Source organism: Anabrus simplex, chromosome 3 (assembly GCF_040414725.1).
Source record: "Anabrus simplex isolate iqAnaSimp1 chromosome 3, ASM4041472v1, whole genome shotgun sequence".
Lineage (NCBI taxonomy): Eukaryota > Metazoa > Arthropoda > Insecta > Orthoptera > Tettigoniidae > Anabrus > Anabrus simplex.
This window is the reverse complement of record NC_090267.1, coordinates 439,474,676-439,618,854: the sequence shown is the minus strand read 5'-3', so window position 1 is coordinate 439,618,854 and position 144,179 is coordinate 439,474,676. Positions and strand designations below refer to the sequence as shown.

At 41.2% G+C, this 144,179-nt stretch overlaps 1 protein-coding gene across 1 annotated transcript; it reads left to right on the top strand.

Annotated features, from left to right (window-relative positions):
• The first annotated feature begins 47,912 nt into the window (after positions 1–47,912).
• Positions 47,913–134,991, top strand: LOC136867410 (innexin inx3). Its single transcript, XM_067144606.2, has 7 exons — positions 47,913–48,041; positions 94,749–94,920; positions 105,620–105,843; positions 108,287–108,505; positions 118,258–118,414; positions 127,166–127,395; positions 129,178–134,991. The coding sequence occupies exons 2-7, from the start codon at positions 94,761–94,763 to the stop codon at positions 129,346–129,348; spliced, it is 1,161 nt and encodes a 386-aa protein (XP_067000707.1). The 5' UTR covers positions 47,913–48,041; positions 94,749–94,760; the 3' UTR covers positions 129,349–134,991.
• Positions 134,992–144,179: the final 9,188 nt, after the last annotated feature.

The following is a 144,179-nucleotide window of genomic DNA, read 5'->3' as shown; positions in this document are numbered from 1 at the left end:
AATGTTGTAAGTAGTCGAAAGGGAAATGAAGGGTTCAACCACTACTGATTCATAAGTACAATATCTTCACGGGCGGTGTAGATAATAAAGATACAGTAAGTGCATTTACCATGCCACTTGTTCCAGACCGACAGAAAGTACTGGAAGCAAATTTTCTCAAATCTCCTGGATATGGCATTATTTGATGCATACATCCTGTACATAAAGAACACTTAAGCCTTTAGCAAGACGAGATTTCATGGTGAGTATAGTTGGGGTATTGCTAAATGAACAGTTCCCTATTCCTGTTGTGAGGCCAACAGGTCATGCAGGAGGCCCCTCTCATGCTCTCAAAAAATTGCCGCAGAATAGCAATCGCCTATGTGTTCTGTGCTTGCAAGAAAAGAAGAAGAAGAAGAAGTCTACATTCTGGTGTCCAAGATGTAATGGTGGTAGCTAATTATTATTATTATTATTATTATTATTTTACTTGTCATAAGTCTGTACAGTACAGAGTTCTCCAAATTCAACAGACACTATGCATATGGCTACATGAATGCATGAATGAGTTAATTAATGAATGATTCCATGACTGAATGGTCATGCATGCATGAATGAATAAACACTTCTCTCCCAGTCATGGATAACCACCACCTGATGAGAGAGCATTCGAGTCGGTGGATAAATGCTTGGGTGGATTTATGAATGGATGCATGAATAACTCTATAGTCTACCTTAATTTGTGACACCTTACACGGGCGGAGAACCATTCCACATGCAAGGGCCACGCCGATAACTACTGCCCAGTCGTGTTATCAACCCCTGGTGCGTAAATGAGCCGCATTCCCAGGAATAACACGCTCGGTCCTTTCTCCTGAGGCCCAAAAGGCAGACCCCCACCTACTCTAGCAGCTGTCAAACACTAATTTCCCACCATTCCATATTTTAGCAGGGTACATGTAAGCGGAAATCCTGCTCCCCATGTGCCCCCTCCCTTTCTTTTTCCCTGGTGCATTTGCTGACACTCTACCCCATTCGTTTGGGATAGGCCCGTCCTATCCCGTCCTCGTTCGGTTATGTCCTTACGATTTTAAATGGCTACACGAATGCATGAATTAGTTAATTAATGCATGATTCCATGACTGAATTGTGGATAAAAGTGTAGATGAATTTATGGATGAATGCAGGAATAGATGGATTAAATGCACTCAGCCTGTAGCTACAGACCGCCAGCAGCTACGGAGAGATTATTCCATTCAGAGTGGATGAATGACATTCATGCATGAATGAAAAGCAAAGGGAACTCTTCACTCCCAGTAACGGATAACGAGTAACTGCGGAGAGAGTCCTCAGTACTGAATAATGAATGACTGAATGAATAATGAATGGGTGAATGAATACTGAATGAGTAAATGAATGTTCTCATCCTACAGCTACGGAATACCAGCAGTTGAGGAAGAAACATTCCATCTATTAGACCCTGATCCATTACATGCAATTTAAAAGTTGACTATACTAATTACCACTATTGACAAATTCTTACCTAACCGGTTCATAAGTCAATCATCCATCCGTAATCTGCTCTACCCGCATTGTAGGATCTTGCAACTTTCTTCTATATAAATGTATAATTGCAATAAGTAATTTACTAAGATTACTAGGCTTATACCATTCATTGCTTATCGTCCTAATAATCCTATAGCCATTCTTATCCTCACTTATCATACATTGTTCTTTGTTATTCAAAAATTTCCTTCTAACCGCTAGGGTTTCTTTACAGGAATTCAACATGTGAAATTCTTCTCTGTTTTCACTACAGAGAAGGCACCTTACAGCATCCTTCCCCCTAATCGTCCCTTATTCTTATAAATTCCCATCATTCACCATATCAAACCTCGGATTTCCCTTCTATTTACATTCACAATATTTATGCCCAATCCTGCCTTATCCAATTGAACCCTGAGAGGGTCGCCTTGCTCGTACGTTCGGATAACAATCACTGTCTTTGAATATCCCCAAGTCGTATAATGATTAGTTTACTCGTCAATCCAACATCTCGAGGTCTTTCTCCCAATAATTTCCGAATCCCAACCTGGCTAGTACACTTTTAACTTTAGTTAGCCAGTACTCTCCCTGCATATTTTCTCTCTGATGTTGATATGCAGTCTGCAGAAGCTCGCCACCCTCTCTTCTTTTCAATCTTAACAAATATTTCAAAATTCTCTTAAGAATATATACTTGGATATTTTCTTCACACATTAATCTTACTCCACAGTTTGCTGTACAGTTTGGTAAACCCATTACAATTTTAGAAAACTTACTTATTACCTGGTTCAGCATCTCAGACTCTTTCTGTACACCCCATAGTTTAGATACATATAACATTCGATTTTTTACTACAGCTTGCAGGACATTTCTCTGAATCTTATGATCTATATTTGGGAATTTATTTTCAAGAATTCTAATTACTGACAATCCTGCAAGACCCTTCATTTTGCTTGTTTTATCTGGTGGACCCATTTCCCGTTATTTGCTATATATATTCCCAAGTACTTTTAATCAATTCGTGTCCTCCACTTGACATCCATCTATCATCCATTCTTCATTCTTCGCTCACTTACAGCCCTTCTTACAAATCAGAACTTTCGTCTTGGAGATGTTAATTTTTAATGACCACTTTTTAGAAAACTCTGCCACAGAACTGATACTATTTTGTGACGACGTAATGTTACACGATCAAGGATCTTTTGCATGCCTCCGGTCGTTAACGTTAAGGTCCACTCAGCCTACGTGATTACAATTGAGGAACTATCTAACGGTGAGATAGCGGGCAGGTCTAGAAAGCCAAGAATAACGGCCGAGAGGATTCAACATGCCAAATACACAACGCCTCGTAATCTGCAAGCCTTCAAGCAGCGGTTGCTTGGTAATCCAAGCTCCATCAGAGTTGCTGTGCCGTGGGGTCAATAATCATAGTTATATACAGCCTTTAGATAAAACTAATATTTCCAGAGTTAATTTAAAAGTTTGTGAAACCGAGCAGAGTGACCAGCCAAGCTCTCCATTCGGGAGACACGTGGGTTCGAAACCCACAATCTACGAACCTACTACGCTGGCGTAGCAGGGGGAGAGGTGATACTCCCACGTGGCGCGTCCCAGGTGGAGAATAGGGGGTCCTAACCGGCTTGCCGGCGGACTTGAGCGAAATAAAATAACACTTGCGGACCAAACACACAACCCCCTGTAGGTGGGGGACGCAGACGAATACACCCACAGTATCCCCTGCCTGTCCTAAGAGGCGACTAAAAGGCTCGGCCAAGGGATAATCGAATTAGAACCATGAGACTACTTGTAATTAGTACCATCACGCAGGGTCGCTTTTACTTGGGTGTAGTACCACTATGTTAGGTACACAATAGGTTTGGGATTAGTAGCGATAGTGTGTGAATCAGGGTGGGTTTTAGAGTACCTATGATTAGTACCACTATATGAGTGATACCATAGGTTTGCCTTGCCTATGCTTAGTACCCAGTATGTGAGAAACACCACGAGATAGTACGAGTTCCTGTGATTAGTACACCCATGTGAGGAACACCATAGGTTTGCGTTGCCTGTAAATGGCGTCGCAAAGTGAGAAACACCGTAAGCCTGCCTTACATGTGCGTATTACATCACCTGTGAGGAATACCATAATGTGTGGAATACAACGAGTCTACCCTACTTTTGATTAATACCGCAACATGACAAATGCCATGGTTCTACTTTACTAGTGATAAGTACCATTATGAGGGGCCGATGACCTGATTTTGGACCCCTTTAGACTGCAAGCATCATCGATTCAGTATTATGCTATAGATGCAGTCCCTTGGTCAGTAGATTCGAACAACTCTGCGCACACACTGCACGAATCTCAGGTAGTCGTCAAGATGTCTGGAGAAGATGATGTAGATGAATGCATATCAGTGATGTGATAGTGCTTGCTCTTAAATTGAAAACCACCACGAATATTTTGGATTCATGTTTTAAATGTTGAGAGAATTGAAAGTAATAGGCTAGTGTCCTTGATAAATTAACTGCGGTACTATGAATTTCTTAATTATACGAGATCACTCCTGTAACTTTCGACCTTTTATTTTGATTGGGAACAAGATTACAAATCAAGACGCACATTGACGGAAAAGCATAGCCCCAGAAGAAAAGAACTACTTGTGACGTTGAGGTGAGCGAAACAAAATAATAAGATCATGAAGTGGGGTAAATATATTTAGTTATTATTGCTTTTGATATACACTGACTGAGCAAATGTCATGGGATAGCGGAGCACTGATGCGCAGGTGTGTTGTCTGCGCACCACACGCCCCCTGTGCCAGAGGCAGTTGTATAGAAGACCTTGTGAGCAGTGGCTGTGCATGTGACAGGTGTAACATGGAACGTCGTCGTGAGCTGACACCGTTCGAACGGGGTATGGTGGTCGGTGCCCTACGGATGGAAAGTGCGCTTTCGGAAGTGGTGCGGGAATTTGGCTACACACGATCAACCGTGTCCAGGGTGTATCGTGAATGGTTGAATGTGGGTGTCACCGTCCACAACAGACGAACGACCGGCCGTACAGCCACCCTCGATGACCGTGACCGGCGACATCTGAGACGGATTGTCAATAGTGACAGACGGGCAACCGTGCAACAAATCACGGCTCAGTTCAACACGAGCCGTGATAGACACGTCTCCCAGTGGACAGTCCGTAGTAACATGGGTTCTATGGGGTATGGGAGCCGGTGCTGCACACGGGTGCCACTGTTAACCCAACTTCATCGGGCACAACGACGCGCATTTGTCGCCAGTCACCAGGGATAGCCACTGGAACAATGGCGTAACGTGATATGGTCGGACGATTCACGATTTCAACTGCACCATGCCGTGTATGGCGCAGATCACATGAAGCGAAGGATCCCGCCTGCCTCGAAGGTGTGGTCCAGGGCGCTGGTGTCTCTGTTATGGTCTGGGGTGCATTTTCCTGGTATGGAATGAGCCCCTTAGTTTTTCTGGAAGAAACTTTGAATGGAACGCGGTATGTTGAGCAGCTCGGAGCTCATCTCCGCCCATTTTTGGCCTTCCAGCGCCCAGACGGTTCTGCGGTGTTTCAAGATGATAACGCGCCGCCACATCGCTCCCACGTCGCCCGGGAATGGTTCCAGGAACATGCAGCGGAGGTCCAACGACTGCCATGGCCACCCAGGAGCCCTGATATGAACCCTATCAAGCATACCTGGGATGTCCTGGAACGCAGGCTCCGTGCCATGGATCCTGCACCCATGAACAGACCAGCATTGGCGGCCGCTCTGCAAACGATTTGGTGTCAGCTGAGTCCAGAGGACTACCAGGGACTTGTCGGCTCAATTCCACGGCGTCTCACTGCAGTTCGCAGGGCCAGAGGAAGCACCATACGCTATTAGATGACTATCCCATGACGTTTGCTAAGTTAGTGTAGGTACATCATGTTACACAATAGTGTACAGTTCAGTGTCATTTATAAATTGCCGAAGGGTGTACCAGGAGCAGGAGTGACGGGATGGGAAGGAGAAGGCTCTGATAGAGGAAGATTCGATGACTACTCTTGCTCCTCCTATAGCGGTTCAGAGTGTCATCACATCTATTTTAAATCGCCGCTTTCTTCCATTAAATAACTTATCTACATCTTCAGCTTAACTTGTAGAACAGTCAGTAAAAATTTGCCGTGCTAGAAGCCAATTTATTGATATGTATTCTTGGCCGATACACTAAAAAATCTTACATTAATATACAGAACCCGTGCGGTTAGGCGCGCGCAGCTGTGAGCTTGCAACCGACAGATAGTGGGTTCGAACCCCACTGACGGCAGCCCTGAAAGTGGGTTTCCCGAAGTTTACCATTTTCACACCAGGCAAATTGCGAGGCTGTACCGTAATTAGGGCCGCGACCGCCATCGTGTCGATGCGACGTAACTCAAATTGTAAAAAAAAAAAAAAAATGATCAATGTGGATAGTTTTACAACGAATGGTATGTTCAGATTACAATCTAAAATCCAACTTCCGAGGTTTCTTAGCAAATAGATTCTAGAGATCTGTTGATTTTGCAATTATGTCTCTGTGAATGTTCAAAAGAGCAATCCAATAAGTCGACTTCCACTTGGTTATTGTCAGTTTCTGTTCATTTCCTTTTGTAGAATTCCAGGGCGGGGGTGGGGCAGGGGTCTGAACCCCAGCAATCCCTCCCTTGGATGTGCCCCTGTTTCAGTCGGTTGATTATGTTGGAAGTTGAATACAGCCGTCTTCTTCCACCATGAGTTTTATGAACCAGGAAAATACTCCTGCTATAGCCTATGCTTGGCTGTGTGCCATGAAATTAGAATACTCGAGTATCGAAGGTCTTCAAGGTGAGGAGCGTCAAGACGTGGTGCAATAAGGAACGCGGAAAACCGTGCTCCTTACAAACCCTTTCTCTGTAAAGGGAGTTCAATTGTAAAGAGGTATAGCATTGCTCAAAAGAAACACAACACTGAATAGCAGGCTGATGAAGGTCGTCAACTCACTGCTTTGCTATTTCGATCACGTAGCTGTGAGCCTGCAATCGGTAGATTCTGGGTTCGAATTTCACTGTCGGCAAACCTGAAGAAGGTTTTCCATGGTTTCCCATTTTCATACCCGGCAAATGCTGGAGCTGTACCTTAAGTAAGGTCACGCCGCTTCCTTCCAACTCCTAGGCCTTTCCTATCCCATCGTCGCCATAAGACCTATTTGTGTCGGTGCGACGTAAAGCCACTAGCAAAAAAAGACCTCTGTGTGTGGTGCGACGTAAAGCAAGTTATAAAAAAAAAAGAACTCTAGCGGTATATTTAACCCCTCCGTTGGGTCATCTACGATGGTTGAGTCGATATTGCAGTTCTCCTTGAAAGCTCCCGGATATACAGTAAGCTATTTTGAAGTGTCTACTTTGTAAGTCAGATGGCTTTGTAAGGATGCATATTTTTGTTTCTAGGTCTTTTACCTCCAAATAACCCCGTAGGAAGTGGAATGTTTTAAAACTCTGTGTTACCTTACATCTAAAACATCGGCCGGGCTGATTGGCTGAGACGGTTGAGGCGCTGGCCTTCTGACCCTCTACTTGGCAGGTCTGATCCTGGCTCTATACCGGGCGAGTTGGCCGTGCGGTTAGGGGCGCGCAGCTGTGAACGTGCAAACGGGAGATAGTGGGTTCGAACCCCACTGTCGGCAGCCCTAAAGAGGGTTTTCCGTGGTTTCCCATTTTCATACCAAGAAAATGCTGGGGCTGTACCTTAAATAAGGCCACGACCGCTTCCTTCCCATTCCTAGGCCTTTCCTATCCCATCGTCGCCATAAGACCTATCTGTGTCGGTGCGACGTAAAGCAAATTGCATAGCGATGCTGGCTCAGTCCGGTGGTATTTGAAGGCACTGAAATACGTGAGCCTCGTTTTAGTAGATTTACTGGCACGTTAAAGTACTCCTGCGGGACTAAATTTCGGCACCTTGGCGTCTCCGAGAACCGTAAAAGTAGTTAGTGGGACGAAAAGCCAGGAACAATATTATTGGGCCGATGACCTTCGATCTTAAGCCCTTTAAAACAACAAGCAACATTATTATTACTTTGTATAGCAAAGGGTTTTGGAGGAATTCATATTTTAATTTTGAAGGGTTTAACCCCCATTTCAATCCCTTAAACCTGCAATGAAATGCCCCAGATAAATTTCTTTTCTCTATCATTTTATGTTGATGCTATCTGTGAACGCCATATGACGTGACTTTTCTTCGGAGGGTGTCGGCATTCGAATATAACGATTTGTTAGTGTGCAGAGCTTTGCTTCCGTGCTCTGTGGTATAGATTTGGGGTATGCAGTATCCCACGTTTCAGTTTACGATAGTTTCTTGTTCTTCCAAGTATTTTTTGTAGAACTATCATTGTTTCTCCGGCATGGAGCATAATGGATTTGTTTTCTATGTCTCCCTTCAACACTTAGAGGTCAATAATATGACTGGAAAATACTTGTATTGCTGGTAAAGATGACTGAATTCGAGACGAACTGATGAAGTTAGACCAAGGGAAGAGTGTAGATGGAAGATCACGCACATCCGTTGACGAAGAGGACTGCATACTATCCGCGAAACTTTTAGCGACACTTCGTTTTACGGGGGTGAGGAGCAAGGAGGGAACTCAACTCTTCCAGTAGAACAGCCAACTGAATGGAATTCTAATCTGATAGGTCACCACCAATCCTATGTAAATGCCATGCACAATTATTATTATTATTATTATTATTATTATTATTATTATTATTATTATTATTATTATTATTATTATTATTGAAAACCTACAACCTGTTTTCCAGTCATTGACCGGGTCAGGGGTGGAATGAATGAAGCTCCCATCTTGCGGCGAGGATAGGATTTTTTTTTTGCTAGTTGCTTTATGTCGCACCGACACAGATAAGTCTTATTGCGACGATGGGACAGGGAAGGACTAGGAGTGGGAAGGAAGCGGTCGTGGCCTTAATTAAGGTACAGCACCAACATTTGCCTGGTGTGAAAATGGGAAACCACGGAAAACCATCTTCAGGGCTGCCGACAGTGGGATTCGAACCTACTATCTCCCGAATACTGGATACTGGCCGCACTTAAGCGACTGCAGCTATCGAGCTCGGTGGATAGGAATTGTGCCGGCTGCCGAGGCCTGTCGCACTCCTCTGCGGCAATGATTAATGACTGACAGATTAAATGAAATGATAATGGAGAGTGTTGCTGGAATGAAATATGACAGGGAAAACCGGAGTACCCGGAGAAAAGCCTGTCCCGCCTCCGCTTTGTCCAGCACAAATCTCACTTGGAGTGACCGGGACTTGAACCACGGAATCCAGCGGTGAGAGGCCGACGCGCTGCCGTCTGAGCCACGGAGGCTTATTATTATTATTATTATTATTATTATTATTATTATTAAATACACCAGAGGTCGTACGCATCGTTAACTGGTTTATTAGCTACCTCGGGAGATCAGCGGTGGTGTCCGACCCATGATCACGGGTTCGATTCCAACAAACAAAAGAGAGCACTACACCGGAAAGATTGCATTTCATTTTAGCAGATGTACCTTTTAAAAGAAAACTATATTACTCCTATAACAACAGCCCTGCAGTGTCTTCCTACAAGGATGTACTGTAGAAATAAGGGGAGTAATTAATTTCGTGTGGCTATTACTAGCCGTGTGCAGCCCTTGTAAGGCAGACCCTGCAATGAGGGTGGGCGGCGTCTGCCATGTGTAGGTAACTGCGTGTAATTGTGGTGGAGGATAGTGGTTTGTGTGGCGTGTGAGTTGCAGGAATGTTGGGGACAGCACAAACACCCAGTCCCCGGGATATTGGAATTAACCAATGAAGGCTAAAATCCCCGAACCGGCCGAAGGCCAGTACGCTGACCATTCAGCCAACGAGTCGGACAGTAAGGGCGTGAAATATCAGCACTCTGTTATCTATGAGTATGAGGTGAGGAAGTATATACGACGAGGAACGCATGGTTGTTAGTAAGCAGTGGAATCTGATGCACCGAAGCCTAGCACACCTTTTCCCCCCGGTCCCCGCACCTATCTGGCATACATCATCAAGCTGTGCGAGGTGGGTCGAGGGGAGAGGGACGCAGAGTCTTGGCTGCAAGATCTGTCTCCGTTACCTTGCTCTCAGAAATACAAGCGATGTGTTTCTCATTGCTTTGAAGTTTTGTAAATGGAAGAAAGTGTCAGATGCTTACATTATAATGTGGTTTAGATTTCCATCTTTCTCTTCTGAGGTTTGGGCTTCACCGATAGCTTTCAGTAAACTCCAATGCAACACAGCTCTCCCACTCCTTTGCTGGGCGCTAGGGAGCTGTCAGAATACGCTCGTTGTTTTAATAGGACTATAGTCTACATTTTATGTCCTCCTTACTCCTGCCATTATTAGTTATTCTACAGACCAAATATAGTTCTTGCAATTTCCCCGTTAGGACCGGCGCGCTTCTGAACCCTATCTGAACGGCTGTGTTTACATTCCTTGTCCACAGAGTACCAGGATTTCCCCAGCTCGAGCTAGCGTTGTCAATAACTTTTGACTACTTCCCTTGAGAGCGGGCAGTGAGACTGGACAGAACTGCGTGCAGCTGTGCAAAACTGGAGACCTCACAAGTGAGTCGGCACGTTTTTGAAGTACTCCACGTGGACTGTCACCGACAAAACAAGCATCCTATTGGTCACAGCAGAGGCGACAGTAGACAGTCATAGATCTGGTTTCTGTGGTGGGGGGGGGGTACAGCTTAACGTTTGAGTCGCCGGTCATTAACGAGGAAATGATGATGATGCTTGTTTAAAGGGGCCTGACATCGAAGGTCATCGGCCCCTAACGAGGAAATTAAGAGAACTATAACAATATTCGTCTACTTCCTTTAAGTCACCTTTAAACTTCATGTACTAATCTAATATTTCCTGCATCACCTGACTTCATTCGACTATACACCATTACTTTTGTTTTGGACTTATTTATTTTCATCTTGTACTCCTTCACCAAGACTGTGTCCCTACCATTCGGCAATTTCTCCAGATCTTCTGCAGACAGAGATAAAAATAATAATATCATCGGCAAATCTCAGAGTTTTGATTTCCTCTCCTTGATTACTTTTCCAAATTCCTCTTTGATTTCCTCTATCGCCTGTTCTATGTAAACGTTGAAAAGGAGAGGGGACACACTTGCCTCGCTCCTTTCTGGATTACTGCTTCTTTTTGTTCTTCTTCTTTATCTGTTTACCCTCCAGCGTCGGTTTTTCCCTCGGACTCGGCGAGGGATCCCACCTCTTCCGCCTCAAGGGCAGTGTCCTGGAGGTTCAGAGTCGGGGGATACAACTGGGGAGGATGACCAGTACATCGCCCAGGCGACCTCACCTGCTATGCTGAACAGGGGCCTTGCGGGATGATGGGAAGATTGGAAGGGATACGGAAGGAAGCGGTCGTGGCCTTAAGTTAGGAAAAGTGGGAAAACACTGAAAACCACTTGCAGGATGGCTGAGGTGGGAATCGAACCCACCTCTACTCAGTTGACCTCCCGAGGCAGAGCCGGGAATCGAACCCGGGCCTCCGGGGGTGGCAGCTAATCACACTAACCACTACACCACAGAGGCGGACGCTTCTTTTTCATGGCCTTCGATTCTTATCACTCGAGACTGGTTTTTGTATAGAAAGCAGACAATTCTTCTTTTTCTGTATCTGATCTCGATCATCATCAGAATCTCAAATCGCTTGGTCTTGTCAACATTATCGAATGCCTTTTCTAGATCTATGAATGCCTTGCTTTGCCTTTCTTAATTTGATCCTCTAAGGTCAGACACAAAGTTGCTTGCTTCACGTGTTCTTCTCTCAACTCAGCTTAATTACAGATAAAAAGTACTGTACTTGGGTTTTTCCCAAGCAACGACTGCACGTTGCACTGATTGTATGTTTACTGCATGAGTCTGAAAGAAATGTGAAGCTTCCCATGTTCAACCCTTGTCCTTGCACCTATCCCGGCCAGGAGTTGAAATCCCTGCAGTGTGTACCGGGATATGAGTCACACTCTGTCAATGGATGAGTCAACTCAACACCTCCTAGATAAATAGGAGTTTATTATCTAGGAGGTGTTGGTCAACTGCGATGTTGCAGTGATAAAGTGAGGCTCGAAATACAATTGCAAATATAATAAAAGTGTGTGATGAAGAGGCTATATCAAACAATAGAATATTTAGGACTTGTACAATTGAGAACATCCGCCTCTGTGATGTAGTGGTTAGTGTGATTTGCTGCCACCCACGGAGGCCCGGCTCTGCCACGAAATTTTCAAATTTTGAAAAGTGGTACGAGGGCTGGAACAGAGTCCACTCAGCCTCGGGAGGTCAACTGACTATAGGGGGTTCGATTACCACCTCAGCCATCTTCAAAGTGGCTTTCCGTGGTTTCCCACATCTCATCCAGGAAAATGCCGGGATGGTACCTAACTTAAGGCCACGGCCGCTTCCTTCCCTCTTCCTTGTCTGTTCCTTCCAATCTTCCCATCCACCCCCACAAGGACCCTGTTCAGCATATCAGGTGAGGCCGCCTGGACGAGGTACTGGTCCTCATTTCCAGTTGTATTCCCGACCCAAAATCTCACGCTCCAGGACACTGCCCTTGAGGCGTAGAGGTGGGTCGAAGGGAAAAACAATCGTGGAAGGTAAGCGGATTAAGAAAGAAAGAAATACCATTGAGAACGCCGACCCGCGGTGTAGGGGCAGCGTGCCTGCCTCTTACCCGAAGACCCTGGTTCCATTCCCGGCCAGGTCAGGAATTTTTACCTGCATCTGAGCACTGGTTGGAGGTCCACTCAGCCTACGTGATAATAATGACTAATTGAGGACTTTTCTGATTGTAAGATAGCAGCCCCGGTCTAGAAAGCCAAAAATAACGGCCTAGAGGATTCGTCGTGCCGACAATACGACACCTCGTAATCTGCAGACCATCAGGCTGAGCAGCGGTCGTTTGGTAGGCCGTGAACCTTCGAAACTGTTGCGCTGTGGGGTTTGGTTTGGTTTTGTGCAACTGAGTACAGTTATGTATTTAGTCTGGAGAGAATAAACACGTTCGAATTTAAAAATTCCATGTTAGGTCATTTTTTTTTTAGTTAACCTACTTTTAGGTTCCCCTGGGTGCCCCCCTCTTCTCCCCAAGAAAGAAAGAAAGAAAGAAATGTCGTTGTGTTCACATGTGTAATCACTAATCAGCCTTGAAAGATTCATGTCGAATCACTACGCCATAATACAGGTACACAATTCACTAGTTAGAACAGGAATAGAATATGCCTCTATAGACTGGAATCCATCATGTATTAAACGACCGAGCTCGATAGCTGCAGTCGCTTAAGTGCGGCCAGTATCCAGTATTCGGGAGATAGTGGGTTCGAGCCCCACTGTCGGCAGCCCTGAAGATGGTTTTCCGTGGTTTCCCATTTTCACACCAGGCAAATGCCGGGGCTGTACCTTAATTAAGACCACGGCCGCGTCCTTCCACTTCTTAGGCCTTTCCTATCCCATCGTCGCCATAAGACATATCTGTGTCGGTGCGACGTAAAGCAAAAAAAAAGGTTTTCCGTGGTTTCCCATTTACACACCAGGAAAATGCTGGGGCTGTACCTTAATTAACGCTACAGTCGCTTCCTAACCACTCCTAGCCCTTTCCTGTCCCATCGTCGCCATAAGACCTATCTGAGTCGGTGCGACGTAAAGCATCTTGCAAAAAAAAAAAAAAAAAAAAAAAAATTCTCAAAGGTAAGCTGATAACTGAGAGTTACTCCACCAAATAAACCTGTATGCACTGTTTGGAAGTAATAGAAATAATTTAACTTTCTTTGTTGAAAGGTCAAACACAAATGAAATCACCATTAAACAGAATATGTCAGTCAATTAATAAAATGCCAAACGTGGACATATTTCACGAGGAGAGTATCTTGTTAAGGTCAGTCAGAGAGAAACTCACACAGAGAGAAGATATAGAGTTAAATAGAGTAGCATACTTGTGTATCATGAATAATTTAGTCCTTAGATTAATTTAGATTAACGATGTATATTTTAGGAGAAATTAAAATAATAATTTGAAACACACACTTACCACTCTCCATAATTCATAAATATGGTACCGGTATTAGGTTTCATATTTTAATTTTTATTGAAAATTATTTATAAAATTAGAAATAAGGAATGGAAATGTCTTGTAAGTGGGCAGAAACGCCTGTTGAACAATAAATAAAATAAATAAATAAAATTATGTATGGTTTATGTTGCATGCGCATGTTTGTAATACATGGGTATCATCTGACAACCTTTCCTAGCAGTGCTAACGAGCGTGTGACAGTTATTTAGGCGCGGTGCTATGTCAGCAGGCTTGCCATGATAAACGATGAGACTAGGCTGCAGAATAACGTGCATAGTAGACAAAACATGCCGTAATGTCTTCAGTCTGGCGCCCTTGTCCTTCAACTCATGCGCTAGTTCCCGTGAAGTTCGTGGGAATTGGCGTACTCTCAAACCCCATGAAAACTGGCCGTCGCAGATGATGACTTTCTTTCAAAATCCACTGTTTGAAATAGGCTGAACATATTGGACGTATCATCTCTTCGGCCACCGACTGTCCACAGTTTACGAGTATCCCCGCATTTTGAGCATGTAGGCGTACACAGGTAGTGGCAAAAGCGGGGCGATGACCTTAGATGTTAGGCCCCACTCAACAACAAGCACAGTCGAAAAAGTATCCGTCCATTCACTGGAAAGGCAGTACAAAGGTAGCAAGAAAATCCATGCTACCGGGCGAGTTGGCCGTGCGGTTAGGGGCGCGCGGCTGTGAGCTTGCATCCGGGAGATGGAGGGTTCCAATCCCACTGTCGGCAGCCCTGAAGATCGTTTTCCGTGGTTTCCCATTGTCACACAGCCAAATGCTGGGACTGTACCTTAAATAAGGCCACGGCCGCTTCCTTCGAACTCCTAGGCCTTTCCTATCCCATCGTCGCCATAAGACCTATCTGTGTCGGTGCGATGTAAAAGCCACTAGCAAAACAAAAAACAAAAAAAATGCTGTAAAACTTAGTTACCTTTTATTTCAGAATGAGAACGTGAGAATTAGGGCCCGAATGTTTATGACCTAAAAACGTTAGAAATATGACCTAAAATGTGTTAAAATATGACTTTTGTCACATTTTCGAATTCTTCAAAATCTTGCTGCTGTTTAAATTAACATTACATCGTAAATATATTTTTAAAATCTAGCATTCAGTAATAATAAATAAGTAATAATATTAATTTTATTATTGTATTTTGAATTTATTTAATTACTCAATCCAGGGGTAACTCTCGACTCTGCACAGAATGAAATAAATGCCACATTTTGATGTTCTATCAGAAAGAATTACAATAGCAAATTACATATACTGTATTTTATAGTTTTCAAATAGGAACGATCTACTATTTTCACGCAACACTGACTTGTAACGGGAAGAAGACCGCTCAAGTTCGCAGGATGTTATTGGAGCATATTTGAAATTCGTCAAATCATTAGAGTTCAATTGAGGCTCACTATTCCATCGCTTTATACTCATCTGCGTCTTTCTATACAGCTTACCCTCCTCATTCACATAAATCTATATTTTTAAGAAAGATAATTGTAAGAAATTACAGACAAAAATTAGGAGATATGAAATATCCGTCTTTGAGACTACTGAAAACAGGTATGCGAAAATGGAATAAAAAGATAAAAATATGACAAAAACACAAAAATTCACGGGGAAATATGACCATAATATGAAAAATTACCGGAAAATTACATAAACGTTAAAAGAGACAAAACATTACTTTATTTGACCCGTGAAAATTACATAATTTTAGTCATTGCAGATAAAATAATGCTTAACTTGTATTTTTCATGGAAATAATATAAATAAATAAAACATGTCATAAACATCCGGGCCCTAGTGATAATATACAGCAATCAATTAATAACACAACATGTTTAAAAATGATGGCTTCTGTAGCTGTTCCGACAAGTAGTGTAGCAAAAGTAATCGTCCACTTCACACGCATTTGACTCACAAAACAGATAACTTCCGTATTCAGTCGAATTTTCTTTGGCAGCAATGATAGCTTGAAACGTCTTCGGCATGCAGTGGACTAGTTTTGCCATTATTTCTGGGTCTAACTTCTGCCCCTCTTCAAAAAATGTTGGCTTCAATCTTCCCTGCAATCTCTGTTATAGTTCCGCCCCAAAATGCTCTATGGGTAGAGCCCTTCACGGATGCGGTATGCCCGCAAAGTTAGTATTTAGGCGGATACAAACTGTATGACTGTGTGGATAATTTTGCTGATCATTTCTAAAGAATGAAGTTTATTGGTTTTCACTCAAGCATCCTCTTATTTTTACTTGTGTTTAGGCCACCCTTGACATGGGTATGGGAGGATGGTGATATATATAAAGAGCCTTGAGACCATAAAGCCGTAAATAGGACATAACCCCAACTGGCTCCTGCCCACAATTAGTGGAAGGAAGGAGCACAGGTTCAAAAAGATGATGACGATGCTTTTTGTTTAAAATACAAGTACAAAGTACAAAATTCATCCACTGACCAGAATTCAAAATGTGATGATGAAGAATGAATGGATGAATATGAATTTAAAACAATCATTGGATCCGATCCGCAATGTCTCACCTTCCCAGAAACTATAGCCTATTACTGACCAAGGGACTGCTTCCAATGCACAATCGCGAATCGATGATGCTTGTTTGTCAAAAGGCGTTCAATATCCAGGTCAACGGTCCTTCATAATGGCACTTATCGCTAGTAAAGTAGAACCACAGTCCGCCTCTGTGGTGTAGTGGTTAGTGTGATTAGCTGCCACCCCGGAGGCCCAGGTTCGATTCCCGGCTCTGCCACGAAATTTGAAAAGTGGTACGAGGGCTGGAACGGGGTCCACTCAGCCTCGGGAGGTCAACTAAGTAGAGTAGAGGTGGGTTCGAGTCCCATTTCAGCCACCCTGCAATGCCGGGATGGTACCTAACTTAAGCCGCTTCCTTTCCTCTTCCTTGTCTATCCCTTCCTATCTTCCCATCCCCCCGTAAGGCCCCTGTTCAGCATTACAGATGAGGCCGCCTGGGCAAGGTACTGGTCATCCTGGTCAGTTGTATCCCCCGACCCAATGTCTCATGCTCCAGTACACTGCCCTTGCGGCGGTAGAGGTGGCATCCCTCGCTGAGTCTGAGGGAAACGCCAATCCTGGAGGGTAAGCAGATTAAGGAAGAAAGAAAGTAGTACCATGGTATTTCTCAAGTTGCGGTACTAATCAAAGGTAGCGTAAACTCACAGTGATCCAAATATTATGGTACCAAAATTAACTGATCTCATCTCACAAGTATTGTACGTTGTACAGGTAACACAGACCTATGATGTTTCTCACAAAATGGCGCCCCTTGTAGGCAACGCAAACCCATGGTTCACCTCACATAGGTGTACTAATCACAGGGACTCGTACTATCCCGTGATGTTACTCACATAGCGGGTACAAATCACAGGCAACACAGACCAACGGTAGTGGTACCAATCATAGGCAACGCCCAGACCCGTCGTGTTTCTCACATAATGGTACAAATCGCAGGCAACGTAAGCCCGTCATGTTCCGCATATAGTGGTACTAATCACAAACCTATTGTGTACCTTAACATCAACATGTTAAATGTTGAATACTGTTTCATTTAACATTGTGTCCACACTTAATAAACATGTTAAACATGACTTCCTTTTTCTACATACAGGTGGCTCATTATATCAGTTTGTGGTAATACATTTAGGTGGTGTCTAGTATTTTCAAACAAGGATAATTGACCCAGATGAAGAGGATTACCGCGCGAGTTGGCCGTGCGGTTAGGGGCACGTGGTTGTGAGCTTGTATCCGGGAGATAGTGGGTTCGAATCCCACTGTATCTTAATTAAGGCCACGGTCGCTTCCTTCCAAATCTTAGACCTTTCCTATCCCATCGCCGCCATAAGACCCATCTGTGTCGGTGCGACGTAAAGCCATTGGCAAAAAGAAAAAAAAAAAGATGAAGAGTATTTGACCTTTATTATTGCCACTGTTGCTTCTTGTTATGATTTAGAAATGCAGTTTTATTAGGCACATTCCCTCCCCTCATCCTGCTCATTGCTTCAAAAGCAAATCGCTTTGAAGTATAAACTTCGTCCGCACCCGCCTCCGACTTTCCTGAACTTTTTACAATTCTCGACTGTACTGAGAGCGGAGAGACACTAATTTCTTTTTCGATGCACTCGCGGGAACAATATTATAGATAATTTCGAGTTCCTGAAAACTGTCGGCTTTCTTCGCTTTATCTCTGTATTCCTTTGAAGAGACATCCCACAAATAAGGCCCATCTATTATATCATTAATTAAGTCCAGAGTAATCTCCTTACTCTACTCCATTTCTGACTATAAATTTTAGTACCGGTATAGTGCAGAGAGAGCGACATACGTGCGCGTACTGTATTTGTAGCTTATAACAAAGAGAATGAGTATTGCGGGGTGTTGTAGCTATAATCCTACTTCATGAGAAGTACGTCGTTTGCATCATTTAGGCTATCTGTTGGAATGGAAACATCACGGAAGTTGCCGAAGCTCTGCCGATATCTCACTACTACTACTACTAGTACTACTACTAAACGTTTTCATTCCTCCCCTGAAGGGGGAGGCGGGCCTCTTAAACGGGTAGGCTACGCCGTCTCTCAGGCCGGGAGATTTGTTACGGTGAAGGAGATGTGCGGTGAAGGTGAGGGGGTAGGCGGCCGTGGCCTACACTACGAACTGTCCTGGCATTCGCCCTAGTGCAGGAGAATGGAAAACCACGGAAAACCATTCTCAGAACAGCCTATGGGTGGGGCCAGGCGTGAAGTCCAGCCCTGTGCCCCTGTCCCGTCTCCCGAATGCAGAGGCGTAGAGCCACGGTAGAGCCGTGGCCACCTTTCCTCTGCTCGGATGGCCGGTCAGAGTAAAGAGCTGTTGGACAACGGACAAGCCGTGGCCTCTTAAGGGACGAAACGCACTCTGCATCTACCGACCCCGACATCTCACGAACAACGAATTGACTTGATATGTTACACGCCAACATGTTAAAAGTGTTAACCTCAACATTCTGAGTTAACATGTAAAGTCAATTGCAAAAGACAATCACAATATACATATCAATTGCAACATGTTAAATTTAACATGTTGGTGTTAAATGTTAATCAGTGGAGACCGGCGTTAACATAGTGGTACTACTCGCAACTAAAGGCGACCCATGGCTTTCCCCGCGTGATGGTACTGATCACAAGTAGTTTCATGATTCTAATCCAATCATCCCTTGGCCGCCCCTTTTAGTCGCGTCGTACGACAGGCAGGGGATGCCGTGGGTGTATTCTTCGTCTGCACCCCGCACCCACAGGGGGTAGAGAGAGAGAGAGAGAGAGAGAGAGAGAGAAAAAGAAGGGATCCGTCACTTCGAAAAATGAATTAACGGATGAAGAAAAGTAAGGACCACTAAAGGCGTGAAAAGGGCATCGAGTGCTCTAATACCGTCGGGGTTGGAAAAGAACAAGAGTTGACCAAGGGAGGTCGGACAGGATAGATGAAAGTAAGGAGCTTGGCATAAGTAATTGGAAGCAATGCCAGGACTCAGCTAAGGGCCCCGTGGTCGCCAACACACGCTCCCAAGTTGAGAGCCTCTGGAGTGCCATTTAGTCGCCTCTAACGACACGTAGGGGATACCATGGGTGTATATAATATTTGGGGTCCATGCTAAATTTACTCCCCTATTCTGGGAGAATTCTTTTTTCTGTGTTGTCAAATAACTGAGCTTATCTTGATTATTCAGTGTTTATGTTAATATTTTAACCTCACCTCAGGATTCCTCTATATCAGAAAACATCAGAGGGACCTAGACAATGTTATGAGATGGACAGCGGATATGGTATGAAAACTCAAGTTGCAAGTTTTACCAAGAGGAAATGTCTCAGTTTTAATTACTGTGTTGATGGGGTGATAGTACCGTACCTCATGTGGAACACTGTAAGTACGCAGGTGTTGATACAGGAACATTCTTTTATCTATTCTGGGGATTCTTACTCGCCCGGTTCCCTGCGTTGCAAGCCTGTCTCCCGCCAAGCACTTTGCCGTAATACGGCCAGCGCGTGTTTTCGCACAAGATTTCCTGTACTTTATGGAGGTATTATGTGTATACACACGCTCACGGAATGAAAATGGCATTGGAACAGCACATTGAGCACTAAACACGTGAACACTTGACTAAACTGAACCTTACGCTGATAAAGCTGTTAGCCATTATAGGAGGGGAGTTGTGGCGCCGAGAAGTGCATAACGGCAAGTAGCTTGGCGGGAGACAGGCTCGCAGCGCAGGCGACCGCGTGAGTGAGAATCCCCCAAACAGATAAAATAATGTCCCTGTATGAGGAATGATCTTCATTGGGGTAATCATACAACCTCAACATAGATGAACAATGCACGACGGTGACCTTACTGTCCTTCGAAATAGTCCCCTCCCATAAATATGCATTGCTGAGATCGGCGATACATCCCCTAAAATGTTTGCAAGAAGGCTTCCTTTGGGATGGTGTTCAAAAACCTCGTCACGTTTCGTTGGATGTCAGGAATATCGTCAAATCTCTTTCCTTTCAAAGCGAGTTTGATGCGTGGCTTTTCGGCTCTGACCTTTTTCCGACGAGGGGATCCCGTAGAGCGCCATTCAATGCTTTGCCGTTTCGTTTCAGGGTCGTACCTGAGGGACCAGGTTTCACCCTCAGTGACAATACAGTTCAAGAAATTTGGTGTCGCATCCGCCGTCTCAACAAAATCCTGTGAAGCCTCTAAACGTGCCTGCTTCTGATCGTCAGTCAAGTGATGTGGCACAAGACAAGAACACGTTTTCCTCTTTCCTAACTTCTGGGTAACGATTTGTCGCACGGATTCACGGTTAATCTGCAGTTCATCCGCTATCATGCACACAGTTAATCGCCGATTGTTCGTGATTAATGTTCACCTTCTCAATGTTTTCGTCACTGACGGCGGTCGCCGGTCTTCCGCTACGGGGGTTGTCAGAAACACTTTCCCGGCCTCCTCGAAAAGGGGCGAACCACTCGTACACACACTTCAAGGACAGTGCTTGATCTTCATAAACACGTACCAGCATCGCATGCGTTTTTTTCGGTGTCTTGTTAAGCTTAAAACAAAACTGTACATTGATCTTTTGGTCGTTTATGTTCCTGTTCGCAGTTTAGAACCAACGCACTAAACACGCACTGTGTCAAATAGGTCGTACACGGCACATACACAATGCTCAACTGAACAACGTTGAGAGCAGGTGGTCAAAACCTGCTGCTACGCTGGTGCAGTGTTGTGTGTCGCCAGTGTTGCCGGATCGACTGTTCTGACTTCATTTACGGAATTTTATTGTCACGGATTGTATTAACGAGCTTGTTAAGAAAGGTACAGATCTCTTCACATGGTTATGTGAGTATTTAGGGGTTGTAGTAAGGATGTAAAGAAGAGGGGGTATAAGTCTTTGGTAAGATCCCAATTAGAATGTGGCTCCAGTGTATGGGACTCACACCAGGACTATTTGATATGAGGACTAGAAAATATCCAAATGGTGATTTCTTGTACTTTACGAAGGTATGTGTATACACATGGTCACGTAATGAAAATGGCATTGGAACAACACACTGAGCATTGAACACGACAACGAAGTAGTTTTACGAAAATATTGAAACCTTTGGGCTGGGAAGATTTGGCAGTAAGGAGACGAGATGCTCGACTATGTGGTATGTTCCAAGCTGTCACTGGAGAGATGGCGTGGAATGACATTAGTAGATGCATAAGTTTGAGTGGAGCTTTTAATAGGAAATATCACAATATGAAGATAAAGTTGGAATTCAAAAGGGCAGATTGTGGCAAATATTCATTTATAGGACGAGGAGTACCGTAAGGGATTGGAATAAATTATCAAGGGAAATGTTCGATAAATTTCAGAGTTCTTTGAAAACATTTAAGAAAAAGCAAGGTAAGCAATTGACAAGGAATCTGTCACCTGGGTGATAGCCTTAAATGCAGAGTATTAACGATTGATTGATTGATTGACTGACTGACTGACTGATAGATTGATTGATTGATTGATTGATTGATTGATTGATTGATTGATTGATTGATTGATTGATTGATTGATTGATTGATTGATTGATTGATTGATTGATTGATTGATTGATTGATTGATTGATTGATTGATTGATTGATTGATTGATTGATATCTTCAACAGTTCTATTTCCAATCTTTGACTACTGTGACTATATTGATTGACCTAACCTGTGAACAAGCAGCAAAACTACGTGTTCAGAACTCTTACATTCGATATGCCTTCCAGCTCCGACACGATGCTCGGAGTAATCACGTGGAGACTATCTGTAATAAAATTATCCCTGTGACTGGTATCCTCAGTAGATTGCGATATAAGTTTTCTCGTGGGTTGTTGAAGGGTATTTACTATGCTCTTATTGAAAGCCACATCTCTTATATGATACATGTCTGGGCATGCTGTAATAAAGAATTATTTGGAAAGGTAGAGGTCCTTAGGAAGAGAGCACTAAAAATAATTTTCAAACTGCCCATTCTGACACCGACTAAAGATCTGTATAAATATTGTAATATATTATCACTTCCAAACCTCCGCATAAAGGCTTCTATAATTATGATCTATAAAATTCAAAACAAATTAGTCCGCTCAAACACATCAGTAATTACCAATTCACAGATTCATAATTATGAAACAAGAATTATTTATAATATTCACTACAATCAGATTCATTCCACTAGTTATGGTCAAAACTCTCTTTGGCATTTTTCTATAACTATGTATAACTCGCTTCCAAAAAATATAAAAATGTTACCAACTTTATCTATCTTCAAAAGTAATTTAACTAAATACCTGAAGTAGTATGGTAATTATGGTTAGGAAGCTTTGTCCTATCTTATCTCTTACACCATGTTAAATTATATACTTACTGTATTTTATTTTGTAATCAGATTGTGAATATAGCTGCCATTGTCATTTATTTGTATTGCACCAAGAAGAGCCTTGGCTCAGGTGCCTATATTGAAATGAAATAAATAAAATAAAATAAACACCGCACTACAAAAAGTTGGGATGGTTACGTTTAAATGACGTAGAAAAGCCCACCAAATGACCCTCGTCTATCAGTTGCTTTCTTCAAACAGCCCCACCTATCTATCGTCCAATTTTAGGCTTCTTTCTTCATTCCACGAAATTAACACTCGTTCCGTATCACTACTTGAAATAGCACCGCATCGAACAAATACCTACAGCCATTCATTCCTGGTCTCTTCTTCGATGGATTACGATCCTGGAAGATATTAGAAAGTCTTGCTCGTCTAGGACATTTAAAACAGCGTACCGTAAATTCCTCCAGAGTACATACAGCTAACTTGAATGTAAGAGTGAATGACGTATGAATGATATCAAAAATTACGTACTAGATTTAAGTATCTTAGGCTATCCCATTTACGTTCTCACTCCTCTCATTTAAGGCTATGTACTGTTCCTAGAAACAGATTACGTAGTAGCATCGATTTTAGTATACTCAGATTGTAACATAGTAATATTCAGTTAATTTATTTTAGCCTTATAGTTGAATGAGTTTTCCTTTAAGCTAGTTAGTAGATATATTCTTTGGGTATTAAGTTGATATCTTTTCCTTATTATCCACTCTCTATTTATCCTATAGATTTTCATCAATAGTAATATTTATTATTGTTATACCTTACCTGACTTACTTATCTCAATAACTGTAACTGATTACTAGGGCAAGGCATTTGATGATTTTGCATCTTTTTTTATGAAGGCCAAAATATAGCTTGAGTATATGTACATGTGTTTCATGAATTGACTGATTAAATAAGGGCAATTTGTTAGGGCATTTTTTTTTCATTTTTTGCCGTTTACAAGAGATAGGTCATTTTTGGAGCAATTTATGGTCATTTTTGGCATTTTTAATTGTTTTCTGGGAAGTTTTATATTTCGTTATATTTGGATATTTAATTAATATTATTTATGTTTACAATACTTGTCTATTATGTGTAACTTAGACAAATAACTTGGTCAAGAAATAACGTAGACTTGCAACATACCCTGCTGCCACTAGTTTTCAAGGAAAGAGTATTTTCAACTCGATTGCACTTCCAAGAAAACATACTATAAGCAGTACCTGCTTCCCCTATATGTAAGACGCATAATAGACTCGCCCAAGCTGGGCACTGCTCCTTATCTTCAGCTAGATAAGAAGGAAGTCAGTCGCCCGCGTGCTGAGAGTCGAGTGAATTCTTTGTTGACAAGTACTGTAAGATGCCCAAAGTTAAAGGAAGTACAATTGTTAAATTAAAACAATTTGTTACACAATATAGAGAAAATATATTTTCCACTGATGGGAAAATATTATTTTGCAAAGTGTGTGATGTCCGAGTTTCGGCAGAAAAGAAGTTTACAGTTGAACAACACGTGTCGCGAGAAAAACATAAACGTGGTGTGCAGCGACTTGAAGATAAAAGAAACCGTGGCTTACACCAGACACTACTGGGTGAATCTTCAACATTTTCTCCATTTTGTGAGAAACTGTGTACAGCATTTTTATGCGCCGATATTCCACTGAACAAACTGAACCATCCAAAGCTGCGTACATTCTTAGAAGAGGAGACTGGAAAACCTGTACCAGATCCCAGAACATTAAGAAGAACCTACGTTGGAAGATGCTATGACAAAACGTTACAAGAAATAAGGATAAGGGTAGGAGACGGAAACAAATGGGTATGCATAGATGAAACAACAGACAGTATGGGACGATATATAGCCAACGTTATTGTAGGCATCCTGGAAGCAGGGAATGCTGGAGAACCATCTCTACTACATTGTGAGCAATTGGACAAAGCTAACTGGTCAACAATTAGCAAACTGTTTGACCAGTCTTTAAGGCTATTATGGCCCGATGGCATTCGGAATGACAATGTGCTGCTTTTAATAACTGATGCAGCACCCTACATGGTAAAGGCTGCAAATTCGTTACAAGCGCTCTTCTCGAAAATGGTGCTTGTCACATGCCTAGCCCATGCGTTACATCGGACCGCGGAAGAGGTACGACATAATTTTCCTGAAGTTGACAAGTTAATTGGGTGCATAAAGAAAGTGTTTTTAAAAGCCCCATCTAGAATTCTAGCATTCAAAACAGAAGCTCTTGAAATTCCCTTGCCCTTTTCACCTGTTTTGACTAGATGGGGAACGTGGATTGAGGCTTGTTGTTATTACTGCGAGAACTTTGAAGTTGTAAAGAAAGTTGTCGATTCCTTCGACAAAACTGAGGCTGGATCAATAAAAACAGCCCAGGAACTCTTGGCTGACAAAGAAATTGCAGGTAAACTTTCCTACATAAAAACAAATTTCGGATCCCTTCCTAATGCAATAAGTGCTCTAGAAAAATCCCAAGTGCCACTAGTGGAGCAGCTGAAAATTGTGTATAAAGTTGTGAATGATCTGAATCGTGTGTGTGGTAAAGTGGGTGAAGTTGTATCCATGAAATTGAATACGGTGTTGCAAAAGAATAGTGGGTATAAAACTTTGTGTTCTATTGGCAAAGCATTGTCGGGTGAAAATTTTTCTCTTACCGACTGTGAATTGAATCCGGGAGATATTGCTTGTTTTCAGTATGCACCAATTGTTTCAGTTGAGGTAGAGAGAAGCTTTTCCATGTACAAATCGTTACTTGCAGACAATAGTCAATCGTTTTCATTTGAGAACCTACGCAAAGTTTTTATTGTGCATTTCAATTCGAATTTATTGTAAACAACCACTGAAGTTTGTTTTCTTAAATATTCTTTGTTAATTAAATGACACCTATTTGCTAGGAGAGTATTTGAAGAATATGCCAGTTCTAAAATATTTCATTTCTTTTCACCAGGGGTGCAAAGTGTTATTTACTTTGTTAGTAACAAAAATAATTTAAACTTAATGCATTGTCGTCCTTTAAAATTCTCTCTCAAATCAGCTAATTGTTTCTTAAAGGATTAATAAATAAGTGACTTACGATTAATTTATTGGTCATTTTTTCAAATTTTGTGTCATTTTTTAACAATTTTTAGGTCATAAATGCATTTTTTTAAATTTTGCATTTTCTTGCTATTTTTTTGGTCATTCAATGCCTTGCCCTACTGATTACAATGATATTTTAAATTAATACTGTAAATATCGAAAAATTGTATGTGGTTAAGTATAAGAAAGGGCCAAGAGCCCTAATTTCGTCACTTAATAAAGACGCAAATAAATAAATAAATAAATAAATAAATAAATAAATAAATATATTACACATGGACTAAAATGTGAAAGTCACCTATAAAGATAAAAGTATCTTTGTACAGTCCAGTCAATGATTTCAATTTTAAATGCCTTCCATCTTGATTTTACTCATACAAATTTACTTAACAGTCTTTTTTAATCGTAAGTAGATGCATGCTCATAGTTTATGAAAATTAGTGCTAAGTCATGAATCTATGCAGCCCAACGAAAATCCGCAGATAAGTTTTTAATATTCTCTTCAAAGTTCGAAGAGGATTTTTCTGCTGAAGCTACATTAACGGGTAGAGTTGTAAACTGAACGAAAACAGCAGACACCTCTGGGAAGTTAGGCAGAATTGTACTGTACACTGACTGAGCAAATGTCATGGGATAGCGGAGCACTGATGCGCAGGTGTGTTGTCTGCGCACCACACGCCCCCAGTGCCAGCGGCAGTTGTATAGGAGACCTTGTGAGCAGTGGCTGTGCACGTGACAGGTGCAACATGGAACGTCGTCGTGAGCTGACACCGTTCGAACGGGCTATGGTGGTCGGTGCCCGACGGATGGGAAATCCGATTTCGGAAGTAGTGCGGGAATTCGGCTTCACACCATCAACCGTGTCCAGGGTGTATCGTGAATGGTTGAATGCGGGTGTCACCGTCCACAACAGAAGAACGACCGGCCGTCCAGCCACCCTCGATGACCGTGACCGGCGACACCTGAGACGGATTGTCAATAGTGACAGACGGGCAATCGTGCAACAAATCACGGCTCAATTCAACACAGGCCGTGTTAGACACGTCTCCCAGTGGACAATCCGTAGGAACATGGGTTCTATGGGGTATGGGAGCCGGCGCCGCACACGGGTGCCACTGTTAACCCAACGTCATCGGGCACAAAGATGCACATTTGTCGCCAGTCACCAGGGATAGACACTTGAACAAAAGCGTAACGTGATACGGTCGGACGAATCAGGATTTCAATTGCACCATGCCGATGGGAGGCACCGTGTGTGGCGCAGACCACATGAAGCGATGGATCCCGCCTGCCTCGAAGGTGTGATCCACGGCTCTGGTGTCTGGTATGGTCTGGGGTGCATTTTACTGGTATTGAATGGGCCCCCTAGTTGTTCTGGAAGAGACTTTGAATGGTACGCGGTATGTTGAGCTGCTTGGAGACCATCTCCACTCATTTTTGGCCTTCCAACGCCCAGACGGTTCTGCGGTGTTTCAAGACGATAACGCGCTGCCACATCGCTCCCACGTCGCCCGGGAATGGTTCCAGGAACATGCAGCGGAGGTCCAACGACTGCCATGGCCACCCAGGAGCCCCGATATGAACCCTATCGAGCATATCTGGGATGTCCTGGAACGCAGGCTCCGTGCCATGGATCCTGCACCCACGAACAGACCAGCATTGGCGGCCGCTCTGCAAACGATTTGGTGTCAGCTGCGTCCAGAGGACTACCAGGGACTTGCCGGCTCACTTCCACGGCGTCTCACTGCAGTTCGCAGGGCCAGAGGAGGCCCCACACGCTATTAGGTGGATATTCCATGACATTTGCTAAGTCAGTGTACTTCTCAAGCAATAGTTCTGCGAAGTTTTACAGTGAAGGTATATATGAGATCTCACTTTTGAGAGTTGTTTGAAAAGAAGAGTAGTTCAAATGGAAATTGTATCTCAATTTTCATCAACTCATCAGAAAATTTTATTAACATCTTTGGAAGAATAAGCGATCAAGTGACAAGAATCGCTTCTGAACCTATCACCTGCCACCCAGAAAAAAAAAGGGTGGGGGCACCAAAATTAGCAAACAGGAAAGATATCAAAACTAACCAAAAACGTCCCCAGCGTGTCGGCCCCGTAAACGCAATCCCCCATCCAACTCATTTTGCGGTCCATAGATCCGGGCCTGCATACGTACAGCATACGTACATGGATCACGCATTCTCAATTGAATGAGACCAAAATAAGGTTAGAGGAAAGGCTACAAAGATGTTGTAAGATCTAACATTAAAAAATACCAAATTAATTCCGCTAACTGGGATGTTTTATTATGTCCATGGCGGTTCTCATCTCCAAACTGGCTTGGAAATAGCGAGTTAGTTTAATTCTTTTTAAAAAAATACTATTTGTTTGGGGCGTCGACCCAGAAAGATCTTTTGCCCCTACTTGTACCATATGTTATGAACCTGCGTGTATTTGGGTATTGCGGAAGTGTAACGTGTTGAGTGTGAGGAAAGGAACGTGAAGGACGACACAAACACCCAGTCCCCAGGCCAGGGATATTAATCATTTACAATTAACAACCCCTGACCCGCCGGTAATCGAACCCGGGGCCGCCGGATGATAGGCGAACGCGTTGCCCCCTACACCGCAGGGCAGGACTAGTTTAATTCCAGTACAGCATTATTATTAATTGCACAAAAATAATTATGACTCACAAAGTAATATTTTCCGTAAAAATTGTACCCAAATTTGTGACAGGTATTTTAATTTTTGAATGTGATTTGTTGCTATTCTTATCACTATTGAATAACTAAAGGACATAGATAGTTGATATTATGACTGCATTTTGCATAAAAGTACTCCTGCGGGGCTAAATTCCGGTACCTCGACGTCTGCGGAAAACGTAAAAGTAGTTAGTGGGACGTAAAGCCAGTACCAGTACAAGTTTCGTAGTTTTGGTTTAATTTCTCGTTCGAGATGACACATCAGAAGACGTGTGCGTATTATCTATATTACTTCCTTCCTTATTACGATCACGAATGTCTTACACAACGAGGAAAGAACTGCTGATTCACTTACTCCTGGGGAAATCATGATGACCACGAATAACCTCAACAACAGAGGTCACTTGAGACAGAGAGGTGACAGCTTTATTAAAAAGAGTTAAATTTACCGGGCCAGTTGGCCGTGCGTTTAGGGACGCGCAGCTGTGAGCTTGCATCCGGGGGATAGTGGGTTTGAACCCTGCAGATGTTTTTCCTTTGTTTCCCATTTTCACACCAGGCAAATGTTGAGGCTGTACCTTAATGAAGGCCACGGCCGCTTCCTTCCCACTCCTAGCTCTTTCCTATCCCATCGTCGCCATTAAGACCTATCTGTGTCGGTGCGACGTAAAGCAAATAGCACAGGAACAAAAAAGAGATACATTTAAAACACTTCATCCAGGACATAGCCATCTGAAGGATCCTTACAGCACAGCGGACTAAAGTATGATGGTAATCGCGGTGAAAATTAGGTTGGAAGTTTCACCAAGAGGAAATATTCTCTCAGCTTTAATTACCGTGCTGTCGGGGTGACAGTACGTCTTGGGGATCAGCTAGGTGTTAATTATAAGGAATGGTCTTATTTTGGGTAATCACATTAACAAGATTGCAAAGAAAGTTTACAGACCTCTTCGCATGATAAATTTAGTGTGGCTATTTCTAGCCGGGTGCAGCCCTTGTAAGGCAGACCCTCCGATGAGGGTGGGCGGCATCTGCAATGTGTAGGTAACTGCGTGTTATTGTTGTAGAGGATAGTGTTATGTGTGGTGTGTGAGTTACAGGGATGTTGGGCATATCACAAACACCCAGCCCCCGAGCCATTGGAAATAACCAATGAAGGTTAAAATCCCCGACCCGACCGAGAATTGTACCCGGGACCCTCTGAACCGAAGGCCAGTACGCTGACCATTCAGCCAACGGGGCGGACTCTTCACATGACTATGAGGGTATTTAGGGGTTTCAGCAAGGATGTAAAGGAGAGGACATATACATCTCTGGTAAGACACCAATTAGAGTACGGTTCCAGTGCATGGGACCAACACCACGAATAATTGATACGAGAACTGGAAACGATCCAAAGGACAGCGGCACGATTTGTTCTGGGTGATTTTCGTCAAAGGAGTAGGCCTAGTGTTACGAAAATGTTGCAAACTTCGGGATGGGAAGACAGGAGTAAGGAGACGTTATGCTAGTGGTATGCTTCGAGCTGTACATATGACGTAGAAGTCATTATTATTTATTTATTTATTTATTAATGCCTTTTTTCAGTGGCGAAGTTAGGGCTCGAGGCCCTCTCTTCCACTTAACCACATACTAATCAAAACCATACATAAAGTTATGAGATATTTAAAATAGTTAAAACCAAACAAAAATATTAATAGAATTGAGAGCAATTTTAAATACATTACTAAGTTAATAATAAAACTAATTAAAAGTAAGAACTCTTAATAATGACTTATCCTCAGGCGCGCACACATTCATACTTCAACCATTCAGTTAGCTGTCCTCAGCAGGTAGTCTCGGCAGGTGACCTTAAACCTTTGTAAAGAGCTAGTTTCTCTGACCTGAGCTGGCAGGGAATTCTAATCTGGATAAGCTCCAGCGGAGATTTTAAACGTAGAAAAGATCATAATATGATCTGTACGGGTCCTCCCTGGACGTATTCGGGATGGAGACCACTGCAGACACTGCAGTGAGCCTGAAACCCTAGCTCACGTTCTTATACTGCTAATAATAAGAGTTGGTGTCTGACGTTTCTTAGAGGGAGGTCCGTTTACTGCCTGCCAAGGCGGGATAAAGGGAGTGGCTGTGTGGTTGCCATGGAAACGAGGGTGGGGCGACTGCGGTTGCCATGGAGATAACACTTCAGGGCAGCTCGTCTTGCTGGGAGTTGCCAAACCTGTCACTGTCACTGATAAGAATCTGATTGTATAAGAGTGATCGCAAATGGGACGGCACCGCCTAGCCAGGTAGTCTACAACAGATTACAGCGGCCAGAATGAAGGAGGAAACAAGTGAGCCGGAAGCGAGGGGTAAGAGCATGTAGAAAGGAATGCTGGAATGTGGCAACATTGTGAAATGGCACGTGCAGTGCTCCTCCCTCCAACCTTACCTGTCAGATGCCAACTCTTATTATTAGCAGTATAGTTCATATCCTCGGGTGTGGGGGGACTTGCTTAGGAACGTTAGGCACAACAGAATATGATCTAGAATTGCAGCGCCGGGCTGAGTGGCTCAGGCGGTTGAGGCGCCGGCCTTCTGAACCTAACTTGGCAGGTTCGATCCTGGCTCAGTCCGGTGGTATTTGAAGGAGCTCAAATACGTCAGCCTCGTGTCGGTAGATTTACTGTCACATGAAAGAACTCCTGCGGGACTAAAGTCCGGCACCTCGACTTCTCCGAAAACCGTAAAAGTATTTAGTGGGACGTAAAGCCAATACTGTAACATTATTATGATTAGAATTGCAGCAGCATTCCCCCAGAAAGGTGTACCACTTTTCAAATTTCGTGGCAGAGCCGTGAATCGAACCCAGGCCTCCGGGGGTTGCAGCTAATAACACCAATCACTACATCACACAGGCGGACTGCAAAATTAGATACCGTAGGCTACCTGTATCATGTCGATGGAAATAATTTCTATACTTGTTCAAGTTTTATCTGTGCATTGCTCAGAATTTTAAAATATTGGTATTTCTAAATCGATGGTGTCCACAGTAACAAGGAAATGTGTACATATGTATGCATATGGCTGATGATGACGCGCAATGAGCATCGAAACTAGTACCAATCTTATTTAAACGTTATGTGATATATACTCACATCAATAAACATTCATGGTATTGAAAAGGTGGACCTTTAACATTTTCATTTTACTGTATATAGGCGCATCACGAGAAAATGGCTCAAGAGAATTAAATGAAAGTGGGTATGTAAAGTCGGTGCATGAGGCGCTACAATATAGGCTATAAATAATTTTATTCACGCTGAGTGAAACGGTAGTTTAGAGGAAGGTCTAAAGTTTAATTCTAAGTTATCTATCCTATCGATACATTCTACAGAACTAAAGTTATATAGAAACACATTTCTGATTATTTTTGCGCTATACATTTTTACCATGCCGGTTATAACAGAGATATTAATGAATTTCGATTTTTGTTGCTAAGACCACATTAACGCCGAACCACGAGAAAATGGGTGAGCAAAATTTAATGGAAAGTTGTATATAAAGTCAGGGGATAAGGCCCTACAGTCTAGGCTCCTCCTCTCTAGTATAGCTATACATAATTTTATTCACGCTGGATGAAATGGTAGTTTAGGGGATGGCGCCTAAAATTTAATTTTTAAATAACTATGTTATTGGTCGTATCGAAAAGTACTACAGGTATATAACAAAAAATATAGAGAATACAATTTTCGAACATTTATGTCTTATACAGTTTTACTTGTTGCTTAGTCCATATCAACGCTGAGTATTGCTAACATGGAAATAACCTTCAATCGTGTTAACTGGCAATGTTTTTTTGTCATGATCATCGGTCCATATCAACAAAGAAAATTGTGAAGATGATTATTAAAAAGTGGGAAAAAACGATAAAGGAAAGATCGCTTGAAGAACAAGACAAGAGGGTGTCATGGAAGGGGAAATATGGCCCTAATATCCCAGAGTCGTAAGAAAACTAAATGTGAATGGCTACAATATCGAAAGGTCATCAAACTAATCATAATAACATTACACTGATAATTATTGTGATGTGATTTATCTCTTCTGCTGCCACTCATCTCCGATAGATGGGATTACTGCTGCGTCCCAAGTAAAACAGCATGTCTGAATATTGGCGGGTACTACAACTAGTGTCGCTAGTAAGTACCGAAAAAGTGCTGACGGGTGGGCGCGGAACGCTACAGACTGCGGCCCTACACGAGTCCTGATTAGGCAGCTACCGTACGCGTATTGGCCGAGCGGTGGAGACACTACAGTATCTGGTTACAGTGCACGGTTTGTCTTGTGCATCTCCTGTCAGTGTTGCCAGGTCTCCCGAAATTTCAGATCTCCCGATTTTTTTCAACACACCTCAAAACCCGGAAAACAAAAATTCTGCCGAAAATTTGTCCAATCCAAAATTAAGGATAAAGTATAATAATGATTAACGGTGCATATTATATTTGCCCCGAAAAAATATTTCCTCGTCTCACTGCGTGACGTTTTATCGATAACATCACTCGTTAGGTAGCCTACATCTCCGCATTCGTATTAGACTCGAATTACGTAATCTCTCCCCTCTTATTAAACTCAAAACTCACGCTTGACTGCATCATTCGAAGGGAAATCACCGACCCGCATATGGAATACAAAATCTGCATTCTGCTACAACTTCAAAATTGGCACTCAATGTCTACGCCTACATCTACAAGAAGAAGAAGAAGAAGAACAATAAGAAGAAGAACAGAGTGCGCAGAAAGTACGGGTGAGTGAAATTGTATATTTTTTCCATAATAACTTTAAATGGCTATTGATTATTTAATTTAGTTAAATTATAACATATCATTGCTCGAGAAACTGCCGATATTTTTATTCAAACTCCCGAAATTTTTACGTACACTCTACCGATTTTTATGTGTAGACCTGGCAACACTGTCTCCTCTAGTTGTATTTAATGGCTGTTCTATTGACAGATATATTGTGTTATGGCTGAAGGGCATCTGAAATTAATGAACGTGTAACGTGATGTTACCTAGCAACCGTTGATAAATGACCATGACCGAGCCTTTTAAGCTGCCTCTGTGGATCCGTGGTAAAGTGTCGGCTTTCGGATCCCAAGATAGCGGGTTCAAAGCCGGCAGAGGTAGTCGGATTTTTGAAGGGCGGAAAAAAGTCCATTTGATACTCCGTGTCGTACGATGGCGGCATGTAAAAGATCTCTGGTGACACATTTGGTGTTTACCCGACAAAATTCATTAAATCTCAGCCATGGACGCCCAAGAGAGATCCGGTTTACTCCGTCTGCCATCTAGTGGGCGTAGAGTAAAACGGAACGTCGAAATTGACGAGCAGACAGCCAGATGGCGTCAAATCGAAATGGTTTTCCGTGGTGTTCAATTTTCACACCGGAAAAATGCTGGGACTGTACCTTAATTAAGATCACGGTCGCTTGTTTTCTAGTCCTAGGCCTTTTCTATCCTATCGTCGCCATAAGACCTATCTGTGTCAGTGCGTCGTAAAGTAAATTTAAAAAAGAAACCCCTTGTAAGAAACCCCTTGTCTGATGATAATTTGGCAAACTACACGGCCTCTCTACAGCCGAGGGATGAGCCTTTGTATTCAACAAACGGGTTAACAATCCACATATTGTATTTCCTTGGGGCGTCATGCTCTGTATAACACTTATCAAAAGGTAAATACATTCCGCTCAAATGAGCTGCGATAGTGCTTGAAAGTGGCTTCTGTGACGAATTGTTTACTTCCCAATATAATCCGAATATGAATCAAACACGTCATACTTCCTTCTGAAATCAGATCTATCCAGAGCTGAGTTTATTCATAAATGCTACTACTGTCCGGCCACGCGGTGTAGGGGGCAACGCGTCCGCCTGTCACCCGGCGGCCCCGGGTTCGCTGGGTCAGGAGTTTTAATTGTAAACCATTAATATCCCTGGCCTGGAGACTGGGTGTTTGTGTCGTCCTTAACGTTCCTTTCCTCGCATTCAACACTCTACACTTCCTCCATTCCAATCACACGTAAGTCGTGCAAGCAGGGGTAAAAGATCTCTATAGGCCGACGCCACGAACAAATAGCTTTAAATGCTACTACTGAGTTTCATACATTGAACACTGCTATGTGTGGACGTTGAAGTTTTACACTGAGTGGCCAAAAGTCACGGGAAGTAAAAATGTGCCTTGTATGATCCCTGAGCGTAGCGGCTAGTTGCGGCGTAGATGAGCAGTCTGTCACAGGCACCAATGTCGTGAAGATGGCAATACGTCGCGACCATCGGCACACGGGGCATGGATCAAAGCATTGCGGAGATTACACGCAAATTCGGGTTTCCGAGGTCAACAGTGACGATAGTGGATTTTCAATATCGCAGAGAGAATGTTACCACCCGCGTAAACCGCCGCACGGGAAGACCACAGGTGTTTGACGAACGGACATCACGTCGACTCCGCAGAACCATACTGGGTGCTCGACGGGCACCGCCCAGTTGAATGTTGGGACTCAGGAACCCATTTCTACCAGGACTGTAAGGAGGCTACTGCACCACATAGGTTTCACCAGCCGACGACCAACTCGTGTCCTTTTGCTGACACCTCGACACGGAGCTCAACGACGTGCATAGGCCCGCAAACATCGGCAATGCACTGTGGATCAGTGGCGGGGTGTGGTATGGTCCGATGAATCCTGGTCCAGTTGTATCAAGCTGATGGGCGCGTGAGAGTGTGGCGTGTGCCCCGTGAAGCTATTGATCCTGCGTGTGAACAAGGTTGTGTCCAGGCGGGAGGTGGCTCAGTTCTGGTTTGGGCGGCGTTCTCATGGTCGCAATTAGGCCCCATTGTCCGGCTGCAGCGAGCGCTAATAGGTGCACGTTATGTGGACATTTTATCATGACCATCTGCATTCCTTTCTGGCCCTAGAGTACCCTGATGGAGATGCCATGTTTCAACCTGCGCCATGTCACCGCTCTGTGGTGGCACGCAGGTGGTTGGTGGAGCACTCCAGTGAAGTTATGACCATGGATTGGCCCTTCAGATCCCCCGAACTTAATCCAATCGAGCATTTATGGGATGCTGCCAATGTCGGTGTACGCTCCATGAACCCCGCACTAACTATACAAGACCGCTTGTGGATAGCAGTGCAAGATGCGTGGGTCCAGATATCTCCAGAACGATTCCAACACCTTGTAGAGTCGATGCCTCGCCGTATTGTTGCCGTTTTGAGGGCGCGCGGAGGACCAACTCGTTTTTAACATCACATTCAGGGTCTCTCCACGACTTTTGGCCACTCGGTGTAACTCATTTACGCTTGCGAATATTTCGCTGAGATGAGAGTTTGATTAGCCACTTCGTGTCCTGAATACAGTATGTTCTGACAGCTCACTATGCTTACTAATAAAAACAAATAGTTCAACTTCCTGTCGCAATTCATACAGCCCGTTGAGAATTTTCTCCCGAGGCAGCCAGCGAAATTCAGAATATTGAACTTAATGGTCAGAACCCATTTCATCACACAATGCTTTTTTAACAGTCGGGTGTTCAAAGCAGTAGCTTTCACGTAGTTGATAATTTTAATGGTGTGAATAAGGGTGCCATAACTCATTCTCCTAGAGAACAGATTTTGCCATCCACCCTCCCCCCCCCTCTTTTTAACTTTCCTGTTGCTTTAACGGCCGGCCCCGTGGTGTAGGGGTAGCGTGCCTGCCTCTTACCCGGAGTTCCCGTGTTCGATCCCGACCAGGTCAGGGATTTTTACCTGGATCTGATGATTACGTGATTACAATTGAGATGGCGGTCCCGGTCTAGAAAGCCAAGATTAACGGCCGAGAGGATTCGTCGAGCTGACCACACGACACCTCATAATCTGCAGGCCTTCAGGCTGAGCAGCGGTCGCTTGGAAGGCCATGGCCCTTCGGGGCTGTTGCGCCATGCTGTTTGCTTGTCTTAGTGGTTCAACGTCGTTCTAACGTATCAAAGGTTTTCGCTGACGCAGAGATGGGAAAGGGAAGGTAATGGCGGTGGCCTTAATTAAGATACAGCCCCAGCATTTGCCTGGTGTGAAAATAGAGAACCACAGGAAACCATCATCAGGTGCTGCCTAGAGTGGGATTCGAACCCACCATCTCCCGAATAATGTCAATGAATCGACGACTGGAATCCAGTGGAATCTTACTCGACGACTGTAAGATTTGGACTTTGCCGATGACCTATGCTTACTTGGTCATAGTTGTAGAGATATGGAAGCTTAAAGACCTGAGAACAGGACGTTGGACTTCGGATTAACATTAAGAAGACAAAGGAAGTGCGTTTGAGAAACCGAAATAATACACCGTTGTAACTGGTTGGGCAGGTTATAGATAGAGTAAATAGCTCCGCTATCTAGGAAGCATTGTAACGATGAACGGAGGGGCAGATGAAGATGTTAATCTCCTGACACTGAACGTATACCATGCGGCAGCTTCTGATTCCAAAACTTGGCCCGTCCTAGGGAGTGTTGTCAGTCGATGTCTCTCCTCAGGACACAAGGAACGGGTGTCGTTTAAAAGGCAAGTGAGCGCTGTCAAGAGCAAGGTTGTCATATTGTCCATTGTTTAAACATGTTAGCATTTAATTTATTCTTCAAACAATATAAATATAAAAACCCGATCATGAACAAACTAATATCGCAGAATATTTCGTTTCGTGCATAACCCGTGCAGTGGTCGCAGATGTTGGAAGGAAGGAAGGAAGAAAGAAAGAAAGAAAGAAAGAAAGAAAGAAAGAAAGAAAGAAAGAAAGAAAGTGGAAGGAAATGGCAAATAAACTCGACAAATAACTTTCAAATAGCCGTTAAATATCGCCATGAGCTATCTTAAATACAAATAGTAGGTCTCCCTAAATACTATGCGTGAATTCATATCAAAGTAAACTTATTAAAATATTAGGCCTACTTAAATACAGCTAATATCAGTGCCTCGCTTTCAGTAAAGAAAGGGAAAGTAAAATCACGAATTATGGACTGGAAAGATGATAATAATAATAATAATAATAATAATAATAATAATAATAATAATAATAATAATAATAATAATAATAATAATAATAATAATAATAATAATAATAATAACCCTTGCCTACGTTGTTCTTCGTAACGTATTCGTATGCATTACATATCAGCCGTTGACTTTGCTTACTTAAAGTTTTGGTCTCCTTTCTTTTCTTCGCAGAACTACTACTACTTGGTTGAGTATCACCCGTGGTCACCGAACCAGTAGTCTGCTATTTGATCGAGTATCAGTGTTACTGATGCTTGGTTGAGGATCGTTTGTGTGCACTGGCAGATTGAATTCAGGATCTTCTGGTGCGTTAAGTTCCAGGTTTGATTCCCACGGCTTCCACATTATTACATGACGCTAAGTGAAAAATGAAATATTAATTCATGCAGCAAATATTACAATACTTTCAACAGCGAACAAAGCACGTGCGAATTGTCTGAGCTGAAAAAAGAGACTTAAACGCGCGCTCTGTTGCAACACCACTACACGCGCGCGGACTGACAGTCCGCGACTGTTTGTAAGCTTCCATTCCTTTAATTTCAATTCTGTTTCCAAGAATTCCTTATTTCTCTTTTTTCAATCTGTCTTACACCGTAATTACTTTATTTTGATTTTATTTATATTGATAAATGTATATATAATCTACATTTACCAGAACATTTCAGTCCTTTAGTATAAATTAGAAGTTATCAACCGCAAATCACGGGACTTAAGAAAACTAATTGTAAATTAACAATAATTGGTTCTTAATTTGCTTCTTGGAATAAAATTGTATTCGTTGCATTCTATTAATTGATATATATCGCACGGAAGAAGTCACGACGTCGTGATGTTCTTGCCATGGAGTAAGTGCAATTCATTTCATCCACCTTATCAACGCCCGACTTCGTGTCATTGTAGAAGGTAATCATTGAGGGTTTTCATCCATTTGAATCGTCATCAACAGAATGGTATTCAAGGAAAGTAGATAGAACCAATATAACTTTGTCTTTTCTTGACATGTATGACACAAGGGTATATATATAGCGATTCGTGCATGTTACGATTTCTTGTAGCATTTTGTCGGTAAAGAACATGCAGTGCTTAGCATTCTTTGCAACTCCTACTACTCCAGGCAAGTGTTTTATAATATTATGTTCAGGTTTCCTGGCCTTTCTATTGGCAGGCCGATGATTCCACTTGGTCCCTTCCTTTCCAACATATATTTCATGCTGCTCACTTTCAGTCACGCCCTCTTCACACGTGGACTGTTCGCTCTAAGAATTATGATCACTATCGTTTACGACGTCTCGATCACTGTCATCACTCGCACCAACTTCATCGTCGTCCAACCACTGCTCGATTTGATCCATAACTCTCGGAATCAACTCCTTGGAAAAAGGACGCAAAATCGTTATTCATAGGTCATTTTGTATTATCATGTTTATCCCATTGTAAATGATTCCAAGTAGAAAATATATCAAAATGAGCCCACTACTACACTTGTAGGTAGTAAAAGTATATAATATTATAATAAATAGTAAGGGAAGAATGGATGACTTACCAAAAGAGTGAGTAAGATTAACAACTCACCAATACACGCCTGCGGACTCAGACTCTGCAAGTCTGCAGTTAACAATATAAACTTCTGTAATTGACAGCTCGGCGATTACTCAGACATTCTCGGGCCGTCACGGCCTTTGTATTGTTGCAGAAGGAAGCTACAAGAAGGCAGCCCGTTCTGCCTTGTATTTTCGGCCTATGACACCAAAGAATAATAAAGTGCGGACTCTCACTCCGCGGCGCGTGTAACGGAGGGTTAATAAGCGGTGCCTTGGCAACAAAGCGGTAAGGGTTTCTGTTGAGGAATGAGAAGTTCCTTTTAAAGCCCACTACCTTCATAAATCACCCCTGTTGAGCAAGCAAGTGGCCGAAAGATCAAACCAAATACAGTAGAGACGTTTGCCGAACTGTTTGAATGCCGATGGGTCTGCTTTGCCCGTGTCAGCTATACCAGCCGTTTGAACAAAGCTAAGGGTGCGTTCGTAACACTCCGTTCCATATGTAGTACGTTTACATGGGGATTGAGATCGATTTTAGTACACTTACCGTATTGAATACGATCCCCGTTTACATGTGGTAGGCTATTTGAGTATCGTATTGAATCCGTCAGGCTACATCGACGTATACGAACGATGCAGAATTGTAGTAAAATCGATATCACCTCTTAGAATTTAAAAACGCCAAATGCAGTAGAAGCCCAAGAGATAAATTTCAGTTTTGAAAGTGTGTGTGGTATTCCAAATGTAATTGGTGCAATAGATGGAACGCACATTCCAATTTTACCACCAACAGAAGGTTATCGTGATTTTGTTAATCGCAAGGGCTGGCCGTCTTATAATATGATTGCAGTTGCTGATCATTTATACAGGTAAATATATTTACTGGCTTATTATATTTGTTATTTCGACAGAACTTTGATGATGATGATTTCGTCAGAAAAACATGGAGTGTGTTCGCAGTCGTTTTCAATATGATCTCAGTACAATCCACGTTTACATGGAACTCAATTCGAACCGCGTACGATACGATCCCAGATTTTACCGTATCGACCTTGAGACTCAATCCGAACTGAGTCCCCGATTACATGGCGTTTCCAATACGGGAAGTGCACTCAGATCGATCTGAATCCTGCATGTAAACGTACTAATGGAGGTCTAAAGACCTCAGTATGAGAACAAAACTGCGGATCATCAATAACTATGTTAAGTCTGTGCTGCTTTACGCGTGCGAAACCTGGAAAGTGACCAAGTCTCTGACACAGAAGAGTCAGACATTTGTGAACAAACGTCTTCGAAACATCTTAGGAATATACTGTCAGAAGAGGTTCCAAATGAGGAATTGTGGAAGAGAACGCACCAATTACCAATTGAACAGCATTTTAAGAGAAGAAAGTGGCAGATGATTGGCCATACATTGCATAGACGTGATGAGAGCATAGCAAAACAAGCTATCGTGTGAAATCCTCGGGGCCAGAGGAAGAGAAGAAGACTTAAGATGGTGTGGAGGAGATCAATGGAGTTGCAGAGTGAGCAGCTGGGTATTCATGGGGAAAGCTGAAACACATGGCACATCACAGGACCAGATGGATAAACCTTGTCTCGGCCCTATGGTCCTCAACAGGAATTTTAGGAATGAAGTCAAGTAAGTCATCTTCCCAATGCAAGCTCACAGCTGCGCGACCCTAGGAGCACAGCCAAATCGCGCGGTTTGCCTGTGTATAAAACAATGTGTCACTATAAGACTATCTACCACAATATCATTAATTTTAGCAGTCACTCCTGAATGTCTGTCAGTAAAACAGATTGCACCATCAGTACAAATCCAACGCAGTTTCACCATCACAGATCCCTCTTTTCAATTCAGCCTTTCAGAGCTAGTAGTGCCTGTGGGTAACTCAAACACATAAAATAAAACTTATTTTATGTCACCATCATCGTAGTCAACATAACGCACATAAATGTGTAAACTGCTGTTGTTTTGAATATCAGTTGACTCATCCAACTGCAAAGCAAAACCGTTTAAAGATTTCTTAATCTTTTCTAGAACGTGGTTATACCTGCCATATCCACTGTTCGCCTTTCGACTGTGTCATTAGTCATTAGGCAAAAGTATGCCTTTCATTTTGCTTGCTGCAGACGAACCTAAAACTTCATTGCACGCAGCAATTTTTTTTTTTTAGAATAGAACATTTCTTTATTGCCCACCCTAGTTTACACCTTGGGCTTACAGGCAATAAAGACAGAGTGAATCAAAAAGAAGAAACACAAAAACACAAAGGCAAACATACACTATCTACTATAACTCTCTTAAAAACTACCTAACTACATCACTAAATCTACTGAGCTGCCCCAACAAAGGCGGATATCCTGACCACATGTTAGGGCACCCACTACATAAACAAACAAAATCTATTCTATTTCTCAGCAAAAAGTAAGAAAAAGAAAAAAAAGGAAAAAAACTCATTACTACTTCACTAAATCTACTGAGGTGCTTCTAACACGGGAGGAATCCTAACCACATGTTAGGGCACCCCCTACATCAACTCTAACCTGATAACTATTTTACTACCTACAACTACTGAACAGAAAAACTGGCCGGTCTAGTATCGCCCTGGTAAGGAAGCATTCCGTCCAACCCACGATACTACTCCAGCCACTCCCCGTGGGTCAGATGTCATCCCCACCTACACCCAGTTTGCAATTTGCTTCCCTCCCCTCCTTTGCGTGGCGAATCAACATGAGGCACGCAGCAATTAATGACAGCTTAATTAGGTCTTCCCTAATAGAGTACGGTTTCTTACATTTAACGATTTGCAAGGCTATTAAACAGGATGATTTTAAAAGTGCAATTTTAGGGTCTGGAGATTGTAAAATAATTGTCTTTTCAATGTTGAATGCAGTAGCGGCGATTGAGAACTAAACGTGATGGTGAAAAACATTTACAGACAACAAAAATTACTCTGGTTTGCGGATGGGAAGGAAGGGGTAATATACATAAAGTCTTAAAATAAAAAATAAAAAAGGCTACAAAATTGTAAGATTTCTGGTACTCTCTCAGCGAATTTTAACAGAGAGCTAAAGGCGGTTTACCAACTTAAGTGTGGTAATAATAGTTTCTTGAGATTTTGATTCAATACTCTACAACGAAACTTTCACCAAAGGAACATTATTACACATGTATTGCAATTAAATAGACTTACGGCGTGATTATAAATAATTTAGTACTTGACTAAACACTAAGAAACTAACAGACAGTAAAGAGACTGCCAGACTGACGAATGCTCGCGGCAAGCGGTTTAATCACACCTCAGTGTCCATGACTTTGGCAAAAAAAATACCTCTGGTACCCTTCTTCACAGCACATGCTATACGCTTCTGTGCGAGTCTCCGCTACTTACTGTGGCGCTATGCAGATCAGTTATCCACGACGAACGATATTTTGTATTTCCGCTAATAATTTCGTTACTTAAAGAAATTACACGAAATAATTGCCTCATAAGACAATAGGGCTTGTATGCATTGCTTTTTTAAAATAATTCCTATAATTCCTAATTTCAGCTGGCTAAAATGGAATAAAAAGGAAAGGTTTTCTCCACAAAGTGAAGGGGGGAAGGGAGGCGACTGGCTCTTCTCGCCCCCCACCCCCTAATTGCCGCTACTGGTTAAGTGAATCTCTTTTGTGCGTAAAGAACTCAATGGACTTATTCACAAACAAAACTTTGGTTGTCAAATGTTGGGTTCAGCGTGACGGTTTCATGGCTTCATTGCCGAGAGCAGTAGCACACATTACACACTGAGGCTTCGGAAATTGTTCAGTCAGCACATTGTATACGAATAAAGGATGATTTTTCTTCAGTATTTTATTACATTTCCCCTACCGCGTGAATCCTGGAAATCACTACTGCTTTATCCTGCTCTGAAGAGGGTAAAACACACAATACTTCTATCACTATCACCTTCGGTCCAACATTTTTTAAAACAAGATTTTAACAACGTTCCTTCTCTCTTAATCATAATTTTTTTAAATAACGTTGTCAATCAATCAATCAACAATCAATCAATCAATCAATCAATCAATCAATCAATCAATCAATCAATCAATCAATCAATACTGATCTGCATTTGGGGCAGTCGCCCAGGTGGCAGATTCCCTATCTGTTGTTTTCCTAGCCTTTTCTTCAATGATTGCAAAGAAACTGGAATTTATTGAACATCTCCCTTGGTAAGTTATTCCAATCCCTAACTTCCCTTCTTTTAAACGAATATTTGCCCCAATTTGTCCTCTTGAATTCCAGCTTTATCTTCAAATATTGTGATCTTTCCTACTTTTAAAGACACCTCTACTGATGTTATTCCACGCCATCTCTCCACTGACAACTCGGAACATACCACTTAGTCGAGCAACTCCTCTCCTTTCTCCCAAGTCTTCCCAGCCCAAACTTTGCAATATTTTTGTAACGCTACTCTTTTGTCGGAAATCACCCAGACCAAACCGAGCTGCTTTTCTTTGAATTGTTTCCATTTCTCGAATCAAGTAATCCTGGTGAGGGTCCCAACTCTGATTGGGAGCTTACCAGAGACTTATATGCCCTCTCCTTTACATCCTTACTACAACCCCTAAATACCCTCATAACTTATGTGCAGAGATCTGTACCCTTTATTAACAATCATATTTATGTGATTATCCCAATGAAGGTCTTTTCTTATATTAACCTAGGTACTTACAATGATCTCCAAAAGGAACTTTCACCCCATTAACGCCGTAATTAAAACTGAGAGGACTTTTCCTATTTGTGAAACTCACAACCTGACTTTTAACCCCGTTTATCATCATACGATTGCCTGCTGTCCGTCTCAAAACATTATCGAAGTCATTTTGCAGTTGCTCACAATCTTTTAACTTATTTATTACTCTGTACAGAATAACATCATCTGCAAAAAGCATTATCTCTGATTCCACTTCTTTACTCAAATCATTGATATAAGAAAACATAAAGGTCCATGAGATAACTATAAACAGTAATAAAACACTGCACCCACGTCACAAAGTCTCGATACACACGTACAAATGCACACACACACACACACACACACACACACTGCTAGAGACGATCTGTTACATTCGGTGAGCGCTTATGAAATGATTCCGCCTCTGGTTAGCGTGATTAGCTGCACCCCCCCCCCCCCTCGCCCCAGAGGCCCCGGTTCCATTCCCGGCTCTGTCATGAAATCTGAAAAGTGGTACGAGGGCTGGAACGGGGTCCACTCAGTCTCAGGAAGTCAACTGAATAGAGGGGGGGGGGGGGTCGATTCCCACCTCAGCCATCCCCGGATGGTTTTCCATGGTTTCTCACTTCTCCTCCAGGCCGGGATGGTACCTAAATTAAGACCACGGCCGCTACCTTCTCTCTTCCAATCTCCCATCCCCCCACAACGCTCCTGTTCAACAAAGCAGGTGAGGCCGCTTGGGCGAAGTACTGGACCTCCTTCCCAGTTTTATCCCCCCGACCCTGAGTCTCACGCTCCAGTACACTGCTCTTGAGGCGGCAGAAGTGGGATACCTCGCTGAGTCCGAGGGACAACCCAACCCTGGGGGGTAAACGGCTTAAGCAAGAAAGGAAACAAGCATATGAAATGAAATAGGCCTGCTTTCTGATTCGTTCGTTGACCCTTGGCACCAATAAACAAATATTTGTCTTGAAGCCTGTCGCTTTCTATCCCTCGCCCGCCCAGCCTCTCAGTAGGTGCATATAATAGACTGATTTGCGTTCTTGTAAATTTTGGCCTGGTAGGTTCTAAGTCCGCTGTAGGTTTTCTACCTGCGCTCTGTGAAATGAAAAAATGAAATGGCGTATTTCTTTTAGTGCCGGGAGTGTCCGAGGACATGTTCGGTTCGCCAGGTGCAGGTCTTTTGATTGACTCCCGTAGGTGACCTGCGCGTCGTGATGAGGACGAAATGATGATGAAGACAATACATACACCCAGCCCCCGTGCCAGCGAAATTAACCAATGATGGTTAAAATTCCCGACCCTGCTGGGAATCGAACTCGGGACCCCTGTGACCAAAGGCCAGCACGCTAACCATTAGCTATGGAGCCGCTCTGCGCTCTGTGAAGTTAAACCGCTATGAACCTAGACATTTGCGAGTTATAGAAGTGGGCTAGTGACGACTTTACTGAATCTCCACTGTCGTTAGAAAAGCTTTACCACCGAGCTTGTTCAGTATGTTACTGAACTTCCTGAATTTCAGATAAGAGACATTCTTATTGTTAGAAAATTGCGATTGTAACTGTAGTTAATGTTTTGAATTTGATCATCCCGTAGCTCGGTTGAGAAATGCGATTTTCAGAGATGCCTGAGCGCTAGACTTTTGCCCTTTTTTTTCAGCGTAGTGCCGGGAAGAAGATTGAATACTCTGTTTTCCAAAATGGGAACTGCTTTTATCCTATATCCACCTCCACCATTTGTAACGTTCTTGAGGATTCCTTCAGTTCTGGAGAATAAAAACAGTCGTTCGAAAATTAATTTTCAAGAAGAAAACTAAGAGAAATTTTTTGTGCAATTATGAAATTGTTAAACAAAGAATGGATCGCACCGAGTAGGACAGCAACATTTTTCGGGATAACAAAAGATATGTGGCAAAAGAGAATAAAAGAAAGCAAACGCAAAGTCAACTCTTAGTTTTATGGTAGTATTGTTGTTATCATTGTTATTTTCTTTCAGGTAAATCTGTTTTAAATTGCATGTGAATTTGCTTAGATCACAATGAAGATAAGGTTGGAATTCAAGAGGACAAATTGGGTCAAATATCTGTTTGAATGAAGGGAAGTTATGGATTGGAATAACTTAGCAAGGGAGATGTTCAATAACTTTCCAATTTCTTTTCAATAGTTTCAGAAAAGGCTAGGAAAACAACAGACAGGGAATCTGCCACCTGGGGGACTGCACTAAATGCAGATCAGTAGTGACTGATAGATAGGTTCCTTTTGTAGGCTGAGAGCATTAATTCATCGATTCATTCATAATATCTACTGTAAGCTTAGGATAACTCTGTTCAGACTCGTGACATAAATGAAGGCTTGCACTAATACAAATTAATAAGGGTAAGTTACATGTTGTCCTAAGTTATATAACACTCTTAAGCTCTTGGACAAAAATAATACAATGTTAACAACTACAATTTAGAAAATGGGTGTAAATAGTGGTTAGATGTATTGTAATGTTAAGGTAGTAATAGATAAATTAATTGTAACAAGAAAATCATGCGTGTATCACAAATAATTTATATTGCAATAAATGATTACTGGTACCCTGACGCCAGTTCCAGGCGATCCAGAATAAGAGGATGGGAATATTCTATTCTATCCATTCTATTCTATTCTATTCTATTCTATTCTATTCTATTCTATTCTCTTCTATTCTATTCTATTCTAAAATAAAAAGAACAAAAGTACGTTACTGTCTCGGTAAGAGTGATATCTTCCTACGCAATGGGTTCCGTTACTGACACACAATTCAAATTCGCCAGTTTATTGTTTATTTATTTATTTATTTTCCTTAAATTGTACATGTACAATCCAGGGGTGGTAGATGGAGATTCAGTAGCGTAGCCAAGATTGGCTGATTGGTGGTGGTGGTGGGAGGCGTATAGTTACAAAAAGATGATAGAACGCAATGAAGGTATTAATACTTGAGCGTACATGCAAGACTTGTCATTATAAGGACACTGGTGCAAGTGAATTATGTTGATATTCAGACTGCAGTGCACTAAAAATTCTTACATTAAAATACAGAACACGAACAATACGATCGAGGTCAACAGTTTTAGAGCGAATGGTATGTTCAGTTACAATCTAAAATCAAACTTCGAGGCTTCTTAGAAAATGATTCAAAGGATCTGTTGGTTCTACAATTGTGTCTCTGAATGTTTATTATACTGTATATATAGGCCTGTATTATTCGTTGGGGTCATCTAGGACCACGTTAAGTCTTGTTACATTTGGCAGTTTGCTTCACTTTCTTTTGAGCCTCATTCTCTGTGAGTAGCCCACCTTTCGTCCTCTGTCCAGACGGTACCTTGTCTTCTTTTCGGTTGCTTGTCTCGGTTTAGCCCATTCCTTACGGAAGAGATCTCTATTGAAGGCGTCTTCGCGTTTTATATGCAGCATTTGGAGGTCTTCCTTAGTGTTCATAAACTAGGGCATTGTGGTTTTGGGTTTGGAGTCAAAAAAGTGAAAAATCTGTTTAGTTAGCCTGTTTTCGTCCATTCGTTTGAGATGAACGTAATATCGTGCCCGTCTGTAATTTTCTCTTTTTTACTGTAGACTTCTTTGTTGGACTTTTTTATAATGAGTTCCATTCTTGTAATTGAATCCCATGATACTTCTTATGATTTTGCGCTCTTTTCTTCTCCAGTTCTTCGAGGAGTACTTTATTAGCATTTAGAGATAGGGTTTCGGCTGCATATGTTTATTATGTTACTTATTTGATATCTACTTGTATTTATTTATTAGTGTATTTTATTTTATTGTCATTTATTTATTTATTTTATTGTTTATTTTATTTTTGTAAAATTTTCATGGGTGTTTCTAATCCCCAGTAACACCCCCCGCCCCCTTTTGGCTACGACGCCCCTGTGGAGATTAATGGAAGTGCCGCAATCCCCAGATGTGTAGGCTATGTTTAAAAGTAGCTTTCTAAAACAAAGGCACTAAACTACACATAGTGAAATTGCATTCGCCAACGATGTCGCTGCTTTCCAGTTATCCGTAATTTCATCACACTGAATGACGAGGATGGGATTGCATCAGATAAACATTTCTTGTTAGAATAAGAGGAAGACAGCCCAGGAGAGGCGACGACGAATACCGTACATTTTGCAGGAAGCTGGGAAGCACCGAGCAGTATTGTGACGTCACTGGAGAGGCTACCACACTCTTTCGCAAGGACTTGTCGACAGTCAGTCTTAGACGAGCCTTCCCACGTTCGGCAAGTGTAGTGAGTGGAGCGTGCCAAGGTTAGTAAGGATGTGCACTTTACGTGTGTTTATTTCAGTCTGTTATTTTAAGTTGAAAGAGCGCTATAGAAGGTAAGTGTTGAGCTGTTTCACTTATCACCGGCATTTGACACAATTTTTGTGACCAGTCCTGACCTTTGTTAAAAGAGAGACCGACATAACCATGTTTAGTACAGTTGGCTGGATATAGTAGTAAGTACCTACTATTGTTTACATGTGCGTATTTTGAAGAGGGGGTAATGCGAGTACTGTTGCTATTGCGGACAGAACACCCAACATAAAACACCTTATACTGAACTTCTCATTGTGGATGGCTAGAGGAAGTTGGATTCCTTCTTTTTAATATTTTGAGTGTCGATTCATGGGTTTGCTACTTGAGCGACATACTGCAGTGCTCGGTTTTCAAATTTGGATTTATTTAGGTACCGTTACTGATTTCTTAGAGCAAGTAATTGTGCAAATGAGAGTATATTTTAATGAAAATGAGTAGACGAGAGCAGAGTGAAACTGTAGACGGAAACTAACGGTCTCGAATACAATCTAACTTGCCTCTGATCGAAATTAGAGGTGAGGTGCCAAGCAAGGGTTCGGTTTTTTGAAATATTTAATAGCATTGGCTGTAGTCTACACCAAAGTTAATAACCAATGGTGATGAAAACATTTCTCAACATAGTTAATAAACTTGTTAACAAACTTCTTCAACATTATGTCCACACCAAAATAGCTGTTTGTGAGGTTATAATGCATAAGGTCAGGAAGAAGAAAATACTTGCAGCTTTCATTATTTTAGTGAGCACAATTAGACAAAAGCGCAGACGCAAAGTGTGTCAAAGAAAAATATTGGAAATTAAGTTTACAATTACGTTTGGAGAGAACACTTACCGTATGTCAGAACTTAATTCGTTATGCAGCACGCTTTCAAACTTTGTTTGAGAATGCCCCCACATGACTTTCAGCTCTTGTTAACAGTATTATTGGGCCTGAAGTTGCAAGAAATGATTCGGATTATCGGAAAGTTCCTTCCAATAACAACAGACTAGGTATAACTTTTAACATTCCTAAGCAACTGGTGACTCCTACAATTCACTTATATATTTCTCTAGTGACTAGCATCAAAACAAGCCATTTCAGTTATTGTGCCTGAAGAGTGTGAAACTTTATACAACAATCTCAGGGAATTGATTTAGTAAATGTACGAAATAAAGAAAATTTATATTTATTAACCTAGTTAGAATAGTATTATTTTTATGATATACAAGTGATTATGGAAGGTTACGTTATTCTGCGAAGGGCGAAGGTGGATATGAAATTGCATTAAAATAATATAATGCAGGTGCAGAATTAAAAATACTATGGTATAGAAATTTCACTTGCGATTTGATTGTCAATTTTTAGAAGAAATAAGAAGCCACCGTATTCCGCGCTACGAATTTGCATGCTCTGATTGAGTCTTCGCATGTACGAATCCAAATGTTACGCGAAACACTAACATTTAATGAAAAGTTTTATTCACGAAATTTAAAGATATTTTGTTTATAAACATGGTCAAAAAGTTTATGAATACGCTATTTTGTTTATTAACAGCAAAAAATTTGCATGAACATTGTTGATCAACCGTGTTTAATAACACATCTTGGTGTGGACGCACCTCATCGTCAACTCTGTGGTACGTTCTGTGGTTCGAACGGTTCTACGGGTAAAGTACGACGGCAGAACATGTTTTTTTTTTTTTTTTCGAAGTACTGTAAGACATTTCAGTCTTACTCTGAAGGAAGATACGAGTGTTTTAAAACTAGTGACCGAACGAGTGGCTCCGCGGTTTGAGTCAGGGAGATTGTGGGTTCGAACCCCAATGTCAGGAGCCCTGAAGATGATTTCCGTGGTTTCTCATTTTCACACCAGGCAAATGCCTTAACCAAGGCCACGGTCACTTACTTTCCACTCCTGGCCCTTTCCTATAACTGTGTCGGGGCGACATAAAACAAATTGTAAAAAGGAAAAAAAAACTAGTGATGTAAACTCAGCTGAGTCGTGTGAATAAGCTTTGAAGCCGGAGTTTCAAGTTTCTTCGCAATGCCACCAACACATTTACTCAGGCAACATCGGGCATCGCATTGAATGTACAGTATATTTTTTCGTGCAAAATATAACCGAAATATGACCTTAACAACTAAAATGACAGGACATATGACCAAAAGGGTAAAATATGCACGTATACTCCCTATGAAAAGGCTAAGTATACTCAGAATCGTCCAATTCGTGTTTAATTCCAAAAAACATAGCCAAAACGGAATATGGCATTTCCTGAACCTTAGTGTCGTTGGTATCACGAATCCCTGTTGCAGTTATTGCAGAAGCTAGCATTGGTTGGGAAATTGTTCCTGGTAAATGTTAGTCTTTCGCCATTGTTTCCCGTGTTAAAATCTTGGAAATGGTGTACATATTGTTCGGGATAAACTACAAACGAGACAGGTTTTCCCCAGGTTCTCGGGTTTCCTTTACCTGTCACAGTCCAGTTAACACTCCACAGCCGCTACCCCATCACTCAGGCACGTTCCTCTACCAGCCTGACTCGATGTATGAAGGCAATGGCAATTATTGTTTCAAGAGGAAGTAAACTTACAACTCCCTTACAAGACTAATTAGAGGAAAAATTGAAGAGGTCCGACACTTCGGCAAAAGAAAGGGACGTAACTGTGAGCTTGCATTTGGGAGATGGTGGGTTCGAATACCACCGTCGGCAGGCATGAAGATGGTTTACCGCGATTTCCCATGTTCAGACCAGGGAAATCATTAATTAAAGGAGTGTGGTCTACGGAGAGGTCTGGTGTTGGCCTTCGAGTTGATGCCTGAATAGGTGACTTCCGTGTCTGTGAAAATGGGGTCCTACCGAAGATGAATATTGTAGTGTCGAAGACGGCACACACACACACACACACACACACACACAACCCGCGAACCATAGTAATTAACAAATTAAGGTTAAAATACCCACCCCCCCGGCCAGGAATCACACCCGGGACCCTTTGGACCAAAGACAACACGCTAACCATTTAGCCATGGAAATGGCTGTACCTTAATGAAGGTCACGCCCGCTACTTTCCCAATTCTAGGACGTAAAAATGGAATATTCCCATGTCTCGCAATCCTAATACCATCGGGGTCGGAGGAGAATGTATATTTTTTTGAGAGGGTGGGGGGTTGTGTTTTAATTAACCATATAGACAATACGGGGACACTTCCGTATTCTCCCGTACTAAACTGAGAGACATGTTGACAGTGGTTCACCTGGCGGCCCGACCTTAAACATCAGGCGTCAAGATAGAAACTACAAAAGTTCTTTCTTTCTTAATCTGTTTACCCTCCAGGGTTGGTTTTACCTTCGGACTGAGCGAGGGATCCCACCTCTACCGCCTCAAGGGCAGTGTCCTGGAGCGTGAGACATTGGGTCTGGGGATACAACTGGGGAGGATGACCAGTACCTCGCCCAGGCGGCCTCACCTGCTATGCTGAACAGGGACCTTGGTGGGGGATGGACAGATTGGAAGGGATAGACAAGAAAGAGGGAAGGAAGCGGCCGTGGCCTTAAGTTAGGTGGGAAACCACGGAAAACCACTTCCAGGATGGCTGAGGTGGGAATCGAACCCACCTCTACTCAGTTGACCTCTCGAGGCTTAGTGGACCCTGTTCCAGCCCTCGTACCACTTCTCAAATTTCGTGGCAGAGTCGGGAATCGAACCCGGGCCTCCAGGGTGGCAGCTAATCACACTAACCACTACACCACAGAGGCGGACAACTACAAAAGTTGCATGTTAAAATTGATAGAAATAATGAAACTAGATAATGATTTTTGCTTTGTTCTACTATGAAAGTTGAATGTTAATACTCGTAAAAATAATGAAACTCAATAATGATATCGTTTTGTCCGAATCCTTTGTTGAATGGTCAGCGTTGAGGCCTTCGGTTCAGAAGGTCCCGGATTTGATTCCTGGCCGGATGGGAATTTTAATCGCGTTTAATTAATTCTTCTGGCTCGGCGACTGGGTGTTTGTGTTTGTTCCAACACTGCCTCTTTATATTCAGACAACATATTACACTTCCAACCACCACAGACACATGCAATAGTGATTACTAGACCTCGGAATTTTAGGTGCTTAAATGTTATTTTAGTTGCATAAAACCGACTCTCAAATAGGTACTATAATAAAATATTGCTAGGCAGCTTCAATGTTACGTATTTCAATAGGCATCAATTAAAATACCATGTTTATTTTGCTAAATTGATAATAACTCTTTAGAGGGAAATATAAAACAAGTTTCACTCACCTCTCTGCTGCAAATATCACAGAATATAATTTTACTATCCGATGTGAAATGGGGAAATTCCTTCCTCTTCCAGTATAATAATAATAATAATAATAATAATAATAATAATAATAATAATAATAATAATAATAATAATTTCGTGTGGCTATTTCTAGCCGAGTGCAGCCCTTGTAAGGCAGACCCTGCCATATGTAGGTAACTGCGTGTTATTGTGGTGGAGGGTAGTGTTAATGTGTGGTGTGTGTGAGTTGCAGGGATGTTGGGGACCGCACAAACACCCAGCCTCCGGGCCATTGGAATTAACCAATGAAGGTTAAAATCCCAGACCTACGGGGCGAGTTGACCGTGCGGTTAGGAGCGCGCAGATGTGAGCTCGCATCCGGGAGATAGCGGGTTCGAACCCTACTATCAGCAGCCCTGAAGATGGTTTTCCATGGTTTCCCATTTTTACACCAGGCAAATGCTGGGGCTGTACTTTAAGGCCACGGCCGCTTCCTTTCCTCTCCCATCGTCGCCATAAGACCTGTATGTATCGGTGCGACGTAAGGCAACTAGCATTAAAAAATCCCAGACCCGGCCGGGAATCGAACCCGGGACCCTCTGAACCGAAGGCCAGTACGCTGACCATGCAGCCAACGAGTCGGACTCCTCTTCCAGTATGAATTAAAGATGACTTGGAACCTGACACTTTCGGTATAATTCATAGTGTACAGTGGACTACTAGACTCAGTTTTAAGGCCGTCCCGCTAGGTGGTGATGATGATGCTTGTGGTTTAAAGGGGCCTAACAACGAGGTCATCAGCCCCGTCCCGCTAGGTGCCCTGGCAATCAATGTCTTGCGATATCTCGCGAAGTAACACCTATTCTGTATAATGTATTTGGTTAACGTCGCACTAAGGCATCGAAGGTTTTCGACGACGCAAGTGTGGGATTGGGAAGGTAATGACCATGGCTTAGGATGCGGCGGGGTTGGAGCGGCAGACGACAAATTTCCGTTAATGATATTTCTTTAATACCTACAATAATACTTTTTGTATATTTTGAATAATTGTCTCTGTTTATTCTTGGAACAGGACATAAAACAACAATTCTAACAGTCAAGAAACATATAGGCTATTATACCTGTCGTTCTCAACCCCTTTCAATATGATAGTTCAGTTTCAAGAAAGATCACGACTGGCTAACGGTATGTCGGTATCCCCTTTCCTGTTAACCATAATATCTACCGAGCTCGATAGCTGCAGTCGATTAAGTGCGGCCAGTATCCAGTAATCGGGAGATAGTGGGTTCGAGCCCCACTGCCGGCAGCCCTGAAGATGGTTTTCCGTGGTTTCCCATTTTCACACAGGCAAATGCTGGGGCTGTACCTTAATTAAGGCCACGGCCGCTTCCTTCCCATTCTTAGGCCTTCCCTATCCCATCGTCGCCATAAGACCTAACTGTGTCGGTGCGACGTAAAGCAAATAGCAAAAAAAAAAAAAAAAAAGGGGGGGGGGAAAGGACGGATATCCATTCCTTAGGGCTGCCATCATCTCTTGAAAAGCTAACAAACTAACAGTTATACGGGTCGAACCGCGCAACCAAGCCGTGGGCCTAAATTATAAATTCGTCTCTTAAGTACCGTGGATATATCCTACCTTCTCCACCTACAGAAGGAACTTGAGTGTAATCACCCTGTGTATATTACATGAGGATTTCGTATTCTCTAACATATTCGAATTATTGTTTTGTTAAGAACGAATCCACTCGCTAGCGACATGCTGTTTGTTTAGTAACGATGACCATTCGAAATCATGCTCTAAGAAGTATTCTTGGAGTTATTACTCATAGACTAAGGCAATATGCCTTACAACATGAGATATGATTTCATTTTCGGGTTTTCCCCAGAATCAAAAGTGTTCTTAGTTTTCTCATCTTTGTTTGCAAAGCAGAAGAGCAGATGAAATGATAGCGGAGAGTGTTGCTGGAATGAAAGATGACAGAGAAAACCGGAGTATCCGGAGAAAAACCCGTCCCGCCTCTGCTTTGTCCAGCACAAATCTCATATAGAGTGACCGGGATTTGAACCACGGGACCCAGCGGTGAGATGTCGACGCGCTGCTGCCTTAGCCATGGAGGCTCGCTAATAAGTAGCGTATTCCTTTGTAATTGATATTGTAGGACTAACTGTAGCTCATACTGTATTTGTTTACTGTTAACTAGGTTTACCGTCAAGAATTCCTTATCACTGCGTTTAAAGAAAGCTGTGTGTCAGGCGACAGAATGAATATTGTGTTCGTGACAACGAAGTGGCATGTTTATTCCTCGTTTGGACTGGCTGACAGAAATACGTCTACAAACTGACGTAAATATGTAGTTCGAATAAGTTTATGGAAGGTTATTGCTTTGAAGAATGTTTGCGTTTTGACGATAGATCGTAGTTTTTTCTTTTTCTGAAAGATATGAAGGGTAAGCATGGATTCAGTGAATTATTATGGGGTGTAGCCCCCGGAGAGGCCCTGGTCTTTTGAGTTGACGCCTTATAAGTGACCTGCGCGTCTGTGGTGATGGATTCAAATGCTGAAGACGACACACACACACACACACACCCTATGTTGAAATTAACCAATAAAGGTTAAAATTGCTAACCCGACCGGGAATCAAACCCGGGATCCCTTGGACTAAAGGGCAGCATCCTAGCAATTGAGACAATGGAGCCGAAATTTCAGTCGATTAAAAATGCAGTAAACAGCTTGAACTCTGCCGACGACTTGGTCCTTTTTGGTATTTTAATTTTATTAACCGTGTAGGGATAGTGTGCTTGCCTCTTACCCGGAGACCACGGGTTCGATTCCCGGCCAGGTCAGGGATTTTTTACCTGGATCTGAGGGCTGGTACGAGGTCCACTCAGCCTACGTGATTAGAATTAAGGAGCTATCTGACGGTGATATTGCGCCCCGGTATTGAGAGCCAAGAATAACGACCGAGAGGATTCGTCGTGCTGACCACACGACACCTCGTAATCTGCAGGATTTCGGGCTGAGCTCCGGTCGCTTGGTAGACCATGGCCCTTCGGGTTGTTGCGCCATAGGTTTTGGTTTTCATGTGCCTTATCCAAACATGAGCCCACTTATGGCCATATGGTATGACACCGTGGTTTGTCGTTGGAGCCCCATTGGTGGCAAAAGTCACCATCAGAATGTTGGGAGGCATGGTGGTATTTCTAATCACTAGATTGCGTGTCAAAAGCCGGGATTCAATTCCAAACCTCTCCGCAGGGTTCATATGGAGTGTGACCGTGCGGTTTGCGTTGCGTAGCTGTGAGCTTGCCTTCGGGAGATAGTGGGTTCAAATCCCACCATCGACAGCCCTGAAGATTGTTGGTTTCCCATTTTTCACGCCAGGTACATGCTAAGGCCAAGACCTTCCCAATCTTAACCCTTTCCCATCCTTCCATCTCCGAAAACCATTGATGTGTTCGTGCGACATTAAACCACTGGCGGGGGGGGGGGGAGGAAATCATATGGAGCGAGGGCATATGATTGCTGTTGATGGTGGTTCGTCCGTCGGACAGGGAGGTTACACCTTGACATGTGTAGGCTGTGTGCCGGTACCTCATTATTGCCATCATCCCACCCCCAGACGCGCAGTTCGCTCGTGGTCGTCAGAAATACGTGCACCAGGAGAGCCAAGCATGTCCTCGGACACTCCCGGCGCTGGAAGCCATACGATAAAAAGTAAATGAGTCCAAATCGCCGGACTGAGTGCCTCAGACGGTTGAGTCGCTCTCCTTCTGACCCCAGCAGCTTGGCAGGTTCGATTTTGGCTCAGTCCGGTGGTATTTGAAGGTGCTTAAATACATCAACCTCGTGTCGGTAGATTTACAGGCACTTAAAGGAACTGCGGGACTGAATTTAGGCACCTCGTCGTTGGACGTAAAGCAAAATGATATTATTATTAAACTGAATCCAAATCTGGGCCTAGGTAACCTTGCCGTTGCCCCCAGCTAAACTAGAGGCCGCTTGTCAGGCTTGCTGAACTGGAATTTACTTGCAGTAGGGCGGCAACTACAGAAATACCTCGGCAATGTTGTGAGATGGACAACAGATGATGATAAACGGGGTTAAAAATCAGGTCGTAAGTTTCACTAATAGGAATAGTCCCCTCATTTTTAATTACTGCGTTGATGGGGTAAAAAAAAAAAAAAAAACAAAAAACCTTATGGGGATGGATTACTGTAAGTAGCTAGGTGTTAATATAAGGAAAAGTCTTCATCGAAGTAATCACATGAACAGGATTGTAGACAAAAGGTACATATCTCTGCACATGGTTATGAGAGTATTTAGGGGTTAAAACAATGCTTGACGTCGCGCCGACACAGATACAGTACCGGTAGGTGTTTATGGCGATGATGGGATAAGAAACTGCTAGGAGTGGGAAGGAAGCGGCCGTGGCCTTAAATAAGGTACAGCCCCAGCATTATTTTGTCTGTTGTGAAAAGAAGAAACCACGGAAAACCATCTTCAGGGCTGCCGACAGTGGGGTTCGAACCCACTATCTCCCGAAAGAAAGCTGATAGCTGCCAAGACAAACTTTGCACTTATTTATCTCAGAAGTTGATTTTTGAGTTGTGCGACTATTGCAGTCCGAACATAAACACCCGGTCCCCGAGTTACAGGAATTAACCAGACGCTATTAAAATCCCCGGCTCAACCGAATATCGAACCCCGGGTTCTCTGAACCGAAGACCAGTACGCTCACCATTCAGCCAAAGCGCCGGAATAATAATAATAATAATAATAATAATAATAATAATAATAATAATAATAATAATAATAATAATAATGGCCGCCTCTGTGGTGTAGTGGTTAGTGTGATTAGCTGCCACCCCCGGAGGCCCGGGTTTGATTCCCGGCTCTGCCACGAAATTTGAAAAGTGATACGAGGGCTGGAAGGGGGTCCACTCAACCTCGGGAGGTCAACTGAGTAGACGGGGGTTCGCTTCCTCCTCAGCCATCCTGGAAGTGGTTTTCCGTGGTTTCCCCACTTCTCCAGGCAAATGCTGGGATGGTACCTAACCTAAGGCCACGGCCGCTTCCTTCCCTCTTCCTTGTCTATCCATAACAATCTTCCCATCCCACCACAAGGCCCCTGTTGAGCATAGCAGGTGAGGCCGCCTGGGCGAAGTACTGGACATCCTCCCCAGTTGTATCCCCGACCCAATGTCTTACGCTCCAGGACACTGCCTTTGAGGCGGTAGAGGTGGGATCCCTCGCTGAGTCCGAGAGAAAAACCAACCCTGAAGGGTAAACAAATTGAGAAAGAAATTAATATTAAATAATTATTATAATTAATTATTATTTGCAAGTTGCTTTACAGTGGGGTTCGAACCCACTATATCTCGAATGCAAGCTGACAGCTACGTGAACCAAACCACGCCGCCACTCGCTTGGTAAATTCAGTAGCCACCGCAAAATTATCACAATTGTTACGTCATCAGTACATATCGTGAAAACATCCGGTGGATAGCTTATCAAGCGCGTCGGAACAGTCAATGTCATCTACAGATTCGAAGAAACATAAATGTAGCAGAATTTTGTTTTTAAGCCACTCATAAATGCTCCAACGGATTAAGCTCCTTGTGCGAGTCAGTGGTAGGGTAGCGGCCTCCGGATCTAAAGACTGCGGGTTCAAACCCCTCCGAGCTAGCCAGATTTTTGAAGGGCGGAAAATAAGTCCAATATTCGGTACTCCTTGTCGTACGATGTGACCATATCAACGATCTGGTAACGAATATGTTGTTTATTCGAGAAAATTTAATGAAGCTCAGCTATAAGTTGCCCAATAGATTTCTGGTTTCTCCCTCATTTGGTAGACGCAGGCACCGTAGGTGGCGTCAAATCAAAATGTATAAACGCGATTTTCTTTCTTAACCCGTCTACCCTCCAGGGTTGATTTTTCAATCGGACCAGGGAGGGTTCCCACCTCTATCTCCTGAAGGGCAGTGTTCTGGAGCGCGAGACTCTGGGTCTATGGGATACAACTGGGAAGGATGACCAGTACCTTATCCAGGTGTCCTCACCTCCTACGCTGAACAGAGGCCTTGTAGAGGATGGGAAGATTGGAAGGGATAGACAACGAAGAGAGAAGGAAGCGGCCGTGGCCTTAAGTTAGGTACCATCCCGCCATTTGCCAGGAGGAGAAGTGGGAAACTACGGAAAACCACTTCGAGGATGGCTGAGGAGGGAATCGAAACCCCCCTCTACTCAGTTGATCTCCCGAGGCGACTGGACTCCGTTCCAGCCCTCGTACCACTTTTCAAATTTCGTGGCAGAGCCTGGAATCGAACCCGGGCCTCCGGGGGTGGCAGCTAATCTCGCTAACCACTACACCACAGAGGCGGACATAATATTATTATTATTATTATTATTATTATTATTATTATTATTATTATTATTATTATTATTATTATTATTATTATTGCTCCTGTTGCTAACTGACCATGTGGACCTCAGTCCTTCAACTAGTTACCTGGGTGTTATAGGCCATTCAGAAGAGCGCCAGGAATTCCCTCGGGAGTTGGAACTTCATTTTGTTTCACTCAATGCGAATGGTGAAATAAACCGGGCGTGGGGCAGATGGGTGCGGTATAGTGATATAACAAGACTAACAATTATAATAAAACCTGCAACGCTTGAGTACATAGCAATTACCGAGCTGAAGACTTGATGTTATCAGCACTGAGGTTTTCTAATTGAGAGGAACAATACACATTTTAGCGTTGTTCTGCGGACGTCGCGAAAAGAATTAGCGCTGTCCCTATGATCTCATTTCCAAACTTCCCGTATACGATAAAAGGAGTAAAGCATTCAGGAACCAAGCGAGTTTGCTATGCGGCTCGGATCTCGTAGCTATCTGCTTGCATTCGAGAGAGGGTGGGTTCGAACTCTTAATGTCGGCAGCCCTTCCGTAGTTTCCCAATTTAACACCAGAATATGCTGGGCCAGTACCTTAATTAAGGCCACGGCTGCTCCCTTCCCATTTCTTGCCCTTTCCTATCCCATCGTCGCCAACAGACCTAATTTGTCTGCAGGACGTTCAAATCAATTGCTAGTAAAAAGGACATTCGGGAATGCTGTACAGATCTTTAACACGTTGATAGAGAGGGAAAAGAGGTATTATAGAAGAGGACATATTTCAGTGAACTCGAACATGCTTAAATGTAAGATAATGTCGGAGACTACGATGCACGGGCAGAAAAGGATCCACTAATGGTTGGCGAATTAAATGCTTACGCGTCCCTTCTCTACTCGTGTTTTATTTCATTTCATATGTAAACTGTAAATGTTATTATTTGTGTGTATTTAGGCAACAGTGTATTGTGTAATCGGTTATTGTAAGAACTTATTCGAATACATCGTAAAGAGAAATATTCGAAGGGGGTTAGCCAAAGTGCTATATATGTAGGCCTACGCGGGTTGTAGGCTATAGTAATTAAGTTGAAAAACGTCCAATTTACTGATTTCTCAGACTGGATGTTTAAATATTCATATATAAACCAAACCAAACCCCATGGCACTACAACCCTTGAAGGGCCTTGGCCTACCAAGCGGCCGCTGCTCAGCCCCAAAGCCTGCAGATTACGAGGTGTCGTGTGGTCAGCACAACGAATCCTCTCGACCGTCATTCTTGGCTTTCTAGACCGGGGCCGCTATATCACCGTCAGATAGCTCCTCAATTCTAATCACGTAGGCTGAGTGGACCTCGAACCAGCCTTCAAGTCCAGGTAAAAATCCCTGACCTGGCCAGGAATCGAACCCGGGGCCTCCGGGCGAGAGGCAGGCACGCTAACCCTACACCATGGGGCCGGCATTATTCATATATACTGCCGGAAAAGAAAGCATGCAACATCCTCAATGACAAGGTCATTTTATTCACAAGTGATGTGACAGGTATTCATCATTGCAGAAGTATATGATTATTGATTACAAATTCTGACCAAATGAAACACACATGTCACAGAAAAGGGTGCTCAATCAGCCGCATCGATACACAGCGTACACCTCTCTGGCGGCAATGCAGGCGTGTATTCGCGCATGCAAACGGTCATAAACGGGCCGAATGGCATCCTGCGATAGATTGTCCCAAGCATCTTGCACATTTTGATGCAATTCGGCAATGGTTATTGCAGGCTCTGTAGAACGCTTCAGCATGTCCCATACGTGTTCAGTTGGCGAGAGATCCGGTGATTTTGTTGGCCAGGGCAGTTCTACACTACGCAGAGCATGTTGCGTCGCAGCAACTGTATGTGGACGTGCATTGTCCTACTAAAAAGCACATCCCCTTCCTGTCGAAGAAATTGCAGCAGCACAGGAACAGTAATCTATGCACTGGTTACGTTACCCTGCAGAAACACCAACTGTGACTGCGAGTTGTAAACTGATGCCCCCCTCCACACCATGAAGCGCGGGCTGGGACCTGGGTGCAGTGGGTGAATGCACTCTGGAATAGACCGTTCGCCAGGTCTACGCCGTATACGTGTACGTCCATCACTTACATACAGACAGAACCTATTCTCGTCACTGAATACAGCAGAGCGCCATTCCCCTCTTCAGTCGACTCTTTCACGATACCAAAGTAGCTGTTCTTGGTGGTATCATGGTGTCAGTATTAGCCTGGCCAGAGGCACCCGTGATCGTGATCCTGTTGCATGCAGACGGTTCCCAATGGTCCTTGGTGACACAGCAGGTGCAGCATGTGATGTTCCTGGATGCTGTTCGCTCGGCCACCGCTGCTCGCATATTGCGTCGATCTTGACGTGCGTCTGTACTACGCGAACGTCTGGAGCCTTGTCTACGGGTGTGGGAATGTTCCACAGACCACTGCTGAAACCAGCGACACACCACCGATACATTGTGCCCAACATGTGCAGCAATCTGTCGATACGTCCATCCAGCTTCCCGCAGGCCCACAATGCGACCCCTTTCAAATAGTTGTAGTTGGTCAACAGGAGCGCGTATTCGTCGGCGGGGCATGGTTGTACCCTAGAATGAATGTTGCAAATACTGTTCACCTCTAATCTCAGCACAGTTACTGCCTGCAGAGTCAAAACAGAGTGCGCACAGACAGGCCTCCTGAGCGCCATCTGGTCGCCGATGTCCTTGACAAATGAATCACTAACACAGCAGCCCCTCAGTATGCACGTATTATACCCTGGTGCCACTGAACACAATCCTTGAGGATGTTGCATGTCTTTGTTTTTCGGCAGTGTATACGTTATCAAAACGTCTTTCGGTTTAAGAAACGACCGAGCGAGTTGGGCGTGCGGTTAGGATCTGTGAGCTTTCATCCGGGAGATAAGTGTATCGAACCCTACTGTCGGCAGCTCTGAAGAATCTTTTCCGTGGTTTCCCATTTTCACACCAGGTAGATGCTGGGGCTGTACCTTAATTAAGGCCACGGCCGCTTCCTTCCCACTCCTAGGCCTCTCGTATCCCATCGTCGCCATAAGACCTATCTGTGTCGGTGTGACTCGCACATAACATAGAAAAAATAAAAATAATGTTATTGGTTTAATGTCCCACTTACTACTGTTATGGCTCCTTATATGGATCAATGGTAGAGTGTCCACCTCCGTATCCCAGGATAGCGGGTTCAAACCCGGCGGAGGTATTCGGAATTTTGAAGGGCGGAAAAAGTCCATTCGACACTCCATGTCGTGCGATGTCGGCATGTAAAAGATCTCTGGTGACACATTTGGTGTTTACGAGGAAAGTTGGCCACGGCTCTACCGTGGCTCTACGCCTCTGCATTCGGAAGACGAGCCTGGGTCACAGTGCCGGACTTCACGCCTGGTCCCACCCGTCGGCTGTCCTGAGATTGGTTTTCCGTGGTTTTCCATTCTCCTGCACTAAGGCGTATGCCGGGACAGTTCGTAGTGTAGGCCACGGCCGCCTACCCCCTCACCTTCTCCGCACATCTCCTTCACCGTAACAAATCTCCCGGCCTGAGAGACGGCGTCACCGTCTAAGAAGCCCGCCTCCCCCTTCAGGGGAGGAATGAAAACGTTTAGTAGTAGTTGTTGGTGTTTACCCGACAAAATTCATTAACACTCATCTATATACGCCTAGGAGAGACTCGGCTTATTCCGCCATCTAGTGGGCCTGTAGTTAAACGGAACTTCGAAATTGACGAGCTAGCAGCCAGATGACGTAAAATTTAAATACTTGCTCACGGTAACTGAGGCCATACGATTTATTATTATTATTATTATTATTATTATTATTATTATTATTATTATTATTATTATTATTATTATTATTATTGTCCGGCTCGTTGGCTGAATGGTCAGCGTACTGGCCTTCGGTTCAGAGGATCCCTGGTTCGATTCCCGGCCGGGTCGGGGATTTTTAACCTTCATTAGTTAATTGCAATGGCCCGGGGGCTGGGTGTTCGTGCTGTCCCCAACATCCGTGCAACTCACACACCACACACAACACTATCCTCCACCACAATAACACGCAGTTACCTACTCATGGCAGATGCCGCCCACCCTCATCGGAGGGTCTGCTTTACAAGGGCTGCACTCGGCTAGAAATAGCCACACAAAACATTATTATTATTATTATTATTATTATTATTATTATTATTATTATTATTATTATTATTATTATTATTATTATTATTATTTACGATGAGACTTGCTGGGAACCACATACCAATTTCAATTCATCCTTCCTTTTTGTTTCCTCATTCGTTTATTCCAGTATTACTCCATCATTGCACTGTGCTGTATTCTACTCTCCTGAGACTATTTTGGACTGGGTTTCCTTTTAATTTTTCCTTGGATTCCTTCCATTCTTAAAACTTAAAAAGAAATCTCTCTGTAGTTTCCTCTTTTCTTATTTTAAGTCGTTCTTCTTGACCTCTTATACCCAGTTCGTGGTTGACTTTTTCTCCTAAAGGACATTTTGGCATGGCAGTCTTCTTATGCATGTCGGCGCATTTTGAAGGGGAGTTAATAAGTCTGTGAATATGACATTAGGGAAGTTTAAATGGTGAAATTCCAGATCGTCAAAATGTAGCCTTAAGATTCAAAAGTAATTTAATTAAATAGACTGTGGCGTGGTGGTCGAGCGAGTCTGTCCATGGCTTCTAATCAAGGTGGTAACGATCCGAAATCTGGCCGAGGTGAAATAAAATGTCACTTTCATATGGTTCGGATTTTAATCTGGAGTAGGCGGTGGTGGTTTTAAAAGGAAGCAAGTTACACGTGAGCAGAAATGGAAGAGGTCCAACCCTCTGAAGACTTAAGACATCGCCAAGAGAAAGGGAAGAGGCGCGAAGCGCATGGAAAGGTTACGTGCCAGATGCGACCGTGCCGGATGCGACCCGGCTATTATCGTGCCAATAGCGACCGAGCGGAAAAGCATCGTGCCGCATGCGACCCATCAGTCACTTACAATTGACCTGCATTATTATTATTATTATTATTATTATTATTATTATTATTTTTTTTAAATAAGGGCTGTCACCCAGTGGCAGATTGCTTATAAGTAGCTAACTTGGTATTTTCTAAAATAAAGGTCTGACACCGTTGTTAGCAGGTTCGGGTGCCGTTGGTCGAAAGAAAAATATAATAATGTTGCTGTCTTTACGTCCTAGTAACTACCTTTATGGTTAAAGGAGACGCCGAGATGCCGGAATTTAGTCCCGCAGGACTTATTTTACATGCCAGTAAATCCACCTACACAAAGCTGACGTATTTGAGCACGTTCAAATACCACCGGACTGAGCCAGGATCGAACCTGCCAAGTTGGAGTCGGAAGACCAGCATTTCAACCGTCTGAGCCACTTGGCCTGGATGAAAAAAATCACCATCAGAATGTTGGCCGGCAGGGTAGGAAAGTTGGTGGTAGACAGTTTCTAATCACTAGATTGCATGCCAAAAGCCGGGATTCAAATCCAAACCTTTTCGCAGTGTTCAAATGGAGTGAGGGGATATGATGTTATATGGTGATTCGGCCGTCGGATGGTGACGTAAAGCATTGAACAGACCCCTTGGTATTATTCGAGAGGAGCAGGCTAAGTGCCAAAACCGGGTTCCATCTCTCCCTACTTCGTTATCATAATCCCACATCCAGACGCGTAGGCCGCCCAAGGACGTCAGGTAGAAATACCTGCACCAGGCAAGCCGAACACGTCCTCGGACATTCCTGGTACTAATAGGACACGATAAGTACATAGGCCTAAGTCGTAAATAATTTCAAAGAATTAGGATATTTTTAATTGCTAGTGGCATTACGTCGCACCGACACAGACAGGTCTTAAGGCGACGATGGGATAGGAAGGAGCTAGGAATGGGAAGGAAGCAGCCCTGGTCTTAGTTGAAGTACAGCCCCAGCATTTGCCTGGTGTGTGAAAATGGGAAAACACGGAAAGCCATCTTCAGGGCTGCCAACAGTGGGATTCGAACCCACTATCTCCCGGATGCAAGCTCAGGGCCGCGCGCCTCTAACCGCATGGCCAACTCGCCCGGTGGGAAAAGACGTAAACGCATCACCATGTTTCGTGTTGTAAAACGAGTTTCCCCCAGAAGTGTTATGTAAATTAGGGGCAGTAGCTGCTTATAGGACTTGCTGAAATGGCATTGCACTTCGTTTAGCTTACTTTATCTTGGATGATGACACAACTTATCAAATGACAATTTGCTTGTCAACGCCGGTCGCATCCGGCACGGTTACAGATTATGCGGTCGCTAGTGGCACGGGTCGCATGCGGCACGGTCGCATCTGGCACGCCACCCATGGGAATTACGAGGTACATAGGCTTCGCACTCCTACTACCACCGGGGTCAGTAGAGGATAAGAACTGACAAAATAGAAAATAGGTCAAAAAGGAAAGATGAAAACGAGGAGGCGAGCCACAATTATATGGAAACAATCTTGGACTCAGCTGGAAGCTCATGGTCAGCAACCCACGCTTCCAAGACGAAAGCCCCTGGGTTTTCATCTGTTTAGCTGGACGCACACTGGGAGAGACGAGACTGTCAGTGACAAAACGTCTCGAGACAAAACCGTCGTGTTTCAGACTGTCTTTGTGTTTTTATCTGGTATTCAGAGTCGATATGGCGTGCGATAAAGATGTCGCTGTTATTTTATATTATCACCGTATCTCGTACGTGTAGAGGAGGAAAGGACAGTGTGTCGAAAGTTTTGGGTGCATCCCCTTAACAAAAGCCGAACATTACTATGTTTTAACAAGTTGCTTTACGTCGCACCGACACAGGTAGGTGTGGTGACGATGGAACAGTACAGGACTAGGAGGGGTGAGAAAATCACGGAAAACTATCTTCAGGGCTGACGACAGTGGGGTTCGAACCCACCGTCTCCCGAATACTGGATACAGGCCGCACTTAAGCGACTGAAGTTATCGAGATCGGTATTACAATGTTTTTGGATGAACTATGAGAGGACGAAAAGAAATTCACTTAACTGATAGAAGGCACTTTCACCAAACTGTTCAGATATGATGGTCATCAAAATTTTTGTAACCTGTATGTGATGCCAATTTCAACCTTCTATATATCGGGCGAGTTAGTCGTGCGGTTAGAGGCGCGCGGCTGTGAGCTTGCATCGGGGAGATACTGTAGTGGGTTCGAATTCCACTGTCGGCAGCCCTGAAGATGGTCTTCCGTGGTTTCCCATTTTTTTTGCTATTTGTTTTACGTCGCACCGACACAGATAGGTCTTTTGGCGACGATGGGATAGGAAAGGCCTAGGAAGTGGAAGGCAGTGGCCGTGGAGGTACAGCCCCGGCATTTGCCTGGTGTGAAAATGGGAAACCACGGAAAACCATCTTCAGGGCTGCCGACAGTAGGGCTCGAACCCACTATCTCCCGATTACTGGATACTGGCCGCACTTAAGCGACTGCAGCTATCGAGCTCGGTGGTTTCCCATTTTCACACCAGGCAAATGCTGGGGCTGTATCTTAATTAAGGCCACGGCCCCTTCCTTCCAACTCCTAGACCTTTCCTATCCTATCGTAGCCATAAGACCTATCTGTGTCGGCGCGACGTAAAGCCACTAGGGAAAAAAAACAAACAAAAAAACAAAAACAAAAAACAAAAAACACAAAAAAAAAAAAGCAACCTTCTATACTGATGATGTACTGCAGTAATCGATTTGCCTACATTGAGCATGCATAAAGCGATATGTCTCGAGCACCCATGAGACGAGACGTAATTCCAGGTTTCTTCACAGTTTTGTCTCGAACAGTCTCTGACAACAAACCATGTTAACTTCATCCTCAAGTCAGTCTGGCAAAAATGTCTCGTCTCTGCCGGTGTGCGGCTAGCCTTGGAAACCTTTTACGTCAGGCAGGGCGATACCGTGGGTGTATTCTCTACAGTCCACACCCATAGAGCGAAAACTCGAAATCCTACGGTTACGATCACGATATCAACAGTTAAAAAAATAACAATTCCAAACTTACTTGCTTTCTTTGCTCTTAAATGTGGCCCTCTGGCAAACTATCCAGTCTGCATTTCTGACATCTGCTCTGTGGCAAAGTTTCGCATCTGCAGCTCGTTATGTATGGCTAACGCAAAACCAGTCATAGAAATGGTAAAAAAAGGGGGTTTTACACGAGAAGTCTCCACTTGTTTCAGCTCTCCTGATTTATTGACATCCCATTTTCACACCAAGCAAATGCTGGGACTGTACCTCCAGTTTTAAAATTTTTTTTTTTTGCTAGTTGCTTTACGTCGCACCGACACAGATAGGTCTTGTGGGGACGATGGGACAGGGAAGGGCTAGGTGTGGGAAGGAAGCGGCCGTGGTCTTAATTAAGGTACGGCCCCAGCATTTGCCTGGTGTGAAAATGGGAAACCACGGAAAAGCATTTGCCTGGTGTGAAAATGGGAAACCACGGAAAAACATTTTCAGGGCTGCCGACAGTGGGGTTCGAACCTACTATCTCCCGAATACTGGATACTGGTCGCACTTAAGCGATTGCAGCTATCGAGCTCGGTGTGTCGGTGCGACGTAATGCCAATTGTAAAAAAAAGAAGATTTATTGACAATTTGTACTTTCATTAGTTTGCCAGAGGGACCGGCTACTTGGCTGAATGGTCAGCGAACTGGCCTTCGGTTCATAGGGCCCCACGTTCGATTCCCCGCTGAATCGGGTACTTTAACTTTGTCTGGTTAATTCCTCTAACTTAGAGACTGGGTGTTTGCGCTCGTCTTAATGCCAATCTTAATTTAAATACAACACTTCCTACTACAGATTACCACAGAAACACGCAATCGTGAATACTTTCCTCCACATTTTTTTGTTTTCTTAAGAGTGAGTACATCCGATCCCAGGGCGAAAACTATACCCTTCTACTCATCTGTTTCCGCGACGTACCGATGAGTCGGAAAATCTCCATTACTACGCTGGCCGCGGAAAAGCGATCTGTCATGGAAGGAAAGAATTACCCCCATGTCAGGGATGAAATCCCCTCTGCCGGGCTGAGTGGCTCAGAGGGTTCAGGCGCTGGTCTTCTGACCCCAACTTGGCAGGTTCGATCCTGGCTCAGTCCGGTGGTATTTGAAGGTGCTCAAATACGTCAGCCTCGTGTCGGTAGATTTACTGGCACGTAAAAGAACTCCTGCGGGACTAAATTCCGGCACGCCGGCGGCTCCGAAAACCGTAAAAGTAGTTAGTGGGACGTAAAGCCAATAACATTATTATTATTATTATTATTATTATTATTATTATTATTATTATTATTATTATTAAATCCCCTCTTCGCTAAGCGGTTAAAACTTCTAATTTTGGGATCGGAGTAAAATAACAAGAAGAGTTTGGGGAAGGGGAGGGGACGGGGAAAAGCTTCGCTTCTAAACAAGCGGAACTTTTCAGGGGGGGGGGGGATTTTAGATTTTTATTCATTTTGTGATTTAATTTAGAATAGGCCGAAAAACGGGGAGGTAACCAGTTAAAAGATGTCGTAAGTTAGCTAAGGGCTGCGATGTTTGTAACGAGTGTTCGGCTTCTTGGTTCTTACGGCCCGTTTTAAGAGTGGAATGCTTGGGTCGATAGATTGACTAAGGAGGATTCTAGACTTGGCCATCTTGACTATTTTATTTACCTGAGATGTAATAAGCGGAATACGAAATTCAGTTTCGTATCTTTTTATTAGATCTCAGGAGTGGGGCTTTTCTCATTTTCCGGAGGGTTTTATTTTGGAAAGTCTGTAATTTTGACATGTGAGTTTTCGGAATATAGCTCCAGGTCTCACAGCCATACAGCAGGATGGGCCTGGCACAAGCTAAATAAAGGTTTCTATAGGATTGACATCAGGAAGGGTATCACCGAGCGAGTTGGCCGTGCAGAGCTGTGAGCTTGCATTCAGGAAATAGTGGGTTCAAACCCCACTGTCGGCAGCCCTGAAGTTGGTTTTCTGTGGTTTCAAATTTTCATACCAGGCTGGGGCTGTATCTAAATTAAGACCACGGCCACTTCCTTCCCATTCCTAGACCTTTCCTATTCCATCGTCGCCATAAAACATATCTGTGTCAGTGCGGCGTAAAGCAAATCGTAAAAGGAAGGATAGGTATCCGGCTCTGTACAGACCTGACACCAGGAAACCGGGAAAATGCCAAGAAGGAGAAAACTTGCCAGAAAACGAGACGATGGTGACTGTGATGATTTTCATGTATTTTTTCATCGTTTTTCATCCATGTTACAGTCAGGAATCGAATTCCGGGCGGTAATGACGTAATTTTTAGGCTATGTTGGTCACCGTGCCTTTTTCCTTGTAGTTACGAACTGTAGAAAGAAGTTATTATAAACGCATTTTCAAGCTTCGACTGAAGGTAGATAGTGCAGTGTAATTTAGCTTCTGTGTAACAAGGACACGCTGCGGGCAGGCTGGTTCTTAGAAATCTACGCACGACCTCGCTCTTCCTCTTTCGCAAAGCACGCACGTCACTGGTGGTCGCGACTTTCCTCATTGTGGTCTTAGAATCCTGTAAGGATACGGTGACAATGTATCGTAGACATGGCTGCTATATGTCCGAATTGCTATTCCAACACAAAGGCATTACACAGCAATGCTTGTCGTCAACTTTATAAGAGGTGACCAGGAGCAAAACTTTACCACTTGTAAATCCATAATTATAGACTGGCATGCCTTTGAGGTTTTGTGGTGGTGGTTATTGTTTTAAGAGGAAGTACAACTAGGCAACCATCCTCTATTATAACACTAATCAGAGAGAAAAAAATGGAAGGGATCCGACATTTCGAAAAATGAACGTATCGGCCAAACGAAGACAAGGGCGTGGAAATGAAAGACTTCCTAGGCCTTGATACCTAATACCGTCGGGGTCGGAAAAGAACAAGCGTTGACCAAGGGAGGTCGGATAGTATAGATGAAAGTGAGGAGGCTGGCACAAGTAAGTGGAAGCAATGCCAGAACTCAGCTAAGGGCCCCGTGGTCCCCAACCCACTCTCCCAAGGTCAGAGCCGCTGGGTCCCCTTTTAGTCGCCTCTTACGACAGGTAGGGGATATCGTTGGTGTTATTCTACCAACCCACCCACAGGAGCTTTGAGTGTTCAGTCTGCAAGCCTCTGTTAATTAACTAAGCGCTTCCATACCCCTATTTGCAAGTACACCTATGCATGGGCGCCCGCAGGATCTTTTCCGTGGGGGGGAGGGGGGGTGCACATTAACAATTTTCTTGAATGTAAGACCCAATATAACGTCAGTAACATTACATTGTTTACAGAAAGTTCCGGTTATAACAGATGCTAGATGACTGGCAGTAGGTTCAGTTTATTAAATAATCTGGTATGATATTAAACAATCGAACTTTTTTTTTGCTAGGGGCTTTACGTTGCACCGACACAGATAGGTCTTATGGCGACAATGGGATAGGAAAGGCCTAGGAGTTGGAAGGAAGCGGCCGTGGCCTTAATTAAGGTATAGCCCCAGCATTTGCCTGGTGTGAAAATGGGAAACCACGGAAAACCATCTTCAGGGCTGCCGACAGTAAGATTCGAACCCACGATCTCCCGGATGCAAGCTCACAAGCCGCGCGCCTCTACGCGCACGGCCAACTCTCCCGGTAAACAATCGAACATTAACCTTTTTAGAATTCCAGGGAGGGGGGAGGGCAAGCGTTTCCCCTTGCTCCCCGTTGCGGGCGCCCATGGTTCTATGTCATCGTTTAGTTCCACGTCTATTCAGAGGTGTAACCAACATGATACGGGCCCCACATGCAGAAAACAAAATAGGGCCCCCTCATAGAAATAGTATAACACTGAAACAATACCTGCACAAGTTATTTTTAACTGTTCAAAAGTTAGAAAACTTTTAACATCGCACAAGATATGAATGATAGTGACCAATCGCAAGGAGAGTTCATTCAAAACTGACTGAGTGTGACACTGCTGTTAGTTTCTTCTTTTGGTAAAAGAAAGTGGCATGTGGTCCCCCTTTTCTGAAGTTCATGGACACTGTCTTTTTTTTTCCGCTAATTTGTAGCTCATTTTAATTTGTCCAGTGCACTAGTTGATCAAAGGGAATCTGGAATTCTACCTGGTCTGTTGATGTTATTACCATATATATATATTTGCTAGTTGTTTTACGTCGCACCGACACAGATAGGTCTTATGGCGACGATGGGACAGGAAAGGGTTAGGAGTGGGAAGGAAGCGGCCGTGGCCTTAATGAAGGTACAGCCCCAGCATTTGCCTGGTGTGAAAATGGGAAACCACGGAAAACCATTTTCAGGGCTGCCGACAGTGGGGTTCGAATCTACTATCTCCCGAATACTGGATACTGACCGCACTTAAGCGACTGCAGCTATCGAGCTCGGTATCACCATATCATCTGCATAGATATATACACGTACCTTTTCTGATGTTATTGCTTGTGCGATATAAATATATATTCGAGCTCATTACGATTAATATGGGGCCTCATGTGGTAACTTTAAGAGTCAAAATTCTTGGGACACAAAGGTAATTGGTTCAATATATCGGTATTTCCATCTCAAAACATCGATTTTTCCGATATATCGATATTCGTTTGCCATCTCTAGGTAGGGGACGATGGCCTAATTTCTAGCGTTGTGTCGGTGCCGTGTGTACTCGATTGTAGAAATCTGCGATACTGTATAATGTTTGAGCCATGTATTTGATATCCTCTCCCCTCTCATACTATTTGTTGTGCCTGTTTTAATGTTTTTCAATTTTGGTACATTATTGTGTTTTTTCGCCCGTTGTTGTCCCTTTGGGCAAATAATAATAATAAAATTATTCCTAAAAGATGCTCCCAGGGTAAAGGAACTATTTCCGCCCTGGGAACGGCCCGGCCTGTGCTGCCTCCCCTCTGCCTTCCCTCCCGTACCCCTGCGGATGCGCCAAGCTCTTTACGCAGACACACAGTGTCGCCTCGCGTCACGTGGTCTCGCGTCACGGCTTCTCTTGGTCAGCCTGTGCGGCCTGGCTGGGAGCAAGTGTCATTCTTGCCTTGCTCTCTGACTTGAGCATCTCACGCACCGCCTTCGAACCCCGGACCGCTAGGGGGTATGGGAGGTAAGCACCCTGAACTTACGTAACGATCACAGACGATGGGAGGACATTATTTGATTACAACCACTGAATAGGCGCTAGAGTTGTTTCAAGTTGTTATAAAGGCACAGTTACCTCTAAATTGTAAAGTATGTGTGAACCTCTTGGGACCGTTTATTGCAGTCTTACTGCAACTTAATTTATTGGGCGCTTGTGCCCTTAGTGGTTGAAAGTATATATATGTATATGGTATCGTGGTATGTCATGTTAAGGGAAAATTGCGCTCCTCCTTGAGCCACCTGAGGTGGCGGTTTATCAATAAGTTTTATCCAGAATTGCCTTTTACACTGTTTTTGGGTGATGAACTGTGAACAGGGGCTGGATCCCTGTAAATTACAATTGAGCACGTGTCGGAGGAGCCTGGGTGATGTTCGTGTTTAAATACTTTAATCTTTTTTTACTTTTCTTGGTGTTTACCTATTTGTTAAATAAATTTGTTAATCTGATTTCCTCGGCTATCTGTGTTCTTGCCCTCTGGGTTGTGCTATATTCTCGGGAAGTCCAGACCCTATGGAGGCCGCACCTTCTGTAGGTTTCGCCAGTGATAATTCACGGTACAAAACTGGTAGCAGAGCGTGGTTGGATCTGGACTTGTTTTTGATTAGCCGAGGAATTTGAGCCCGTAACATTCTTTCCGTTTCCGGGATTTCTCTAGTTGTGTGGTTTATATCAATTCAACCATGTCCATTCGAGACATACCTTATCCGGGTTCCCTGCGGAAGGAGGAGCTTTTGTATGAACTTGGGATACGTAACTTAGAGTCTAAAGGCACCGTCAAGGCCGATGAAATTTTGTTACGGAATAACTTAAATAGACCGATTACGGTACCCCATTTTACTGAAGGTGAGGTCGCTAGCGCGCTGTCCCTTATTCAGGCTAACCTTACTAATATTGCATCTGTGATGGATTTTCTGGAGAATGATGTGGCTTCTCCTCATCAACTCAAGAGACTACAGGGTAGATTAAATCACTATTGTCAACGAGTGGAAGATCTCCTTTCCCTGGAATTGAAGGAAGAGATATCGGGTCAGGTTCTCGAGTTAAAGGACACATCAGCTGACCTTTTAGAGAAGGTGGAGGCCTGGTTAGCAGGGCTTTCCATTAAATCTAAGCCCGTACTTCCCCCTCCTGCCCAGGTGGAAGACGAGTTGAATCAACAGACTCGTAGCTGTGAGCTTGACGAGGAGAGAGCTTCGCTTCCACCGCGGCAGTCTGTTCATTTAAATGCTCCTGCTGATTGTCGCCCGTTGAATCAACAGTCCACTGTGCCACCTTTGAGCTCGCCTTTTTCGAATATGCCTCATCCTTTGAATATGATGTTGAAAGGTGCCCCTCGTTACTCAGTAAACTCGGCAAGCGATGTGGTTTCTTTTCTTCGGTTTCTGGTTGAGTTTTTGGATCATGCCTTAGTCTTTGGGTTAACGCATGCTCAAATTCTACAGATTATTTATCCATACACGGTTGGGGTTTTGTCAAATAAAATAGTAAATGCTATTTCGAGTCAATCCTCACTACATCAGTTTCATGCTCATTTATTGGCTCAGTTTATTCCTCCTAGGGCTCTACATTCGTTAGTCCAGAAATTTTATTTCAGAGTGCAGCGCCTGGATGAGTCTCTATCGGAGTTTATTTCGGATATCAAGTTTTATGCCAAGGTTTTTGCGCTGAATTTCACTGAAGAGCAAATTGTAGCTACAATCGTGGAGGGCATTTCTCCCTTATACCGTTCATGTTTATGCTTCGCGTCCCAGCCTCGTAATTTTGAAGAGTTGGAAGCGATGGTTGTGTCTGCGGAGGGTTTTCGGCATGCTGATTCACTTCGAGTTGAGAATACTTCTTCCTTGCCCTGTGATAATTCTGGTTCTTCGTTGGTTAATAAACCTGCCCCATTAAAAAGATGTTTTGGTTGCGGGGCTTCCGATCATCTTCGAAATAAGTGCCCTGCTCGTTCTACTGGCGCACAGGTGTCGGGTGCCAGTTCGGGCACCAGGGTTCAGTCTAGGCCTTCTAATGTTGTATGTTTCAGGTGTGGGGTTCCTGGCCACGTGGCGCGGCAGTGTTCGCGTAAGCCAAATGTTAGCTGACTAGATCGGGAAGCGGGAAGTGTTGGCCTCCCCGGTCTATCGCCTGTAGAATCAGGTTATGCTCGCCCTTCTTCCCGCGAATATTCTCTTGGGTGTCCCGATCAGTGTTTAGCCATATCCACCGAGGTCAAGGGATTAGCCCCCTTCGTCAAGGTAGAGATAAATAATGAACCGGTATCGGCCCTTTTGGACTCGGGAAGCGTAGTCTCGTTTATCGGTGAGAAGTGGTTTGCTCTCAATGGTTCTGTTTGTAAATTTTCTGATGTACTGCCTGTATCTCTGTCGTTTGTTGCTGCAAATTCTTCCAGAGTGGAAGTTTCCGGTGTGGTAAAGTGTAAAGTTCGACTGGCTAATTTCTCCTGGAAATTTCCCCTTTATGTAACAAAAAATTTGCCATATCCTATAATCCTCGGTTCTAATTTTTTTGCACATACTGGGCTCCTGTTGGATATGCAGGAGGGCTCCTGCTGGTTTAAATTCTGTAAGGCTACTAAGATACCCTTATTTATGTGTAATTCTTCTTCTTCATGTGTTGCCTCACCTCCTCAGGACCAAATGGCATTAGACCTTAGTTATTTGCCCGAGAATCAAGCTGAATGTATTAGGGAAATATGTGATGACTTCCCGGACGTTTTCACCGAAGAATTGGGGATGACGAATCTTTTAGAGTACAAGATCGAGGTCACGGACTCGGTTCCGATTAGGTCACCGCCCTATCGCTTGGCTCCTCCCAAAATGCAAGCGTTAAAGGAGATAGTCAATAAAATGTTGGATCAGGGCATTATTCGGCCGTCTACTTCTGCCTACTCCTCCCCCATCTTCCTTGTCCCGAAGCCTCAAGGTGGTTATCGACCTGTTTTGGACTATAGGGCATTGAATAAGAAAGTCGTATTGCAGTCAGTTCCTCTCCCTGATCTGCATTCTTGCTTCTCATGGTTCAAGAAGGCTAGATATTTTACAGTTTTAGATTTAAATCAGGCGTATTACCAGATTCCGTTAGCTGAAGAGTCTCGTCACTTGACAGCCTTCGCTACGGACTGGAATCTTTACGAATTTTGCCGTTTGCCTTTCGGTATTTCCACTGGCGCTGCTGTCCTCACTAGGCTGCTCGATCAACTGTTTTCTGACATCAAGTTCAACTATCTTTATCACTACCTGGATGATGTCGTAATTTTTTCCGAAACCTTTGAGGATCATCTCCGCCATTTGAGGGAAGTGTTGTCCCGTCTTCGCAAGGCTGGTCTCACGGTCAAACTTTCTAAGGTATCCTTTGCCAAGCCCCATATGTCCTTCTTGGGACATATCGTGTCATCCAATGGCGTCTCTGTTGATCATTCTCGTACCGAGGCCATTCGCCAGTTCAAACCTCCTCTGGATGTTAAGGGTGTTGCTCGCTTTGTTGGGATGGTGAATTTTTTTCGAAAATTCATTCCAAATTTTGCCAATCGAGCCGGGCCTCTTAACGCCCTCCGACGTAAAGGGGTTAAATTTGAATGGGGGCCCTCCCAACAAGCTGCATTTGATGATTTAAAGTTGGCCATATCTAACGCTCCGGTGTTGGCTATGCCAGACTTTTCCAAGCCTTTCATTGTTCAGACTGATGCGTCGGCGTCTGCCGTTGCGGCTGTCCTGTTGCAGGAGTCGGAATTGGGGAGACGTCCCATTGCATATGCTTCTAGGACCTTGTCTTCTGTCGAAGCCAAGTATTCTGTGTACGAGCTAGAAGGATTGGCGGTATTGTTCGCTTTGGAAAAGTTTCGTATTTACCTAGAGCATGAAAGGTTCGAACTCGAGACCGACAATCAGGCTCTGAGTTGGGTTTTAGGGAAACCTAGGAAAACCGGCCGTCTGGCCCGTTGGGCCATTAGGATTTCAGCTTTTCAGTTCAGCGTACGTCATATTCGTGGTTCGGACAACGTAGTCGCCGACTCTCTTAGTCGCATGTTTTCGGATCAGCCTTCTCAGGAGGGCGAATCGTCAAGTGTTGAGGTTCCCTTGTCCTTACCCTTAGCGGGGGCTATCTTGTCTGATACCCCATTACTGTATCATGACGTTGCTAAGTTTCAAGTGGAGGACCCTATTTTGGGACCGATTGTTCAAGATCTTAAGGAAGGTAAAATTATTGATCCTTATGTGTTAAGGAATGGCGTACTGTGTTGTCCCGCCCGTCACGATCATAAAATGAAGGTCGTTATTCCCTCAGTCCTGGTGCCTATGATTTTTAAATACTTTCACGAAACTCCTCTCGGGGGCCACCTAGGTGTATTTAAGACCAGGGAGAAGATTAGGGAAAATTTTATTTGGAAAGGGTTGGACGCTGAAGTACGGGAACTTGTTAAAGCATGTAAGGTTTGTGCGCTCAGTAAGCCTTCTCCTAACACACGTGTAGGCTTGCTGTCTTCTAGCCAAGCTACCCTCCCTATGCAGCGGCTCTATATCGATTATGTAGGTCCCTTGCCGAAAACTAGGACTGATGGTAATAGGTTCGTTTTCGTTTGTGTGGATGGTTTTACCCGTTTTTCCTGGTTGATTCCGACGAGGTTAGCCACTTCTGAGACCACTATTAGATGTATGAAGTCCATATTTTCGTCCTTTGGTCCTTGCCAGTACTTGGTCTCTGACAACGCCAAGGCCTTTACATCGAACCTGTTTAAGAAATTTTGTTTCAGTTTGTCCATTTCTCATGTTACCACATCCCCCTATTACCCACAACCTTCTTACGCCGAGAGGGTTAACCGAAATTTGCGGTCTGCGCTCATTGCATTTCACCACGACGATGTTTTGAGGTGGGACACGTCGTTGCCTTGGCTTGCATTTGCTTTCAATTCTGCGGTACACGAGGCTCATAAATTTTCCCCTAATTCTCTCATGTTTTCTTTCGTTCCTAACTCTCCGCTCACCAACTTGTGGAATATAAATGAGTTGTTGCCTGAAAAGATCGATCCCCCTAACATCAGGGCCGTTTGGAGAAAGGCTAAGCAAAATCTGAAGGTCTCGTATGAGAAGAAAAGGGAGCGCTATGATAAGGGGCGCCGTCCTACCGATCTTGCCGTCGGTGACAGGGTCTTTGTTAAGAATTTCGTTCCTTCTGGAAAACTCGCTCCTCGATTTCGCGGGCCCTGCGAAATTATTGATTTCTTGACACCAGTCACCCTGTTGGTGAAAGATCCGGACACGGAGAGAGTGTTCCGAGTCCATTTGTCCCAGGTTAAGGCTGCCTAGTGCTATCTAGGTTTTGTGGCATTTGTTTGCTATGAGTTTTTTTTTCCGGTCATTCTTTTCCTTGTGTTTTCCTTCCCTCCGGTTCCCTTGACACGTGTTCTGCCTAAAGAGGAGCTATTTTCTTTGGATTTAAAAATTTTAGTGGTATGTTTAATGATTATGTGAGTCCTCCCGGAGTCCTGTTTCTCCCTTATCACTCCCATACCCCGGTCCGGTTCTTCGAACCATCTCTTGCTTGCATCTCCCCAATGTGCTGGCCGTCTATTCGACACAATTGCTGGCGCTTGATTTGTTTTACAGTGTACTGGAATGACTATCTTCGCCCGTGCCTGCATGGGAAGGGCCCCCCGTGTGGGCTGCCTTGGTGTGCCTCGTCTCCAGTTCCCGAGCCTTCGGCCTTGCTCTTGTTGGACTATCTACTGCCAGCCTACTGCTGACCTAGTTGTGCAGGTCGCTACTGCCTTTCGTCACGTGGCGTGTGTCTACCACGAGAACTGTCCAGCTGTTTGAGAAGATAATTTTGGTTGTATTGGTGATGGTGTGTGAGGCCGGTTTGGTCTCGAAAATTTACTGAGATGTCACTTGGTGAAGCTATTAATTAACTAATTGAATTAAGCTGAAGTTGTTACTTGTCTACATCCCGGGATATTATGACAAGAACTTTCGTCTATTATACTACAAGAACTTTCGTCTATAATACTACAAGAACTGTCGTCTATTATTCAAGAATTTCTTTTATTGTACTCCAAGTAATTTATATAGCTTATTAATTGTAAGGCAAGTTTTTTATTATTATTAGCCTATGGGCAAGTGTATGGACTATACTGCAAGAGTATTTTATTCATAAAATTTATTGCTCACCCTGGTTGGTGCTTTAGGGGGGGAGATCTGAGCCATGTATTTGATATCCTCTCCCCTCTCATACTATTTGTTGTGCCTGTTTTAATGTTTTTCAATTTTGGTACATTATTGTGTTTTTTCGCCCGTTGTTGTCCCTTTGGGCAAATAATAATAATAAAATTATTCCTAAAAGATGCTCCCAGGGTAAAGGAACTATTTCCGCCCTGGGAACGGCCCGGCCTGTGCTGCCTCCCCTCTGCCTTCCCTCCCGTACCCCTGCGGATGCGCCAAGCTCTTTACGCAGACACACAGTGTCGCCTCGCGTCACGTGGTCTCGCGTCACGGCTTCTCTTGGTCAGCCTGTGCGGCCTGGCTGGGAGCAAGTGTCATTCTTGCCTTGCTCTCTGACTTGAGCATCTCACGCACCGCCTTCGAACCCCGGACCGCTAGGGGGTATGGGAGGTAAGCACCCTGAACTTACGTAACGATCACAGACGATGGGAGGACATTATTTGATTACAACCACTGAATAGGCGCTAGAGTTGTTTCAAGTTGTTATAAAGGCACAGTTACCTCTAAATTGTAAAGTATGTGTGAACCTCTTGGGACCGTTTATTGCAGTCTTACTGCAACTTAATTTATTGGGCGCTTGTGCCCTTAGTGGTTGAAAGTATATATATGTATATGGTATCGTGGTATGTCATGTTGAGGGAAAATTGCGCTCCTCCTTGAGCCACCTGAGGTGGCGGTTTATCAATAAGTTTTATCCAGAATTGCCTTTTACACTGTTTTTGGGTGATGAACTGTGAACAGGGGCTGGATCCCTGTAAATTACAATTGAGCACGTGTCGGAGGAGCCTGGGTGATGTTCGTGTTTAAATACTTTAATCTTTTTTTACTTTTCTTGGTGTTTACCTATTTGTTAAATAAATTTGTTAATCTGATTTCCTCGGTTATCTGTGTTCTTGCCCTCTGGGTTGTGCTATATTCTCGGGAAGTCCAGACCCTATGGAGGCCGCACCTTCTGTAGGTTTCGCCAGTGATAATTCACGGTACAATGTTCATGGAGTAAACTAACTATATGTTATGCTGAAGAAAACATCTTTTGTTATATAAAAAGAAAGAATGAGGTTGAGGTTGAAGGAATAAGTTCTATTCATATGATATCCCGTTATTACTACTCGCAATCTTCTGGCAAATTCTGTGGAATAAATTTCAACGTTTAAATTTGCAAATCAATTCACAAACTAATGTCCAACATGTTTCAGTATTAGAATTTTTGGAAGTTCCTTTGAAGGGAACTTGTGTGTTAAATTAAGGAAAAAATTAAGCAATATGATGTTAATTAGGTCATTACTATTTTCGCACCACTGAACACCGGAAACCTGGAGCCGCCCAGCCTGCCATGTATGGTGCGACGATCTACACAGTTTCCTTGGACAGTTATTACTAGTGATGTGTTTGAGCCCGGCTCAAGCTGCTCGAACAGATGACGTCAGAGTTCGAGCTTTGCTCGAGCTTTTGTACGCGCCGCAACATAGCGCCTTGCTGTTACTAACACCCAGCATACTTGAGAAGGATATGTAAGAGTATTATGGTGGACAGTACCGGTTCGTCCTCTTTACTGTTACTTCCGTGTCTTATGTACGTAATATAATTTCGACCCATACCTATATATTGGAGACAATCAAAATTTGTGTTTGTGCGATGATTCGTTACAAATGCCTCCATCCGAATAAACCAACTGTCTACTAAAATGTGTTGTTTGGGCCGTATAAATACAGAAAAAGGAAACCATTACACGTGTCGTAATAGTTACATAGTTGTTGACACATTTCTCGCTCGGCTGCATAGCTCAATGGTTAGCGTGTTGGCCTTTGGTCACAGAGGTCCCGGGTTCGATACCGGACAGAGTCAGGATTTTTGACACCATAAGATGTTGTATTATTTGTTCCTGATGGACTCGAAAACTACCGAACCGATTGACCTGAATTATGGTAAAGGATACAGCTTGAAACCTCGAGTCACTTTTGATTTTCATATATATTTCACGCAATCAGACAGTAACATTGCTGCATAATAATATGTATACATGTATTTGTGTACACGATTGATGAGATGTCAATCCTTTCTTATTCAAATTCTTCTATACCAGCAAAAAAGGTGATTCTCTCCCAAGGAGTGGATTCAAACCCCTCAACATTGAGGACAGAAGGAGAACATCGCCTGCCGCGCTGCACAGCTGTCTAGGCACCCAAAGCAGGACATTGTAACAATAATATTACTGTATTCATAATTTTGCATGGCCTAGAAAGCCAAGAATAACACACGAGAGGATCTGTCGTGCTGACCACACGACACCTCGTAATCTGCAGACCTTCGGGCTGAGCAGCGGTCGCTTGGTAGGCCATGGCCCTTCAGGGCTGTTGCGCCATGGGGTTTGGTTTGGTTTTTTATTCATAATGTTGCGCCAAACGTACAGTTGTTACAAGGCACACAATTACTGCCTTGGGAGGAAATACTTATGTTAATACGCGGGGAATATTACGGATACATGCTTTGTCCTTTTCATTGTATATTATCATAATGTAAGCCTTCTAATTTTATGGACAATCTTTATTCCCCATAAGATATACGTCAATGACTGAATGTAGTAATATGTGAAAGTTATCAGTGTGAGGTGCAAACGATACCCATGTTCGCGCAGGATCGAGCCGACCCGATACGCGCCGAGGTTCGAGCCTGTTCGAAGCAAGCTCGAGCAGTCACGTGACCGAAGGCGGTGTCTGACTCGGGCTACAGCTAGTGAGGTGCAAACGATACCCGTGTTCGAGCGGGATCGAGCCGACCCGATACGCGCCGAGGTTCGAGCCTGTTCGAAAAAGCTTGAGCAGTCACTTGACCGAAGGCGGAGTCTGAGTCGGGCTACAGCTAGTGATGGGCAAACGATACCCATGTTCGAGCAGGATAATAATAATAATAATAATAATAATAATAATAATAATAATAATAATAATAATGTTATTTGCTTTACGTCCCACTAACTACTTTTTAAGGTCTTCGGAGACGCCGAGGTGCCGGAATTTAGTCCCGCAGGAGTTCTTTTACGTGCCAGTAAATCTACCGACACGGGGCTATCGTATTTGAGCACCTTCAAATACCACCGGACTGAGCCAGGATCGAACCTGCCAAGTTGGGGTTAGAAGGCCAGCGCCTTAACCGTCTGAGCCACTCAGCCCGGCTTGAGCAGGATCTAGCCGTCCCGATACGCGCCGAGGTTCGAGCCTGTTCGAAGCAAGTTCGAGCAGTCACGTGACCGAAGGCGGTGTCTGACTCGACTCGGGCTACAGCTAGTGAGGTGCAAACGATACCCGTGTTCGAGCGGGATCGAGCCGACCCGATACGCGCCGAGATTTGAGCATGGCCCACCGTTAGCCTTGATGGCAGCTTCCACTCTCGCAGGCATACGTTCAGTTACGTGCTGGAAGGTTGCTTGGGGAATGACAGCCCATTCTTCACGGAGCGTTGCACTGAGAAGAGGTAGCGATGTCGGTCGGTGAGGCCTGGCACGAAGTCGGCGTTCCAAAACATCCCAAAGGTGTTCTATGGAATTCAGATCGGGACTCTTTGCAGCCCAGTCAATTACAGGGATGTTATTGTCGTGTAGCCACTCCGCCACAGGTCGTGCATTATTAACAGGTGCTCGATCGTGTTGAAGGATGCAATCGCCATTCCCGAAGTGCTCTTCAACGGTGGAAAACAAGAAGGTGCTTAAAACATCAATGTATGCCTGTGCTGTGATAGTGCCACACAAAACAACAAGGGGTGCAAGCCCCTTCCATGAAAAGCACGACCACACCATAACACCATCGCCTCCGAATTTTACTGTTGGCTCTACACACGCTGTGAGATGACGTTCAACGGGCATTCGCCATACCCACACCCTGCCACCGCATCGCCACATTGTGTACCGTGATTCGTCACTCCACACAACGTTTTTCCACTGTTCAATCGTCCAATGTTTACGCTCCTTACACCAAGCGAGGAGTCGTTTGGCATTGACCTGCGTGATGTGTGGCTTATGGGCAGCCGCTTGACCATGAAATCCAAGTTTTCTCACCTCCCGCCGAACTATCATAGTACTTGGAGTGGATCCTGATGCAGTTTGGAATTCCTGTGGTATGGTCTGGAGAAATGCTTGCCTATTTCACTTGACGACCCTCTTCAACTGTCGGCGGTCTGTCAGTCAACAGACGAGGTCGGCCTGTACGCTCTCGTGCTGTACATGTCCCTTCACGTTTCCACTTCACTATCACATCAGAAAAAGTGGATCTAGGGATGTTTAGGAGTGTGGAAATCTCGCGTACGGACTTCTGACACAAGTGACACCCAATCACCTGAGCACGTTCGAAGTCCGTGAGGTCCGCGGAGCGCCCCATTCTGCTCTCTCACTTTGTCGAATGACTACTGAGGTCGCTGCTATGGAGTACCTGGCAATAGGTGGCAGCACAATGCACCTAAGATGAAAAACGTATGTTTTTGGGGGTGTCCGGATACTTTTGATCACATAGTTGAATTTAACGTGTGTGACTCATTCAGCTCATATACTCTAGTATTTACAGAATTTAATTCCTTTTTCTTTGCAAAGTGCAGAGTAACCCCTAAAAATCTTTTCATCTGAATGTCCATCCATATTTCTATTATTAATGCAACAAATTCGAAAGTCTTAAACTTGGATACATAAGCTTCATAATTGTTATCTATTAGCTCTTTAGTTGTATTTCTTTAAGGAACTGTATGTCCGGCTCCATGGCTAAATAGTTAGCGTGCTGGCCTTTGGTCACTGGAGTCCCGGCTTCGATTCCCGGTGGTGTAGGGAATTTTAACCATAATTGGTAAATTTCGCTGACACGGGGGCGGGGTGTAGGTGTCATCTTCATCATCATTTCATCCTCATCACGACGCGCAGGTCACCTACGAGTGTCAAATCAGAAGACCTGCATCTGGCGAGCCGAACTTGTCCTCGGGCACTCCCGGCACTAAAAAAGAAAAGCCATGCGCCATTTTTTTTCAAGGAACAATGCGAGGCAATAACTGCCATCAACTTCCCTCCACAGTGCTGGAGGGTAATTTTCATGATGGTTTCGGTAATTTTTTCATTCGTTCTCTCAGCATCAGGAATTAGTAAAATACTGCATTAGTATTCTTAATGAAATTACTAAATGAATGATATTACCAATTAAAACATCTTGACTCAATATGTGTATTTTAAAAGTAGCTATTTATTGCTTTGTTTTTAGAAATAAAATTACTATTTTTTTGTAAAAGCCGTTATGAAAATGAAAACCCACAGCCTGTTTCCAGTCATTTGACCGGGTCAGAAATGGAATGAATGAAGCCCCCATCTAGCGGCGAGGACAAGAAATGTGCCGGCTGCCGAAGCCTGTCGCACTCGTCTAGGTTAATGGAGAGAGTTGCTGGAATGAAATAATACTGGGAAAACCGGAGTACCCGGAGGAAAACCTGTCCTGCTTCTGCTTTGCTCAGCACGAATCTCACATGGAGTGACCGGGATTTGAACCACGGTATCCAGCGGTGAGGGGCCGGCGCTCTGCCGCCTGAGCCACGGAGGCTTCTAAAAATCGTTATATCATATAAATTTACATACTTACATTAATATTTATGGTTTAATCCCTTCACCACAATAATTCTTGGACCACTATTTGATGAATGTACAATATTATTTTTGTTTTTCACTTGGGTTTTAGGATCTACTACGGACCACGTTAAGCATCATTCATTTCTAGATCTTCTTTCGATCAGCTCAGTATTTCTTCATCCTTCCGGAATGGGCTTCTTTACTTTCTTGCGACCAGGTGTTGCCGGTCCGCTTCCTATTGTGTGATCTTGGTTTATTATTGTTATTATTATTATTATTATTATTATTATTATTATTATTATTATTCAAAGAAAACGATACATTAATGGAAAAAACGATATATTTTGAGATTAACTGAATAACATTTTCACTATCAATATATCGACAAATCGAAATGAAAATATCGGTATTTCATAAAAACCGATATATCGCCCCCATCCCTAGTTCAGAGAAGTTCCACCTAACTAATACGGAAGATACGTTTTTAATAATAATTTAAAAGTAAAATCAGACGACATAATTTATTTACATATAACAGCTGAAGCTTTTTTATTGTAATCCCAGTAATGGGAATGAGATTATTGTTATGAGATGAATTATAGTAACAGCTTTTTATTTTATTTGTAGGGTATTTGTATTATCACGGCCGACGTGATGCGTCGCTCTAGCAGCGAAGTTTCTAGTATGTGATGCTGAAGTCCTCAAGATTTTTAGGAGGTATGTTTTGCTGTTGAAGAGAATGTACTCTATTCTCGAAACATGTAACTTACGATTAAATAATATGTATTAAACAGTTCTTGTATAGTATTGACAAGGCGGACTCTTATCAACTCCTGGTTTTTCAGTGTAGTGAGATTATTAGGTAAAAGTCAATACGGACAATATAAGCCCAATAAATAAAAAGGTGAAATTAATAAATTAAGCTTTCCTGACACGAATTTCAGTTAGGACAACTGACTACTGATGCTATAAATTGGTATTTGCGCTCACTGAGCTTGGGTCTGTGGCGCGTCGATAGCGGTGTACAGGAATGCGGTGTTTTTTATCCTATAGGGGACGAGGCGTATATGATTCCTACAGGAAGAACTATAGATAACATGCGTGACTTATAGCAACCACAACATATTCATGCTTCTTATCGGCTTGCCGCAGTATCCTTCCGGACGAGCCTGTCATCCTCTCCTGTGACATCCCTGAAACCTCCGTGTAAAATTAACTGGTAGAGGAAAAATAGGCTCATGGAGCATTCTCTATAGAGCATCAAGATGTCTACTCAAAGTTTACTTTTCTCGTGTATGCAATACAACACAGCACAAAATGGATTTATTTTGCCTGGCAAGATTAATGCCATTAGGCCCTCTCTTCCATCTAACCAGAAAATACAATACTTGTGCAGAATTAAAAGAAATAGACTACAATGAAAACATCTACGGCTACTAAGCAATAAAAGTGTACGAAGAATAACAATAAATTATGATGATGATTTACACAATTAGAACATGACTACAGTATTCAAACTTAGCTTTTTCTTCTTCTTACCAAGCGACTTGATGGTGTGGTTAGGGGCGGGCAGCTGTGAGCTTGCATTCAAGAGATGGTAGGTTCGAACCCCACTGTCGGCAGTCCTGAAGATGATTTTTGATTTTCCGTGGTTTCCCATTTCCACACCAGCCTGTACCTTAATTAAGGTCCGCCCGCATCGTTCCTACTCCTAGCCCTTCCCTATCCCATCATCGCCGTAAAATTTATCTGCGTCGGTGAGACGTAAAGCAACTTGTAAAAATAAATAAATAAATAAATAAATAAATAAACGTATTCTCTTCCGTCTTTCCCCGTTCATGCGGGATCGACGTTTCTGACAAGTCGTTTCCATTTCTGTAAACTGCTTCTCCCTGAGATCTTACCGCACGCAATCCATCCAGCTTCTGTCTGGCTTTCTTCATTCTACCTGCCACCTCCATGTCAATATCTTCTTCTTCTTCTTATTATTATTATTATTATAGCAGCAGTTGCCCCCGGCTTCGCTCGCGTGGATTTCGTAATTTGTTAAAAGTAACCGTTCCTCGGTACCATACTGAGACATCTGAAAATCCCTGAAGTATAAAAATTTACCGAAAAATAATTTTCATTTACCCCAGACACTGATTGTAAACCACGTTTGTGGTATTGCCTTTTGGGGCTTAGATGACCATGCGACATAGAACTGTACATGTGAGAAACAGTTTTCTCTCAAGTCGGAAAAAAGTCGCTTTTATTTTTAAAAGAGCTTCCAAATACTGTGCCTATTTCCACGTCTGTAACATCTTTAGTTTTTGAAATATAAGTATCCCCATAAAAATAATTGAACCCCTTTATCAGTCCTTCCTCCACTCCCACCTAAATGGATTTTCCGAAAACTTAAAGATACGTGTTTCTTCATGTTTAAGGACGATTCTTTTCACCCCTCGTTAAGTACCTTTTTCGAAAACAAAAAAATGCATGTCATTGTATCAGGTTTCACATCTGTAACATGTTAATATTTTGTGATATGCTGTAGGAATACCGGTATCCATTTTAAAAATTCACCCGCGTTTTCAGTTGTTTTCAACCCCTTAAGTGGATTTTTCGAAAACAAAAAAATACGTGTTTTTCTAAAAGAGATTCCAAATACCAGTTTTCACGTCTGTGACATTTTTCGTTTTTGAGATACAGGTACCCTCATACAACGAATTCAACTAATTTCATTCACACACACACACCGCCCTAAGTGGATTTTCCAAAAACAAAATGTTAGTAGATATTTATTTGCTTTGAAAGAAGATTCCAAATACAAATGTTCATGTCTGTAACATCTTCAGTTTTTGAGATATAAGCATCCTCATAAAAAAAAAAATTCAACTCCTTTTTCAGCCCCCACCCCCCGTTAAGTTGATTCCCCCTCCAAAACAAATGCATGTTTCTTTGTTTTTAAAGGAGATTCCAAATACAAATTTTCACGTCTGTAACCTTCAGTTTTTGAGATATAAGTATCTCCATAAAAATAATTCATTTTTTTGCACTTCCTTTCACCCTCCCCCTTAAGTGAATTTCCCAAAAACAAGAAGTACGTTTTTCTTTATTTATACCGGAGCTTCCAATGACCAATTATCATGACTGTAATATCTTCAGTTCTTGAGATAAATGTATCCTCATAAAGAGACTTCACTTGCATCCGGGAGATAGTGGGTTCGAACCCCACTGTCGGCAGCCCTGAAGATGGTTTTCCGTGGTTTCCCATTTTCACACCAGGCATATGTTGGAGCTGTACCTTAAGTAAGGTCACGGCCGCTTCCTTCCACTCCTAGCCCCTTCCTATCCCATCGTCGCCATAAAACCTATATGTGTCGGTGTGATGTAAAGCAACTAGCGAAAAAACAATTCCTTTGACCCCCCCCCCCCAAATGCGTGTTTCTTCATTTTTAAAGGAGATTCCAAATACCAATTTTAACGTCTGTAACATCTTTAGTTTTTTACATGTAAGTATCCTCATACAAATTATTGAACAAATTTTTAAATTATTTCATCCCTGTTAAGAGGATTTTTAAAAGAGATTCCAAATGTCAATGTTCACGTCTGTAACATCTTTAGTTTTTGAGATATAAGTATCCTCATTCACAGAATTCAACTAATTTTTCAATTGTTTCATTCCCCTAAAGTGGATAAAAGTATTCTCATAAAATGTATTCAACCCATATTTCACCTTTATTCACCCCCTCGCCGCCCCACCAAGGAGATTTTACGAAAATAAAGAAGACATGCTTCTTTTTTAAAGGAGATTCTAAATGCCGATTTTTACGTCTGTAAACTTTTAAGTTTTTGAGATACATATATGCTCATTTAAACAATTCACCCTTTTCAGGACTTATTATTATCTATATAAATATAGGCCTATATAAAATTACTTGTCCTCATTTACTGACTGATTCATCATCGCCGAGCCAAAACTACTGGACATAAAGAAATGAAATTTTGGGGATATATTCATATAAGATCTAGGTACTTATTAAGGGAGGATTTTTGGATATTCCGTCGCTAAGTGTGGGGAAAAAGGGGGGGGGGTTCATTTTTAAAATGAATGTATCTATATCTCGAAAATTGAACAGTTTAAAGACATAAAATTGGTATTTGGAATCTCCTCTAAAGTAAAGAGATACGTATTTTGTTTTGTTTTCGGAAAATCCGGTTAATGGGGGTGAAAAAAAGGTGAAAAAGAAGGATTGAATACCTTTTATGTGAATACTTACGTCTCTAAAAAACGGAAGACCGGGCGAGTTGGCCGTGCGCGTAGAGGCGCGCGGCTGTGAGCTTGCATCCGGGAGATAGTAGGTTCGAATCCCACTATCGGCAGCCCTGAATATGGTTTTCCGTGGTTTCCCATTTTCACACCAGGCAAATGCTGGGACTGTACCTTAATTAAGGCCACGGCCGCTTCTTTCCAACTCCTAGGCCTTTCCTATCCTATCGTCGCCATAAGACCTATCTGTGTCGGTGCGACGTAAAGCCCCTAGCAAAAAAAAAAAAAAAAAAAAAAGGAAGATGTTACAGTCATGAAAATAGGTCTTTGGAATTTCCTTTAAGAATACAGAAACACGTATTTTTTTGTTGGAAAATTTACTTAAGAGGTAGGGGGGGTGAACAGGAAAATCCACTTAAAGGGGGTGTAAAAAGGACTGAAAAGTGATTGAATTTTTAAGAGGATACTTATATCTCAAAAACTGGACATGTTACAGACATGAACATTTTTAAAATGAGTATATCTCAAAAACGGATCACGTCACAGACGTAAAAATTGGTATTTTTAATCTCTTAAAAATCAAGTAACACATACTTTTTTGTTTTCGGAAAAATCACTTGGGGGGGGGGGTAAAGGGACTAAAAGAGGGGCTGAATTATTTTGATTAGGATACTGGTATCTCAAAATATGAAGGTATTACAGACGTCAAAATTGGTACTTGAATCTCCTTTAAAAATAAAGAAACATATTTTTTTTGTTTTCTTAAAATCCACTTAAACGGGGTGTAGAAAGGACTGAAAAGTGATTGAATTTTTATGAGGATACTTATATCTCAAAAACTGGACATGTTACAGACATGAACATTTCTATTTGAAATCTTCTTTAAAAATAAAGTAATGCGCATTCTTTTGTTTTTGGAAAATCCAATTAAAAATGAGTACATGAATTGAAAAATGAGTTTAATTCTTTGTATGAGGATAATTATATCACAAAAGCGAAGGATGTTACGGACGTAAAAATAAGTATTTCGAATCTCCTTTACAAATAAACACGCATTTATTGTTGGGGGTGGGGGAGGGAAAACTTAAGGGGGTGTAAAAGGAGTTCAATTCTTTTTATGAGGATAAAAATAAGAATTGCATTTCAAATAATGGGGGATGAGGATTGATGACAGAAATATACATTTATATGAAACCGTCTCAATTACGAAGTTAAAATATCAAATGATAACAATGGTAATTAATCTAAAAATATTACAGTGGAACGCTCATTCTTTGACAGCTAACAAAGACAGTTTATTAAAGGAGATTCATAACAGGCAGATTTCTGTCGTTGCCATATCTGAAAGTTGGACATCTCCAGATCTGGCGGTGCGGTTTAGAGGCTTCAGAGTGTACAGAGATGATAGTGTGGATGGTTACGGTGGAGCAGCTCTCCTTGTTTCCTCTCAAGTACGACATAAGATGATCCATCTGAATTTTAGACAAGTGCCTTCTTTCCAGGCCGCAGCTGTACGGATAGACTTGCCTCCCAAGCCTTTTACCCTGTTATCAATGTATTGCCCTCCTCGATGTGTGATTGAGCTTAACGAATGGTACACTCTGATATCACAACTCGACCCGCCATACTTAATATGTGGAGATCTGAATGCACATTGTGAAGCCTGGGGTTGTGCGTTCACCGATGCTGCGGGTACTGCCCTATTGAACATCCTCGTCGAAATTAACTTTTTTATTTTAAATTGATGGATCTCCATCTCTCGTCCCTCGACTTGGACAGCGTCCTTCTGCTGTTGATGTTACATTGTGTTCTTCTACACTCTTGAATACAGTGTCTTAGAAAACTTTGCCATATGTCATCTGTTCGGACCGTTATGCGATTGAAATTTTGTTGCATACTCTTTATATCTCACCATGCACTATTTACCCATCCACCAAACTCTTCAAACTCGGGGTTATCTGGCCGCACTTTGCTTGAACATTGGTTCTGCTTACGACAATGTGTACGTATCTCTACTGTTGCGTAAGTTAGCAGCCTTGAAACTACCAAGATCTCTTATCTTCGGCATTGCGACTTTGATTAAAGAACGCACTATATACGTTCGGAACGGCCCTACTTTTATTGGACCGCGTACAGTCTCTAAATGCCTTCCATAGGGCAGTGTATTAAGTCCCTTACTCTATGCTATCTACACCTCTGACTTGGACTCAATATTTAGTTCCGCCGTCCGTGTCTTGCAATATGCTGAGGATGTCTGCATTTATATTTCTTCAATCAATTTGACAATTACTCTTCAGCGTCTGCACACAGCATCACAATGTCTTCAAGAATGAACTACACAGAGTGGACTTTCTCCTACAAAATCATCCGTCAATATATTCACCAAACAGAAACTGGTTCTTCCGTCTTCTACTATTCAACTTGGACAATATTCTTTTCCTGTGAAGTCTACTGTTCGCCTCCTGGGTATACATTTGGATAGCAAACTCACTTGGAGTGGACATTATTGCTTACATCCACACACGGGCACTGCGTGCACTGAACGTCCTTCGTTTCTAAACCCGCATTGGTGGGGCGCTGCTCCCGTCTCTTTGCCCATTCTTTACCGCTCCTTGATACGGACAGTTATTGACTATGGCAGTATGTTGTACAGCAGTGCTCCGAAGTATGTTCTGGAGAAATTAAATGTCCTACAATTTCGTGCTCTCAGAGTACGTCAACGCCTACAAATGCTCTACAGGTCGAAGCTCATGAACAACCCCTGTACTTGAGAAGGAAACTACTGGCAACTAAATTTCTCCTTCAACGTTCTACTCTGGAGGATCACCCGTTATTCAAGAGCCTACAACTTCTGCACAACCAATATCGCGAACGTCATGGAAAACATCCACCTCTACTTCTAGAATGTTTAAGAGACTGAAGTTCTGTCTACCCTTGACTTTGAAGTCCCACACAATTCCGGCATTCCATTGTAACTACGCCTGTTCGATATCTTCACCTTCCACATATTATGTCCCCAGGTACCTGCTAGAAAAACCTGCCCCAAATAAACACGTAATTGATTTTATTTAATCTACTTGGTCCAACTACATCCACATTTATACCGACGGTGCAAAATTAACAGATTCAGTTGGTTTTGCATATTTTTGCGTGCAAACACAGGAATATGGCCATTTTTCTCTTCCCATTGAAGCATCCGTCTACACTGCTGAAGTTGTCGCCATCCGGGAAGCACTGTATTACTCACAATCCAGAAATTTTCATAAGATATTTATCATTTCAGATTCTCAAAGTGCTATTAGGAAATTGGGACATCCTCGACGAAACATACGAACACACTCCTACATCTATGAAATATTAGAATTATCGTCTGTCATGAAATCGCGCGGAAAATATGTGTCATTTTTATGGGTGAAAGGACATTCCGGACTTCCATACAATGATCTGGTTGACAGTCTGGCCAAACAAGGTGCACGTACTGGCTTATTCCTTTCATTACGCCTTCCCTGTACTGATTTTTATGTTACTAGCAGAAGGAAAACGTATGTTGAATGGACAGCTCTGTGGAACAGGACTACTCAACACAAAGGACGATACTATGCCTGCATTCAACAAACCATGGTATCAAGACGTCAGATGGGCCCGAGGCCAAGTAACTACCATCATTCGGATGATGTTCAACCATGCTTGATTCACCGCTCACATCAACAGGATTGGAGTTCTCCAATCAGCACAATGTCCGTGTAGCGCAAGAAACACGGGAGATGTGAACCACATTATCTTCGAGTGCAGTAGAACTGTATTCTTTCTCAGCGAATTGTTCCGTACCCTTGTGCACCTTCGGGTTCCCTTACCCACACATATTCAGCTATTACTGGCAACTGGAGACTTACGTGTGTACAATGCAATTGCAACATACTTCACAAAAACTGGTGTTAATATCTAAAGAGTAAGTGTCTTTATTTCAAGTGTGTTTTGCTTCCTTTTTGCTCTGTTCCAGGTCATTTCTGTTATTTTGTATGTCTTTTAACTTGTTGTCCCTTTTTCTTTCTCTTTTCTGCAACAATTTTTATCCCTATACATTATTGATGGCCAAATGTCCTATGGACGAAGGTCATATTAAAGAAAAAAAATATCAAATGATATCCTAGGTTTTAAATAATCGAAGGTTTGAAACAAATTTAACTCCTCAGAGGTTTAAATGGGTGTTAAGATCCGAAAAAATATATTAATTCCTTCCTCCGAAGTAGTTTAACGTACGAAGACAAAATTTCAAATAGCGGTATGTATTTTAAATTCTAGGGTGAAATAGGAAATATTTGTAAACGTTCCACCGTTAAAGTGTCAAATGAGGTTAGCTCCATAAACTAAATTATTCATCCCTCCAAAACCGTTTGGCGTACAAAGTTGTAATTTTACGAGATGGTTCTTCTTTTATGTCCTTGATGTAAAATACCATATACTTCAAAACATTTCTCCCCTAAGAGACTTTCAAAAACACCATATCCATTCTTCCAAAATCGTTTCAAACACTAACATAACTTTTTTTTTTTAATGAAGGGTGATCTTCTATATCCTAGATGGTAATAAATATTTCAAATTATTCACTCCTTACACAAGTATTCATTCCTCCATTACTGTTCGATGTACAAAATCAAAATTTCACAGTTGGCCGTACCGAGCTCGATAGCTGCAGTCGCTTAAGTGCGGCCAGTATCCAGTATTCGGGAGACAGTAGGTTCGAACCCCACTGTCGGCAGCCCTGAAGATGGTTTTCCGTGGTTTCCCATTTTCACATCAGGCAAATGCTGGGGCTGTACCTTAATTAAGGCCACGGCCGCTTCCTTCCCACTCCTAGCCCTTTCCTGTCCCATCGTCGCCATAAGACCAATCTGTGTCGGTGCGACGTAAAGCAACTTAAAAAAAAAAACAGTTGGCCGCTTTTTCATCCTAGATGTTAAATCAGATATGGTTTAAAACATTCAAATTCTTCTGTACGAGGTTCAAGTGAGTGGTAGATTATAAAATAAATAACCATTCCCCCAAAACCGTTTGACGTAAGAATTGAATACGTATTTTACAAGCTCAGCTGACAGTGGACTTTCCAAAATGTAACACTTTGAATAATAACTTTCATTTTAACGCCGTAGCGAAGCACGGGTATCTTGCTAGTATATACTGTATATAGATATCACTGAAATATTGTTTGAAATTATGAGGCTGTATCTTCACGGTACCGGTAACCCTTATAATACAAGGGTAGCTATCATTTTTGGATTTTCTCTCTCTGTCTGTCTGTCTCCCTTTCTTCTTCTTCTTCTTCTTCTTCTTCTTCTTCTTCTTCTTCTTCTTCTTCTTCTGCTTCGTCTCCACTATGACGGTCTCTTACAGAAGCATTGATATCGGGACTTGTCTAGCAGTCGTTCTTCAGCGTGCTAGAAACAAATGATAGGGACTTGACTCTTTTAAACCCTTTCAAGTATCATCAACCTTAACTAGCTACGTGTAATACGATCTTAAATGGTAACTATATTTCAATTTAACCGGGCTGAGTGGCTTAGGCGCTGGCGTTCTGATCCCATCTTGGCAGATTCGATCCTGACTCAGCCTGGTGGTATTTGAAGGTGCTCAAATACGTCAGTGGTATTTGGAGGTGCTCAAATACGTCAGCCTCTTGTCTGTAAATTTACTGGCACATAAAATAACTCATGCGGGCTACATTCCGGCACCTCAGCATCTCCGAAAACCATAAAATTAATTAATAGGACGTAAACCAATTATTATTATTTCATTTTATCAAAACAGATTCCTATTGCAAATGTCCAACTCCTTGGTTGAATGGTCTACATAGAGACCTCTCGGTTCAGAGGTGTCCAGGTTCGATTTCCGGTCGGGCCGTTTTTCTTAACTGCGTATGCTGAATTCCTCTAGCTCGGGAATTGGGTATTAGTGTCTGTTTTAATATATTTCTCTTCATTTACACACAACACTATCAATCGCTATAGAAACACGCATTAGTGAATGCATTCCTCTGTATAGGGTTGGCGTCGGGAAAGGCATCTGATCGTAAAACTGAACTTAATCCACATGAAGACTTCAAGAAGAAGAAACGTTCACAACGACCCTTCTAGTGATCTATGTTTGTACAACCCTTGTCCCGTTTCTCTACGGGGTCGGGTATGAGGCGAGGGGAGATGAATCTGTCATGGCGAGTTTTTATGACCGGATGCCCATCCTGACGTCAACGTCATCAGAGGAGTTAATGATATGAAATGAATAACGTGATATACGATACTAGGATGGGAGAGAGTGAAGCCCGGTGCCGGCACTTAGCCTGCTGTCGAATAACAACAAGGGGTCTGCTCAAGGCTTAACGTCTCCATCCGACGGACGAATCACCATATGAAGACTCACTCCATATGAACACTGCAGAAAGGTTTGGAATTTAATCCAGATTTTTGGCACGCAATCTAGTGATTAGAAATTGTATACCACCACCTCCTCTACACTACCGGCCAACATTCTAATGGGACTCGAATCGGCTAACCTCGGTGTCAGACCGTTTAGACTTCAACGCCTTAACGATCATAGCCACCAGGCGGGTCTTCTAGTGATCTATAATTTATGTTTATTACAAGTAGAAACGAATAGTTCTATGTTATATTGATCATGCTGTGGATAAGATTTCATATTTAAATTCATGTTTCTGTTGTTTCAGCACTAGGACAACATGGTGTTTGGCTTGGTGTCAGCGGTTTCAGGTTTTTTTAAATACCACTTTTTAGCGGACAGAGCTGTCATCGACAACGCATTGTTCCGTTGTCATTATCGAATTACTTCAGCCATCTTCTTCCTGTCGTGTATTTTATGCACAGCACATAGCCTACTGGGTGAGTTGAAAAATGTTAGGATGGATTAAGTAAGTACTAAACTAACAGACAATTAAAATTTTCAGTTTTCATTTTTTGTGCATATATACCGGTACTTTGCATCGTCTAGGGATTTAATTGCTTAAAGCTGTACCATTGATGATCAGGTTGTTATTTCCAGGAGGCACGATCGTAATGTCGTGAATGCAAAATACATGAGTAAAGCTTTTCTGACATTTGTATCCAAAACCTTTTGATAAATTAACATATTTAGAGAAAAACATATTTGGTAATGTGCATGCTACATGCATGTAACTTATATAGTACATTATACTGTATATTGGAATTACTTCCTTCAGTGGAAATTGGATAATCCTTGTAATTTTCTGGATATCCAATGTACAGCAGACATGATGTAGCAACAGTGATGAGAACAATGAAATACGGTTCTTTTGGGAAGAAATAAAGGTTCGGTTATGAAAGAACTTAATTTTCCCTAATACAATAGGATAGGGAGGGAAGCTTTCGTAGCCTTCATTAAGGTAAAGTCTGGTGTGAAAATGGGAAACAACAGGAAACCATCTTCAGGGCTGTCGATGGTGGGATTCGAATTCATCTTCTCCCGAATGCAAGCTCACAGCTACGCGACCCTAACCGCACGGCTAACTCACTTGGTATGAAAAACAGTTTGGTTATGTTCGAACTTGAATGGTTCGGTCATGCGAGACATGTGGAGGAGGAAACACTACTTAGGAGGCTCTTTAGTAATTCCCTTTCAAGACTTTTGAAGACTTCTCAAGGCTTCTCAGTTACCGCAAGCAATTTGACAAGTAAACTTGTGAAATATTGACAATTCTTGCGAAGTCTTGAATTTAACAAAAATTTGATTGTGTACAAGTTTTAGCAATGAAGAGCAGGAGAAGAAAACGGAGATACAACATCCAATACAGAGTATTGCAGCAAACGGAGGCAACAATTTGAGCTCGAAATATATAGAGGAATTTAGTTCATTCTGAATGTCTTGCAGATTTATTACCGACAGGTACATTGAAGTTGACCGCGAATGCATTATAATATTATGCTACACTACTCTTAATGGAAGATTTTATATATTTTTTAAATTGAGTGAACCGTGAACCTTTATGTAACTTCAATGTAATTACATCATTATGCTACATGTAAGGGAAACAGGCCTCGCGATCTAGGTCAGTGCAAGCCTGTCTCTTACATGGGGGCTCTGGTTTCGATTTCTGGCCAGATACCATTTTTTACCGGGATCTGTTTGGCTCCATGGCTAAATGGTTAGTGTGCTGGCCTTTGTTCAAGAAGTTCCGGGTTCAGTTCCCGGTTGGGTGAATTCCTATGGCTCGGGGATTGGGTGTTCGTGCCGTCTTCAGCATTAGAATTCATCTTAGGTAGGGCCTCATCCTCACAGACGTAAGGGTCGCCTATATGATGTCAACTCGAAAGACCTGCAGCAGGCCACATTATTATTATTATTATTATTATTATTATTATTATTATTATTATTATTATTATTATTATTATTATTATTATTATTATTATTATTATTATTATTATTATTATTAGCTGATGTACCCATGCTTCGCTACGGAATTCTACATTGTATACAGAATTCTAGGTTAGGTAGTGTACACGTTATGAGTAAGATTGTAATACATTGCATAGCTCTTAACGTTACCCTAGAAACGCGACGGGAAAGTCACTAAACGTCTTTTTTTATGCGAAGACTGGGTTAGGGAATTTACTTTGTAATGGTAGGCCCTCTTGCCTACCATCAGTCACAATGAAATTGGGGAATTTTCATTATTATAGCAGACTCTCACTCTGCACCTGCCTTTTTACATCCACAGAAATACTGCCTTAGTGGTTTTCCCAACTTAAATCAACATAGGTCATTACAATGACGCCAGTAGGAATGTCGCGATTAAAAGCAATGCTATCATATGAAATGCTCGATCTTATGAAAAACCACACCTTTTCTCATTTTTAACGAACAGTAGTACAATGCCGATCTAACAGTCCAAAGTTTCAGAGCTGGAATGACCAAGCCGCAGACAGTCGTGAGCCGTGGAGGCAAATTTTTCCTCCGAGTCAGAGGAGAAACCCCCTCTTGGCTGCTAATTTCGAATAAAATTAATGTGTAATTTAATAAAAGTGAAGAGAAAGAAGCTTTTCTTAAGAAACTGCCCATTTCAGGATTGAATTTTAAGTTATTAAGTGAATTGTGGTGCTATCATTTGGAATAGGCCAAAATTGTAATTCTAGACCAGGTCATAAGTGAGCCTCTGCCATTATTCCGTTAATTGTGCACACTAATCAATCCAATCAGCGCGTCAGAGTAGGGATCAAATAACTGGAATACTATGATGAACCAGCGTGTTATGTACCACCAGTATCAAAAAATGTATGAACCAGAGGAATGGTATGCTCGAGAAGAAAGTTATCTAACTCCCCTGCTGTTTCCCGCCAATATTCAGGCAGGCTGTTATACTCGGTACGCAGCAATAATCCCATCTATCGGAGATGAGTGGCAGCATTAGAGACAAAGAACATTACAACAAACAGTGGTCAATGCAATGTTATTGCTGATCAATTTTATGAACTTTCGATATTGTAGGCCTTCACGTTTTAGTGGTTTTTTTTTTTTTCGCCTCTGATATACCACTCTTATATTCGGTACGGTAAAACTGTATAAAACATAAATGATCGGAAATTGTTTTCTCTATAAATTCTGTTACGTAGTACTTTTCGATGGGACCAATAACATAGGCATTTAAGAATTAAATTTTCGGCGCCTGCCCCTAAACTACCATTTCCGCTAGGGTGAATAAAATTGTTTGTAGCTTAGACTGCAGTTTCTTATTCCCCTACTCTATATACCGATTTTCATTAATTTCGGTTTACCTATTTTCTCGTGGCTCGGCGTTGATATGGACTTAGCAACAAAAATACAAATTCATGAATATCTCTGTTATCGTAGCCGGTACGGTAAAAATGTATAAGACATAAATAATCGGAAACGGAATTCTGTATAACTTTGGTTATGCAGTATTTATCGATAGGACGACTAGTAACAAAATATTTGAGAATTGAAGTTTTAAGCCTTCCCTTAAACTACCATTTCGCTCAGCGTGAATAAAATACTTAGAGCCCAGATTGTATTGGCTCATTCCCCGACTTCACATACCAATTTTCATTAAATTTTCTTCAGCCGTTTTCTCATGATGCGTGTACAGACAGACAGACAGACAGACAGACAGACAGACAGACAGACAGACAGACAGACAGAAATTATGGAAAAGGAAAAAGTGCATTTCCTTGTTAGTGTGGACATGACTGATACAGATATACCGTTCTTTTGAAGTTTTGAGCAATGTACAGACAAAACTATATATATATATATATATAAAGTAACTTGTCCTGACTGATTCATCATCGCCGAGCCGAAACTACTGGACATAGAGAAATGAAATTTTGGGGATACATTCATATTAACATGTAGGTGCTCGCTAAGGGAGGATTTTTGGATATTCCGTCGCTAAGGGGGTGAAAAGGAGGGTTAATTTTTAAAATGAGAATATCCATATCTCAAAAACTTAAATGTTTAGAGTAATAAAAATTGGTATTTGATTTCTCCTTTAAAAATAAAGAAACACGTATTTTTTTGTTTTCGGAAAATCCGATGAAGGGGGGTGAAAAGGGGGGGGGGGAAAGAGTTGAACACCTTTTATGTGGAGACTTATATCTCAAAAACTGAAGATGTTATAGTCATAAAAATTTAAATTTGGAACCTCCTCTTACAATAAAGAAACACGTATTTTTTTGCTTTTGGAAAATCCAAATAATGGGGGTGAAAAGGGGAGGGATGAATTTTTAAAATGAGTGTATCTATATCTCAAAACTGTAAAAGTTTTCAAACGTACAAATTGGTATTTAGTATTTCCTTTCAAAATAAAGAAACACGTATTTTTTTGTTTTCGGAAAATCCCAATAGGAGGGCGAAAAGGAGTGAAGAATGGGTTGAATGCCTTTAATGAGAATACTTATATCTCAGAAACTGAAGATATTACAGACCTGAAAAAAGGTATTTGGGATTTCCTTTAAAAATAAAGAAACATTACTTTTTGTTTTTGGAAAATCCAAATATTGGAGGGTTGAAAGGGGGGTGAATTTTTAAAATGAGTTTATCTATATCCCAAAACTTTCAAAATCTACAGATGTAAAAATTGGTACTTTGAATCTACTTTCAAAATAAAGAAACACATATTTTTTTGTTTTCGGAAAATCCCAATAGGAGGGTTGAAAGGGGGTGAAAGATGGTTGAATGCCTTTAATAAGGAATATTTAATTGTAACCTCCTTTAAATATAAAGGAAAACGTACTTTTTTAGAAAATCCAAATAATTGGGGGGGGGGTGAAAAGTGGGGTGAATTTTTAAAATGAGTGTATCTATATCTGGAAACTGTAAAAGTTTACAGACGTAGAAATTGGTACTTAGAATCACTTTTCAAAATAAAGAAACACTTATTTTTTTGTTTTCGGAAAATCCCAATAGGAGGGGTGAAAAGGAGTGAAAAATGGGTTGAATGCCTTTAATGAGGATACTTATATCTCAGAAACTGAAGATATTAACAGACCAGACTGTTAGTATATGGAATCTCCTTTTAAAATACAGAAACATTTACTTTTTTGTTTTTGGAAAATCTAATTAATGGGGGTTAAACAGGAGTGACAAATTAGGGTGATTTTTTAGAAAGACTATATCTATAGTATATCTCAGAAACGTAAAATGCTACAGACGTAAAAACTAGTATTCAGAATCTCCTGTTGAAGTAAAGAAACAGGTATTCTCGGAAAATCCAATGAAGGGTGGGGGGTGAAAATAGAAAAATTAATTGAATTAATTGTATGAGGATACTTACATCTAATAAAAACTAAAGTTGTTACAGACGTGAAAATTGGTATTTAGATCTTTTTTAAAATAAAACGACGCGTTTTTTTGAGGGGGGGGGGGGCAGGAATCATCTTTGGGGCGGGTGTGAAAAGGAGTTGAATTCGTTTCATGAGGACACATATCTCAAAAACTGAAGATAATAGGTATTTAGAAGATCCTTTACAATTGAAAATGAAAACCTACAACCTGTTTTCCAGTCATTGGCGGGGCAGGGATGTAATGAATGAAACTTATATAGGCTGTTATCACAATGGGGTCGCCACTCCCAAGGTGATTTATTAATGAATGATAAATGCTATGAAATGATAATGGAGAGTGTTACTGTAATGAAAGATGACAGGGAAAACCGGAGTACCCGGAGAAAAACCTGTCCCGCTTCCGCTTTGTCCAGCACAAATCTCACATGGAGTCACCGGGATTTGAACCACGGTATCCAGCGGTGAGGGGCCGACGCGCTGTGAGCCAAGGAGGCTCTATCGTTTACTATCAAAGAAACACATATTTTCCCCCGGAAATTTCACTTAAGGGGGGAGGAGTGTGAAAGTAAGTGAAAAAAAGTGAATTATTTTTATGGGAATACTTATATCTCAAAACTGAAGTAAACACACGTGAACATTGGTATTTGGAATCTCCTTTAAACATAAAGAAACACGCCTTCTTTTTTGGGGGGAGGGGGGGGGGTTGTAAGTCAACTTAACCGCGGTGGGGTGAAAACGGAGGTAGGACCAATTGCTTTTATTGTTCCTAATGTACTTATAAGGAGCCTCCGTGGCTCAGGCAGCAGCGCGCTGGCCTCTCACCGCTGGGTTTCGTGGTTCAAATCCCGTTCACTCCATATGAGATTTGTGCTGGACAAAGCGGAGGCGGGACAGGTTTTTCTCCGGGTACTCCGGTTTTCCCCGTCATCATTCATTCCAGCAACACTCTCCAACATCATTTCATTTCATTTGTCATTCATTAATCATTGCCCCAGAGGAGTACGACGGGCCGCTAACTGGGGGCTTATTCATTCCATTCCTGACCCGGTTGAATGACTGTAAACAGGCTGTGGATTTTCAATGTACTTATTCTGATCATAAACCGATCATTTTTAATCTTTCCTGGGTTCGTTTTCAAGAGCCATCTTTTCCTTTAGAGAACCTTCTTTGATTAAAGTAGATTCTTCTGGCATATAAATAAAAATTTAAACACATTTGAAATAAACGATAGGAATGAGATTGACCGTGCAATTGTTCACCTCTTAATAAGGTCAATAACGCACGGAAGTGTGTCATTCGTATCGCCAAAAGTCCTGCGCACTTGCCTACGGACGACAATGGTACTGTTCATACTGTCATCATTGACAATGGCAGCAGATGTAATTTACCGCCAAGTAGCGGTCTTGCATCTTGCTGTGGAGTCCATAATAATAATAATAATAATAATAATAATAATAATAATAATAATAATAATAACGTGCGGACCGCGCTGGAAACGGTTCCTGAACGGGTAATGACTACGATTGCAGTCCGGCCGCCGGTTCAGTACTGCCAAGGCACCCAAGACGACACCACGCCGGATCTCCTCAAGGATATGATCCACAATAAAAAAGCTTATAGGAAAAGACGGCAAAGATTTAGGGACCCAACTGACCGGGTGGAATACCTGGACCTAGCCCGGGAAGTACGAAATCGATTGCTGGAAAGAAAGATTGAAAAATGGGAGGAAACCTGCCGTAATCTATTAGAAAACGAGTCAGATCGCGAATTTTGGCGGATTCTCTTAGAAAACCACTCAGATCGCGAATTTCGGCGGATTAAGTATAAAACAATAAGCATTCAATTATAAATTTCATTATAATGCCGTAGCGAAGCACGGGTATCTTGCTAGTATATATGGGCTATATATTGATTATTATTCCTGGATCTGAGGGCTAGTTCAAGGTCCATTCCGCCTACGTCAGAACAATTGAGGAGAGCTATCTGACGGTGAGAGAATGGCCTCGGTTTGAACTTCTAATCTGCAGGCCTACAGGTTGAGGAAGCAATTGCTTGGAAGTTTAAGGTTAATGAGGACAGTAGCACTTACGGGGTTTGGTTTGTTCAACACGAAAGGAAACATCTTAAGCTATTTTCTGTAAATTTCATATGAATTTCTATATGATTGCTTTTAATTATGTTACACAATTCTTAATTTTGAATTGATATATATTTTTTGTCTTGTTTTAATGCAACTCCTTTTTATTCTTTTAATGTCGTGAAATTTCTTCTTTTGATATAATGTAAAAATATTTTTTTTTCCTATCATTGTTTCCTGTATTTGTCTTTCTGTTACATAATATTATCTATATATTGTCCAGCACCATGGCTAAATGGTTTGCGTGCTGGCCTTTGGTCACAGGCGTCCCGGGTTCGATTCCCGGCAGGGTCGTGAATTTTAACCATCATTGGTTAATTTCACTGACACGAGGGGTGGGTGTATGTGTCGTCTTCATCATCATTTCATCCTTATTATGACGCGCAGTTCGCCTACGGGCGTCAAATCAAAAGATCTGCACCTGGTGAACCGAACATGTCCTGGGACACTCCCGGCACTAAAAGTCATACGCCATTTCATTTCATCTACGGTATGCGTTTAAAACACTAGGCACCGAGCTCGATAGCTGCAGTCGCTTAAGTGCGGCCAGTATCCAGTATTCGGGAGATAGTGGGTTCGAACCCCACTGTCAGCAGCCCTGAAGATGTTTTTCCTTGGTTTCCCATTTTCACACGAGGCAAATGCTGGGGCTCTACCTTAATTAAGTCCACGGCTGCTTCCTTCCCACTCCTAGCCTTTCCCTATCCCATCGTCGCCTTAAGACTTGTCTGTGTCGGCGCGAAACAACTTGTAATAAAAAAATAAAAAAAAACCCAACGAACCACTAGGCTGATTTTTGTTACTGCGAGTTTGAGGGAACATCTGAAATGATTGACGTTGTAAAAGCAATTTGATGAAAGCTCTTGGCCTGTAGATTTGCAGATTGTGTTTAAAGGTATAAACATGTCTTGCCATATATTTTTAAATTATTAAAGAAAAATACAGCATTCTGATTGGTCAAAGCGCTCACCAGTACTTCAAGGGCACCTGGACTGTGGGAGAGGGCAAGTGGAAGGTGGCAAGCACGCATGCGCAGTCGGACGTCTTCACGGTCAGCTGTTCCAGTCTGTATTGTGCTGCAGAGAGTCGCTTAGTCGAGAAGAACTATTCAGCTCAATGTCACTCTTTGTAGCTCTCCCTATATTTCCTACCTCCATGTTGTAATTTTAACCCTAAGGCTGTGAACTTCTTCCACTCCGGTAGTTAGGAAAGTGAGTCGATCCTCCGTGTCATAATTTACTGTCATGGAAATCCGAAGGATTGTACCTTTACTACGAGCAAACGACTAATGTGCCAATTTTCAATTCTGCTTTGGTTGACATCGTGCTCGTAGCAAACCAGGAGTCCAGTGCACTGTACATTCAAAACAGACAAAGAGCTATAATCCCATCAGATGATTTAACTCTATCAGATAAACACTTCCATTTTCTTTTAGGTGGAACCAATTTCCAATTTGCTTAGCATTTTGTATCACGATCAATAAAGCTCAAGGGGAAACGCTGGAACATGCAGGTTTCAATTTACCTCAGCCAGTTTTCAGCTATGGCATATATTGCAATGAAAGAGGGTGAACTTTCGGCGTCCTCAAGTTGTAATACTGCCAAAAGGTAATTGTACAAAGAATGTCATACATATGGAAATATTTCACTTAATATTTACCCCATTGGCCATCATATTTTGATGGGTTTCATCTAGTTTTAATTTAATTTTTCTGCTATACTACTGTAAGCAGGCATAGCTAAGGGAATATCTCCCATTTGCAATGCTGTTATTATTATTATTATTATTATTATTATTATTATTATTATTATTATTATTTTGCTAATGGCTTTATGTCGCACCGACACAGGTAGGTCTTCCGGCGACGATGGGATAAGAAAGGCGTAGGAGTTGGAAGGATGCAGCCGTGGCCTTAATTAAGGTACAGCCCCAGCACTTGCCTGGTGTGAAAATGGGAAAACCACGGAAAACCATCTTCAGGGCTGCTGACAGTGGGATTCGAACCCACTGTCTCCCGGATGCAAACTCACTGCTGCGCGCGTTTAACCGCACGGCCAACTCGATCGGTATTATTATTATTATTATTATTATTATTATTATTATTATTATTATTATTATTATTATTAGGGGGGATCGAATATAAACGGGATTTTATTTTTTATTTAAATACATTTATTGAAAAAAACAAGGCAATTACAATTTACTTTTTCACATAGTTTCCTGCTTTGGAAATGCATTTGTCAGAGCGTATGGGCAGCTTTTTGATGCCCTCATCGTAAAAAGAACAGGGTTGTCACCAGCCAGTTGCGCATCTTTAAATGTCCACAGTGTTGTCATCTTTAAATCGTTGTCCTCCTAGAGCTTCTTTAAGCGGTCCGAACAAATGGAAATCGCAGGGCGATAAGGAGATGATCAAGAGTGTAGTCCAGTGCATTTCCTGTAGCTTGGAGATGGAGACAGAGCTCCGGTATGGGGCCGCCCACTGTCGTGGAGGAGGATGACTTGTCGAATAGGTTGTTCTCGTCTTTTGCGGCGAAATCAACCCTCGCCTTGTTCAACAGCTCGCATTAGTAATCAGCATTGATTGTGCGTCGCTCATGCAAAAAATCAACCATCAAAATGCCTCGCCGATCGAATAAAACGGTTGCAAGGACCTTACCAGCTGACAGTCGAGTCTTGGCTTGCACTGGTGCTGCCTCCCCTTTCCTCCGCCACTCCTGTTGATCACCACACTGTGCAGTCAATCTCTCGCAAATTTCCGCCGCTGTAACTCCTTCACGAGCAAGACATTTTATAATTATGTGTTGCGCAATGGAGGGGTGCACGTGTTGCTCCGACATCGTGAGCGTTACTGACGAAACGGCAGAAAATATCTAACAGCACGCTCTCCCCACTCCTAACGGTCCCGTCTAAGCATAGCAGAAGCGCAGGGCCAGTCCTACCAACTGTTAATGTTCAGAAACAAAAATCCCGTTTCTACTTGATCGACCTTCGTATTATTATTATTATTATTATTATTATTATTATTATTATTTATTATTATTATTATTATTACTTACAGTCTATTTACATACATGCATGTTATGCTTTTGAGCATTCAGTCTGCTAGCCTCTGTAAGTTAACTGTCTCCATAATCATCTGTTTGCAACTAGCTCTGTGATTGGACGTGATAAGGAAACTAAACAAAATAGCTCTGTTGTCTCCTCCTCTGCTCATCATTAAAAACTAACTCCACAATGACTTGATCACCGTTTCTACCTGGCTTACTCCCCATGGGCGAGTCTATTATTCTGCTAGATAACCTATCCTTCTGTATTCGCCTCACATGATCCCACCACCAAAGCCGGTTGATATGTACAGTTTCATCCATCAAGTTTATTCATAACTTAGCCTTTAACTCCTCATTTTGAGTACCCTCCTACCAGTGGTCGTACCTGTTTGTACCATCAATCATTCTCGTTACTTTGCAATCTATTACCTCTAACTTTTGAATATAATATCCTGAATTCACACTCAAACACTGTTAAAAATATGCATGCATTCGAGCGACTACTTTGATAGTAAGGAACATTTAGAAACTGTTTGTTTTCTTTAAGGTATAATTGGCTTTTCTTTGTTTTTGTTAGGCCCTGCAATAGAATGCATTTACGATGACAAGAAGAATGAAAATGTAATCAACACTTATTGCTGGGTTACATCCACCTTCACTGTACGTGAATATGAAAATGCCAATCGTCAAGTAGGTCGACACATAGCACACCCTGGTGTTGGACCAGTAGACCGTGAAGATGAGGAAAGTAAACGCTACCATGCATATTACCAATGGGTACCATTTGTACTGTTCCTCCAGGTTAGTTGAATTCACAAATGGACATTTTGTTACTGATGTAATGTATTTGGGTAGTTACATAAATGTGTATTGCACAGGATGTATACCATATTTACTTGCATATTTAACTCCATAGCATATTTTCCCTGCTCTGTTTTCTCGGGACTGAAAAGCAAACTTTTTTTTTGTACTTAATTTCCACACCTCTGTTTAGCTTAACTAATCTAACATGCCTGCCAATGTTCAGAAATAAAAATAAAAATATTTTTTAATTGATGGATTTCATCATGTATATTTTATAATGGTGCACAGGAAAGAGAAAAAGCATGTATATCTCTGTTTTCTGGGTATGAATTGAGATCAAATTCACAAAAAATTAAACACTTCTCTATAACTCATCACTTTTTTAAAAATTTTCCAAATTTTTCATGGATAGCAAACGATTTTCAATCATCTTTGATTCTTTGTTAAAACATGACACGATGGCAGGATATACCGGTAGCAACTGTACTACCTATATCACTGCTACCATCAGTGGATATCGCAATAGGTTCATTCTTGGGTGGTATCAATAAACATGAGTACTTAGTATATACTCAACTTTTCTGAGCAAATACTCCGCTTAATAAATTTCTTGAGAATGTATTCACTAGCTGAGGATATACTCACGTAATGGCCGGGTTGTATTATAAACTCAGATTTAAAAACGTCTGCAAGTAGATTCTCATTTCTGGAATGAATAAAAGAGAGTACTTTCTCAGAATGAGAAACTGTTCTCTGTAATGAAGATAAATAAATCTCCATGAAGAGCCTCTCAAATTGATGTACATCTCACTGCACTTCTTCATATTGTAAGTGTGAGATTGATTGCATCAAGCACAACCTGTCTTTTGCAAAAAGAGATGCCCTCCACATCATCTGCTGAATGAAATTTCAGATATATAACATCACATATTTTGTTTATGGTGATATTTATTTATTTATTTATTTATTTATTTATTTATTTATTTATTTATTTATTTATTTATTTATTTATTTATTTATTTATTTATTTATTTATTTATTTATTTATTTGTTTAACCTACAGTTCATTTGTTGATAAACTTAACTACAATAGGTATTTTATTTGATCCTGTACTGACTTGTCTAAATCTTTTAAAGAAACTATTTAAAATAGTCAATATAAACTATGTTAAATAGTTTCTTTAATAGATACAGTTCATTTGTAGTTAATTATTTATGTTGTATTCCTAAACAAGCTTTTATGTAGGCCTACTGTATTTCCATGACTACAAGTTGTAGTCAACGAGTATTTAGTTATCACATGTCAAAATAATTAATTTTGTTTCCTGCGCATAACGTATTGAAATTAATGTAATTGAACATATTTATTTAGGGCAACAGTTCTCAACTTGCTGGGGGGTGCATTCCCCTGGGGAGGTATTGGAGAATTTAAGGAGAGGCATGGTGAGCAATGAAAAACACATGCAAATTTGTTAAACAGTAACAATTTGTGACAAAGAAAAGAATTGACTACAAAAAGTTATCTTTGACACTGCTAAATCGTACATGTAGGAAAAAGTTTTTCCTAAGATTATTATACTTTATAGTAACGTCAGAACAAGAAATTCATGTTTATGAATTGTGTAATGAAATGTGTAAAAAATTATAAAAGTACTAACATTTTTATCATGAAGTATAGTAAAAATTATTGCATTTTAAAATATTTTTACATAAACTTTTCTACGTGTATAAGAAATGTAATACAATTACAAAAATAATAAAGTAATAAATCAACTGATAAATATGAATGTATGACAAATTTACAAAAAATAAAATAATTTTAACGTTTTTATTTTATTTTCAAATCGTATTGAGCAATTTCCATCAGCATATCTATGTAAATCTGGGTTTACTATGCACGCTTTTGTCAAATCAAATGAATTAATCTTATTAATTCTGTCCTGACAAAATCAAATCGAATGATGTAGTTTGAAATGCTAATTTGCATTGAGTGTAGAATCCTTCTTAATATATTTACTGTATTTTGTTTTATTCTCTTGTATTATTATTTGTGTTATTTTTGACTTTCTTTGTAAAGTGATTGCACTATAACTATTGCTAATATGCACTCATAATTAATACTTTAATAATAATTATAAAATATTTGTCAAGATAACCCTAACAGAAAAGTAGAACTTTTTGTAAATCGGTAATTCTTTGGGGGGGGGGGGCGCATGAAATAAGTTACGGATGAAAAGGGGGGCACAGGTCCACAAAGGTTGAGAATCAATGACTTAGAACATGTTGTTTATATACACAAAATAATTTAGTTGTCACGAAAACCCAGGACAGTCCTTCACCTGTCTCCAATATATATTTTTTTTTTTACATCACACCTTCGATTGATTTTGACAAAAAATTCATTGTGTGCATAACATCTCCCTCTACTTCTTCTTTCTAGGGTATTCTATTCTATATGCCTCATTGGATATGGAAGAAATGGGAGGGGGGGAAAGTTGGCATGATCAGCGATGGGTTACGAGGTGTCCTGGCGGAGACCCGTGAACAGCGCACGAAGATCCAAAGCCGACTTGTGCGCTACTTAATTGACTCGATTTCTATACACACTTGGTATGCTATTGGATACTACTTCTGTGAAGTACTCAACTTTTTCAATGTGGTAAGTAGAGACTTAACAGACTTATCATTCCATAGAGTGGCTTGATGCAATTTGCATACTGTTCCTATTCTGTGTTAATCTCTTGAACTCTTCCTAACTTTTGTAACCTAAAGTTTGTGTCATAAGTCAAGTTACATTGTTTATTTCATAAGTAAAGTATACATTGTCATTCAGTTTATATCGTTATGGATATAGAAGAACTGGGAGGAGGTAGAATTTGGCATAATCAGTGATGGGTTACGAGGTGTCTCAGCAGAGACTTGTCAAGGTTGCATGAAGATTCAGGGCCAATTTTTATGCTATGTAATCAGCTCCGTGTCTGTACACATTTGGTTGGTGTAACACTTCGGAAGTCTTTGGTACTGTTTCTGTTATTAAGTATGTTTGTCGTGTACTTGACATTAATGTTACTGACTATATGATTGATGTCTACGATAGGTTCCCATAATTATTTAGTTCGAGACTTCTAGAATTTCAAATAATTTGTCATTTACTTGACAAAATAATTTTTGTTCTTACAGTACTCATCGCTAACCATGCTAATGCTGGCTTTATTGTAAAATTTGTGAGACATTTTGAGACAGACAGTGATAGGAAGAAAAAATGTAACTGGGCTGAATTACAGTTACCTGAGAAATATTTTACTCAGTTACAATTACAAATTACTTTTTCAAAAAGTAATCAGTAAAATTACAGTTACCGTACAAAAACAATTACTTCACAGAAAGGAGATCATTGACCTTCTTTTAACATGACAGCAGTGAAGTTTTCAAAAAAAAAAAAATACCATATAATCCCGAATACCATCCACACTTTTTCCCCCAAAATATTGCTTCTAAATCTTGGGTGTGCAGCAGCAGCAGCAGATGCTTGATAATCATTTGTTTCACAAGTGTTACTGTCATGCTGGGTGCGCGACTAGCTGATCTCGCGGGATATCGTACTTTGCGAGAGCCAAGACTGTTGGTTACGGAAGTCTACTGCACTCACATTCGAGTTCCGTATCTGTCCCATGAAAGTGCTGTCTCGATAGTAAGTGATGGATTCAAAACGGCGCCTGCGGTCTTTCACTGTGCATGAGAAACTTAAAGTTGTAAGCGAAGCTGAAATATATGGAAATCGTGCCGTTGGCAGAAAGTACGATATTGATGAATCGTGTATTCGTGATTGGCGGAAGAAGGAGGGAAAACTTCTAAAAAGTAACGGGGATCGCAGAGCATTCCGCGGGCGGAGTGCAGTGTTTCCAGAAATTGAAGAACGACTCCACAGATTTGTGATAGAAAAATGTGAGTTAGAATAAGGTGTTTCTAGTGAAATGTGTCAATTGAAAGCACTAGAGGTCTCAAAGGAACTCAAAATACAGTGTTTTACTGCAAGCCGCGGATGGATCCGAAACTTTTATCGGAGAAAGAGATTGTGCATTCGGAGATGTACGTATGAGGAAAAATTAATGGCCTTTCAGCGTCACATTATTCATTTGAGGAAGCAAAATTCTTATTTGCTGTCGCAAATTGCGAATGCTGACCAGACACCTGTCTATTTTGAAATGCTGTTGGAAAATACAGTGGATACGAAGGGTTCTAAATATGTAACCATCGGAACAGGTGGTAACGAAAAGCAACGATGCACGGTGATGTGCATATTAGCGGATGGAACCAAACTCCCTCCATATGTGGTTCTGAAAAGGAAAACACTTCCGAAAGTAAACTTGCTGTCCGGTGTTAGAACACATGAGTCCGGCTGGATGGACAGTGCGTTAGTTGACGACTGGGTGAAGTGCGTTTGGCAACCTCGCCCGGGAGCTTTGTTACAAAAATGAAACATGCTTGTTTTGGACAGTTACCAAGTACATACAACTGACGCCGTAAAAGATATGATGAGGAAAGGAGAAACCGATCTTGCGATAATTCCCGGAGGACTCATTTCTATTCTACAACCGTTGGATGTGTGTGTGAACCGGCTTTTCAGAACGGCAATGAAACAGTTATACATTGAATGGACCTCTGATGGTGATCCTGCGTTAACACCAACCGGACGAGTGAAGAGGCCTGAAGTGGGACTAATGTGCAGCTGAATCAAGACCTCATGGGCACACATTCCCAATGATCTAGTGTCCAAAAGCTTTAAGAAACATGGAATTTCAAATTCAGTGGATGGTAGTGAGGACGACTATTTGTGGAAAGATGCCAGCGACAAAAGTTGCTATGGTGAAACTTCAGATGATAGTGAATTGTGAATGATCTGAGTATTGGACCAATTTTATTTATGATTTTTGTGCTGATTTTATGAATTGTAAGCTGTTTGAATTTATATTTGTGGTATATTTGAAGAAAATTGAATAGGTATATAAGTTATTTGATTTTCTACTTTTTTCCATATTTCGCCCTCTCAAATTTAGGGTGCGGGTCTTATTCGGTGGCGGGTGGTATTCGGGATTATACGGTATTACAGTCAAACCTCTCTTCTGTGAGCACAGTTGGTTCCGTGGAAGAATGTCTGTTATGAGAGATGTCCGCTAAACAAAGGTTGTAAAAATTAAGTGAACATTTTAACAGCAAATAACATCCAACTTAAATATAAGTATAGAAACATTAACACAGCTTAGAGCAGATAAATATACTAAAGGAGGAAGCATGTAAAGCAGGACTCCACATTTCCTGTGAAAAAAACAAAATATGTGACCAATATCAAAACAGCTCGTCATCACTTGAAGACCGTGCATGGTAAGATAGAAAGAGGTGACAGCTTCAAGTACCTCAGAGAAATCGTACTAGTGAGAGAGAAGCAAACTACACAAGGCGAGAGAAGATGGTCACTGCTTTTCGTAGGACACATGCTCTGTACCAGAGGAAAACCATCTCAAGGCGAGCTGAACTAAGACACAACAATAAAAAAAATCAAAACAGAGTGTCTGTATGCTAGCGAATGCCTCCAAATGACAGGAATGTTGGAACTGAGAGAAGCGGAGAAATTTGAGAGGAAGATCCTCCGCATGATAATGGGTCAAAAAATCGTGGTTGGCCAGTATAGGTTATAAGGAAGGGGAGAAATATACCAAAAAAATAAAAGATTGAGTCAGTGAAGAAAAGAAGACTCAAATTTTATGGACATCTGTTTAGAATGGACAAAATTGGGAAAGACAAAACAGATTTTTAAAATGCTTGACAGTAGACCTAAAGTTTCCGACAAATGTTTCAGGGAGGTAAGAAATGATCTGAGCAATCTGGATTAAATCGGGAAGACATCCTAATGATATAGATGTTGATCCCTATTGGGAAACCGAAATATTTGTCCCGAAATAATGGACCTTTTATATTGGTATTAAGGCATCCTAAACTGAACAAAGTATAGATCAGTGATTGACAGCTTCAGAGGCTGCCATGACGAAGAGAAAATGAATAGGGGATGGACCGAGGAAAGAAGACAGGTTGCCAGAGAAAGAAATCAAAGATTTTGGGCTGTAAAGAAGGCTTCCAGTAATGTGTGATTTTTGCTTAACGTGGTCTCAAGTGACTGTAAATGAATATAATAATAATAATAATAATAATAATAATAATATTAATAATCATATCATCATCATCACCATCATTTCCCTTTAACCAGCTGTAGCTGGGTAGGGGCAAATAGGGTTCCTCTCCACTTTCTTCGGTCTTTCCACCACTCCTCCTCAAACACTGTGTCCCAGTCCAGGTTTCTACCTATAATAATGTGTTGGATTGTGTCCTTCCATCTCAATCATGGTCACCCACGGCCTCTCCTTCCTTGCATTCGCATTTCCATCACCGTTTTTGGCATTCTTTCATCACTCATTCACTTTATGTGCCCAAACCATCTTAGTTAGCTCTTCTCCATTCTATCATTCATTTCTTCCAATCCAATTTCTTCCTGGATTTTCTCATTCCTTATTTTGTCTCTTCTACTCTTCTGTATCATACTCAAGAACATTTCGGCTGCCTATATTCGACTCTCATCCTTCTTTGTCATCGTCCAAGTTTCTGCTCCGTAAGTTGTTATGGGTACGTAATACATCTTGTACATAGTTTCCTTTGCTTCCATTGGCACACCTTTGTCCCATAACATGTTTCTTACACTATGATAGAAACAACTTCCATCTTGAATCCTCTTGCTAATCTCAGCATCCAATCGAGCATTCTCCAATAATTCACTCCCCAGGTATTTGAGAGTCTCCACTACTTCCAGGGGCTTGTCTGCAAGTCTAATCTGACCTTTGCCTTCTTTCTCCCCTCTATTCATAAGAAGAGTTTTACTCTTTTCTACACTTATTTTCAGTCCACATTCTTTGATTTTTCCATTCACCACATCCAACTGTTCTTGAACCTTCATGTCCTCTTCTCCCCAAATCACAATATCATCTGCAAATAACAACATGTTCATTTCTCTTCCTCCATATGCTGCTTTTGCTGTTCTCATGATGTCATTAATTACTATTGTAAACAGGATTGGTGATAGAAGATTTCCCTGTCTCAGCCCACTAGTGATTTTGAACCAACTTGTCCTGCCAACTTGTGTTTGCACACAACTCTGTCCAATTCCTTTTTGCACCAGGCTGTCCCAAACTTTAGTCCTGGGGACACTGTCATATGCCTTTTCAATGTCATTGAATCTCATCACCATATCATTCCCGTACTCCCATTGCTTTTCCATTAGTTGTCTCATAATAAAAATGGGCTCTATTGTTGACCTTCCACTTCTGAAACCAAACTGATTTTCCTGTATCTGATTCTCAATGCTCAACCTTATCCTACTTTCCAGTATCCTCTCCATTATCTTAGCAACATGGGATATTAGAGTAATTCCCCTGTAGTTCTTCAATACATTCTTGTCGCCTTTCTTGAAAATTGGGATGATTATTCCGTTTTGCCAATCACAGGGACCTCCTTATTCTCCCAGACAATCCTGAGAACTCAATATGTCCACTACAGCTCCAGTTGCGTTTATCATCTCCACTGCAATAATAATAATAATAATAATAATAATAATAATAATAATAATAATAATAATAATAATAATAATAATAATAATAATAATAATAATTATTATTATTATTATTTTTAAATGAGGGATTGTGGAAAATCTTCAAAAGACACTTGTGACTCTCCACAAGTGTGTGGGATTCTTACCCACTAAAAACCACACACCCTTTTCCCACGATGTGTTTCATCACCCTGGAACCGCTCTCGCATTACTTCAGGGTGATATCGTGCTTTGTCTTTCAGACTTCTTGTTTCTTCATTTCTCCTTTACAAACGTTCATACGCATCCAAATCCTTCTTCTTCTGACGAAGGACATGCTCTACATACACTGCCACGCGATCCCAGGATTCCTGGTTTTGGAGCATCGCAGAAATAATATTATCTGTTGTCAATTCTTCTAGTTCAGTTTCCATGCATCTTCTCTGAATCGTCCAATGGCTGTACACAAAAAAGGTGTGAAATACGTCGTCGATGTCATCCACAGTATATGCATGCTGCGTCACTCGCTCTGCCCACTTTATGAAGGAATTTCTGGAAATATCCATGTCCTGTTAGAAGCTGCGTGAGGTAGTAATTTACTTCACCATGGACCCTTTCAACCCAGATATCCAAGCGTGGTATCAGTCGCTTAGTCCATTTGTCTTGAAGGTCACTTTCCCATCTGAGTTTCCATAGCCTCATCCGTTGACTGAAAGCATGCTTCTTTGCACATTTCTTTCCCAGCTCTCCTTGGGTATGCCAGATTTCATGTCGCTCCAATGCAAGTAGGTCTATTGGGGCTATTGCTGCCACTGTGAGGATTGCAGGTTCGGAAACCGTGCGGTATGCACATGCAATACGTAAAGCCGCTCTTCGTTGTACTGCAGCTATCCTTCTCCGATACCAAGCAAATCTCAAGGATTCAGCCCAGATTTCAGAGCTATATAGGAGCACTGACTGAACCGTCGACATGGGAAGACGTCGTTTACTGGGTTTCGGACCTTTAATATTTCCCATCAGTCTGCTAAGTGCAGTCATGTATTTTACTGCCTTGTCTGTCACTCTCTGAATATGATTCCAGAATGTGAGGTTGGAGTCAAGTGTTACTCCTAGATATTTTGTGCTCGCAGATGTTTCAATCACTAACTCTCCAACAGTCATTGGTACAAGAGTTTCGTTCGCAACCAATTGCACAACATAGAGCCCTCCCGAGTTTGAAGTTCAAACAAGTAAGGAAAACTGTGGAGAACAATGGGGCATTACACTGCATATTCATTGTGCTTGGTGCCAAAAATATTCGTGTTTTTATCATGTGATTAACGCACCTCATTTATGTTTCACATTCGTTCCCTAGCTCTAAAGTGACTTTGGCACATGGTAATCTGCCAGTTTGTTCTATCTCTCTCCAGCACAACTGCAAATCCACTGTGCTGTGCACTGCTCGCCAGCAAGATGCAAGGGTTCTCCAGTACCTGTGTTATCACACAGAATTTTTTTTTTTTACTACTGGCGTTACGTTGCACCGACACAGATGGGTCTTACGGTGACGATGGGATGGAAAGGCCTAGTAGTTGGAAGGAAGCGGCCGTGGCCTTAATTAAGGTACAGCTCCATCATTTGCCTGGTGTGAAAATGGGAAACCACGGAAAACCATCTTCAAGGCTGCCGACAGTGGGATTCGAACCCACTATCTCCCGGATGAAAGCTCACAGCCGCGCGCCCCTGACTGCACGGCCAACTCGCCCGGTCACACAGAATTTAAATCAAAATTTTGAAACATTCCAGTTCCAAATGGCTGCTAAATTTTTGCACATCACTATTTTATGGTCTCCTTGTCCTGTCAGCAAAATTGCATTGTCGGTTTCGATATGAACTTATCGATAGTTCCCTTGTAAGAAAGGACTGCAAGAGGCTAATAGCAAAAGCATATAGACAGTCATTTCTCAGTCGGAAATTAATATTAAAAGGGATCCTAAATCATCCTTTAATTTTGCTAAGCATAAAAAGCAAAGCAATATATGACCCTGAATGGTAACCACCTGTCTAAGTATAAGGATAGACCTTCATTTTGCTAATCACAAAAATGGGATTGTAAATAAAGGTTACAGATCTTTGCACACGGTTATGAGGGTATTTAGGGGTTGTAGTAAGGATGTTAAGGAGAGGGTATATAAGTCTGTGGTAAGACCCCAACTAGAGTATGGTTCCAGTGTATGGGACCTTCACCAGGATTTCTTGATTCAAGAACTGGAAAAAATCCGAAGAAAAGCAGCTCAATTTGTTCTGGGTGATTTCCAACAAAATAACGTTACAAAAATGTTGCAAAGTTTGGGCTGGAAAGATTTGGGAGTAAGAAGACAAGCTTCTCGACTAAGTGGTATGTTCTGAGCTGCCCAATGGAGGGATGGCATGGAATTATATCAGTAGACGAATAAGATTGAGTAGTGTCTTTAAAAGTAGGAAAGATCACAATATGAAGATGAAGTTGGAATTCAAGAGGACAAATTGGGGGAAATATTCATTTATAGGAAGGGGAGTTTGATGCATTCTTACAGAAATTATCAATATTTGGTTTAGCTCTAGATATGTTACACTTGATCTCTTTTTATCTGTCATCAAGGCAATGGTATGTACTGTATAGTCAAACTTTATCATTGAAATGTAATACTCCATGGATCAAATCTTGGCCCTTTATTCTTCATGTTATTTATTAATCTTACCAGAAGTGGTGAAATATTCAAAGTGCTTAATGTTTGCTGTTGACCTCAAAATACATATTAATGAATTTCAGAGCTTCAGTAGTGGTGTAGTGAATGACCTTGGTAATATTATCAATACCGAGCAAGTGGCTGTGAGGTTTGAGTCACATAGCTATCAGCTTGCATTCAGGAGATAATGGGTTCAAACCCCACTGTCGACAGCCCTGAAGATGGTTTTCTGAGGTTTCCCATTTTGACACCATGCAAAGGTGTTGTACTTCAATTAAGGCCATGGTCGCTTCCTTCCCACTCCTGCCCTTTCCTATCCCATCATCACCATAAGACCTATCTGTGTCATTGCAATGTAAAGCAGATAGTACAAAAATAACATTTCTTTCAGTGCTCATGATGAAAAAGTTATCAATTAACATAACAATTGTATGTGTCAGATTGTTATGTTTTATAACTAGGAATTCACAGGAACTTAGTGATGCATATTCTGTAAAGATTTTATTTAATTCCATCATCAGCAAGCTGGAATATGCATGTGTAGTCTGGAATCCTCGTTTCTTTCATTCAGTTAATAAAGTAGAAAAAATACAAAATAAAATTTCTAAGATATTTTTATTATAAAAAATACAAATGTTCATCAAAATAATTTGTTATAAACTTGTGTTAAATGAATCTGATTCCATGTCATTAACACATTATAGAGCTGTAATAAACTAATAATCCACAGTTTCTTCAATAAGGAAATAGCAGACGGATTTGCTTGTTACTTCCGAAGTGCCTATGCTATTTCCTAAGCTTTGACAGCTTTTTCAGTGTCAAAAACATTAACCTACACTTGCATCAACCATTCTACAGTATTGCTTCTTCACTTTACTGCATAAAGGGCTTTCTGTCTCCAAGCTGGGAGGTTCGACACTGGATCAGTCTGGTGGTATTTGAACGTGTTCAAATACACCAGCCTCGTATTGGTAATGAACTCCTGCAGGATGAAATTCCAGCACCTTAGCATCTTTGAAAACTGAAAAAGTAGTTATCATTATCGTGATTGATAATACCTTCGTATATCTGTGCAATTTCTGAAAATAATTAACTGATATAATTTTATACATGTTCATAATGTTATTTATTCTTATTATTGTTTGTATATTGATCATTGTATGTCCAGAATATCAACATAAGCACCATTGTTAATGTAAAATTCTGAAAATGATACCTCATTTGGCAAGAAATATTCCTGAGTAAATACCGTATTTGGTAGTATATCTGAATGTATCTGTTTGTAGAATCCCACAGGTCATCCTTAGTTTAGCACCACCGTTGACTCGCTCTACCTCTACCTAGCCTTAGGTAACAGACTCATTCATCAATGCCCAGCCCAAACTGCTCTACGTAGTAATGTGAAATTTGGAGAGTGTACTTCTTTTATGACATAAGGAGTCAGTTTTGTTTGTTTGAGACACGTGATTCTTAATGAAAAATACAAAATCCTACAACTGGTAATAAAACGGAAAATAGAAGGACATTGGGCAGCACTTAATAAGTTCAAACTTAATAAGTTACGAACATGAGGGACATTACCAGAACAACACAGAAGATTTCTCTGAGGCGATATACAGAGTACACATAGCTAATGGTCGCAAACATTTCGAGAAAGAAGAAACAGACTCATTTCAATGCCTTCCTTGATGAAACAAGCTCATCAGGGTTTGGTAGGATCTCTGTAGGCAGTTGAGCCGATGAGTAGAAAGATCTCGCCTATGAAGACAGCAGTGTGTGAAGAAGTTACCTTCTGTGTTATCAATCTATCAATCAATCAATGCTGATCTGCGTTTAGGGCTATCGCACAGATGGCAGATTACCTATTAGTTGTTTACCTCCTTGCCTTTGTTTACAATTTTCAGTTTGTCTGACAATGTACTCATCCTTTATTTGTGTACATAACTTGCTTCCTCTATAAGCAATAACATGTTCTTTTTTTAATGAAATATATTTTCATAAATATGTGAATCCGATTTCACCTGACTGTGTATAATTATGCTAATCCTCTAATGGTCTGTATGTTTACAGATATTCAACATATTCTTGACCAACAAATTCTTGGGAGGAATGTTCCTTACGTATGGTATAGATGCAATACAACATGATGGAGATGAGCCCGATAATCCCTTCACACGGGTGTTCCCTCGGGTCACAAAGTGCATATTCCATAAGTATGGCCCATCAGGTATGCTGCAGAATTCATTTCATCTTGCTCTGTAGTCTAGCCACATACTATATTGGTCTGAATATAAGACTACGTTATTTATGTTAAAATGCACTTATAAAAAATGTAGGCATAACATATTTAACATTTTAAAAACTAATTTTCGTGAAAATCTATTTGTATCATGCCCCAACTATACTGGCTTGTCATCAAGTGCATTGTGGCTGAGCTCAAGATCTTGAATAAACCAAAATTTCCTGAACTTGGACCATTTTATTCCAATTTTTGGCTTTGATCCATTGTAGCTTGGTTTGGCATCATTGCCTTAATACAGTACATTTAATTTTGGTCACAATTCCAGTCAGGGCAGATTATACAGCATCATCTCAGTTAAGTAAAGGAAATAAAGTTGTCAATATCTCCAGCCAAAGAAACCTTTCCCTCCATATACCTACATCTCTCAAAAAATAAAACTGGTGACTGGGCAACGACCGAAAGCTAAGTCCATACAAACAAACTAAGAAGAAGAAAAAGAAGAAATAAAAGAAATAGGAAAAGTTATTATATAAACATCAAATTTCAGGCTTTATACAAGGCAAAGCATACAAATAATCTGCAGGTGTTTCCGAGCGCAGCGTATGACATTGGCAGAAAAATGAAGAAAAGTTTAAGATTGCCGGCCAATCAAGGAAAGCTAGCAGAGGACCAAAAACAGGAATATTTTTTAAAATCGATCGACTTGTTACTGAATTTGTGCAGGAATAGCTAATCTGGGGTTATCGAATACTGTAAATTACAAAATTATTAGAATGAAGACATTGGAGGGGACAATGAGTTAATAGTTCTGCAAGGCAACCCTGGGTAGTGTAAACAAATGATGCAACATTTGAGACTGTGTTTATGATGTTGCACTACTATTGTGTGATGCCTACCGGCAAATTATGCTGATGTATTAGTCGCCTATCAACGTTATATAAAAAAAGTGAGGAAAGCGCACAGTATTTTATATTAAAATAAAACCTTCCAGCATAGGGATGTGGCGACCCCACCGCTCAGTGGGAAACCACTGCAATCAGCCAACCAGGAACCATCAAAGAATGAGAAACAAAAAGCTAGTTATCACTTTTGTTGACTTCAAGAAAGCATATGACACTATTCATCGTGAGTCATTACTTAAAATCCTTAAAGAATTTGGGTTACACTAGAAACTCATTAATCTCGTTGGTGTTACCCTCAAGAAAACTAGAGCAAAAGTTAAATTTCGAGGAGAGTTGTCTGAATCATTTGAAATCCAGACTGGACTTCGACAGGGGGATGGTCTCTCACCAATACTGTTTAACTGTGCATTGGAGAAAGTCGTGCGATAATGGTCTAAGAAATGTCATTGGAGAAAGTCGTGCGAGAATGGTCTAAGAAATGTCAGCCAAACATCAAGATTGGCAAAATATCAAACTCAACTGTCTAGCATTTGCAGATGACCTTGTGATACTTGCAAGTAGTCTGGAAGAGGCTAAACTCCAAATTGAAGAATTAGAACAAATAGCAGCAAAAATTGGTTTACAAATCTCCTTTGAAAATACGGAAATGATGCCATCCTTCAAAGTGGAAACATCACATATCACACTGACTAATAACAAATAAATTAAGGTTGTTAATAAATTTAAATATCTTGGAGAAATTTTAACCTGGAACTTAAAAGAGAAAATATCAGTTGAAAATAGAATTACCAAAATAAAACAAGCACAACACATTACTTGGCCAACCTACAAGAAGAAATCTCTCTTGATAAATGCAAAATTTAAACACTACAACTCTGTTATCAAGCCTGAAGCAACCTATGCTAGTGAAACCTTATCCAATTTGAATATGAAATCAACTACAGATAAATTACAGAAAAAGTAGACGAATCATTAGAACATTTCTAAACAAAAATCACCAGGTAGATGGACAATGGCAATTACTACCTAATGAAGTTGTATACTAGGAGACCGAGTCTATAATAGATACAATGCGGAAAAGAAGAGTTGCTTTTTTCTGTCACATATCACGACTATCAGAGACTAGGATACTCAAACATTTATTCAACTACTTTTGGAATAGTAAAACTAAAAATCACTGGTTCAAAGAAGTCCAAGAAGATTTAAATGAATAGGCTTGACAATTCAACAAATTGAAAACAGAGAAGAGGATCCTGAGAAATAACGATGTGAGACTTAAACTGAAGACCTATACACGCAAACAGTACAACATAACTGATGAAGAACGGGCAGCCAGGTCAGAGAGAATGAAACATTTCTGGGAACAAAAGAAGATACATCAACCAAATTTGTAACCAATATTCATAAGACTTAACTGTATATAGAATGATTTCAGTGCTCCAATGTGGACGTAAAATAAATTTTTAAAAATAAAATAAATAAAACCTTTGTTCTAAGTTTTACTTTAGGGCTTATTTAATTATCTTAGTTACAGGAGAGTTTGAATATGATGTAATTGCACTCATTATTTAATTTTTGTAAATACCTTCCAAAAATTCAAGGTTGTCTCATATCTGAGGATGTCGTATATTTGGACCAATATGGTAGAATAAATGAATCTGTTTCAGTTCAAACCCCTATCCTCACATCATTGTTTTGAAATCTTTGATGCAAAAACTTACCTATCTGAACAAACTACTGTACTTGTCATATTTCATCTTCATCCAGTTCACGTTTATCATTCAAATTGTCAATTCCTGTTTTTCACTCATTGTTATCCCACAGTGTGCAAAAACTGTACTCCCTTGTTCCATCTTCCTCTCTTTTAACAAGAACCTATCACAAAAATTAGAGATGTCTTCTGAATATCAGATATTTATCTATTATTGGTTCCACCAACCTTCACCCCTTCAAGATTAGTTCCATTGCGGACAGGCTTAGAAAGAAGAGTATGGAATTGTTGATGAGGATCTCAATGAAACTTTCAGCTTATAACTATAATCGTTCCAGGGCAGGATATGTAAGATATTAAGTTATGCAACTGCCCGTAGCTACTGATGCAGAAATTGGAAGCTGTTATGGAATATTTATAACTATTCAGTTCTTCAGTCTGCCAAAACTAATTTTGAATAAATAAATTGATAAACTATCTGAAAAAGAAAACATTTGGTAACAGAATTATACTTGAAAGAGAAACAACTTAATTAATGAAAATCATTACCAGTATAATAGACAGCCCATTAAATGCTCATTAAAAACTCCTGCATAGTTTACAAAACAATTTTAATATAATAATAATAATAATAATAATAATAATAATAATAATACATTACCTAAAAGTAAACTACAGCGTGCTATTGACCTAGTCATGGTGGAAGGTTAACGGACTGACTAGCCAACTGGACTCATGCCAAAAACAGAGTAATGGTATTGCAACTGCTTGCATTCTGTGTTAAAATGGTGAGAAGTGAGGATTTCATTAAGATAATTTCCAAATTTCAAGTTTTTAAGGATTTAAACAGAAATAAAGAAAAGTGTTGACGTATTTATTAATATTTTTGAGAGTGATTTGATACCATCTGATGATGTCCTTTCAAGAACAAAACGTGTCATTCAATTTGAATTAAGCTGTTTCTCATTCAGGTGTCCGGCTCCATGGCTAAATGGTTAGCGTGCTGGCCTTTGGTCACAGGGGTCCCGGGTTCGATTCCTGGCAGGATCGAGAAATTTAACAATCATTGGTTAATTTCGCTGGCACGGAGGCTGGGTGTATGTGTTGTCTTCACCATCATTTCATCTTCATTCTGACACACAGGTTGCCTACGGGTGTCAAATCAAAAGACTTGCACCTGGCAAGCCGAACATGTCCTTGGACACTCCCAGCACTAAACGCCATACACCATTTAATTTTTTCTCATTCAGGTATAACAAAATTCTGTTACCATATGTTTTCTTTTTTCTGATAGTTTATAAATTTATTTACTCAATATTAGTTTAGGCAGACTGAAAAACCTAGCACCGGGCGAGTTGGCCGTGCGCGTAGAGGCGCGCGGCTGTGAGCTTGCATCCGGGAGATAGTAGGTTCGAATCCCACTATCGGCAGCCCTGAAGATGGTTTTCCGTGGTTTCCCATTTTCACACCAGGCAAATGCTGGGGCTGTACCTTAATTAAGGCCACGGCCGCTTCCTTCCAACTCCTAGGCCTTTCCTATCCCATCGTCGCCATAAGACCTATCTGTGTCGGTGCGACGTAAAGCCCCTAGCAAAAAAAAAAAAAAAAAAAACCTAGCGGTTATAAATTAACTGAGTCACAACTGAAAAGAAATGGCTTCAGATAACACAAGTTATCGAATAGATTATTTACAATACTGATATAAGTCTGGAAACTCGAAAGTGATATGGGACTCCATGCGAGATTGAACAAGCAAGTAAAAGAGTAATTTTTTAAAAATTTTGAAGCTGGGCTGAGTGGCTCAGACAGCTGAGGTGCTGGCCTTCTGACATTAACTTGGCAGGTTCAATCCTGGCTCAGTCCAGTGGTATTTGAAAGTGCTCAAATACATCAGCCTTGTGTCTGTAGATTTACTGGCACGAGAAAGAACTCCTGCGGGACAAAATTCTGGCAGCTTGGCGTCTACGAAAACCATAAAAGTAGTTAGTGGGATTAGTGGGACGTAAAGCAATTATTATTATTATTATTATTATTATTATTATTATTATTAAAGTAATGTAGAAAAATGTTGGAGATATTAACTTCTATGCTCTACCAGCTTCCTGTGTTCAATGTATTGAATGTATTATATTTTTCCAACTCTCAACTTTTTACAAAAGTATTATATAAACGGACTATTAAAGATAATACTATGTAGAGTATAATAATAATTGTCTTAGGAATTAACTTATTTATTAACATGATCTGAAACCATATTTATAAAAATTGACTGACTTCTCCACATTCAAAATATATTTTGAAAGTCAGTGCAGTTTCCTCTTCAAAACAGGAGACGGACTGCATTTACAAAATTTCTTGTAATTGTATGGAAGTGAATTTATTTGTTCAGTTTTGAAACTTGTGCCTGAACTTATGCAATCGTACATGAATTGCAATCTCTGCACACTTCAGTTAAACACACACTTCACTGCTACCCACTCGATAAGTAGTTTCTTGTGTGATCTCAACCTCACCATAGTAATCCTTTATTAATTTTTATTTATATATCATTCATTGCCTCATAAATTTGACTGCAGATTTATTCAATTGCCAAAACTAAAAGCATTGATGCATTCAGATTTTTTCGTTGTGGAATAAAAATGAAATTAACATTTGAAAGATAATCTCAACATCATGAACAACACATTATTTTTATATCCTTACAAAGTTCACTCTTTTGAAGTAAAACCTTAGAGGAATAATGTAGGAGATATAAGCTGACAGTGCACAGAAATTAATATGTTAAAATAACACTTAAAGATTACTGAAATATGAGCCTGGGAAGTTATGAAAAATAATATTATACAATAAATCTAATGACTTTTTCTTAACACCATTAGAGTTAAGAATATATACTTGCATAATGTTTAAAAGCATTTTCATAATTTTTAAAAGACCCAAGTTCATTTGTGCCTTTTGTTGTCTAACTTGACGTGGAATATCCCATATGGCTATTGGTTTATGTCATTCTGTTATATGGTGAGAGAGAACAGAATATGAACCAATTTCATTGTAAAGTATTGAGCTTCCCTCTCCTTCTTTGCCCTTTCCTTTCTTCTTATCATTCTTTCACTTTTATGACTGCATAGATCACTTTAGTCAGTCCATTATCCAAGACTTCTAAGGGACTGTTTGGGTTTCTCTACATAAAAAATTTCATCAAAGACAGTGCAAAATAGAAGTTACCAACCCCCCCCCATAAAACAGAACGGACAAAACGTTCATTTAAACAGTAAACTTTTGAGACAAATGCACAATCACTTCTTTTTAGACTTGCCACTTAATGTATATCTTTGTAAACAATAATAAAATAAACCCTTGTCAGTACTCTTCTCAAAGTTACACACAATCTTCTTTTCATATGAACACCGACTTATGTAAAGCATCTCAGTACTATAGACAGTTGCGCACAACAACCAGTTAACACAGTAACTATCAAAGAATAACATAAGAAAACTACAGCATTCCTAGAGGATGACTCTGCCGTGATTGGCTCAATTTTTAAATTAGTCCTCTATAGATGTTTTGCCCTTGACCAAGAACTACAGGTGGTTGTAAAAGCTTTTATTTTGTATGTTACTTTCAATCCCATCACCATTGTATACTGTGGGTTTCATTAAGATTCTTGTTGACAAATCTACAACTGTCCCTCATTAGTATACTGTAAGACCTGTGACATTCATCAAAGTGGCACCACTTTCATCTTGCATTATTGTAATAAAAATAGCATCTTCAGATGAGCGACTTTCTCTACCTACAATACTACTGTATACCTCATTGCTAGAAACACTTCTTTTTTTCTAGTGAGGAATCAAAGCCACATTTCATGTTTACAGTTGAAGAATATTTACAGAATTATTGACCATCTTTCCAGTGTAATGAATGCTCACTCCCATGTTGCTGTTCTTAATGAGCATTTCACTGTTAAAAGGGAGTAGTAGTTCCTCTTAATTGCATGTTTGTTCATTGACAAGATCTGATTTGGTCCAGGTCTGAATATTAGCTTCTTCCACTTCCTGTACTCTGTTGCTCGTTTACTACTACAGCAGATATTTTCCCTCTTCAGAATTCATGCCAGTAAATAGCATGATATACACTGTCATGCTGAAAGTTGCGAGATAGCATTATACCATATATAGGTAATAGTGTTGTAATATGTTTGCCTTTTTCTTAGCCTTGTCCAAGAAAGCCACAGTACTTCTCATCCAACTTCAATCATACTTGTGACCAGACTGAGTGGCTCAGACGGTTGAGGCACTGGCCTTCTCACGCCAACTTGGCAGGTTCAATCCTGGCTCAGTCTGGTAGTATTTGAAGGTGCTAAAATGCGTCATCTTCGTGTCGGTAGATTTACTGGCACGTAAAAGAACTCCTGCGGGACTAAATTCCAGCACCTCAGCATCTCTGAAAACCGTAAAAGTAGTTAGTGGGACATAAAGCCAACAAACAACATTTATTATCAATCATCCTTGATAATTCTTGTAGTCTTTTTCTTTTATCATCTAACACAGTTTCCAGCCACTGGCTGGGTCTGTTTGTTAAATAAGCTTCTGTATTGTTTCTTGTCATTCCACCAGCTCTCTGTTGACACTCTGTCCCAATCTTCTACTCTCTTTTCAGTACAGTCGTTCACTCCCTTCAACTATTTGAGACTAAGAGTCACTTGTTGCCCATTCCCATCTCATGCATTCTTATGGGTATCCTTGAGTTTTCCATGAATTTGACATCCCCATACTGTCTTAGTTGATATTTCTCTACTTTTTAAAGGATTCTCCTTTCAATACTTTCCTCATCTTCCGTCTCTTCTTGAAACTCCTATTCTACTCACTTACCTGCATTCTGCTATCTTCTTCCTTTCGTTACTCAAGACCCTGATCCATATGTTAGTATTGGAACATAACAGGTAAACAGGTATGATATACACTGTTGTGCTGAAAGTTGTGGGATAGCAGTATATAAAGGTTATATTCTGTGGCACCACCATACTGTGAAGTCTTTGAAGTATCCAGATGTATATCAATTATGATCTCGCATCTTTAGAGCGAGTTTAAAGATCCTCTGTGCAGGTCATGATAAGGCGTCGTGAATTATCGGTTTTCATTTGGGTCATGAAAATAGTGGGGGGCCAGATGGATGGGATATTCCATTGCTGAAGCTGTGTAGACATTTAACATTCCTAGATTACAGGTATCGCGTGTGTATCGGGAATACCTTATGGAAGGCATTATGACCTGAAATGGACAGCACAGTGGCTGGCCATGGATGCTTAATGATCGTGGTCAGCAGTGTCTGGCTAGAATTCTCCATGGTAGCAGGCAAGTTATACTGGCTCAAATCACATTCAATGCAGGAGGTATCAGACGCACATCCAGTAGGCCAAGGCAGCATTCTTTAGCGTCCATGGGACATGGGAACAGAAGACCAACCAGAGTGCCCTTGTTATATCACAACACTGCGCACAGCATCTTATCTGGGAGTGTGACGTTGCTAGTTGGACCATGGAGGACTTGCGTCATAAGGCGTGTGGTCAATGAATCGCAGTTCCTGTTGTTTCGAGCTGATGGTAGGGTTTGAGTGTGGCACAGGCCCTAGGAAGTCACGGACCACAATTGTCAACAAGGCACCATATAGGCTCGTTGTGGCTCCATAAAGGCATGGAGTTTATTCACATAGCTAGAGGAGGGCATACATGGTACTAGAGCCATTTCCCAATACTTATGGAATGTCAGTGTATAATGAGTTTGCTTTCCTGAAATACATCCTTTTTGCAGATCAGGTTTCTAACACTCTGAAGAAACTAAAGTGCCTTATTCATGGATCTTTTTCACCTGATTCTACCACCTTCCTTTCATTATACTTTGTGTCTAAAATTTCCATTTTCTTCAGTCCTTCTCTTCCAAGCACTACCTCTTTCTTTCCTGTCACCAGAAACACACTCTTCTTCACACTGAACTTCATCCTATTCTGCTCCTTTGCTTGTGCCCCTACATTCAGTTGTTCTTGTACTTCTATTCGTCAATGGACCTAAATTCCATGTACCATCAATTTCACAATAATTCATATTTTGTGTTTCCTATTCTTTAGGAACAATCCAGCCTGTAGACTCCATGTGTGTGCTGGCAGTGAATATTATAAACGAGAAAATCTATATTTTCCTATGGTTCTGGTTTATCATCTTAGCCATTATATCTGGCGTGAGTTTAATATACAGTCTTGGAACTGTACTGTTTCCGGGGGTTCGAAAGATGATTTTGGAGCACCGCTTTAAATTCAGAGTACCTCAGGCAGCTGATGCATTGATTGCCAGGATCAAGGTAAGTTTAATTGTTTTATAAATATTCTACTTTGCTACATTCATGGTCCAACTGTCTGGGTTTTGTAATCTCCTCTTCCATGGGGAATGTGAATTTTGCTACAAGGGCCAGGGTGGATTCATTCAGCCAAATTTTTCTGATACCTTCGTTCTTCTGTCTGTTATTATTGGCAGTGAAAGATGCCTTGGTGTATCAGTGGTTGAGTGTTTAACTCATGATCCCAAGTTCACGAGTTCAATCCTGGCTGAGATAGTTGACACAGACATGTATTATGGTTGCAGTGGGATTAAACAGGGCTAAGACTGGGAAAGAAGTGACCGTGGCCTTAATTAAGGTACAGCTCCAGCATTTGCCTGGTGTGGAAATGGGAAATCACAGAAAACCATCTTCAGTGCTGCTGATAGTAGGGTTCGAACCCAGCGGTTCCTGAAGCTAAGTTCACAGCTATGTGACCTACAAACTGAATGGCCAACTCATTCGGTGGTGGTCAAAACTCTTGGCACTTCACGTCATTGTTTTTAGCATGTTAAAGGTCTATGGTGGCACACCTACCAAAGTTAGTCAACTCAGCATGGCAGCACAACTGGGAGGAGAGCTGTTTGGCTAAACGATATGTTCGGAGCTGTCAGGAGAGGGATGGCCTGAAATGCTATTAGTAGATGGTACCTCTTCATATCTGCAACTCGGGAGCTGACTCTATCCTATTAGTATTATCATTTTAATTAAAGCACCAATGTTATAATTTTGAGGATCATGAAAAGGACCTGCAGGTGTGTTTCTCCTTAGTTTTCCTTGATGGAGATGTTGTATACTACAGTTTGGTCTCATCTTATTCTGATGAAGTTGCTTTCTTAACACCACCCAGATGGATTTCTCCTTCTCAGACAACAGTGGAGGATACTAAACAGAGTTAATACTGGCCAAGGTTGATGATGATGATGCTCCTTGTTTTAAGGGGCCTAACATCGAAGGTCATCAGCCCCCAAGGTAGATGTGGACCCACCCTACTCTAATGTGGATGGAAAACTTCACAAGACTTCATTGGAGAACTGGAAAATATTCAAAGAAAAGCAGTCCGATTTGTTGTGGGCAATTCCCGACAAAAGAGTAGCGATATGAAAATGTTGCAAAATTTGGGCTGGGAAGACTTGGGAGAAAGGAGGAGAGCTGTTTGGCTAAGCGATATGTTCGAAGCTGTCAGGAGAGGGATGGCCTGAAATGCTATTAGTAGACTAATAAGCTTGAGTGGAGTTTTAAAAGTAGGAAAGATAACAATATGATGATAAAGTTGGAATTCCGGAGGACAAATTAGGGAAATATTTCTTTATAGGAAGAGGAGTTAGGGATTGGAATAATTTACCATGGAAGATGTTTGATAAATTTATTTAAGAAAAGATTAAGTAAACAACAACCAGGGATTCTGCCATTAGAGTGACTGGATCAGTGGTGATTGACTGTGGAGGAGAGAAGCAAACAATCAATCTCATTGGCATTTGAATGTCCTTTAAATGGTTACAGATGCTCTATAGAGGACTTGAACTGTGATTTAAGTCAAGCTTCTTCCATGACTCTCAACTCTCAAACTTTGATATGGGACTTCAATTGTGGACTTGAGATAGTAGTTGTACATATTGCATATAATACTGGATTCATAATATGATAAATAAATAAATATCATTCTAAATAATGATCAGTTTGATATTTCTTAAATGTTATTTATCCAGACAAATATATAAATATACAGAACTGGAATTTTGATTGTCCTTGTGACTTTGTTTGCAGGTGGGTGATTTCTTGCTTCTGCACCTGCTGGGACAAAACATTAACACAGTTGTGTTTGGGGACATTCTCAACGATATGAGTCGTGAACTAAGTAATCCACATGGCACAGCTCCTCCAAATCATCATGAGATGGCCCCCATGTATCCAAATAAGCAATTCCTTGCACATTGAGTTTTGATGACAACAGTATTTTTAATGATCTCATGACTATGAAGACTCTGTATCTTTGGAGATTTTCTAATTTCAGTTTTAGTTCTGTGACACTGATTGAGCTCAAATGGAATGTTTTATGTTGTACATAGATCATCAGTTATGACACTGCTGTTAATATAACAGTATGCATGATGCTATTTCTGCATAACATGTTTGAAATATTTTGTCTTATTTGTCGTCTCCTGTTTTCTATGTAAATTAAGTTCCAAAGTATTAGAAAGAAAAGTGAAAACAAATCCCTTGACTGTGAAGGGGATCAGTTCCACTTGATGTGATATTCTTAGAACTGTACTTAATTTATAAATTATGGTTATACTGAGTAAGTTTAAGTTATATATGTATAGTAAATGTTTTTATTTTTTGATATGAGTAGATTGAGATATCCCTCTAATGACGGATTCTTGTTATTGAATAAGTTACTTCAGTTACGGAAGAAATGAGTTAGAACATTTGTGCCAATGATTGCGAGATGGTTACTTTGCCTTCCAGGAATCCCGATATTACTTGACATTATAAACACAAAATGATGCTCTTATGATTGAGATGTATGAATAATTTGAAAGTAATACCTCATTTTCATTAATGTATTTCAACAGCCTAGGTAAGTTGCATGCGTTACCTTTTATTTCCTCTCTTTGTTTGCCTATGTCTTCATGTTATAACAAGCCTGCTTGGTGGCTATGATTGTTAAGGTGTCTAGTCTATGATCTGACACTATAGTTGGCTGGCTTGAGTCACCATCAGAATGTTGGCTGGCAGGGTAGGAGAGATGGTGGTACACAATTTCTAATCACTATATTGCATGCCAAAATCCTGGGCACAATTCCAAATCTCTCTGCAATTTTTGTATGGAGTGAGGGCATATGATGCTGTTGATGGTGATCTTTTTGGATGGGGACATTAAGACTTGAGCAGACCCCTTGGTGTTATTCGACAGAAGTAGGCTATGTGCTGACACCAGGTTTCATCTTCTCCCTACCTCATTACTATCATCAGATATGCAGGTTGCCTACAGGCGTCAAATAGAAAGACTTGCACCAGGTGAGCTTAACATGTCCTTGGACATTCCTAGCACTAAAAGTCACTGAATAAATAAATAAATAAATTAAATAAATAAATAAATAAATGAATGAATAAATAAATAAATAAATAAATAAATAAATAAATAAATAAATAAATAAATAAATATTATAACAGACACAATTCTGATCCCCTATTCACCTACCAAGAAATCGTAGTGATAAACCTGATAAAGAATACTTCTTCATTTCAATATAATCCATGAGTCTTAAGATGTTAAAAAAAATTATCTGTTCTTATCATTCTTTACAGAAGTAAGGAAAATGGACTATTTTTGTTGCCCTTCTGCATATTTGAGATGACCAAGGAACAGAAATCATTCAGGAATACAGTTGCAGATTTGGGTAGACAAAATGTTTAAGCTTAATTAAAAAACTAGATAGCCAGTTCCAAACCTATTTGATAGTTGTCTAATGACTTAAACGTGTGAAAACACATGAAACTTCTAAGACATTCTTTTGCTTTATAAAATCCTCTATGAATTCTTTATAAATTAAGATGTGTTTCTCCCATGTTAAGAAATCCTTGTACACCTATCTTATTCACTATATAAAAAATATACAGGCTGATTGGAAATAACGTGAACCGAATATATGAGCAATAGAGGGTTGGTCATACTGATAAATAATTTGAACAAAATTTAAAATCTCGCGCCGTTGTCATTTTATCAGCAGCTGAAGTTAACCAATCACATCGCTTTGCAGGCGAATTCAAATGTGCTTTATGAGGTGGTGTTGGTAAATCTGCATGTGGCTTAAGATCAGTTTGAGAGCCATGCCGAAAAATCAGCATCAAACATAAACATGCGATGGGTTTCAGCCGATGTCACCGCAGTGTGCTTGCTATGGGATGATACTATCAACACGGAAGTCCATGATCAAATCCCTCACCTGGAGAAGTTTATTTCTATTGGCAGTCTCGAGCCAGTCTTAAGGCAAGTGCAAATTTAGCAACACCGCCTCTCAAAGCCCGCTCAAGGTTGACCATGAAGCGATATGATTGGCTTACTTCAGCAGCTGATACAATGACGATGACGCAAAATATCAAATAATTTTTTTCAAATTATCAGTATGACCAACCGTCTATCGCTCGTATATGTGGTTCACGTTGTTTCTGACCATCCTGTATATAAGTGTCTTTTACACCGCTTTGTGATAATGTTGTCTATAGCCTAGTAATTAGCATGAAATAGGAGTAGCCTATTTTATAAAAATGGATACAGGCAGTGGTGGCTGATGGTGATTAGGCAGGGTATGCATGCTTGAAATAAGGTACACTAACATTCCTCACAACATTAGTGCACATACTAGATCGGTTTTGACCACAGCTCTGCCCTTGTTATATGCAAAGGTCCTCCTGGTACTAATTTACGGGCTGGAAGTGATCTAGGAGCACCCAACAGTATTCAATCTAAAGGCCGGCTTCCTGAAAAGTGTGCTAGGAATCTCCTAGATGTCACCTCCAAGATTGGCAAACAAGCTAGCCATAGACATTCTAGTAGAAGATTTGAGAACCAGACTGCAGCTTTCATCTACATGGCAGGAACAAGAATTCCTTTGGACCAAGCAAGTGGCTGTGCAGTTTGGGCCACATTGCGATCAGTTTGCATTTGGAAGATAGTGGGTTTGAACCCCACCATTGGCAGCCCTGAAGATGGTTTTCCGTGGTTTCCCATTTTCACAACAGGTACCTTAATTAAGGCCAAGGTACTTCCTTCCTGTTCTTAGCACTTTCCTGTCCAATCGTCGCCATAAGACCTATGAGTGTCGGTGTGACATAAAGAAAGTTGTAAGAAAAAAAGAAGGTCATTTGGACTAGACAGAGAAAAACAGAAATTGACCTAGACTTCTACTTAACCTCACACGGAAACTCTACCTCACAGGTGCACCAAATTTCATGTTTAGATGACAATAAAAGCAGGTATCATTCATGCACAGTACACTTTTCAAAAATAACCTTTATTGCAGAGCATTTTAGAGTATTTACATTTACAGGCAAAATGCATTCCCGCAGTTTTAAATTCATTTATCGACAGGGCTAGCAACACAGCCTACCTCACCAAAATAACTGCAGTTTGACGGTCGTAAAAACAATCTGGAAAACCAATATTCATAATTTACTTAAATTCTTAGTGATATTTATCAGTCCAGTTATTTCACTATTGTTAATTTCTTTCCATTAGTATTGCTGAAAACTGCAGAATTTCAGTTTTTTAAGATATTACCTCTACAAATGGAATTAAGTGAATAATTTACAGTAATAATAATCATCGTATGGTCTCGGCTACTGTGTGCAGACATTTCAATTTGGCACCAACTGGCTGTCTGCTCATCAATTTCGATGTTCCATTTTACTCTAGGCCCACTAGATGGCAGACTGAGTAAACCGAAACTCGCTTGGGCATCTATGGCTGTGATTTAATGAATTTTGTCGGGGTGAACACCAAATGTGTCACCAGAGATCTTTTACAGACGGACATCGTATGACATGGAGTGTCGAATGTACTTCTTCCCCCCTTCAAAATTCCGACTACCTCTGCTGGGTTTGAACCCACTATCTTCGGATTCGGAGGCTGACACTCCACCACTGATCCACAGAGGCAGCTATAATTTACAGTGAACTTCACAGATGCTGACAAGGAAACATGCCCACGTGTACAACACAAAGAAGAGTTTGAGACAGTGCTAATGTATGATACAGATATAGCCTTTATGTATGGGCACACTCGCACAAAATGGCATGTGCGCCACCTCTCCCGTAAGGGCAAGGACCTTCCCTTCCCTGCACTTTGCTCTGAACAGGAAAGAAGATTAAACCTATGAGCAGAAGTGCTGGGTGTGCACATAGCCACCAACTGCTACTGGATACAAAACAACATCATCAATAATGTGATGTTCAATTTGTTGGCCTGTGTATAGAGGCAAGGCCATTAGACTTAATAAGCCCTCAAACCTTCAAATTAATGATGTATTTATTGAATAATATGATGCTAAAACTACTGAAGTACGGGTTATAATTTGTTATTACATTTGAACATCTCTTCTGTGGACCCTGTTGGTTCCGAGGAAACATGTTTGGTGTCTGCTGAATCAAGGTTGTAAAACATTTTAAATGGTACAGAATAGTACAGAACATCCACCTTAAGTGTAAATATAAATCTTTTTTTTTTTGGATTATTTTAAATCCTTTATAACTAAGCATTACAGCTTTGGGAAGTAATCATTTAGCTGTGTCCGAGTACATTTAGCACATTTTTTCTGTACTATGATATTCCCCAAAAGGGAATGAAGTATGTTAAGTGGTTCCATTGTGTTATCCCCATGCTCACGATCCAGCGTGATACACAAATTCTTCCACCTGTTTAAGAATCTCAACTTTCAGATTATTTGTGATTTTGTGCACTTTTTCTTTTTAACACTGGTCCACTCACAATTTCTTTGCTCAAGCACATTTTAACCACTCATATGCTGCAACATTCACTTCTGCAAAAATTGACTCCCATTTTCTTTTCATACCTTGAGTCCTATTTTCTTCCCACTCAAAATTTCATTTGTGTTCTTCACAGTTGAGTTTATTTGATGTTTCCTGCATTTGAATTTTTCAGCAAGCTTCCTCATTGAAAAGTCCTTTTACACTTTCTGTAATTAGATTTGTTCTTGTCTCGAGATCTAAACACACTTTCTCCTCGTTACTCATGTTTACTGGGTGACTGAAATGATATGGCATTTCTGTCTCAACAGTTAGCACATGTTAGTCTCTTCCTTGTAAAGTTTAACTGAACTACCTGACCTCGACTTTATCAACAGCAATCTGAGTTATGAATGATGCAAGCTAGGTTGGAAAATCCTTTGGTTACTTTTGAGTAAACAGTCACTGGCAGCATTCCTGGGCAACTAGAATTTTCGGAATGAACACTAACTGGAATGCAAGATAACCATAACAAAAAAAATTGGAAAAAGATCTGTATGGAGAATTAACTTAACAGCTACTACAGTATTCCTATGTACATTTCTTTTCCTTGGACTCAAAATAGTATAAACATTCAAAAATAATACCCATATGTCAACAAAATGGTTTAAAAAAAGGATGATATAGCCTGGTGTGAAAAAAGTGTCCTGGAAGTATCCATTTAAGACAAAAGGACAAGACTAATGGCGATGTCTGGCGTTCTTAAATTAGGCTTATTAAATGTGTGTATTATGTAAAATAAAATCGGTTCCATGCAAGAATTTTGGTATCTGTTAGGGCAGGTTTGACTGTACCAGTTTTTGCAATTTTGAAAAGCTGCTTCCAGTTATGTAGTTGGGAGGACAACTGAAAGCAGGTAGATTATAAGCTGTTGAAAAATTTGGTCGTTCTCTCTTTTCTTCTATATGCCACTGCAAACTAGGTCTTAGTGTATGCTCCTTGATGAATATTTGCAAGACTGCCTTAGACATTCCCATGTAATATTTTGTTGCCTTTGTAAACCTGTACTGATACTATTTTTAAATAAATACAGTGAGAGATTTGTACTTATTATCTAGTGCATTTATTTCTTTCAGTGATTATACTTACTTGTGGTATACCTCAGCCACAGTCCACCCACATCTCCTCATGGTAAGTTAACCCATATATACTGAGTGGCCAAAAGTCATGGGAAGACACCGAATGTGATGTTAATAATGAGTTACTCCTTCACGAACCCTCAAAACGGGAGCAATACAGCGAGGCATTGAATCTACAAGGTGTTGGAACCATTCTGGACAGATCTGGACCCACGCGTCTTGCACTGCTACCCACAATTGGTCTTGTGTAGTTGATGCAAGGTTCATGGAGCATACACCAGCATCGACAGCATCCCATAAATGCTCAACTGGATTAAGATTAGGGGATCTGGAGGGCCAATCCAGGGTCATAACTTCACTGGAGCACTCCTCCAACCATCTGTGTGCCACCACAGAGCAGCGACATGGTGCATTGTCCTGTTAAAACATTGCATCTCCATCAGGGTACCCTAGGGCCAGAAAGGGATGCAGATGGTCTGAAAGAACGTCCACATGGCGTGCACCTGTCAGCGCTCCCTGCAGCCAGACAATGGCAATTAATTGAGACCATGAGAATGCCGCCCAGACCAGAAGTGAGCCACCTCCCACCTGGACACAACCTTGTTGACACGCAGGATCCATAGCTTCATGGGGCATACGCCACACTTTCGTTTGCCCGTCAGCTCAATACAACTGGAAATGGGTTTCATTGGACCATACTACAAGTCGCCACTGTTCCATGGTCCATTGCCGATGTTCACGGGCCCATGCAGATCGTGAGCTCTGTGTCGAGGTGTCAGCAAAGGGACACAAGTTGTTCGTCGGCTAGTGAAGCTTATGCGGTGCAGTTGCCTCCTTACAGTTCTGCTAAAAATAGATTCCTGGCTCCCAACACTCAAATGGGTGGTGATCTGACTCTCAGTAGCCTGTCGAGCGCCCAGTATGATATCCGATCGTTAAACACCTGTAGTCTTCCCGTACGGCGGTTTATGTGAATGGTAACATTCTCTCTGTGATACTGAAGATCCACCCTTGACACAGTTTACCTCAGAAACCTGAATTCACATGTAATCTCCGCAATGCTATGACCCATGCGCCGATGATCATCCCACGTTCAAAGTCGGTTAACTCGTGACGTGTTGCTATCTTCATGACACTGGTGTCTGTCACAGACTACTCAGCTATGCTGCAACTAGCCACAATGCTTGGGTCATACACGGCACATTTTCTAACATGACACCTCTTACCATGACTTTTGTCCACTCGGTGTATAGAAAGGTAGTAACATTGAAAGGAACACATAAAAGGATATACAAAACGACAGGTCAGTGTGGGAAGAGGGGAAAAATAGAAAGTAAAACGAAAGGACAAGGACAATTTCCACTTCTCCATACAGGTGGGCTCTCTCCTCATTAATCCCAGATGTTCTATATTCATCTCTTCCCATCCCCTAACTACATTACGAGGGAGGGTTGCAACATTCATTGATGTGGAAAATATAGGATAAGAGGAAAGCCAGATAAACGCACACCAAAATGATCCGTCAAGATGGCCCTTCAATGAGTGTTGAGGCCTGCCCTGCTGACAATGCCGGGAGTAAAAAAAAACGTATTAGTGGCTAAGAAAAATCTGGGATTGAGGAGGAAAGAGCCTGTGAATTTGAAGAAGGTAGTGTATGAAGAAGTGGAGATTATCCTTGTCTTTTAGTCTTTTCTTTTTATTTCTACCTCTTCCTACTCTAATCTATCTTTGATCTAGCTTATTATATGTTACTTCCGTATCTTTTTCTATTGCAGATTGATTTGCACTGATTTGTTCCTTTCCATTACCATTATTCATCTCGGGAATATTGGTGCCTGATTTTAGTATAATTATTATTAGGTTTCTGAAGTTTATGACCTGAAGAAGTACAAAATATACAAGCAAACATGTCCTAAAAACTAACTAAATATGACCTAAAAAAAGGTAAAATATGAATTAAGCATTTCAGAGAGAGATAGCAAGTATTAGAGTATTACTAATATTAAACGTGCCAAAAAATGATTTAATCATGGAAAATAACAGAGCTACAGTAGGTACGTAAAAATTTTATACATTCATTCAGTATCAAAGCACTGAGGCACAGTTCTCACTCTGTCTTAAAAAAAAAAAAAAAAAAAAAAAGAGAGCGAAGTAATAGCATCCCTTTTGGTGTCTGTCGGCATACGTTTGTACAGCATCTCTTCTAAACCTGCTACCTATCTGTTTCGGGAAAAGAAAGAAAAATACATCTACTACAGTATTTTGAAATCCTGTGTTTGAAACTCAATGCAGATAACATGTACCTTGTTAAAAATGATACCTCAATTTAAACAGAAATAATCAAAATACTGTATAACCACATATGACCTAATATCACTAAAAGGAGCATAAGATGACCAAAGCAATAAAAATAGCTGAAATATGCATTTATACAACATAAAATTGCTTTAAATGGGAGCAGGAAGCAGTCATTCACAGTTAGTTTTCAGATTTAATGTAAAATCGACATCAGGAAAGAAATATGACTTTTCCTTAACATCCAAACTTTAAATAGTATTACATTAGTCTGAAGGAAAATGTTACCACCAAATGTCATACTGGTGAACTGAAACAGGATAGGTAATTTTCATGATAATGGCAATATTTTTAACAAGGTTGCTAATTACTCTATGATTAAGTCGTGAACTAATCTTGATACACCCTTCTCCTTCTTGGCCTTTCCCCAGCTGCTTAAGGTTTACAGTACTTTTGGATTTGGCCCCATTTTATGGCTGGATGCCCTTCCTGACATCAACCCCATGTGGAGAGAGGTATTTACTATTGAATGTTTCTGTGGTGGTTGGCTGTGTATATGAAGACTTGTATTAACATAAACACCCAATCCTCAAGCCAGAGGAATTAACCCTCTGCAGGTAAAATCCCAGACTCCACTGGGAATTGAACCCAGGGCCCTCTGAATCAAAGCCCACTATGTTGATCATTCAGACAAGTAGTGGTGATTATTTTTTTAAGAGGAAGCACAAAGGGGAAAACATTCTCTCTTAATACTAGTCAGAGAAAAAATAAGAGCTGGACAAGTTTGATATGGTCATATTCCTCTACAATTTCAAATTTTATTATCCAGCAGGAGACTTGTTTCTAACCCTTTTCATCTTCTTCATTATGTACTAAAGGCAAAGCCTTGTCACTGCTCCCATTCCCCTATTTCCTCTCAAGCTGTCTTCACTTCCTTGTAATCCAAGCACTTCATCATGATCTTCAGGTTTCAAAGTATGATTTTCTGGGTCTTCCTTTGCCTCTCCTTCCCAACACTTCTCCTTCAAAAATATTTTTGAGTAACTTATTATCTCAGCAGATGGCCTACAAGTTTTATTTTCTTCCTATTTTCCATCTCTTTAATGAGTGTCCGGTTTTCTCGATTCTTTTGAAACTTGAAGGTTCGATTTATTATCAGTCCAGTTTGTTTGGGTGTTCCTCCTCCAAATTCACATCTCCACTGCCTCTAGCTGAGCTCTCTCCTTTTTTTGTAACTGACCAGTATTCACACCCATATACTGTAATAACATAATCCAAATGTAATACTTTGCAAAAGTCTTCCTTGTCTCAATGCTCATGTGCCTGCCAGTTAAAATGTTTTTTGATTTGAAAAGCTTGTTTTGCCAGTGCTATCTTCTTGTTTATTTATTTAGACATTTATTTATTTCAGAAGCACATCTTAGTCTTCAGCGCTAATGTTTCCCAAGTAACAGAATTTATTTACTTGTTATATTTTAGTGGTTTCTAGTTTTATATTTACAGTGGTTCTTCAGCTATTCTTGTTCACTATTAGAATCTCTGTTTTCTGAACATTGATCTTTAGTTTGTACTGTCTGAGTGCAGCAGTCAACACTTTCTGAATCAGCAACCAGTGCAATGCCAGCAAATCTTGCAATGGATTGGTTCCCCATGTACTTTTATTCCTTTAGTCTTTCTTTTTCAAAATATTGATTCTTTCCTCAATAAACATGTTGAGGAAGAAGTCTTGAATAAGGGGGCACTTTTATCTCATATCTTTTTCAATTAAAAATAAAATAATTCATTCACAGTTTTCTTCTAGATCAGTCACCTGTCCTTCCAATCAAATCCTACATTTCTGATACATTCAAACCTCAATTTCCAATTTACCCTATCAAAGTCCTTTTCTAATTCAATAAATGTTATAACAGTGGTCCTATTCATTTCTAACCTTCTTTCCAGGACCATTTGTAATGCCAGAATTGTTTCTCTACTTCCTCTGCCTGATTAAAACCCGAACAAATCTTCTTTTTCGTACTGATCTATTCTGCTTGTAATCCTATTCTTTATGTTCAGTAATATTTCTGAAATGTGAGATACAAGAGAAATAACTGTTCTGTTGTTACTGCAGTCCACAGCATTTCCTTTTAAGATAATTGTTTACTTCTGCTTGATTCCTATGGGATTTCTCCCTGTTTGTAGCAAACTATGAAAACCTCAAACAAATGATTTTTCATTTTTTCACCAGTATTTTCCAGCAATTCAGCAAGTATATTATCTATGCCTGTTGCTTTTCTATCCCTTAGATTCTTCACAGCACATTCAGGTTCTTCCTTGGAGATTGCTGGTCCAAAATTATACATATTTTCTTTTGATATATAGAGTAACAGGAACAAGAAAAGGAACACTTAATAGAATAAACACAATGGTGGGTCAGTGTGGGAAGGGGGAGCAACAGAAAGAGGATACAAAGGCAAATATGAAAACACAATAGGACAATCTCTACATCTTCATACATTGCTGTCTTCAAATAGATAGGCTTTCTCCTCATCAATCCCAGTTCATCTACATCCATCTCTTCTCATCCCCAGAGCGCTTGTTTCTGCTTCGCAGCTTCATCAGGAGGCCGGGCATCAACACTTGTCAAGGGGCTATCTTGACAGACCTTGTCTTGATGCGGGTAGTGTAGGATGTGAAGAAAACCAGATTTGACACTTCTTTGTTCCTTTCTTGTGAGATCTCTGTTTCATGGACAAGGTCTTCATCATTGTGCAAATATTTAATGTACTCTTTCCATCATTCACACATCTCCTCATTGTCAACTAATATGTTGCCTTCCTTGTATTTCACTATTGTAGATAATGACTTCTTATGTTCTAGTAGGTTTTCAGCAACAGAATCATGTGTTTGGAATGTAGCGCCGTGGCCTTAATTAAGGTACAGTCTTAGCATTTACCTTATGTGAAAATGGGAAACCATCTTCATGGGTGCCGATGGTGGGATTCAAACTCACCATCTCCCGAATGGGAACTCACAGCTATCCAACCCTAACTGCATGGCCAAATTACTTGATGATACTGTTTCTGATTTGTATTGTAAAGATTTAAATGTTGAAAATGCAGCTGCTTTCTAGCCATTGTTCACATCTTTTTCAATATCCTGTGCAATTTCCCTTGCTCACTTTTTTTCTCTTCTGTGCATCGATTTGTGACCTGATTCTTTATTCTTTTGTTGACTTTAATATTTTTGGTTCTGTGGTTTTGTTTTTGTATGTTTTCAGTCTTGTATGAAACCTAAGTTATTACCTCCTCTATCATCCAAGGTTTCTTTGCATTTTGTGGATTTAAAACTTGAAACACACAATTAGGTATACCAGTAGGTTGGTAGCTGTAAAATTATTTAGTTTCATAAAACAGAAAGTTTGCTCTCTCACCAAAACAGTTTGATATGGTTTGGGCACTTCATAGGAATAGATTCAAATAACATAGTGAGCAAATTGAGATAGACTGTAGTTTCAAAGTGCAAAAGGATAACATTATCAGTTCATCTTATCATTAATCAAAGGTGAAAAAAGATCAGACCCAGTTCCATATGGTGCGAGGATGTGATTTACGGAAAGGAAAGCCCAAGAGAGGCAGGGAAATGGGAAACTTGCTGGGTCACACAAACCTAACTAGGTCAATTCCAAGTAGAACAAGTTGACCAGGAGATGCCACAGAGACAAGGTGAAATGGAGGAACCTAACAAAACTAAAAGTAATCCTAGATTCAACTGAAGCCCTTGTATCACCACATCATATCTCAACATTGTGAGTAGTTCACTACACTCAAGTTTCTAAAAACAAATGCAAAGTGTCCTTCATCTTTACCACTGTATCTGCAGTTTTGGAAGGACTAGTAATGATACAGCATTAACATAAGAGACTTATTAAGGTATAAGTTAATAGAAATAAACTTGCTCCCCAAATGTATCAAATAGTCACACAGGTCTTAAAATCTTACTTTGGAAAAGAAAAAGTTTCTGAACAACTTCACAACATGTTTTATCCATTGAACATGGAATGAAGAAATGGAGTCAAGAAAACCATTAGCTGGTAAGCAAGATCCCACTGTTGAATAATCTGGAGATTTTTTTTTTTTTTTTTTGTTAAAAAAGGAAGCCAAACTTTCAATATCAATCAGTCAGTCAACATTGATCTGCATTTAGTGCAGTCGCCTAGATGGCAGATTCCCTGTCCGTTGTTTCCTAGCCTTTTCTAAAATGATTGCAAAGAATCTGGAAATTCATTGAACATCTCCCTTGGTAAATTATTCCAATTCCTAACTCCTCTCCCTACAAATGAGTATTTTCCCCAATTTGTCCTCTTGCATTCCAACTTTATCTTCATATTGTGATCTTTCCTACTTTTAAAAACACCACTCAAACTTATTCATCTACTAATGTCAATCCACACCATCTCTCCACTGACAGCTCAGAACATACAATGTCATTCCATGCCGTCTCTCCACTGACAGCTCGGAACACACCACTTTGATATTATAAATTTTCCAGCTAACTCATTCCTGGTTGCCAGCGTTTTGCCCCAGTGTGCTAAGTTGTGCTCATCAGTTGGTAAATAGCACACCTACCAAGATGCATGGCTAGTGCATACTGTGGAGGCCCTTTTGTCGACTCATTTAAATGTAACTTAAAAGCTTTTCAGTCTGTCAAATAAATGTTATACTATAACATACTTACACACATACAAATAGTTCCACCAGTGTTGGATTTGAGCTAATGAAAAAGCAACCATTTTCCAAATACTTTGCATTGTTTGCTGGAGTGGAGACAAAGCAGGACTTCATTAAGATAAGTTCCAAATTTCAAATTCCTGTGTCTTTGGACAGAAATAACAATAATGTTATTTGCTTTATGTTCCACTAACTACTTTTCGATTTTCGGAGATGCCGAGGTGCCGGAATTTAGTCCCGCAAGAGTTCTTTTATGTGCCAGTAAATCTACCAACACGAGGCTGACATATTTGAGCACCTTCAAATACCACTGGACTGAGCCAGGATTGACCCTGCCAAGTTGGGATCAGAAGGCCAGTGCCTCAACCATCTGAGCCACTCATCCCAGCTTGGACAGAAATAAACATAAATATTTCCAAATATTGGTTGCAACTTGATAGAATCTGATGATGTTCTTTTAAGAATGAAACATGTCATTCTTTGTTTAATAGTGCGCATTTTTATTCCTTGTTTAATAGTGTGTTTTGTACAGGTATGTTATAGTGTAATATTTATATTAAATTTGTATATTCAACAGACTGAAAAGCTTTAAAGTTACAATTTAATCTGGAGTCCACAAAACATTTTGAACATCCTAGTGTACCGTTCAGATAGTTTAAACTTACCCCTTCTCCTCTATACCAACACAACATTAATTCCTTACATTGGCTCACTAAAAGAAAGATTAATTTTTGCCACCTCGGAGTTGAGATGCCAGGTCAGTATTGTTTTCTATAATTATACTTCCATCTAAGGGTGTGGAAATGAATGTACTTACACTAGGGAATTCAAATGAAAATAAAAGTGGCTTAAAATTGCAAGAGTTTTGGAAGGGCTGCAATTCTAACTCTAGGTTGATGTTGGGGCTTCTAACATGCAGGCTCGGCTGCTTCTTTCCCAATGATTAAGCCAGCAATGGCCAAGGCTTGCACTCCTTGTGCGCTGCTGTTCTCCAGGAGCAAAATCACAGACAGCTGGTGCTCTGGCTCTCCCTCACCACGGCGATATTCATCACCATCACAGCAGGCGGAAGGTGTGTTTGTGTTTGATATGAAATCAGACCATGGTGTGTGGCCTCTTTTTGAGTTGGTGCCCATAGGCAACCTACATGTAGGTGAGTAGATGCTTGTTGTTTAAAGGGGCCTAACATCTAAGGTCATCGGCTCATGTGAGGAGAGGACACAACCTAGAATTAAATCTTATGTCGAAGACAACAGAAACACCCAGCCCCGATCCAGAAGTTATAATCAATGAAGGTTAAAATCCCCAAACTGGTTAGAGATCAAACCCAGGGCCCTCTAAACCAAAGGCCAGTATACTGACCATTCAACCAACAAGCCAGATATCGGACTGATGAAGCAAAATCTGCCATCACTCCTTTTTTACACAACAAAGAACTATTATCCAAGAAGGGATGTGTGTTTAGTTACATTTGGACTGTACAATGTGTTCTATTATTTGGAACAAGTGTATGCACAGAACTCCGCAAGTTAAATTCTGTTAAACCCGCATGCTGCCAGAACTTGTTCAATTTCAAAAAAAAAAAAAACTTCTTGCACACATAGCTGGAAATGAACATTTTAAGGACATACCTTGTTTGTGCATAAGCAATAAATTTGTTCCTTCAGTGATAGGCATTGACAAGCATATCAACAATTAACCAATTATATCTGCATCAATACTGTAATATTTTCTTGTAATCCATATTTTACCATGATCCATGATGGGACTACTAATAGACAATGGCTTTTTACGTCATCTTTGGTTCAACACAAATGCAGTTTTGAAATCATTTTGGGTGCCATTAATCTTCTGACCTACTAGTTTTTATTCCAAATCCACTTGGCTTTTATCAAATGTCTAATCTTTTAAATGTGTACTGGTACACTAGTGTATTTTATGTGTTTGTATTTATAGCCTTAACTCAGGAGATTTTACCCCCCACCCCCACCCCGCCTTTTTTTGTTTATGACATCACTATGTCCTAATTCTAATTTTATGATTAAACAGCTGAGAATGACCATTATGTACGGTCGAAACTAGTACCGTTTGAGAGTAAACTATGTATTAGGTGGATAATAAACTAAAGTTTCTGCAAAAAGTAAGTTGCCTGTGCAGT

Coding starts and splice junctions, on each gene's coding strand:
- LOC136867410 (XM_067144606.2), top strand. CDS start 94,761: ATGGTGTTTGGCTTGGTGTCAGCGGTTTCAGGTTTTTTTAAATACCAC. Junction 94,921..105,619: donor CACAGCACATAGCCTACTGG/GTGAGTTGAAAA, acceptor TGTTTTTGTTAG/GCCCTGCAATAGAATGCATT. Junction 108,506..118,257: donor TACTCAACTTTTTCAATGTG/GTAAGTAGAGAC, acceptor GTATGTTTACAG/ATATTCAACATATTCTTGAC.